The 144,179-nt window shown below is 39.8% G+C and overlaps 6 protein-coding genes across 6 annotated transcripts in view; 2 read left to right on the plus strand and 4 right to left on the minus strand.

Annotated features, from left to right (window-relative positions):
- Window positions 1-30,653: 30,653 nt before the first annotated feature.
- Window positions 30,654-33,308, minus strand: c13h3orf38 (chromosome 13 C3orf38 homolog). The gene is made up of 4 exons (XM_061054167.1): window positions 33,108-33,308; window positions 32,657-32,836; window positions 32,304-32,550; window positions 30,654-31,799 (listed from the first exon to the last, which is right to left on the minus strand). Exons 1-4 carry the CDS (start codon window positions 33,232-33,234, stop codon window positions 31,433-31,435), a joined length of 921 nt encoding a protein of 306 aa, XP_060910150.1. The 5' UTR covers window positions 33,235-33,308; the 3' UTR covers window positions 30,654-31,432.
- A 1,259-nt stretch (window positions 33,309-34,567) lies between these two features.
- On the plus strand, window positions 34,568-44,708 carry zgc:152951 (uncharacterized protein LOC569013 homolog). The gene is made up of 11 exons (XM_061054168.1): window positions 34,568-34,746; window positions 35,846-36,085; window positions 36,227-36,347; window positions 38,937-39,089; window positions 39,225-39,419; window positions 40,638-40,711; window positions 41,047-41,244; window positions 41,614-41,751; window positions 41,855-41,944; window positions 42,410-42,553; window positions 42,795-44,708. Exons 2-11 carry the CDS (start codon window positions 35,846-35,848, stop codon window positions 42,921-42,923), a joined length of 1,482 nt encoding a protein of 493 aa, XP_060910151.1. The 5' UTR covers window positions 34,568-34,746; the 3' UTR covers window positions 42,924-44,708.
- Window positions 44,709-46,274: 1,566 nt separating this feature from the next.
- Window positions 46,275-56,341, minus strand: LOC132987245 (zinc finger protein 654-like). The gene is made up of 12 exons (XM_061054169.1): window positions 56,205-56,341; window positions 54,861-55,006; window positions 54,112-54,193; window positions 53,684-53,819; window positions 53,124-53,326; window positions 52,849-52,985; window positions 52,558-52,699; window positions 51,218-51,502; window positions 49,981-51,123; window positions 49,055-49,785; window positions 47,574-48,649; window positions 46,275-47,480 (listed from the first exon to the last, which is right to left on the minus strand). The coding sequence occupies exons 1-12, from the start codon at window positions 56,328-56,330 to the stop codon at window positions 47,476-47,478; spliced, it is 4,212 nt and encodes a 1,403-aa protein (XP_060910152.1). The 5' UTR covers window positions 56,331-56,341; the 3' UTR covers window positions 46,275-47,475.
- A 2,521-nt stretch (window positions 56,342-58,862) lies between these two features.
- Window positions 58,863-88,500, minus strand: htr1fa (5-hydroxytryptamine (serotonin) receptor 1Fa). Its single transcript, XM_061054170.1, has 4 exons — window positions 88,367-88,500; window positions 61,709-61,824; window positions 59,686-61,345; window positions 58,863-59,439 (listed from the first exon to the last, which is right to left on the minus strand). The coding sequence occupies exon 3, from the start codon at window positions 61,342-61,344 to the stop codon at window positions 60,148-60,150; it is 1,197 nt and encodes a 398-aa protein (XP_060910153.1). The 5' UTR covers window position 61,345; window positions 61,709-61,824; window positions 88,367-88,500; the 3' UTR covers window positions 58,863-59,439; window positions 59,686-60,147.
- Window positions 88,501-132,025: 43,525 nt separating this feature from the next.
- On the plus strand, window positions 132,026-140,914 carry pou1f1 (POU class 1 homeobox 1). The gene is made up of 7 exons (XM_061054171.1): window positions 132,026-132,692; window positions 133,969-134,130; window positions 134,525-134,623; window positions 139,099-139,362; window positions 139,490-139,654; window positions 139,993-140,053; window positions 140,160-140,914. Exons 1-7 carry the CDS (start codon window positions 132,557-132,559, stop codon window positions 140,398-140,400), a joined length of 1,128 nt encoding a protein of 375 aa, XP_060910154.1. The 5' UTR covers window positions 132,026-132,556; the 3' UTR covers window positions 140,401-140,914.
- A 1,987-nt stretch (window positions 140,915-142,901) lies between these two features.
- chmp2ba (charged multivesicular body protein 2Ba) overlaps window positions 142,902-144,179 on the minus strand; it is an 11,706-nt gene continuing 10,428 nt past the window's right edge. The window contains exon 6 of the mRNA XM_061054172.1: window positions 142,902-144,179. This exon is cut by the window's right edge and continues 582 nt beyond it. The gene's annotated coding sequence lies outside the window, so the exon portion shown is untranslated.

Consider the following 144,179-nt stretch of genomic DNA (forward strand, 5'->3'; position numbering starts at 1 on the left):
ATTATCAAAATAAATGCTTACTTCTTTCCTTTATTTTGTTAAAAGTGTTCTTGAGTTTGAGGTACTATTTTTTAATTCATTAGTTATATGCTGTTTATATATAAAAGGATACGTTCCAAAGTCAGCTCACAGAAACACAAGACTAATGTTTCACGTCAGACGACCAAATGTTGCTGCCACTTTCCTTTTAAGCACTCAGTGGCGGTGTGTGTTTTTCTGTGACAATGTGCAGAAAGTGTGTTATTTCCGCGTGTCTGCGAGATCTGCGCATGCGCCATTCATGCAGGCTTCCTGGAGTCCTCTTTAAACTGTGCATCAAAGCATGACTAACAAGTCAGTGCCCGCTATGACAGCGCCGCGTCATCGCTGTGAGGCTCTGAAAGTATCCAGCACACAGGGCTTGCATGGTAACATGCTGTTACAATGCACACTATGTGGTTGTCTTTTTTTTTTTCCCTCTGGGGGTGAGATGCTGCATCACAGAGCTGCTCCCTCCAAGTCAAACTCTATTTCTGCTTCCCACTTCAAATGAAATAACCCATGCATTAAAATAAAATCTACAAAACACAAGAAAGCAACGCAAACACGCAGCTGACTTACATATCAACGCTAGAGAGAGATTTTAAATGTATAGACATACAAAAAGAAATATGCACGATAAAAACAAACAGCACAGTGATAAACTATGTGTTGTATATCTTAGGGCATATTATATGCTAAATGCATGTAAGTTGATGGAGCTCTCTTGAGCAGGGCATCAGCTGATTCCATAAGCGACACTGTATATTTAGGAGAGAATGGATGTGCTCTGTAAAGGCATGACTCATGACATTTAGTAGAAAAGATGCTCCACTACAGCGATGTTCAAACCACAAGCTTTGTATTAAGATCATGCACAAAAATAAAGTCTTCATGAAGTAGTCCCCTTCCTTTAGACTAACTGCATTATGGTACAGCAGCCCCTCTTCACCTATCTGTAGGTGCAAGTTGCAAAAATATTTGTTTGATACGAAGGGCAGTGAATTATTCAGGGATTATTTAATAATGCAAAGAACTGAGGGGGAGACTCAAAACCATGGCAGTGAAAACTGCTCAGCCTGGCTGCCTCGGAGCTCTTGCCACAGATACGGAACACGCCATATGTATTTCCCTGTTTGTTTCTAATTGGCAGCGATACCTTAGTCTTCTTAGACACACACCCTTCATCTGCACTTCATTTTGCTTTTATATAGTCCCTTACATATCTCCCATTACTGAGCAAAGTAGAGAAAATGCAAATTTGCTCATTTGCTTTTCACATTAAGCTGCACATCCCCTGGATGCACCCAGAATAGCACATAACTCAGTGACACTAAGTGCACACATTGCGTGCCAGTGTGTGCATGTGTGTGTCGCGTATGTGTGTGTGCATTAATCTGGGGATCCTGCAGATTCCAGTTTGACGCAGAGACAAACACTATCGTAAGAAAACAGCTGCACATGTCACCAAGCAGAGAAGACCCTGGCAAAGAACAACTAAAGCTATGATGATATAACATCCTCAAACACACACACACACACACACACACACACACACACACACACACGCACACACACACGCACACACACACACACACAAAAGCACACACTCACACACACACACACACACGCACACACACACTCACACACACACACACACACACACACACACACACACACACACACAAAAGCACACACTCACACACAGAGCCTACAAAGCTGATCTGTTCAGGTGAGTCACCACTTCTTAAAGAAGCAGTGGGTGGTTATGGCACAGATTTTAAATAGACAGCATACAGCACAGAGTGAATCTGTAGAATAACAGACAGGGAGGAGAGAGCGAGAGAGAGAGAGAAATAGAGAGAGAGATGGAGAATAAGACGGAACGCAGAAAAGAGAGACAGGGAGAGATTTGGAGAGTGTATTTGAGTTGTGCTGAGTTTGTCGTGCTGAGCTGGAGGGCTAGGAATCATCTCACATCCGTCATGGAGGCTGGTTGCAGGGTCAAACTCAGTACTGTGGCGAATGGCCCTGTTATCACACAGCTTTACATTCGCTGCGCTGCCTTTACTCAAAGGCAGCAAAACAGGGCTGGAAGACAACCAAAAATAGAGACGCCCAATTAGAACTGCTCCCAAAGCTTTGATGGAATTAGCAGTGAAAGGGGGCTTGCATAACCCACCCTCCCTGAAAACGACAAAATGTGCAGACAGCATATGCAATGCTTGTCCTATTTACTGGAAATGAGTCCTGGGTCAATTTTATGGTGCCGGGAGAAAAATTACATAAACAAACTGTGCAGAAGGTAACTTCCTTTTTATGTTCTCGCTTTTTATAAAAGCAGATTTCTGCTTACTGTTACATTAGGCTTCGCCCCGTGGGCTAGGAGTGTGTAGTGTACAGATATGCATGTATACATCCTGGTGTACTGTATATCCTCCACATCATCATCAGCAGCAGCAGCAGCAGCCTGCCGGCAGCCTAAGGCTGTGCAGCCTCACTCTGCAGAGGGGTGAAGCTTATAGCTATTTCATCAGACCACTTTATATATAGCACATGTTCTTAAGCCTCCAAGTGCTAAACACTGACAGGCACAACTCAAGACATCATCAGCATTTAAATGAAATGACACTTTGTAGAATCAGGCTTTTTAATACTGTAAGAGCATATTTGAAATGTGTAATGAATGCCTTTAAATTCTCAGACTTGAGGTATTTTTAAATCAACACTGACTACAATTTTAAATGTGAGTAAGTCATGTATTGTAAAAATAAAATGTAACCTAAAGCTATCTGAATATTTTTAGTTGAAACAAGGACCTTGACATTTTCTCAGGCAGGTTTTTGTCAGTTTCCTTTATGAACGCTAAACTGCAGTTTACAGGTTTATGTTTGGATTTGTATATTTCTCTATTGTTTAAGCTTTGTAATTATACTTCTCTAACATCGTGAAGGGATCTTCTTTCATGAGGTGAGCAGCTGTAAATAGCTCTGTTGTGGTCGAAAACACAAGCAAAAACAAAAAAAACTCGCTCTGTTTGGACCGTCTGTCCTCAGGCATTCAATCACAGCTCATTTCTCAGCTTCTGACTGGACTTCCTATCAACACATCCAATGTTTTTTTCTTTACTTTAAAACAACAGAAAGGTCTCAATTACCACTTTGAATATACCAGGACTTAGTTGTGTTTATGGAGGACACACAATTAAATCAAACTTGGATGAAGACAATCAAATGATACATTTCTTGCTGCCCTACCGATGACACTTTGATTAATGAGAATCAACACGAGAATATTCATCATTTAAAATACACATTACACCTTTAGTGCATAACTAAAGGAGCCTGTAAAAGCTGACAGCTCTGAACAACCATGAAGGACCGGACAACACTGGAACTGAATGTGACGTCTGCTGGAACCAGTCATGGCTGGCTGTATGGTTTTGACCAATCATTTGTGATATATCTTTCAATGCTCTTAATGTTATACAGTAAACCTTCTGTTTTTAACTCGTACCCATTTTTATTCTGAACATTTTGACTGTCTGGCTGTTTCACTGTTAACACCCCTTTAAGGAGAAGGCTGACATCATTCTACGTTGCTAAAATCCAACAATAACTGTTGCAACTATTGCACTTGGTGCTGTAAATGTCCATTGTCTCTCATAGTTCATATAATAAAAACATTACAGTAATATGCTACTTTGTTCAAACTCAAGTATAAACTCAATACTGCACCAATGGGTGAATATCTATGAGTAGTCCCCATCAAGTTAAAGAAGGCCGGAGTAGACACTGTGGCAAAAGAAAGTCCTATCCTAACACACCTAAATTGTATTTTGAGTGAAATAATTAAGATACATTCCCACTGACTGTGTACAGGACTTACTGAAGTGTTAAACGGCATTGTCAAACAATATCTCAGTCTTACCCTCCTTATAACTCTCCATGGTGCGGAAAGACCGGGCAGGCCTGGGAAGAGGCCAGGAAGGCATAATAATTGAGGATAAGAAAGAAGAGAGTGAGCAATTTCAAAAATGGCAATTAATGGGTTAAGTCTATGTAGCAGCTCTCCTCCTGTTCCATACCCGAGCAGAACAGAGAGAGTGAGAGAGGCGGGCATTAGTTGGAAGCTTCGCCGTCCTCCTTCAACTAAGTAAGGAGTGGGATGGAGGAGGAGGGCGTTGGTGGGGGTGGAGCGAGTGGGGGGGGGGGACGGAGAGCGCCGCAGAGCATGCCTAATCGGACAGGACAGTTTCTGCTTATTATAGAACCAAGCAAGGATAATAAAAACCGAATCAAACTGCCATCTGAGAGCCGCGAGAGAACCTCCTCGCTCTTCAATTTTTAAACTTATGGAAGCGCTTGACACTGAGGTGGATCAAATAACACCAGTTTGCGTGCAAATACTTACTTAGGGAGTCAGCACGGCCCAAATCTGCGCAGCCGACACGCAGGTGAGCTGCACTGCAGCTCCAGATAATTACACCCAAGCCCCACTACCCCCCACCACACTACCACTCCCATGTCCTGCCAACACACCAACTGTCACACTCACCCACTTCAGTGGGCACAGTTCTTTCTTTCCATTAGTTTTCCATGAGAGCAGTGAGCGGGACCACAAATTCATGATTTGGCTGCCAGGAGCCCGTTGCAATCACGGAAACACCAAAACACCCGAACATACAGGAGAGAGAGGAGAGTAGAGAGAGGGGGGGGGGGGGGGGGGGGCAAGAAGAGGCTGGCATGTGTGAGCGAGCTGCAGGCCAGTCTTTATCTCCGACAAATGACATTCATATGCAACTGATTTGCATTAGCAAAATGCATTTCGAGTGTATTTCGAGTATATTGCTTCCCAGATTTTGTTTTTCATCTGTAGATCCGACAGAATGTTGACACTACCACATTTTTGCTGCCAAATTTTCTTAAGAAGCTTAATTGTTTGTGCCAGGTCTGGTTAAGTTTAAATATGTTTGCAGGTCAAGTTACAGTTAGTTTAATTACTAAAGTTTAAAAGAAAAGTCTTTAACTTCTAGTATGAAATGTGACTCAAACTTGCACATAGTCTGTCTTCAGCACAGCAGTTGCCCATTTAACTGTGTTATACCTGTGCTGTTCAAGGCTTTGTGGGCACAAGGAAATTAAACTTATGTAATACAGTATATGACTGTAAAAAGGAAGCAGTATGAGATTTTTTGACAGAGACAACTATACTGGACTTGATCAGCAAAGAGATAAGATGTACCACTTGGTCCACAGAGGTCCCCAAGATCGACACAAAATGAAAGTTCCTTATTCAAATTCAAATTCAAAAAATGTTATAGGTCGCCGGGGAGCAATTCAAAGGCATGTAGAGTAGCATGACGACAAAAAAAGGTATTACAATAGTTCAAACACATAATAAAATTTTGTATTGCTTTGAATAACTTACATAGCACAATGTTGTGAGTCAAAAAGGTTTAACCAGTGCTTAAACACAATTAAAAAACATCTTTGTGCTGAGTAAAGGTATATTGCACCATTGCTCCAGTGACGTTTGGCATCTTGTGGAGTGTGGTTACAGAGTGCAATAAAGTACCTTCCCAACTGCACCGCTCAATGATGAAGGGTGTTGTGAGAAGTGAAAACTAACATTGCCTTACAGAGGTGCATTTACATATGTTAAAGACTTTTCACAACAAATCACTGCTTTTTTAACCTGCTGTGAAATGTGTCTTCATACTTATGCAGCTATCATGTCATATCAGAGTCATAGCAACTATGAGTTTCTAACTTGTAAATAGTATTTGCATCAAGATCCAGGTCATTATTACAACATTTATTTTTGAGTGCAGACATCAAACTTTGTGTTTCATAAATACAGAAGTGCATGAAGACAAACAAACACAGACACACAACTCAGTGTGCATCATTCAAGCTAATTCAATCTGAATTGATGTATATTGAGTAACCCTAACCCAACCTCGCACCACCAACACTTCAAGCATACAACCCCCAAATAGTTTTCTGATGCATGGATGCTCACTGGTCAGACAAAATATGAATTGAAAGTCAGAGTAACACCTTTGCTTTGTAATCATACTGTATATAAGTACATAAAAAGATTCATAGCCTCACTGAGTGAGTCAAGAGGAAAATATGAAAATATGCGTTATACATTAAGTGATAAATAAAGCTCACTGATCTTTGCAAATTCTTGCAAGTTAAATAACTATGAACTGAGGATAGCATTGCTCTGAACCCCTGCCCTGATTCAGAGTGTAGAGTGTAATAAATATGCATCATCAACTTTAGTGTGTTTGTGTTTTCAAGCTGTCTTCTGAATGAGTTTATTAGGTCAGTTGTGTAAGGACTTAACCTCCCTGATGAAAACCAGGCAAGGTTGGGTAAATATTTATTTGCATTCTGAGATATCCTGAAAGGGAAAACAGGGTGTACATATTTGGCGTGCATGACAGTTTCTCTGCAGCAGTGATTTAACAGTTGTTGTAATCCGTGGGGTCCAGCCGGTGTCATAAAAAAATCCCCTCCCCACTTGACTGAATTAACGGACTGTATCTAACAACTGTTGACATTTTAGCAAACAGGATGTCAAAGTGCCACAATGCTGTTCAAAACCCTGAAATCATTCCAATATACAAATGAAAGTACTACAACATTAATTCCAGAAGTATTTGGCTGAAATTTTCCACGATCAATTTTCAACGTTTATTTTACGCAGCACCATGGCTACTCAGTGGTAAATGCAAAGCTAACTTAAAGTTGTATTGATGCAGCATCTGATGTAGCATCACAACTGCTTGCAAAGAAAACTATGAGGGTGTGCATGTCATAGGCCAAGGATAGTATGACTGAATAATTCAGTATTTTTAATCATCTCTCAATAGCAAACAGCTTTCAACCTCAAACATAAATGCAAATACTAACTTCTTACATTCCTTTCACAAAAAGTGTGTAATTACTGTTGTCTTTGCATTTGTAAAATATGTTTTCAGAGCTCAAATGAATCCATTCTTAGCTTGTATAACTAGCACAAATAAGTTTTCCTCTCCATGACAGCCAGCTGTCTACACAGTATTCAAACTCAGCGTATTTGACGATCAACCTTTGCATACCTGACAGTAGGTGTGCCATCTGTGTTTGCAGACCCCATCTGGAGTGCTAAGTCAGAGCCAAACCATATGCTTTGCTTTGTCCTTTTTTTTTATTTGTGGCCATCGACTTCATCTCAGTGCCATAAATCCAACTGCTTGTCTTCTAGTGGATCTTTAATGCCTATGACTTTGCCATAAAACATACACTTTATTTATTCTGGGAAATATCAGCAGGAGACAGACTCTCTTTGCAGGAATTTCCTGTTCACACTTATATAGCACATTTAAAACGAGTCAAGATTTCCCCCTTCAGTGTAGTCAAGTAAAGTGAAGAAACAGAGCAACCGTCCCATCTTTGAACCCTGTTTGAGTGCCTCAGCCAACATGGGCTGATTGTCAATTCAACTAAGTGCCAGATTGGACTGTCCACCATTGATTTCCTGGGAAACCGAGTCACCAGGGATGGACCATCCCCCTGACTTCAAAGGTGGACGCCATCACAAATTTCCCACACCCCCTCACTGTCAAGTCCCTGCAGGAGTTCCTAGCTGTGGTAAACTTTTGTTGTGGTTCAGCTTTATCCCCCAACCAACTCAACTCATGCGGCTTCTGTATGAGGCCCTAAGTTGTTTGTGGATACAAATTCTGCCTTGGCTAATGCCACCATGCTGGCACAGTGCACACCATTCTCCCGAGGCATCAGACTATTCTATTCTATTCTTTTTCAGCCGTAATATTGGTTCAGTGAACAGAAGTACACAATCTACCTGTGAGTCACTTACGTCCCCTTCTTGAGGCACACCAGTTCACTGTGTTTGTGGACCACAAGCAGCTGACATTCACCATTTCATAGTTTACAACGGACATTCAACACGTTGCTCACAAAACTGTGGATGCCGCTCCCTGGTTAGGGCAGGGGTCATCCACTTGTGAACCATGTGAACGTGGACCTTTTGGGCCCCCCTCCCATGATTTCACCAACATTCTCATTATTGTGGTGGATGTGGGTGGCAGGCCGGAGCATGTTTCTGCGGACCTCAGCTCACCTGAATTATGACTGGCCTGTTGGGTTGGACATGCCTTCGTGTTGGCCCTGGCCCCTGGTCCTGTGTTGCAGAGCCGTTGTGGCCGGGCAAAGGGTTTCAATGAGTTGTTGCTTTTACACAGAAAGCCCATTGCCCAATGGCCGTGCGACAAATGGGTACAGAACATACAAAATTGCATAATGAATAATTGCACAAATTAAAAAAAAAACGTAAAGTTCTCAAAGCTCAGAAGATGGTGATTCTCTCAATGGTTTCCGTGATCAAACATAAGCTAATAGCTAGTTAGATTTGTTTAATGGATGCTATCACAGATCTGAGCTATCAATGAGTTTAAATGAAATAAATATTTTTAAACAGAATGATAAGAAGAACAAAACAACAGGGATCATTGGTTTCAGGATAATAATGAATTATAAATGCATTCTTTGTGTCTTTGGTGAGACCTCTCTTTTGTGTACCATACAAAGGTCAACATCTGTTACATATCAGGTTCTGAGCAACTGGAGTGTCATTCTTTAAGGCACTTAGTGGTCGCTTAGCAAACAAACATGTCCTTTAAACCAGATTGTACAGTGTAATGACAAGTTATCCAGTCTACCCCCTAGTGAGCCCCTGATTTTAGATGGGTGATTTATTCACCCCAATCTGGAAAATTGTTAACACATGCTTTGTGTTTAATGAAATATGAGAGCACAGATTTTGATGTGACTTTTGTAGTTAACTGGTTGCAAAATGGGCTCATGTTATTGTAATTTAGATTTGCCATTATGTAAACTAAATAGAGATGAACAAGAGAAAATCTCTTAAATTCAAAATCATGCATCACAGTTCATCACCATTAAGATATTTTCAGTCGGAAAACAAATTCATATTGCTTTAATTCTGCTGGTTTGACTGCCGGACCATATGTGGCTGCAAACTGTCCAGTTTGATGGCCGGTTAGCTAAGTCCAGCTTAGCTTGGTACCAGGATTCCTGGAATGGAAACTTACTACTAGTGTTCTAGTTAGTAAAAGTTGTATGAAACCTGTATCAAACAGGTCAACCAGCGGCTGCAGGCTGCTGTACTAATAGGGTTAGGGTTAATGAACCACCAATCAAAACATGTTGCTGTCAAAATGCATTTAAAAGGTCAAAGGAATCCCATAATTAATACAGCAAAGCTTGAAAGAACTAATACTATTTGAATCTCAGGGTGTTGGGAAATGTGAGAGGCTTTCTCTAAACAGCCTCAAGCTAATTTATTTATTTTTTAATAATATACATTTTTGTATTCATGTGATTTGTGTTTCCTTCATGTTTTCATAGCTTTGTTTGCAAACCCAGAACACTCACTATCGTCTGATGACGATATATGTCGTCAGACAATAGCCTGTCAGCATGCATTAGGAACGATGGCCAACTTCTTTGTAATTAAGTTGTAGCCAGCTGTCCGCATTAAAGGACTTCCATCCAAGACTTTCTTTCCTGTGCGCTACATTATTAACAGTCCAATTAGCAACTTGAGAAGTGACCCTGTGTTCAGGTCAACAGAAAAGTGAAATTTGCAGCCTTGTATATGTCTTCAAAGTAAAAAGGGTTTTCTTTATTTATTACTTCCCCCGAGAGGAGCACTCCTTTTACCTGTATCTAATGAGTCTCTGTTAAACTGTAAATAGTAAGTTAGAAGCTTCACTCTGGATTAAACAGCGGTATGGGCCAGAAAAAAAGATGATCCTCTGATGTACCACAACGAACAGGTCGTTATTTTACCAAAATAAAAGCACCATGATGCAAATTTGTAGAAAAGTAAAAATGCAAGCTTTGTCAGATCTTTCCTCAAGAGGAGGAAACACTTTTAAAACAGTTTTAGTCTAATAGAGGAAGGATTGATAATTTTTGATGCATTCCAGGAAGTTGAGAAACCCCAACACTGATTGGCTTTTGCACCACAGCATCAACTGGATATATAGGCAGAGATTTATTTTTGGTGATAAAGTCACATGAAAAACCCTTAAATCTCCATGAGCCTGAGAGTAATATATTCAGAATTCAGTCGAATTCTGCTGACAGAGGACACCTTGCTTGTTATAAAGCAAGACCAAAACATACAAATGCAGGCTCTCACATTGTGTCATCGGTCTCTGTAGTTATTTAGCCATCCGAGATGAGCTCTGGCAGACCAACACGACAGGATAATGACTGGGCTGACAAGTGAGCAGTGCAAGAAACAGAAATGTGGAAAATGGGAAAAAATGAAAGGAGTGGAATGTACTCTTTCCAAGGTCTGTTTGTGTGTGTCTCTGTCTGTGTGTGTGTGGAGGGGTATGCACAGTTAGCCAGAGGAGGCTGCAAATTACTGTGATAGAGACAGTGAGAAGGTTTGTCACATTGGCCCTGGGTGGCTTTGACAATAGAAGGTGACTGACATGAAAGATATGATGGAAGTATCAGAAGTCTCAACAAGAACGAGATGATAGCGCCTTAAACAGTGTGTGTCTGATGTGGATGTGTATACTGGAAGGGGTTGTCTGAGCATATTCATAAATTATCTCTTTATTTCCCTTGATGTTAACCTGTAACAGGGCCACCATAGGGAAAAATTAACTCAAACTGTCCGTTTTATTTGAAAAGGTATCAGCAACACCATGAATCATCATCAAATATACATAGAGAGATGGTCTAAGTTCTGAAGAATTTTAATGACATCAGTTTTTCAAATGCGTAACTCACAGAATTTTAAGAAGGTCTGACTTCAAGTCTCCATATCAGACAAAAGTGGATAAGCACTGAATAAATTATTGGTTTGTGAAAACATCCAAAGCAGTTTCTGTCTGGATGAAAGATATATGTCTTTAGTTTATCTTAACACACTGAGAAGGATTCCTTTCAAGACATGTAACCAAAGAGAAGGGCAAAGAAGATAAATGAAAGAGCCGATGTAAGAGGAGCCAAGACAAGCCAAACAAGAGAAAATAGATGACTTAAGGCTCGAGAAGATGAGATAGAATGAGGCAAGAAGAGGCTTTTAAAAACTGATGTGAAATGAGGTGAGGAATGTAAGGAATACAAATAACGTAGATGAGATAAAACAAGATGAGATTAGCTCCAAGAAATCCAGATCAGACAATAAGAGTAGAAATGTAAGATAAGGTGACATGAGACAATGTTATCAGGGGAGAAGACAGGAAACAAGTTTTGACCAAGGGAGCTCCAGGCTAAGACGAGGTCAGATGTGTCAGAACAGATTTAATGAAGAAATTAGCTTTTTCACACTTAAATGTAATAGAAATCAAGTATATCGTCTGAAACTATCTCTGTGAGTCATGACTGTCTACAATGATTGTGACACCCGAGTCCCGCTGTCTGTGATGTTGTCTGAGCCGTATCTACAGCGTGTTTACATGGACGCGGCTCATCCCCTTGCGTATAAAAGTTGTTTAATTGAGGGACTAGAGAAAAGAAGAATAACATACTGTACTCACTGCTTAATTGAATGTCACGTAAGCATTTCTAGATCACGGTCATCTCGTGTAAATTGACATGCAGAGGGAAGCTACACGCAAACTAAAGAGCGCTAGCATTAGCATGCTAACACAACATTGCAGATCGAGGTGTTTTGGTTTCAAGGGTGACAGCTACTGGATCAAAAAGTTGCATATTCTTCCTTTAAATAAGATGAAATAATTCAAGGTGGACATATAACACAGGAAAAATGATTCAGGCTAAACATAACCACATACATAAATATAACATGAGAAATGTTAAGGTAAGACTGTATACTCTTTTTTATACGAAGACAAAATGAATTGTTGTAAAAAACTGGGTCATCAAGTTGAGACACAAAAAAGATTCAACAAATGAGAAGGGAATGACACTTACGAAACTAAAGTGCATGACTTTCATATCAATTAAGGAAAATGAGACTTGAAGATGCCAGAAATTATCAAATGAAATATGAAACGGCAAGGATGCAATCCTCATTGTGTGTTCTTGTGACGCTGTATAACTGAAACAAATATAAATGACTAGCAAGGGGTCAAAAACAGATGCATGTGTGGGGCGTCGGTGGGCTAGTGGTTAGTTTGCACGCCCCATGTACAGAGGCTGTTGGTCTAGAAGCCCTGGTTTGAATCCGTCCTGTGGCTCCCTTCCTGCATGTCTTTCTCCACTCTCTCTCTCTCCCTCCCTGATTTCATACTCTATCCAATGTCATGGCATAAAAAGCAAAAAAAATGTATCTTTAAAAAAAAAAATCAGATTGAAGGAACATCAAAGCTGTTTTCACATATGCACACATTTCTAGATAATTTCCTGGGGACTGCTCCTGAAATCCTCCTGATCTGGTTATTTACATACTCACCTAGCTGCAGGAGACTATACCTGTCAGACAGGAGGGGGGTCAGGGGGTCTACTGAAGGAAGACAGGATGTGAAAAGAACTGCTGGCAGGAGAAACTCCGGATGAGGTCAGATTAAAAATTGTGGCTGTTTGCGTTCACACATGCCGCTCCTCCAAAGATCTTGAGGAGCTTTGCTGGAGTTTTGTGCTAGTTTGAAAGCATTATAAACGAGACAAGATGAGAGCAGACAACTTGAGGTAAGTCACAGCTAGATGAAATGAGACAAGATAAAATAGCAACAGGGCATCTCCTGCAAGTTCACTTCTCCATTAATGAGATGAATCCTGACAAAGCAATGATACAAAATGAGAAAAGATGAAACGAGATTAAGCAAGGTGAGATAAAAAGTGACAGATGACACAGCAAAAGGAAACCATCGTGTTGAGACACAGTCCTTTTTATTTTCGAATTACTGCACAGGGTCCCTGTGAAGCCCTCAGATCCTTATCTGTAAACCGCGTCCTGTCCCACTAATCACTGCAGATGTGATAACTGAATTATCCGTCTCCTCTGATCTTTACATCTGATAAAAAAAAAAAACTGCACTTCCTTCTCTCCGGGGCAAAATTAAACTGCCACTATACTTCCCAGCCCAACATCTGCAGCCCAGCTCTGATCATATCTCTACGGTTCAACAGGAGGATAAGGAGAGATCACACAGAGTCAATTGCCTGTCATGATACATTGGTTAAGCGCCGGCCTTGAAGACCGATGCTTGTAATGTATGTCATGGCTCATAAGCAGCACGCATTTGAATCAGAGCTTTACGGTGGTTAATGGTCAGTGGAGATCCAAGCTGAGAGAAAGGAAGGCATAAACATATTTTTTGGTCAATTACATCATTCATGTAAAATTGTTCCCAAGAGAATAAAAACAACACAAGTAGAGATAATGAATAAAAACCCTGGAGGCACTTTCAGAAGATAGATAGAATGTTAGAGCGGAAAAAAAAAGTCAAACCGTTTTCGGAAAGTACAAATCTTGTGAAAAACAGGAAATATGTCAGCTGTAATTGTCAGTTCTCATTGTTAAATGAAAGACATAAAAGTCCCATTTGTATGCCTTTTTGTACTCACAAATGTTAACTCTTAAAGTGCAGTGCAGAGCTGCTTCCATGAGCCTGTCAGTTAAGGATTGTTGTAAAAGCAACAAAGCTGTGTGACACTACAGTCACTTCACAAGTCTTCAAAGTATAAAAGACACTGTCTGGCTGAAGTATTGACACAGGTATGCTAAATTCACATCCAGTCTGCAGAATATAAGCATATGATATTTGTTCTCAAATTATAGCATTGCTTTAGTATGTTTTAATTACTTTTTCTCTGTCTCCAGAATTATTACTTTATTCATGGAATGATAAGTATTTAATAATGACTTGGTTTCAATAGCATTGATAGTATTCATACCCAACCTGTTGTCTATGAGTTAATGGGGATGCCTTTGAATGTCTCATTTGACTTTAAAAACTCTCAGACGGCAGTTTGCCGAGTCAAAATGTACTTTTTCGATCCTTAAAAAATTCCTTTTTCTGTGATGAGGATAATTCCTAAACTATCAGTTTACGGACGTTCAGGTTCTTTCTTTCAAAATAAAAGCAGGTTTGTATCTAGACAGGAAGTACCTGTAGCTTAAAGCTTAAGACAATACACAAATACAAAATAAAAGCATAAACTGTTTTAAAATTCAAATTATGAAATTCAAACTTGCAATCATAAATGCAAATCATCGTGATTAACTTGTGAAATTCTGTGATTAATCATGTTTAAAGAATGTTATTATTAAACCATCCTACTTTAAACACATGGAAATCAAAAAAAGTGTTTAAAAATGAGCTACTCATGTACCCTTAGTGAAAAATTTTTTTACAAACGGCATAAAAACAAAAGGTCTTGTCTGTCTGTCTGGCACGGTGCTAAAGCATCATAAGAAAGAGATTCGTCAAAGTTACATTTTGTGATGGTTCTTTTCACTTTGAAGCACCATAAGAATTCTATAGAATTGATGAGGAAGAATAAGTCAACCTCAGACACTGTTCTTTACCTCTTCTTTGAATAATTATGAACTTGTTTTTGTCCATTTTATGTGATAAAGAGAGTACATATGGGCCTTTACAGGCACCTTACCAAAAAGTGAGGCCTGCTGACCTCGGGTCCTAAAGTTTACTTTATCGACTATTATTCTGCTCGACAACAACAAAAAGCCACAGTTATTACAGGGAAATTGATTATTGCCACACAGCCCTCCACCTCTCATCCTCTTCCAAAGTGTGACGCAAAATGATAACAGATCGCCAGCTAATGAAGCATGAATGATTAAAGAGCACCGCAGGGAGAGGTTGTCAAACACAGCAGACAGTAAACCTTTTTTTTAATTCGTGTCATCCTCTGTTCACTTTCGGCTGCGGGCAGGAGATACAAAGAGAAGAAAGAAGAAAGGGAGGGAGGTGGTGTGCCACAGGGTGAACTTGAAGGAGACCAGACAAATATGCAAAAAAAAAAAAAAAAAAAAGATAAACAAAGAGAAGAAGAGCCAGGATAAAAGATGGTTTATCTCATCATCAAAGGAAGTCTAACGTGGGAGGTTCGGAGCAAAATTAGGACCTTAATAAATACTCAGGCATATTTAAGCACCCGGCAAGTGACCTGCTCTAATATGAATTCAGAACGGCATGCAAAACCAAACCATTAAAATCTTCTCATCTCAATACGGGCCATTAGACCCCCCACATTAAACCCCCACACACACTCACACTAATAACCCCACAGCACACACATATAGTGACTCAGCTTTGCAACTTCCTGTCCGTTTCACGTCCCTCCCTGCGACCATCCATCTCTCCCGCTTTCCTTTGATTAGGAAGCCTCAGTAAACACAGGCAGGATTTACATCAGTGGAGGCAAGCTGTTCTCATCACTTTGCTGTGCCAAAAAAACTTTTTTCCATCAGCAGAGCTTTTGAGGCTCCCAACATGGAGGAGGATTACATCAGCTCTTAGGGTGCAGTTTGTCTGTCAGCTATGCTATGGCTGTGTCTCCCAGCTAGTAAATAATCCCTAAGTGCTCCGCATTTGACCTCAGGTTTTATTTGCTGAAAGTAAATCTCATTACTGTGTGCATGAGCAGTGAAACGCTCTTAATGAAAATGTGAAAACTTTCTTAGCTTGGTAATGCTGTCAACAAATTAAACACAGAGGAAATAATGATATCGTAAAATATGGTATATGCGGTATGGAGAGAACAGTAGCATATTTTTCATGCTGTAGATCAAGCTGTTATTCTGTTCATGTGTGTTATGTGTTCATGATTTAAAGGCCTCTTTATTGTTCTCACCATGATCAATCATACTCCCTCGAAGATCAAATAACCAGTATGCAGCAAGCCAAACTTGGAATCATTACAGTTTCTCTGCCTTGGATATATTTCCTAGTTTAAGATGCTAATTTATCTTTTAGTGGGGATACAGTCACTCATGTATAGCTGCACTTTTCACAGACAGTGGACACAAAGTGCTTTACATCAACAACATACATACCTGTAATAAAAACAGGAACAAACGAGTACTTCATGGACCGACATTATAAAATCCTGCTATGACCAGGAACAATAATTGGCACAGTAAAACATAGATCAATAGGTAGACTGGATGGACATGATTACCCATAGTCTAAACATCAACGTTTTTAGCTGCTTTTTTTTAAAAGACTCAACAGTCAGAAAGAGGTAACAGGATACGACCATCACCACCTACATCACCAATCATCATCACCACCCACAAGGTCCATTCATCCATCCATTCATGCTGCTTATTAAACAAAAGGGAAGGCTATTTGCCTTCTTGCTGAGAGGTAGATGCAAATGATCATATAAGGAAGGATACAGCTACCACCAGCTAGTTTGACTGAGTTTAGCATGAAGAGGAAAAATTGACTAGCTTGGCTACCTTGGCTTTTAGCAGCTTTACAGCTAATATTATCAACATAGGCATATATGTTTTGTTTAATACATCCAGAACCCCATGAATAAAAACAATAGCCAGTTGTTTAAACTCATTGTTCTGGATTTCTTTCTTGAGAACATGCTGAGGACAGGCCTGTGGAGGTGCACTTTACATTAGCTGTTGCATCTTAAGATATTTGGAGATGGCCGGTTCAATTAACAACATTGATCCAAACAGTGTCACAGATAATTAAAACTTCTTTTTTAAAGCGCAATTTAGAAATTGAACTCTAAGTGCTGAAATACAACTGGTTAAAAAGATCACAAGTTTAAAATACTTGCTGTGTAGTCAATCACTTCATGTATTTTCAGTGTTAAGGAGGATTGTAATCTGAAGAAGGTCTTTAGTTTTAATGTATTTATGTTCCTCTGAAGTAAGTTCTGTGTTAAAGTAAAACGACTGATTGTTACCACATAATTGTCACAGCCCTGCAAGATAAATCCACGCAAAGAAAACTGCAATACAGTACTAGAGGGATGAAGAATGTAAGCAAAACAAATGGTTACCAGGTCACCACTTCAAAAACCAGTAACACTAAATCAACAGTCACATTCAGTATTTGCCTATTCGACTTACTGCTTCTTACACAGATGTGCCTCATTAATGCACAGTGTTTAAACAGACCGTCCCATAATGGGAGTCTCCTAATATAAATACTGTAAGTGAACTACTAGTGCTATAAAAAGAATGATCAGAATGTGTTCTTAGCAGAGCAGATGGTTGCAATTGTGCCAGCGCTAACTAGCGCCGAGCGATTATGTGTGATGATAAGTTGAAAGCCTATCATTAGGGCTTTAATTAAAGCAGTAGCCAGGGCGGGTGACACTGTCTGCCACAGATTCCTTGTACCCATGGGTGGGGGGGCGTCTCACGCTTGTTCTCTTTCTGTCAGAGCCACGTGGTGCATGTGTGCGCCACATGAATCTCTTTTTCCTTTCGTGTTAGTAGTTTGGTGTACACAGACGCAGCAGCGTGCACACACAGATGGCAGTGTCTCAGGCTGGGGCAACCAGTGTCGCCTTGTGTGGTCGGGTGTCTAGACTAAGTGGATGCCCCATGGCATTTATAAAGAGGATGGCTAAGGGAAAGGGCAATGACGAGTCATACAAATTAAAGCAGCCTTTCTCTGTTGTTTGGACACAAGAGCCTGTGAAATTCTCTGCAAACTCTTTGGCTCATTACAGTGTCTAATAATGCAAAGTCATACTGAAAGAATGTGTCTAGTGTGTAGAGTAGAAACATTCATTCATATATTGAGCTTCTGTAGCAATACAAATATGAAATAAGTTACGACCTGTATGTTTGACCCATGTGTTAAAACTGGAAAAAAATATAATAATTCTACTGTTCAAAGGACAAGTGGACAGTCTGGACTCCAGCCTTGTTTTAGGGGAAGCAGATTGATTGATTAAACAGGACTGGGAATTGATGTTGTACCCCACACCTGATACGCGAGTCTGAGGACAATGTCACCGATACTATTTTTGAGAAAATGTTTTGTCCTTTTTTCCTTCATTAGATAGCACAGCTGAAGAGAAATGTGGGGACGAGAGAGTGGGGGATTAAATGCATCAAATAGTCAAAGACTGGGAGTCAAACCAGCGACCACTGTATCCTCTTTACAAGGGCTTCTGCTCTACCAACTGACTTAAATCAGTGCCCCAATGTAATCTACAACACTTTTAAAATCTTCCCTCAGGACTTTTCAAACCATAATACCATCCAATGTAAAAAGGCATTTAGGTGTTAAAGCACCCTACAATGCTACAATTCACTTAGCAGATGCTTTTACCCAAAGCGCACGTACATCAGAGTAAGTACAACACTAATCTATTCATACACCGCCACCGAAGCAATGCGGGGTTAAGTGTCTTGCCCAAGGACACATCGGACATGTTGCTCAGCTGGGGATCCAACCCTCGACCTTCCAGTTGAGAGGCGACGACTCTACCAACTGAGCCACAGGCGCCCAGTTGACTTAAATGGTACAGTAAGTATCATCATCTAAAGTACTTTTTAAAACACTTCTTGTATTTGTCCATATGTGGCATCTTCATTTCTGTCAACTGATGTTCGTATTCCCAACCTAAAATGTCAAAAAGGCACGCACATTCGAGAAAGTTTAAGTACTGGGTGCTGGACAAAAAACATCCAAACATATGTATACCCAACCTACACTTTGCAAATGTGTGAAATGTATATAAGTCCATAAATGTTTTGTAGCATTTTGCATTTGTGTCAATTTAAACCATGACTATAAATCCTGTTTGAGGTGTTCACATACATTTTTAGTGAAAAGCTCTTTGTTGTCATGGTCCGCCCACAGAGATATTCCTTACTAGCAAATGAATCCCATCACATTTATGTTATTACAATTTTTACAGGAGGTGAAACCCAACTGAAGGGTGAAAATCTTTGAAACAAGCATCCACAGCATCACGAGAGAAGGTACCATGTGTTGACTGGTATCTGTCGGTTGCTGTCTCTATCAGGGCTTAATTGCATCAATTTCAAATAACGCAAACGAGAAATATGTTATCTTGCAGTGAAGTAAATTATGTCAGTTGCATCTGTTGTGCCTGTAACATCCTCAAAGTAGAACTGACAGTAACCATTTAAACCTCAGTCATGGGTTCATTCCAGTTGTCATGGAGCACAGAGTGAAATCATAAAAAAAAGTTTCACAGCCAAAACATTGTGTTTACCCAGCCCAGTGAAAAAAAGCAAGTATCTTAAAATAATTGCTTGAGAGAAAGAACATCACTTAGTTCTGACCTTCTTTGTGTCTCCATCACTTTCTCTTTAACTCGCTGTCTCTTAAAGAGCACTTTGGAAGCACCAGGCATCTGGCAGCACCCTTATTAAAAGAATATACTGTTAAATTGAATGCCATCAATACCACTAAACTGCAGACGCTGTATAAAATGTCAATCAGCGTCCCTGAGAGGCTGGCCATCGACTTCTCAGGAATGAGCTGATTTGAATGCTCCTCCACTTTCTTAGTGTCTCAGGATTTATGGACGCTGGAAGGACAGTTGACTTTGTATCAGACAAACTGAAGGAAAAACACTTCAAAGAATGTTTCTTCTCTACAAACAGACAGTCATTTATGTGTAATTTTTTTGAAGGTTAATTGTCTTTTTTTTTTTGCTTGGTACTTGGGAGTTTTCTTTGGCTTCCCAGCTACTCATGAAAAAACCTGTTTCCTTATTTTGACACAGCTGAAGAATGTGATCTTAAAGTCCAATTACAGTAAGTGATTACATGAACTTAACCTGATCCTTTATTGAAACAAAGTTTGACTGATGGGTGTCATTTCAGACTGCTTGGGTGTGTTTAACTCAACGGAGCGAGCTATCCAAACACTTCTGCTGTTTGAACAAATGCTGTACTGCACTGTAAACCACCCAGAGAAAATGAAGATGGATGACCTGGCTATGAAAAACATTCCTCAGTCAAAGGTCACACATCACCTCACATGCAGCCTCAGACACTCCCAACTGTTAATCCAGTTTGCTGAACTTAATAATCAAACAACATCATTAAAACACAATTTCCTACAAGTGTTTAGCTTTGAGGAGTAGTAACCAATATGAACTATTATGTAGGACCAAAAGACACAGTCAAACATGTTGGGATATTGCTCAACAGTGTGTCCATTATCAAGAATTCATGGACAATGTGGAGGTCAGAATCACCCTTAGGGCACTGGAGGCCAACAATCTGGCACCTGTGGTTGTGACTAACACCTGAAAAACTCATTATAACTTAAACATTATAGGGCAATAAAAATGGTGTTAACTACTCCAGTTAATGGAACAGGTCATAGCTAAGACTTTTCAATGGGAGGTAGGCTAGTCCTCTGTGCAGCTTTCAGAGTGCTTTTACTCAGCTGATAGCCAGACAGCTAATGGTATGCTAGCAAGATTTAAATTGATAACTTTGGATATGTTGAACTTATTAGCAGAATATCATTATGAATATCAGTATGTTTAACAACAGGTCCATGTAGCTAACCAGTAGCATGGCTGTACTTATCCCCTTTTTTTCAATGTTTTGTAATTGTTAATATCAAATGTTAGCTATTAAACAAGTTGTATTTGATGCTTCGACTTGAAGGGAGTTAAGTAGGTCAATAATACAACGTAAAAAGACAGTTTCACCTTAACTACTTCAAAGGTGAACTGCACCAGTAACCTGTTGCTCGCTCCCCCTCGCACGCTCGTCATACATGCTTGACGTACACAAACGAGCATCATCATCGGCCACGAAACACTTGATATTTACCGGCATAATGTTTACAGAGGAGGTAAGTGGTCATACACATGTGAAAGTCTGTGAAGGAGTCTGTGTGTCTGTATTCATTCTCCATCCTACAAACGACAGTCTCTGCAGGCACTGGCTGAGAGCAGGAGTGTGTGATGAGTTTGTCCACCTTTGAGAGCTCCTAGGGGGGATAGAAGTGTGTGGAAGACGGCCTCTGCCTGTGGAGGTGAAGACCGGGAGTGTGTGATGAGTTTGTTCTGTTGATCTCTGTAAGCGGAGCAGAGTGAGGAGGACGTTGACCACATGCATAAAATGTCACTTCCTGGAGCTTTCGCGGAAAATACGACCCGGGGAAACTTTTTATACAGGCAACACAGATAGACAGTGAACATCTACTTTTTCACATCAGTTAACCGTTCGCTTATTAATGGGCGATAAAAACGATTAATACTTGTAAAAAGTTACATATAGCCCCTTTAAATGTTTTACCTCCAGTTGAATTTGTTCTATTCATCATTATCCTATTGGCTTCTGCTTCTGAAATTAAATCTCAAGGGTCGTCCTGTCCCCTGTTAGCTTAGCATTACATCATGGCATGTAGCCTAATGTAATCATGTAAATACAGTAATATTATCCTCCTCATCAGTCTATGCACACTGCTTATGTAAATACTGTGAAAAGTCTACCTCATGTAAATTAATCGTCTGTTACATAATTACATATTTATTATCATATTTATCTCAGCATTTTTTGCAATACTCACCACTGCACTATTGTCTTAATTAGCGTTGTAGTCTTTTGCTTATATTATGTTTTTATTTAATGTTATACTTTTGTACATTGAGAGCTCAGTTACTGAATAATAATAATAATAATACATACAATTATTTAAAGGTGCCTTTCAAAACTCTCAAGGTCACCTTACAGATCAGAGATAAAAACAACAAAGTAACAACACAACGATAAAATTAATATTAAAAACACAAAAAACAAAAATGTACAGGATGTAAAGGAGTTATGAGACCGGGTGAAGAATGATCAGACTGAATAAGCCAGTTTAAAAAGATGTGTTTTGAGATGAGATTTGAAAATGGAGAGAGAGTCGATATTACAGATTTGTGGTGGGAGAGAGTTCCAGAGGTGGGGGGCAGAGCGGCTGAAGGCCCTGGACCCCATGGTGGACAGGCGGGCGGGTGGTGCAGTGAGTTGAATGGAAGAAGAAGACCTGAGAGTGCCAGTATGTGTGTTGATGTGCAGGAGTTCAGAGAGGTAAAGCGGAGCGAGCAGAATTTTGAAGGTGATGCGATGTTTAACCGGGAGCCAATGAAGCTGCTGTAGGACAGGGGTGATATGATTAACAGAGGGCGTTCTGGTGATGATGCGAGCGGCAGAGTTCTGGACAAGTTGAAGTTTGTGGATGGACTTGAGAGGGAGACCAAAGAGAAGGGAGTTGCAGTAGTCAATGCGGGATGTAACCAGGGCGTTTGACGAGGATGGCCGTACTGCTGGGAGTGAGGGACGGGCGGAGGCGATTAATGTTTCAGGAAATAAGCAGACCAGGTGACATTATTGATGTAAGACAAATTCCTTGTGTGTGTAAGCATAAATGGCCAATAAAGCTGATTCTGATTATGTGACTGGAAGGTCAGGTTGACATGGGTAGGTTTGTTCTCCTCCACTCCTTGACACGAGAGAATTATTTGATGGCAATAGCTGCAAAGTTGCAATTTCCAGTAAATAGCTGGGAAGGAACATGCTGCGAGGGACTATGTAGGTAGACGTCCGCATTTGCTTGTTCTCCAATTCCTCTCCACTCTTTGTTATTTGCCCCTTTTCTCCTTTTCCTCTATGACCCTCACTAAATGCTCCATAGACAATCATCATCTCAAGCCTGATGATATGAAGCCCAGAAATGTTCCACCGAGAATGATCTTGTTTTCCAAATGGCTGTAATATTGCAGTGATTTCCAGGCTTTTAGCAAAGTGCTTCATAGTTACAGTCCACTTTCTGGTCTCAATGAATAAATATTGGCCAATTCAGTGCAATGCTTCTGTTGTGCCTTATTATTGTAAACTGCAGCAGCTTGCCGTGGAGGATATATTGTGACACTAAAAAGAGAAGCTATTGTAAAGAAAGCAGAGTCAGAACATTCTTCAACGGTACATCGGTGACTGTTTGAAACATATGGGACCCAACGCTTCTATAACTCTATAAAGGCTTTTCTTAAAGCTTTTTCAGAAACCCCATTTTCTGTAGCAAAAAGGATACCTATGAAGTATGTCTTTGTAGTCAAGCCTCACAGTTTCCCTTGTAGCCCCCACACAAATGATAAAACTAAATAATTCATGTGCTACATTTGTTCGGAAGGTGTATCATCCTATGAAACGGTCGGTTTGTTCTCCACACTGGCTAAAATTGTGATGTCAGCATAGCAGGTTGGACTTTATAAGTGCTTACGTCTGCTTTTACAGCTCCACCCGTCCGAGTGTGCCCCTTTTCACAAAACAACCGCTGCCTCATGGGTCTGTTCATCGTCACAAATACCTTTTCATCAGAGGAATGGGAAGAATATCGTGGGCTGTTTGAGTTATGGCCCTAACTGTAAATACATCTGTAGGGTTTATATCCTACGTTGGACACTCAGTGGAAAGAAATAATAATAAAATGGAGACTGTTTTTGCTGACACATCTGCAGCGGGTTCCTAGGCTGCCAACTGGCAGCTATGACGATGATGACATATTGACAGAGGCTCCACCGGGATGCTCCCGGCTCCATGGCCCGACCGGGCTTGGGGCAGGAGTTTTCTGCGTTGGGGTTTCGTCTGGGGAAATCTAGACTGGGTTGATGACGCCTGCGGGCTCTCGGATGAGGATGGATGAGGACATTTGGCTGTCAGCAGTGAGGAGGCCTATCTGGCTCTGTCAGAAGTCCATGAGGGAGAGAGAAGACACCAGGGACCAGGTCGCAATAGGCAAATGCAAGATTCCTGCAAGCATTCCTCGCCATTTTCATCTTTCTCGGGCTGAAATTTGTGTTATTCTAGTCTCTGAGTTGCTTTATAATGCCAAGTTGCTGTTTTTTTATTTATTTGGAGAGCAAGAGAGATGTATCTTTCTCCAGTCATCGATTGCTGCTTTAGTGCAGAATGTGCTTGCTCCTCTGGCCTGAACTCAAGTGTCTTTAACAAATCATGCTATTTTTCTAGCGAAGGTGCGAGTAAAAAGGCCAAGGGAGCCACTTTAGATGATTGGGAAGAACCCATCAGGGCTCTGTATGAGTCCATCATTGATTTCACTGTCTTCCCCTGCCTGTCTGTGTTGTTCAGGGGCCTTCAGGCAGCTGTCTGGTATATCCCACCACAAACACACTATGGGGGGTTGAGCAATCCACAGGCCAGTCCACAGGGTGCTTTATCAATCAATATGACCTTCTGCTGGAGACTTCCCTTCGTTTTTGCCTTCACCCTCCAGCGTCTTTTGCAGCCTACACTGCCCACCGGGTGATGTAGTCTCTTCATACCTGCAGAGCTGAGGCAATCTGTGCTCATTATCTGGCTGTCCTTTAAAAAGATATCAGCAGGTTAACATAATGATCGATGGAACTCTGTCTGCAAGATTCAGTGCAGCCAGGAATACACTGTATCTGCAACCCTCTGGCTTTAAATTGAATCGTTAAGTCGGTCCTTGTTGAACCATTAAAATAAGTCCAAGAGAATTTTAGGAAGAGGGCGAAACAAGAAGTAGATTTAATAAACGGCTACGGCCGTCTTGGGAATTTGAGTCTGGAATGTTTTCATTTTCTCCGACTTCGCTAATTGGGTTATGTGGGCTCAGCAAGGAAGTTGTCAAGCTTCAGAGGTTTTTATTTGTGCCTGGCCGTCAAATCACAGCCAAGGGCCGTGACCCTGAGGGTGACGCCCCCATGAGGCCCTTTAAGGTACAGCTGTCCGATGAGTCAATCCAGAAGCCCCGCTTTCCCCCTGACCAGAAAATCCCAGGTTCTGAGGTGATAGGGTGACAGAAGGCAAGAGGCCACACAGCTTGGTAGTATGGGAGGGTTTAACTGGCCCGTAGGTCGGCTTAGTGGCTGCTGTGGAGAGTTAGCAGCTACGCCTAGAACTTCTTTCTCAACTTAAAAAAGGAAAAAAACAACACAAGCTGTTGATGACACTGAGGAATGATGCACTCTGTGGACAAACCATGAAACCAACACCTGGGTGAGACGCTAAAAGTTAATCCTGAACCAAGGGCTAGTGTGTCTGTTTGAAATACTTTAACTGCCTGATACGTACATGGATTTATAGGCACACATTTTTTCCATGTTTGTTCATCAAGGAAAGCTCTTAAAATATGATACTGTCATCAATTTTGCCACTAAGCTGCTGTAGCCTGCTTTAGCTGATTATGCCACATTTGTGTTTGCTTATTAGCTTGGAAATGTAATGAGTCAAAGGTAATAAAATGGTCTGACATTGATTTTTCCTTGCAATTTTGAGTCTACAGCACTGCTATAATTACAAGGCCACCCTGCCGGTCCAGATGCTGGTGCTTTACCAGATGTGGTCCACCTGCTGGGATGAGGACAGTGACTTATGGCCAGCAGGTCAGAACTTCTTTCTTCTTGTCCCCTGTCCTGCAGAGAGAGAGACCATCTGAGGAAGAAAGCAGATGCAGATTACAGCTGCTGTTGACATACAAATGGTCAGTCAGTGATGACACAGAAGGAGTGTTTGCATCACTGCCTATGATCACAGGAAACTGGAAACATAAAAGTAATGATAAACAACATATGTACATGATGACTCTCTTGCACAAGCCCACAGCATAGTTCACATATTATAATACTCATAAAAATGAATGAATGAAGCTCCAGTAATTGAAAAAAACAACAATAAATTACAAATAATAAAAAATATCTTACATGACAGTTGTGGTGTTTTAGGCAATTTCACTTACACTCAAAATTATATTGTATGGCTTCTCAACTATTATGAACTTAGACTGCAGTATTATTTGTGTGTGCATGTGCAAAATTAGACCAAGAAATCTATGTGGAAAAAAAATCTCATATCATACATTTAATGCATGTAATGCAATACAAATATGCATTTACGCAGGAATGAGAGCAGTTTGTGTGTGTGTGCGTGTGTGTGTCTAAATGCAGCTACGGTGGTGGTGGCTTCCTAGGGAATTGAAATTAATGAGTGTAATCAGAAGCAAACAGCGAGCCAGGCAAGGGCAATTAATACAAGCAAGGCGAGCAGAGCTGCTGGTTTGTGCGGCCAGGCATGGCTGGAGCTGAAGAGATGGAGGATTAAGATGCAACCACAGACAAACTCCACAGCTCTTTCCACACGCAGCAGATGTCCATAGGGTAAGGCGCTGGGAGCCTGGCATCGACACGCATCCGCCAAACGGCCACTCGGTCAGCCCGGCCCAATAAGAGCTGACAACCTCCTGGCAGCATCCTGATAACACCATCCTCTCTGTTTGGTTGAAGAGCCAAGGGAAGGCCCTCATCGGGGCCCCTGCACTGCATACGAAAAGGACTCAGTGCGAGGATGCACAGTAGAGCCTCTATGTGTGAAAGAGGGAGAGAGACAGAGGGACATAAAGAGATAAAGAGAGAGAGAAGAGGGGAGGGCATTGTGTTCAACTCAAGTACATCTCAATGTGAGGGACATTTTTCTAACCCCTGTTCCCTCTCCATGTTTTTGTGATTCAAACATCCTTGGATGCATGCAGACCTTGAGTCATACATATTTGCCTCAGAACAAATAAACACATTGGACCCAGCTGCCTTCACGAGCAGCTCTGCTCGTTGTTTTCGTTAATTGAAGCTAAACGAGAGTGTCACCGCCCAGGATCTTTTCACTCAGCCCCTCGCTTTGTTGCCTTGAAAGGGGTTTGTTCCCCGGACAGTCTCACATTTCCACTGTTTACGTGAGATAATGATGCATGTGTAAGGATACACCACCAGGCCAAGAGACGGGCTGATATGAACTGTGACGACTGCCTTGTCGGTCCAAACCAATTTGTGTCCAAACAGAACAATGATGTCAGCTCAGACATCGGGGAGTGTACTGAGGAGAATTGCCACAGGGGAAATATGTGCTGCAAACAGAGAATAGGGGGTCAAGCCCCCTCCAAACAAGGCCTTAGATGTCATGGAAGGTCAAGTAATGTGAGGCCAAACCTGACTCTAAAGATGCCTTAATTCTGTTGAACCCTTTCCTTCTTTGGGTAAAAATGCAAATGTTGGCTGCATCCTGACTCTCAGTAGACTTTCATGGGAAGTTATTACCTTTGTGATACACTGTAATAACTTGATGTATTTTTAAACACAATAAATGTTCTCAGTGTTCATTATGGATAACATATTGTAGTAGAAGTGCAACAGCTGTAGAACAATTCAAATCTTAATGATACCCCTGCAGTGGTACGCAGCAGTTTGTCATAACACTTTAGCCCAAACAAAAAGTTAAAAAACGTAAACCCCCCCTCAGCAAAAGTACAAGTTTGGAGAAATGCGGATTGTGGCTTTAACGCTGATGCCAAACAGTCGACCTCATTCCCTCCTCCCCGAGTTATGTGGTTGTTTCTGTGCAGTTTTAGTGTGTACTAGTTTATGAAACACTACTGGGTTGGAGGGCAAGTCCAACAAAACAAGGTCGTCAAACTCTGCTTGAGTTCTCCTCAAAAATGTATTTTTTATTTTTTTTTTATTAGCAGGAGAAATATCGTTGCCTATTGATTAACTCTCTAACCAATCATAAATCTTCTTCTTTATTGTCCAGTGAGTGCAGACTGTGTAGAATATTGTGTTAAAGCTGTCTCCGACACATTCACAGATACCGATAAATGACTGACACTTCAATAAATGGGGAAATATGTGCTCTTGTGCCTGTGAAAGGCAACAGTTGAACGTGTCTCTCTTTTAGAACCCCATTACTTTAATGGAGGACAATTCAGACTTGAAAAATTTACAGTTTTCCTCGTGGCTGTGGCCGGATAGAAATTGCCTGGTAACATCAGCTAACTCAGATTGCTCTTAGGAATTGATGAGTTTCCTCACGTAATGGTGTTAAAAGGATTCTTTTCCCCCCCTCTCTTTTCTTGGCCAGGGATCAAAGTCTGCTTTCTTCTGTATGGTGTAGCTTGTCTGCCCTCTGCTGGCTGCATGATGTCATGAGGTCAGGTCTCATTGGTCTATCAACGTCAAAAAGAATAGAAATATAAAATGACAAAGAGGTTTTTTAGACATGTCATTTGATATCACAGTGTACTTCATGATTACACACACAAACCTATATTGGACATTTTTACGATAGCGGTGAATTATTGTTTTATAATCTGGAAGTTTACAGTGAGAGTGAAACCTTCATGTCTTATTCCATCCATATTCTTTAAACGTAACTATGGACTTAAAGTTCAATCAAGATTAGATTTATTCCTCATTTTTTATAAAACATATCCAGAACCACTTCAAGGACTCTCTGAAGTCCCAGAGAAAACCCTGAGTGTCCCCGGGCACCACTTAAAGAATTACTGCTGGAGGCCTTTCTTTAAAAATACACTTCGGCATTAATGGATCTGTAAAGCCATCATAATGCTGGAGAGTGAAAAATGGCTGTAGCATGAAGCATTTAATAAAGTAATCTTTGATAACTAATGAGGCTGTTCCTATGAGCAACGCTAACGTGCAATCAGTCCCAATCAAAGTACAAACCATGGGGGAAAAAACTGGATAGACAATTAAAGCTGCAGTCTGCCTGGTTCACCACCCATACGTTATTTCAAAGAGCCATGGATGTAGGTTTTAGCATGTTCCTTTATGGGAAACACACTTCCCTATTAGAGAAAAGAGGGGCGGGGGGAAATGCTCTCGAAGTCAAAACCATCACCAGACGCCACTGCAAAGGTATTTTGGTACGTGTGCGTCAGAGCTGCGACCGTGGCCAAACCGCTTATTAAAAACGCGGAGAAGCCAAGTGCCATAAAGACAGCAGGCGAGCAGCTTGTTATTATTCTTACAGAGAGGTGAACAGGCTGAGATCAATGGCTGCAGTGGTTTACCCCCCTCACCACAACTATGGCCCAGTAAAGCACAAAGGGCCACGCGGCTCCGACCGATACAGTCACAGATATTAACTGTTCCAGGGGCCTTTGAAAACAGCTGCCAAGAATAATTTCCCACATGTAACATTTGCCACCAAAGCCACAGAGTCACACTGGCATATTCTGTGCCCCAGCAGACCCCAGAAGGCCTGAGGAGGAGGATGACAGAGTAGAATCAGTGGAAAACCAGATTCACTTTAGAAATAAGGAGACAATTTGGCGCTTTTGAATTATACTGTGGATTAATTATTTAGCTTTATCCAATTTGGGGCATATACTTCATGGTATAATAGTGAAAATGCTGTATTGTTGAGCTAAAATGTGGCTAAAAATACACCTTAGTAAGACAGGAAAAGCTATTATGGAGACGTATCACGTTTCTAATGCATGTCAAGTATTTCAAGGCCTCTCCTCTGATCTTGCCAAACTTACTGTACTTAACCTAGAGCCTGTGCTCAAGATAAAGAGGTTGGATTCTCTCCTGCCTTCTCACTCTCATCTCGTCTCGTCTCGTAGAGCAGAGCAGACTTAACCTCCAGAACTAAAAGTTAAGACATTCTGTTGTCTTCATTTCAATTTCAGCTGTCTTTAAAGAGAACAAATATGGTCACGGTTTATTTTTATACAAATCTGACCACCCAGAGGAGTCATGTCAGTGTTGTGTGGGAGGCTGTCAGCCTGTTAATGACAGCTATGGTCGAACAGGGTGAACGGGAAAAGAAATGGCAACGCTCAAACAATTGATTAGCCCTGTCAATCAAATAATATTATTCTTGGGCTTTAAAAGTGTCTTTATTCTGACAGATTGTCCATGCTAGGGCATGTATGCCCTCTGGTGCAAAATGAGGTTGGAAATATTCAAGAATAAATCATAAATTATATTCTGACCTCGGAGTAAAAAAAAAAAAAAAGATCTTGTCCTGATGAACATGGAGCAACACCTCTGTGAGAAAAACTTGGTCTTTGTGGTAAAGAAAAACAGATTTGTTCATTTTGAGAACACTTTGGGAAACAATATAAATATACATGGTTTCTAAGGTCTGCCTTTCAGCCTTACACATTTAAAACTGCACAGCAAAGGCTACATATGAACAAGTAAAGATATCCAAAGTAATCTATGTTCTGTTACAAGTCCCCCCCCCCCCCCCCACACACACACACACACACACACACAAAGCACCCGACAACTAGGCAGTTATTCTCTTTTTGATCCAGTAGGTGTCGCCCTTGAGCACCAGCACTAAACCAAAACAAACTGCTGTTCTCTCCTCCAGCGACATAACTCCAACCCCTCTCCACTCGTGTTCACACTAAGGAGTTATGAATTAGAACGCACCATAAAATGTTGCTTTGCTCGAGCTGCAATTGGCCTGCATTGTTGTCTTACTGTTAGCACACTTTGGTGACAGCCACATAAGCAGTGAGTAGGCTGTGTTATCTTCTTTTCTCCAGTCGTTGACTAAAACAGCCTCATACGCAAGGCCATGCAAGGTCCATGTAAACACGGCTCTCACAACAATACAGCGGGCGGGACTCGGGCTTGTCCCTCATTGTAGACAATCATGACTCAGATATTAAAGAGGATCTACTTGATTTCTGCTGTATTTATGTGTCAAATGTCGTGTCACATTTTACAAACGTTAATATATAAAAGTTTAGCACAGCCATAAACATCAGGCCATGGTAAAGGTCCCTGCTCTGAGGGACTCATCCAATGAAAGCACAGAGACGTCAAATTATTAAAATAAATCTTTTTTTTATTGTGTGTTGCTCATCATATGAACATACAATTTTACTTCTGTTTTAAGCAGTAACCTTCCTGGGGCTCCAGTGGTGTAGTGATTAGTGCGCCCCCCCCCCATGTACCGAGGCTGTAGTACTCGGGCGGCCCAGGTTCAAATCCAACCTGTGGCTGCTTTCCTGGATATCAATCCCCACTCTCTCTCTCTCTCTCCCTGATTTCTGAGTCTGATTTCAGACTTCTCTAATAAAATGAATTAAAAGCCCCAAATAAACCTTTAAAAAAAAGTAGTAACCTTCCTGTCATACAGAGCACAAGTGAACACTTAAGTTAATATCTTTATATTTGATATGTTACATATTTACAACAGCACATTCGTGTCTGTTTGTCTACATGAAGGCACTGGATACAAAAATAAAAGACTTTCTTTGCACCTAAGTACAGTTTCTTTGAAGAAATCAAGTTTCCATGAAAAGAAGCGAAACAATCAATTGTCTTAAAAGTGGAATAGAATAAGATGATGTTCCTATCCTTTTGTTGGTCATGTTTTTATATCATTTATATACCCCCTAGGTAAACATTATCCACTTACCCATAAATCACAATAAGGCATGCTAGGAGAGCAGAGTGTGCAAGTAGAGTTCTGGCTTCAGATTGTTTTGAACAAACAGCCTAGATAAACAAATATATAAATGCAAGTTGGTTGATTTATGAGTAAAAGGAGAGCATGCTCAGTCAAGCATGATTGGTACATATTGTAAAAGTTAAGAGTATCATGAGCTGCAGAGAAGCTGCAGTTCAGAGGAGTTGTACGTCAATGCTGGAGCTACTATCTCTGTCCCTTCCACAGCATCCTGCCCTCTGATCTTCAGGTTGACAAACTTGATCTTCCAACATTTGTTCTCGAGCGGGGAGCGGATGAGGCCGAATATTTGTTCAAAAATGCCCAGACAGGCACTGTCTCTGTGGATGGTCCCTGCCACAGCCACCAGCACCAGGCCATGGGGGGAGGCCAGCACCCTGAGTCCGCGAGGCTCCAGGTTGGGCATGAGGATGAGGCGCTCGTCCCTCGTCAAGGCCTGGAGACGGAGGCTAACCAGTTCAGCTCCCAGGAACTCCTCCATCTGTTCACTGCCAGCCCTGACAAAGAGAGACACAGCTCTGCCATCACAGTTTCGGGTTCTTGCTATATTTTCTCTCGAACTTGACTGCAACATTTTTTTTGAATTAAAACACGTTTATGTGCTAACAAACACGTGATGGCCAGCGTTTATATTTAATGATAAACTAGACAACTGGTAACAGTTCATTTCTGACAGTTCATCAATCTTAGTGTCCTTGTGTCACACAAGGGCCTGCATTGATGGACCCCACAGTTTGTTCTTAGTCTTGTAATATTAAACTAACTAAATTCAAAAAGTAATTATGCCCCAAAATTAGAAGCTTATATAGAACATCTTGAAACTTTCCATGATCTTTTATCCAAATACTTTACAGACATTTTACCCCCAAAACAGTCTCTGTTCTGGCTTCTTTGTAATAAACAAAAATCTAAATATACACAATGTACATGTTTCGTACACCAAAAGGTGATCTAACTACTCAACACAAGACGCTTTATTCTCTTCATAGTGGCATCTTTACCTAGCGAGGAGCCGCAGCTTCACATCCGGCCAGAAGTGCTGTGGTCCCCAGTCCTGAGGCTGTTGTCCCAGCGAGAGGTTCTGACTGTTTAAGAGCTGGAAAAACCACTGGCAGAACTGTTGACCAAGCACCAGAAGGTCACAGCCATCCTCATCATTCATGTTTGTGGAGCGTGTGGGCGTATCGGTCGGCCTCTGCTTGGTCTCATCTGTCTCCCCTGGACAGTTCTCATCATCCTTGACCTTAAAGGCACAAGACATTATCAGTCAACTCAAATGCAATAATTGTGTTTGAAATCTTTTTAGTTGATGTCAGCTGCAAGTCTGTAAATCAGCGTGTTTACAAACAATCACTTGCCTTCCCTGGCAACCAAAGCTGCAGCGTCCTTTTCACCAGCTGGTGCTTCTCGCTGTTGGGGGGCATCACCACACCCTCTTTGGTCAGATATTTAAATATGAGGTCCCGTTGAACCTTCTTCCTCTTCAGAAACTCCTCCGCGTTTTTAGTGAAGGACAGAATGGTGTGTGTAGCTTCTGCGTTGGGTGAAGACAAGTTGAGTGTTTATCATCTGAACATAATAAACTTTTACGTGTCGCTCTACCTCTGCTAGTCTGTGTCGGCTTGGAAACACAAGGCCGTATTAAGAAACTAGTTGTAGCATTTGCACAAATATAAACATACACTGACTTGATTAAGTCTGTCCGAAGATAAACAATGTGGAATATTACGCTGTATGTACAGTGCAGTATGTATGTTCCGGGTATGTGGTATTCTAACTAGCTAGCATCCAGACAGAAAACATACCTCTCTCATCCTCCACAACTATCACCTTATTCGTGACTGTGTCGCTAAGGGACAGTAAATCGCCTTTAAACATTAACTTCAGTATCTTTTTACATCCAGCTCGCTCTGTCTCTGTTAATCCTGACATCTTGGGCACAGCAAAACTCCTCTTCAAGCACCTCTTAACTCCATTCGTGTCCCACTGGGAAAGTGTCCGTGCTGAAACACGTCTGACAACGTTCCGCGGCAAGGGTATGACATTCATCCGGCAAAAGGGAAGTTGCCTTCATGGCTGCAGGAATTATGGGCTCAAGTAATGCGTACATTCAACACTACTAAATGCGATTTTTTTCTTTCATTTTCGTCGTTTTTTTAAAACTTAAAACTGCATTGAGTGATTATTTTCTATCGATTTCGCCACCCCTTAGCCAAAAACAAGTAAGTGATCATTTTTTGGCTTCTGTATGAAATAGTTTCTTCACTAGTTTGTAGTTCTTGCATTTTCTAATCACCAGTTTGCTGTGACTATTACGTTTGAAATTCACGAGTTTAAAAGTTAAAATAGATAGTAAAATTACATTTTTTTTTACAATAAATGATGGGCAAATCAAAAAAATAAATACATTAGTAATGCCATCTTCTAAATCCAGAGAGTAGGTGATATCATAAGTCATAATAGTAGCAGTAGCTAGTAGTAAACATAGAATATCATGAGAAGAAAAATAAGACGAAGAAGATGAAAAAGAAGAGGACAGTCTTGGATATTTTATTTTTTATTTTTTGCCATTTTAAATTGACCGATGATGTGTGGGTCACATAATCTTAATGTAAGGCAGCCAATGCCCTGTTGCAAGTGTATCAGCTTTTACAAAATGTACATTTATACCAACTGATACCAATTTACTAACATTAGGTCAGTCTACCTAGGATCTTGCTTTTAATATAGAGCATTATATATAATGGATCATGCATCCTGCCAAAGTTTATTACAACATTAAAAAGAACTAGTGCAATCAGGCCTTGTCAACACACAACTAGTGTTTGGTTCCGTTATCTATTTCTGTTGAAACTGGTGGCTGAAATCCAACCAGGTCGTTGGGGCAGGGCCAGTCTGTGGGGGTTGGCATGAAAAGCATACAGTTTTAAACTGGTCTCTTTCAGGTAGGTATTATCCATGTTTGTCAGATGATATAGCCTAATTACATTATGGCATATTTGTATTGGCTATATAGGCCTAAAACAACAAAAACAGTTTGAAAACATTATCCGGGTCCAGGACTAAAGGCAGAATATATGTATGTAATGTTTATAGAGGCAGTTATATGTCCTGCATGACGCGCCGCATATTACTAAGGTGTTAGACTGTAATATGCTTATATTAAGTGTATTTTTTTTCCTTAAGTCAACCGACTGTGCTTGATAATGTTATTTTACGAGGAGCACCTGAAGGCATCACAAAACAAGCTAGCTAAAACAGCTAATATGGGCTAGCCTGCGCAGTGATGGTGTACTGTGAGCGCACCTGGGTTATTTCCCTGAACGACAGGAGACCTATTAGCTGGTGTTATACATAGCACATGTCTTAACTAATATGTTTTAATTTACAGGACAACGGGGATAAACTGAGCGAGTTAAAAATTGTACAGTCATTAGCTGAAAGGTAACGTATTGTTAATATTATTTATGTGTCTACATTAGCGAGTTAACGCTGTTGAATAGTTTAGCTTGTGTGTGTACAGCTGGTAGATTATACCTGAATCTCACAGAAAGAGGTGTGTTATGATTTAATACCTGGTGTCACTTCTCTTATTTATCATTATATGACCGTGTATTTCCATAAAATAGCTTTGCTGTTTGATTTCGTTGAATGTGCATTATGATTAAAATTAAAGACTTTACTAATAGAGTATCAGCTGTTCTACAATACGGGATACTCAAGCAGCCTTTAACATATATTTAAATTCTTTAAAATGCAATAAAATGCCAGATTTGCAGATTTGTATTTGTCTTCCATCAAAATGTGTGAGGCGTTATTATGAATAGAAAATACTTTACAGGAAAGTGTGGTGTTAGGATTGTGTGAGACAAAAGAAAACAAGTTAAAAAAAGAAAAGAGAGAGAGTGAGGTCACTGTTTGGGAAGGTTAGGTCTTATTACCATGTTACAAATGTTTTGGCTCTGTTTATAGAGCTCTTCAATAGAGAAGGTTAAAGGACTTTGGACCTTGATCTACTTGACCTGAGGTGTGGTAAAGCCCACACTAACGTTAACTTGCTGGTACACTAAAGTTTTTATCAGAATGAGGAACTGTGTCATTGGCTCACACAGATGAAATACACGTTGCATTTGATTGCTTTCAACACAATGGAAGGAAATGTTCATACACGAGCAGAGAGGAAGTTGAGTCAATTACTCAAGAGCTGTTCCCTAACTCCTCTAATCACATTTAAGCGACTGTGAGACAGCTGGATTAAATCCGTCAATTGGCCTTTATAAAGAAGATTAATCAGCAATGCTGTGAATGCAGAATTAAGTTTTCAATAGGCTTTATTTTAAAATGACTTGGTCAAAATAAAGCGCCCACTTTGTAATCAATACCAGCTCTCAGTAGCCGAGGGCAGAACATGTAGAGAAGGCTGTATTTGCATACGTTGGCGCACTTGTTAAACAGAATGTTGCGGAACAAAAACACAACTTGTCCAACTTGTCTCTGAGCAGCGTCTGATTTTGCGCTCTCTTTATTTCATCTATTGCTGCAGATGGGCGAGTTTGAGAAAAATGCCCTTGGCCGGGTAACAGTGTACTCCATCCAGGGCTGCCCACACTGTGTTCAGGCAAAGGCCACGCTGGGACGTTTGGGAGTACCAGTCTGCGATGTGGATGTGGGGAAACATCCGGAGTTAAGATCCAGGGTGAAGGCGCTGACGGGCCGCAGCACAGTCCCTCAGATCTTCTTTAACAACGTACACGTTGGGGGCAATGATGACCTACAGAAATTGGTGAGGAATAGACGCAACTGAAGATGCTACTTCCCCATTTTACTTTGTAGGCTAAATAAGTGTTTAATATTCACTATTCAGCATTACTCTAACTTGTGTTTAAGTTTGTGTGTCCATATTGACCTGTTTTATCTTTCTCAGGCTCCTGAGGAGCTCCAGAGGTTGGTGAATCTGGTCAAGGAAGAGCCTCTTCCTGCTGATGCTCCCCCTCTGCCAGATGAGAATAAATTAGACGACGACACGGCTGGAGACATCGATGGAGGTGAGGGATTATCAGTCAGTCATGATGTGTTTAGCGAGTGTTGTACAGGGCTCTCTGTCAGAAAAGGTTCAGATTTGTTTGGTAGGCTCAGATATTGCTTGTTAAATGTCAAATAAAAAGGAACCTCTCTAATGTGAGGGTAATGACTCTCGTGAATGGTATTCAAGAACTAGTTCTGGCACATGTTGACATTGTGAAATGTTTCGGCAGATGTCTGTGGGTGTGTGTGTGTGTGCTCATGTCCAGTCACTTATGCCAACACAGACAGTTGATACAGGAAACCTGATCCTCTGGATGAGCCCAGCAGGCCCAGGCTGCCTCACAGTACCTCATTAAAAGTGATCAGTTCCCTACTGTGTAAACAAAGTCTACACAAAGGGGCCGTTTGTGGAGTCTTGTTTTAATTCAGTGTCATCTTTTTTTTAAGATGGCTTTTATCCTGTGTTTGGCTTCCATTCGATATTAATGGCTATAGAGAGAAAGGATATGCAGGGGACAAGGGCTTAATAAGCAGCAAAGGGTCAAGGCTTGTAATTTAAAAAAAACCTGGTGGCTGCTGCAGCCAGGACTCAGTATCTGTACAAGAGTGTATGTTCTACCAGCTAGGCAATCAGGTTACCAACAGTGTGAGCTTTGATGGACCAGTAGCAACTTTAATGCTAGTCAAAAGCAAGCAAGCAGGTTTGTTTTCTGCGATAGGTGCCAACAAAGTGAATTAGTTTAGTTAAAGCCTTTGATCCTGGGGCGTTGGTGGCCGAGTGGTTAGTTTACACGCCGCATGTACAGAGGCTGTAGTCCTAAAAGGGGGGCAGCCCCGGTTAGAATCCACCCTGTGGCTCCTTTGAGGCATTTCTAACCCCTCTCTCTCTCGCTCTCCCTGATTTCAGACTATCCACTGTCCTGTCTTTTTAAAAAGTCAGACATAAAAGCCTAGAAATAAATCTTTAAAAAAACCTTTATTCCTCTCATCTTGCCCCATGGAGTGTCTTGATTATATCATTTGTACTTTAAATGACTTTACTGTCACTGTAATGTTCAATGTATTTATTTTTTCATTGTATGTTCCTACAACCGACAGGCACCTGAGAGAGTAGTTTGGCTGTTCATGGGGTACCCTGTCGCTCATTTATCATTTTACAATTTTGTTATTGTGTTATTAAAATGTGGGAGGCTGAGGAGGACATGGACTGTTTCATCTGAATGACTATTATATGTTTTTCAGTTTTTGTCTAGATTTTGGATTAAAAAAAAAATACATCAATAATAGAATCTCTTGTTTTGTGATCATGTATCATTAATTTTAGATAACACTTTCTCTGTGTACACCTTTTCTGTTCTCTGTTGAGACAGCTGTCCTCTGCATGGCTGATAACTTCATCTTTTTTTTATTCAAGTTAAACTGTTCTTAAAGTTTGCTTCACTTTGCAAGGTGCTTTGATCCCTCTTTCTTAAAGGTCACATATTATGCAAAATACTAGGAGGTGGAATCACCAGAGTCCCCACGATACGATATTATTGTGATACTCGAGACACAATACGATTCTATTGTGATTTTTAACATTTTGCGATATGCTGAGAATTGGGATACAATATATTGCGATTTAGCCTTTTAACTGCATATTATGTCCACTACACTAAACTAAATCAAGAACTGTTTTGTCAAATAAGATAACATTCTCAGTCTGTTCATCTCACTTCAGTCTTTTGATTTGTATTTCAGTCTAATTGAACTTGAACATAAATTCTTAACAATACAACTTGTTCAAAATGAATTGTGAAATCCCTTCAGCAGTTAAAAATTAAAAAAGCATATCTAAAATATCATATTAAAAATATAGATATGCGGCCGCCATGAGACGATATAATATCGCCACACAAAATATTGTGATACTATACTGTATCGATTTTTTACCCCACCTCTACAAAATACACACTAACGTGTCCCTAGTCTGTCCACAAACCCCCCAATCATGAGAAATGTCCATCCTCTCTTTTGCCTGCTCCACTAATATATAAAATGTGTGCTCAAACAGGTCATTTGGAGATTTTCCCTTTGTGACATCACAAAGGGCAGTAAGTCCTCCCCAAGCTGGCTGACACTCCAGCAGCTAGGTGTTTGTTCTGCCCTCTGAGTCTGCCTTCTCAACGTAAACAAAATGGCACGGAGCAAGAAAGCCCGAGCCACCCAAGCCCTTGCAGAGAGGGGGCGTGGTCACACACCGCTCATTTACATTTAAAGCTACAGACACAGAAACAGCCTGTTCTGAGCAGGACTGAAATAGAGAGGTTTATAAGCATGATCAAATCCAGGATCAGAGTGGATTTATTCCAAAAAAACGTCACAGACATGTTTTTGGGGACCTCAGAGACTTATTTAAACTTGTTGAAAAAGGAGAATAATATATGACCTTTAAAATTCTAATTATTGCTAGATCTAGAGATTTATCACCTTCCTTTTCCACCAATGGAATATGTTTTGTGGATCCATGCTGAACAGCACAGTTGCTCATGTTCAAACATGTTGGTGTGAACTTGTGTATCTTCTGTGTGTTTGTACATGTGTGGCTTGGCATATTCCCGCCCTCACAGACTTTCAGTGTGAAAGAGATGAGTTTGCAGACTTGGTAGAGGACCTGAAACATGGCAGTGTGATTGGCAATCATAGGAGGGGACTGACTTTGTACAATAAGAGCTTCTCAGGTGAACAACTGGTTGACTGGCTGCAGAGAGAGAAGGGCATGGGTAAGTAAGGCTGTAGACCTGCAGTAAATCAAGCTTTCATTGATGTTTCAGTTTTATTTGAACTATCTCTGATCCACACAAAATGAAGTCAGATCCAGATGTTTCACCCCCTGAATGTGGCCCTGTGTGTGCTAGCCAGGGCTGAGGCCTGTAAAACTGGCCAAGCGTTGTTGCAGAAGAAGTACATGGTGAGTGTTCATGGCTGTGGGCAACAGGATGGCAGTTTTGGAGAAGGGAAGGGAACCATGGAAACACTGTACAGGCTACTGGAGGATGACCCTCACTCAGCCCTCAACGCAGGACAGACAGCAGCTTGCAGTCCCATGGAGGGTAGGTCAGGACCGGGCCAGGCTTTGGGGCAAACAGTCACATAACGTCTTGGGTTCATGCTCACTGGTGTCCAAATGCTCTCTATCTCCTGTCCTGTTCTTGCTGCTGTCTGGTTATATGATGCTTCTGGATTGGCTTGGGTTTGTGTGGTGTGATGGTAAACTTTGTGGTGTTAAGAACTAAACTAAGGCTTTATGATATATATCTAATAATGGCCAAGTACTTTGAGTTTTCTGTTGTATCTTTCATTACTTGAAGTACACTGATTTATACATACCATTGATTTATGCAGTGGATGTTTCCTCTTAATGTGATGGCTGTGGTGTAATATAAGCATGTGAAACTAACTTCAACAAAGACATACATGAAGTATGTTTTTGGTCCTCTTCATACTTTCCTACTGAGTATTCAACTGAAACTCACAGTCGTCAGCAGTTTGACAAGTTTGTTACGTTGATCTGGTAAAAGGAAAAGAAGATGCCTTTTTGTTTCATCAGTTCTAAATGATAAAACATCAGAAATCTTTTCCAGATAGAAACTGAATAAAGGTGGAAAAAGGCCTGAACATATATATCATAATGTTCCTATCGGTGTCTTCTTTTGACAGATTAATACAGTGAAGTTGTCATTTCTTCTCTTTTGTTTTGTCCTTATGTTGGTGAGACTCCTTGTCTCACTCTGTTGTAACTCTTTTATAGCTGAAGTAACTCTAGCAGCTAACTAACAAGGTAGTCTGTTAATTTGTCCAACAAATAAGTTATTAGAACCCGTTCTATGAGTGTTGTAATCTTTGCTGTTCTGCTGCGCTCTTCTGTCAAAACTTATGTTTACTAATTCTTATCTCATTTATATTGCATGAAAAATTGATCAGTCTGGATTAAAAAAAAGTTTTTCATGTTTTTATTTCACATCGTTTTGAATTTAATAATATCTTTAGGATTTTTTTCTCAGTGCCAATTAACGTCCTGGAAGTTCTTCCTGCTCATTATTTATGTTTAAATCTTAATATGAACTTCTTTCTGTTGATTCTACATCTCAACCCACAAGGATTATCATCTTTCCAAAACACTCTTCAATTCTTGCTTTTGTGGCTTTGCTAACATTAATGCTTGGTTTGGCTCTTTTCAATTCTCCCTTGAAACATTGTTAAAGTATGAATTATTAATCAACCATCTCTCTCTCTCTCTCTCTCTCTCTCTCTCTCTCTCTCACACACAGCCTCTGAGCTCTCTTTGCTTTTACGAGAGCTGATTCTGAAATTGTTCTCCGAGCATCTCTCTGCTGATGGCAAGGTAATGTCCCCAATATGTCTGAGTTTCTGATGAAGTGCATTTGCCTGGATGTTTGACTGTTTTGTTTCTGGTTTTGATCATGTTTCAAACAGTCCATGCATTTTGCAAGTTGTTTTACATACATAGATGAAGCAAAGTGATGCACACACAGGTTAAACTGGTTCATGCTCACTGGTGTCCCACCTTACTGTACAGTGACGTGGTTTAACCCTGTAATATAATTGATTTCATACAAGTGATGCTGCGATTTTCTTTTTCTGCTGCCTAATTCTTTTTTTTTTTTTAAATAAATGTAAGTTCTGTGTTCTCCTGTTCTCGTCCATCCCCCCACACAGTCTGTCGACTACAAAGGCATGTCCGTGAGCCCTGCTTTTGAGCGTTACTGTGAGCTAGCCATTCAGCTGCAGAGAGTTGAGCTGCTGTCACTGAGTCGGGAGGAGAAGCTGGCCTTCTTCATCAACATCTACAACGCCTTGGTCATCCATGGGTACCTACGCATGGGGGCCCCCACCAACATGTGGCAGAGATACAGAGTAGGATAGTGCTAATTTATTTTAAAAATACTATTATATCCCCCCCAAAAAAATCCCATTATTTTCCAAGACCCTTCCACTTTCTACATGGTTACAGGTTTTCACAACATTGATATTATCTCACTGTAGAGCTGCTGCACAGTTAAGAAAAACAAAAAAGTATATACTTATGACAATATTAGTGTCCATCCATCATTCATTTTAAAGATAAAACCTGTGCAAAAAAGCACAACTGAATGTTGTTACCTTAATTTCTGTTTTTTTGTCTATCATTCTGTTGTCAAGCATTTTAAGATATTTCACTTTTTGATCCAATTAAAACTTCTAAGCAGGAACTGCATTTTAAAGATTTGTATTTTTCTTTCATAGTTCTTCAACTATGTGAGCTACCTCATTGGAGGAGAGGTGTTCACGTTGCAGGACATCGAGAACGGCGTTTTGAGAGGGAACAGAAAAGGCATGGCACAGCTTCTGAAGCCCTTCTCCAAAACAGACCCACGACTACAGGTATTGATGCTCCACCCCATCGTAACATTTCAACATCTATGCTTTTTTTGTGTGTGAAATAACTGACATATTGTTGGGTTTTATTCCCCACGTTGTCCACTAGGTGGCTCTTCCTGATGCCGAGCCTCTCATTCACTTTGCTTTGAACTGCGGTGCAAAGGGCTGCCCTCCAATCAAAACGTACACTCCACAGGTGAGAGGATATGACAAATACTGTGGTCAGTTTTCTGACAGATAAGATGAAGGTTGTATAACACCAGTAATGATGTTTCTTTTCCGCTTAGTCTTAGCTCATTTATTAAACTTAATTCTACAGGGACTGATAGGTAAGTAATATGAAAGTGTTAGCTTGGAGTATTCTATGCTTTAAGGGTTCACACTCTCTATATTGTATTACATGGAAACAACAAAATGTAGGTTGTTAGGAAGGAACACACACTAGCTGCAGTGCACAATGTGACAGGTTACATTTATTTGTAAAGGGCAGTGAAAAAGTCATGTAAGATTTTGACTTTGTATTAAACCAGCAGTGCATTTTGTTACTCAAACTACTGGGAATGTGCTGGGCTGGTTTTCTACCTTCATTATACAACATGTCTGCTTAATACTAAGAGCTTCAATGGCCTAAAATTCATCCTGATCTACTTCACCCTCTCAGGACATTGACAGCCAGCTCCGCACGGCAGCTGAGGCCTTCCTTGAAAACGACGACGGCTGCATGGTGGATTCTGGGAAAAAAGAAGTGCGACTCAGTCAGATATTCAAGTGGTACAAAGCTGACTTTGGAGGCACTGATGAGAAGGTAGATTTACATTACTCTGTATAGACACGTTTACATTAGAATGCTGTGATTTTTTGTGGTTCACACATAAAGTACACTATGTCTAGTTAGTAATCTTAAATCATGGCTGTGGACTGAAATGTGGTTGATACAGTTTATACATGGTGGTTATGTAGAAAAACACTGACATCATCCCTACAACTTGAATCTAGCTGGTAACCTCAGTTTGTGATCTTTATTCTCCCTCCTCTCTCCCGTAAAGCTGCTGAAGTGGGTGGTGGAGCACATGAGTGACTCTCCAAAGAAGACCAGCCTGCAGGGTGTCCTTTCTGCTGGGAAGACCAAAGTCAGCTTTCTCCCATACGACTGGAGCACCAACAGTTCCCACTGAGCACGCACACGTTCAGCTACAATGCGCCGTCTGCTTTGCCGTTGTCCACAACCTGAAGGTCGAGTGTGAAGTGTTGCAAAGCGCAGCCCTGTGGTCTTTAACAATGCAAATATTTTATGCAAATCAAACTGTAAACCCGAGTGGTGAAAGGGGATATTTGCACTGTATCACTGAAACACCTACAGACTTATCCTAGCTTCAAGGTCTAATTGCAAGCTCCTAGAGCCCTGTCTGTGTATGTCATTTACTTTTTATGAGTTGTATGTCCTCACGTTTCATTGGTTCAAGTAAAGACAAGGGGATAAAAAATACAAGTTGCAAAGAGAACTTAAAGTCCCCATGAAAAGGAACAACGAGAGTATCAGATGCATTTCCAAATGAAAAGGGATTGAACCAATTACAAGTTAAAGGGCGGGACATAACCTTGGGATTCATTTAATTGGATCGTTACTTCAACAAAGCTATTTAATTGGTTGAAAAAGTAGCAAACTTGCTCAGGATGAGTCATCAGACATTTTAAACGTTTTTACAGGAAGAGACGATACTAAATACTCCGGTAATGCTTTATTGAAAACTATTTGGCAGATAAATGAACATGGATTAAAACAGAGGAAAAGGTATTTATCATTTCATGGGGACTTTAACGCAGCAGCAGAGTTAACATGAAGTGTGTTCTGCTCATGAGCCAGGTCAGAGTAAAATGATCAGAGAAAGCTTACTTTGAGCATACTGTATGATCACAATATGAAAATATGGCTTCCTCGTTATAGCTTTAGTTGGTCAACACCATGTGAGGAACTCAGGAGTCAAAGATCATCAAGATCTTTACAGTTGTATCCAACACTCACTGGGCTTCTTATGCGGGACATTTCATCAGAGCAGATGGAGATAACCTTGATAAGCCTTGTCAGAACCCTCTGAGCTTTCAAATCTACTCATTCATCATTTCATGCTGGTTCATAGTTTCAGGGCCATTTCAACCTGCAGAGGTCAACAAGTTGATGACATTTCTTACAGCTGTTTCAGCGCTCATACCTAAATACAGTATAAATGGAACATTCTGTCATCTGGTGCCCAGTGGATATTTACTGCTAACATAGAAACACAGAGTGGCTGTAAAACACCAGGTGGTTGTTCTCAAAGTTTGACATAAGACACTGATGAACATTTCCTATTCATAACTTGTCCCAGGTAATGAGCTGTTTTATTTTACACACAAAATATGCTCTTGTCTTTCACTTGATTGGCACAGGTTGGACTGTAGTGTGATGCAGGGGCTGTAACCCCCCCCCCCCCCCCCCCCCCCCCGAGGTTTCTGTCTTTGTGGACAGCATCCTTTTTGTAGGATCCCGTCTGAACCGAAGTCGTTCTTTTTGCATGTCTTGATCTCTTCCCTCGAGAGGTATTTTGTATGATCCTTTCTTCAAGTGAAACTAAATGGTTGTTTACCCCGCTTCTTGATCCAGGTCTTCCATCTTGAATCAGAAAAGTGCTACTGATTTGTTTTTTTAACAACGTAAAATAATATAAGATAGAGTTATATTGTGAATAAATGGAATCTGTGAGAATAGTGCATCTATTTAGGATGCACTATGACTCATATTTGTACTTTTCTCACAGAGGAGATGTTGTTTGTGCATATCACAATAATGTTAGAACAGGTCCTTAATATTTCATTTATTGTAGGAAGGGTCTTGAATATATATTTTCATTACACAAACTCAGTACTCATGATTAAGATCAAATGTAGCAGTTTATTTTGATAAGAGTTTGCAAGTTTTTTTTTTTTATGTGTTTAGTGGCTCTTCTTCTCCCTAACAATGAAATCCAACTTCATTAGTTGACCCGGCCTTAAAATGTTCAAACGCCTTCTTTAACGTGAACCATTTTCTGTATTGATGGGGTGGCCACACATTCATTTAATATGGTTACTGTAGATGAAGAAGAGTGTGCAGATTAGAAAAAAAAAATAATTATATATATATATATATATATATATATATATATATATACATCTTTAGAAGGAGCTTTTACTCTCTCTGGAATTCTTAGGATTTAATTATCTCAGGTCAAATAAATGTTAGTGGAAAAACTGTGACAACCCAGTTTGTCCTCTCTGTATGTTCTGCAAGATGATATTGACTTATTCTTCACAAGCCGTAATCTGACCTTTGCAAAGACATCATGTTATGCACATTATTACAGCTGTCAGTTTCTTTGCCTTTGGGTTGTAAGCAGCACCAAAGCGTATGGATACATTAGCATGTGTTTAAACTGGAATGCATTTGCTGCATGAGACACTGGACGCCCTCCAGTCTTGAATGCTTGCCTGTGACAGGACTGCCTCTCTCACTGCTTAGTTTAAAGGCTGTATGCGCAGCTAAAATAATGATTAGACTTTTTTTTATGAATACTTACACATTAACACTCAGCCCAACAAATATAGTGTCTTTAAAAGCCTTATATTGAAACAGAGTTGTGCAAACTGAAGTTTGGTTAACCAAGCCATATTTAAAATGTCAACTTAAACATGCAATAGATTTAAAAACCATGTGTCGAGAATAGACTGTGCTCTTTCTGAGAGTGCATGCCTTCAATGGATGTGAATCTTGGCCAGAAGGTGAAGATACTTTGTTTCAAATTAGTAGAAAAAAGAGAAACATCTGGGGTCCCTGTCTTTTTCCAAGTTACCTCATAAATCAGGAAAATTTAATGCAAAAACTTTTATAAGCAAGCAATTCTTATATGATTCTGTTTGCCTCTTTCTTGGGGTTAACAATAAAGCAATATGTTAATGTAGTAAATATGCAATGCTAAATAAAAAACAAACAAACGTGAAGAGTCTGTCTGCTGTTTGACTGTTTTGATCTCATTTCATGTCACAGAGCTGCGTCACACATGCATATTTTATGTGCAACAAATCCAATAACAACACAAATCAAGACCATCAGATTTTAAGTTTCATTTGTTTATTCAAACATCATGAATCTTTTTTTTTTTTTTTAAATATAAAAATAGATGGGCAATCATCATTACCTTTCCAAATACAAGCTATTCACATCTGTACATATAAATAAGAAGGTTAAAGAGTGCAGTCCAATCAAAACATTTCATTAGAGTTATTCAACTGATCAAACAACCGTCTCAGAGTATAGACATTACAAACAACCAGTCTGAAATATTGTACATCATGAAATACATTATCCTGGAGTGAAACTGAGGAAAACTGAAGAACTTGTGATTTGACTGTGTGACATGTTGACCTACAGTCTAACACTGAGATGCTTGGCACTAATACAAATCAAACAGGCTGTTAGCTGTACAACATGATAGCATGTCTGTATGAAGGCAGACTTACATGGATTCAGACTTTTTGGTTACGGCTTCATGGAGTAAGTTCCTGTTATCATGATGATTGGAAGACCAATTTAAATAAAGCCTATCCTGCTTTACTTCAGAGGACGACAGCCAGAACTAAGATTACTGACAACACAACCTCTTACACATTTCAAAGTTTCTTTTTCAGTGTAGAGGCTCCTCTGATTTATTACCATCATAGTTCCATTGTAGAGATGTGGACAGAGAGGACATAACCACCAGTTTGTTAATGTACACAATGCTAACAATAAATAGAATGGAAAATCTACACTGTAAGTACAGCATATAGTTGAGAGTTGAAATCATAAACTGCAGCCAGTTATAATACTGTTTTAGACATACCCTAACAGATATAGAGCCATACTGTATGTTCATGTGAAAATGAATGGAGACCCTCTACCCACGAGGCAAACTAAGCCTGAAGATCACAACACATCTTTAATAACTGTTTAAAATAGTGTTGATTATTGTTGTCCATGAAGAGACACTGGTTGGGACCATTTGCTGAAGTCAAGAAAAAATGTTCATAAAATGAGTTCATTTAGTGATTTCATGTATTTAAAAATGTTCCAGAAAGGCAAAAGCCTGATTAAGTTTAAATTAAATGTTCATTTGAGAAAAATGAACCATATGATAACTTGGTCCCCCTTTACTGTTTAAAGGATTCAGTATATGACTCATATAGTCATTTTCTCTGTATGAACAGGTCAAACTGATAGGATAGGAAGTCTGCATTGGAAGGTGGCACCTAGCAGTGTTTGTACAGACATTTGTGTTTGGTTTCCAGTAATTTGTCCATGGCCATATTTGAGACTCGTTATCTTTCAAAAGGTGAATATATATTTATATTTACTTATTGTAGATTCTGAGAATATGATTAGAATGTTTTAGTTTTATCCACTTGACAAAGATCACACTGATTATGATTTGGGGGGGAAAGGGGGGGTGTACAAAACTAGATTAAGTTGTCAAAATTATTGCTTAAAAAAGTTTCTATTGATTAAATGTACAGAGGGAAAAAAAGTCCTCAAACTACCCTTTTGGCACATTTACGTCTCTGAATACACATGTGTTAACAAGAATAAGTCCAGTGTTCCTTTATCTTGAATACTTGTCCTGACCCTGGAAGCAGAGTGTAATGGTCGCTCCGGTTAGACGTCCTTTTCACTTTCCACTAACCTAAAAATGAAGGGAAAAAAAACAAACAGTACAATGGGTTAGAAATATTCACATGATAATGGTCTTATACTTGAGTGGATCGAGCATTCTTACTTTCATCGTCAGAGTCGAAGCCGAAGAGTGCAGAGCACGTGTTGAGTGCTTGGTGTTTCTGTAATTCTTCTACCGTGCTGAACGAGGAAAGACACTTCACACAGCGATGCCTGATCTTGTGCTCAGGAACAGTATTCTCCACCCCGGGCTTCGTTACAGCGTCCTTCTTTTTATTCTGCCTCCAGTAGACTATTTTCTTGGGAGCAGCGTCTTCTTCGGCCCTCCTCTTGCGCATTGAGATCACAGATTCATTCAGGTAGGTGGAGGGTGGTGGACGAATGAAAGGCGCCGTTACTGAAGCCACAAAGGCGGGATCTTCTGGTTTGAATGTTTTGTGCTCCGTGATCTTTGGCGCTCCCAGTTCCTGCGGGATTCCCTCATCTGTAAAGGACATATCCTCACGGTTTTTCACATCCAAGGGGTCCAACTCGGCACGTGTTTTTTTGGGACAAGTCTTAGTTGGAGTCGCTGCAGCAGCTCCAGTAGAGGAAGTACAGACCTGCCCCCCTGACACTTGGCTCATTGTCTCATTCACATGTCCGTTAATGGCAGCTTTGCTGTCATCCACTGGATCGTTCTCTGAACAATTTTCAGGTTTTAACTGGTCTTGACTGCTGCCTGGGATTACTGTTAGACATTGTGAAGACGTTTGTAACTCTTCTTTGATCGTTTCTCTGCAATCCTCAAGATTAGATGCCTCAACATGATCAGGAACAGGACTCCCCCTCTGCTCTGGTTTACTCTGCAGCCATATTTCCTCTACCTTCACCCTCTGCTTCCATGGTGCTTCCGCACTTTCCTTCTGTCTACTGGGTCCCATCTCGAGCTCGTCTCTTTGAGGTGTTGGGATGTAGTGTCTCCATTCATGGTCATAAAGACACTGCAGGCTTGGGAATAGCTTCTCACACGCTGTATATGGACACTGAGGCCTGAGGGGCTGGTGGGTACTGACATGGTCCTTGAATTCCTGCTGTGTCAAAAAGCGCTGGTTACAGTCCAGATGGTAGCAGAAGAACTGGAGAGGATCATCGTGCTTCTTCATGTGGTCCTTATAGTGCTGGAGGAACTGTATTTTCCTGTTGGAAGATGGAACGATAAGCAATGTGAGTTACCTTCAAAAGCAGACTTAACAGTGGAGAATCCTGAGTGTGACCAAATGGTAAATATCACATTAACCTCTTAAATCAAAAAAATGTGACATTTCAAAACATTTCTTTATGGCAACCAAGGAAGCCGAATTAAGGTGTAATGTACAGTTAGAGATTAAGATAATTAGCCAAATCAAAACTTTAGCTATAATGGACATGAACACAATATATGCAGTGACGCATCTCAAACAGTCAATCAATCCTAAATTTCCCATCTTTTAATCAAACCTGTGTTAAAGACCATTTTCTTTTAAATGCATTAGATACAAACGTAAACAGACAAAGAAACATTAAGTGGTCTGTGATTGGCCTGATATACGGTGTACATCTTACCTAAGGCAAAGCATGCACTTGTGTTTGGCCCAAACAAAGACCTTCTCCAGCACCGCCTCTTCGTTAACATGGCATTTGACAGCGTGCCTCATTAGTGTGCTGCTGATCCTCAAGAACACCCGATCACAAGACTCGGAGGGACACAGGTGGTACTTCTTGTCCGCAACGTAGCCGTTTTGTCCTGCTGACTGGCCCTCCTCCTCTCCCTCGATCACAGGTTGATCTTTGACAATCACCACTCCATCTTTAATGACCACCTGCTCGTTCTTGAAGTCTACCAGTTCATTTATGTTAACGCTTGGGTTCTTGCACTTTTTGTGAAGCACCGACGTCTTTTTGATGAGGGTGCGGATGTTCCTGATGATTCGAATGTCCCTCTGGAGGTCTGACACTTTCTCCTTGACTTTTCTTTTAACCGGAGGCCGGGTTGGACTTTCCACATTGTTCTCCATTCCATTTTCAGCTGGCGTTTCCTCAGAAGGCGACGTGCTATCGAGAGGTTTCTGCTTGCACATTTCATCGATGTGGTCCAAAACGTGCTTTTTGGCACAGGTGATCTGTTTAAAGCGTTTCCCGCAGAGTATGCATTTTCTTCTTTTAAGGTGCGACAGAGCATGCCTCATTACATTCAGGCCTTTATAGTCTTTGCGGCACATTTTGCAGTGAAACTTCAAGTGAGCGTATTGTTGAGTGCGGAGCATTCTCTCCCTCCACGTTCTCTTGGCTACCACCTGGGGAAAAAAGAAACAAGCTTTGAGAACTGATTTCAGTGGTTTAACAGTACAAGCCTAGAGAATATCAAATAAATCCCTCCTCCCCCTCTGCATTGGGTTCAGTATATTCTAAGCAATAGTTCAAACCCCCGAACATGTGAGGCCCGATTTACTGATGTGTATTACCAACTAACAAACAGACACACAACTGACCTTAGTGTTTGACGCTTCTGTTTCCTCTTTGGATTGGGGTGTCTGTTCTGCGTCACCACCATTAAGCTCCTCGGATGCAGAGGATTCTGGAGGCTGTGATTTCTCACTGTCAGGACATTTAGATTTAAGAGAGTAGCTGTGTAACTGTTCTATTGGGCAGTCGACTAACTCTAAGGGTGGACCATCAAGCTCAGGTTCAGCTTCAACAGCAGCTCGGGGTTCACTTGGAGGACCTTCGACAAGCTGTGATGGAGATGTCTCTGCAGTCTGCTCATTGAGGCTGCTACTACAGTCCATGTCTGTGTGCTCCTCGTGTCCATTCTCCACATTTGGCTCAGTCATCTGCTCAAGGGTTCTCTCCCCCGGTTCAATTTTTAATCCAAGTTCACTCTCCCGCTGCAGCATTTCCAGCTTATTTCTTGTGGCAGTTATCTTCTCCAAACCTGACTCCTCCTCTGTTATTGAAATTTCATTTTCAGGGTAGGAGAGCTCAAGTTTCTGCAAAGGCTTCCGGCCCCGTTTTTTCCCCGGAACTTTGACTTTCTGAACCTGGACCTGGACCTGTACCGGCTCAAACCTCGGAAGGCCCTGCAGCCATCTTTGACGGCCTTTCCTTTTCAATATTTGGCTCTTCACACATCTAGACAAGTATTCTCTTTTGCAGGCTCGAGGACGCTTTACAGCTGCAGAATTTTCCTTGTTGGTGTGATTTCGTCTCAGTGAGTACATGGTTTTGTGGCCTGAAGATTTGAGATTGTATTTGAATTCTGGATCATCACCAACGTCTGCCTCGTCATCAGATATCACTTGTTTTTTCCGCCGCAGCGCTCTCCTCCATTTCCTTCTCTTCAAAAGAGATTTATGTGACGGGTCCAAACTCTTAAACGCCTCTCCGTCTTTAGTCGGCTCTTCAGTCACAGCAGCAGCTTCAGTGCACGGGCACATATTGAAATCTTGAGTGATCGAGTCATTTACAAAAGTATTCATTGATAGCTCTTCTGTGTTTTCTTTCTCTTCTTCCTCCTTCATCTCATCTAGAACGGCAGCCTTCATAACCTTGTCGCTCATCAACTCCAAGCATTGGGTCCTTATGGCCAGCAGGTTCCAAAATTCAGGGTCGAAACACAAGCGCTCCTTAAGCATCTGATGAACAAAGATGGTACAGTGTGAGGCACATTTCAGAGTGTAACTACATATCATTTATCATATCAGTTATTCCCCTTTCAGTCCCTCTTACCTGCAGAATATGGAAGCGCACACTGGTCCGCACAGGGTTGCTGTGGGGATGTTGCTCCTGGTCAGGATGCATGTAGAGCAGGCAGACAGTTCTGTATGCTTCCAGGCTGCGTTCCTGACAGAAGACCAGCATGGCACACGCTCGACAGATCTCCAAGTCGTGGGGCAGCAGGAAGGCGATGGTCTTGCAGACCAGGGACCGGGTTGCACTGTCAGCTGGCATGTCACACAGCTGCAACGCCCTGGCACAAAGCTCCACGCAGACCTGGACTCCTTCAACCCCCAGCTGTCCAAAAACACACACGTTAGGGATTCAAACAAAGTAAAATGGTCTGCATTTCATTTTAACCTCTACTCCTAATCAGCTGCAGTTTAGCAACATTTTAAGGCCTTGTTTTCCGATTGTCATGAGCTTCCAACTGTGAATAGGATGCATGATCTGACAAATATCTTTCTGAGCCTTGGATAACATTCTCATTATTTGTAAGTCTGTCCATTTGCTCTAGGGCTACAGTTGTTTGCAAAAGTCATGCTTTGATATATAGTTTAGATTGTGTTCATGGTTTGGGACAGCAAGAATAACAATAACACAAAAAAAAAAAACGTGTTATTAAGCTGTAGCAGTTTAGACAGCCAATACTTGCATGTTGTTAGTAACAAAAGTAGATGCAATTTCAATAATTCTCCAGAGAAAGTCTCTGCCGATTAGAAGCTGAACAACAAATCACTTTGATCATATGCTTAAGTCTGTATTCACCACAGATATTTGAAACACTTGCAGATATTTGATTAGGAGTATAGTCAAATATTTGCAGGATCAACACTAAGCATTTGCTATTTCTTTGGCACGGTCTGAAGTGAGAGGCTACCCAGAAGATTTGAGTCAAAGGACTCAGCTTCCAATCAGTCTTTACATCATCCACTAAGTGAAACATTTGGATGATGCAGTCCTTAATGACACTAATATCTGTTTTGATGTAACAAATCAGAACACCTTAATGCTTCCATAAAGTGGATACAATTATCACAAGAGGATTCTCCAGGTAAGGCCTTTCATGTGTTTTGCCAATCAGGAACAGCAACACTGCATCACAGCATAAAATGTTTAACCATGCTAAACTGAGTACCAAACTACAGCTGATAGCTGAAGAAGGGCATTTCCAAAAATGTTAAAACCTGCACGCAAGAATTTGTATTGTAAATTTGATCGTAGTTACATAGATTCTGCCCATGTATGTTCAAACACGTTAAAATGCATGCTTCCCACATGTGCAGAACAGAACACGTTCGCCCTGTGGAGAAAAATGTTTCAAAAACGTGATTTACTGATGTGTATAGTACCTCAGTAGTGACAAGTTTGATAAAGGGGAAGATAGCTCTGACGTTAGCAGCAGAGGAAGCCAACTGCAAACACTCAGCCAAGAACCCCTGTCTGGAGGGATGGGCCCGAAGGTGCAACCTGCTCCAGATGAACACCAGGTCCCTGTGAAAGGCAGGACGAGCAGTTAATGATACCAATCTAAGTTCTTTGTTAATAAAGCTCAACTGTTTAAATTAACAGAGGTAATAATGCACAAAAACTACTGACAACAAAAACACGTGGCAAGAATTAAATCAGAAGGTCATTCTTACCAGATGTAGTACATGTCTCCATTGTGTAGCTGTTGGGTTAGGAAAGCTTTACACAGCGACAACAGAAGCTCATCTTTTTCAACTTTCTCTGTGTTGCAGATGATCTCAACAGCGTCACGGCCATCTATCTCTGCCATCTGAAACAATATGTACAAGTACAAACATGCATTTAAAATACACAAATTCAAAGTGAATCAAAATGCATGAGAATTATTTCTGCTTCAAACTTTGCGGTTTATAATAATACTTAATACTTTCCACTTTTTGTCTCCTACCTCCTTCTGAAGATGTTCATGTAATGAAGCTTTGTAGAGGCAGGTAAGGTAGGCTTGATGGAAGAAAAGATGATTTCCAGCCTCACGATTCTCCAGGCAGCTTTTAGCCAACGCCTTGGCCTCTTGCATTCGTTCACAGGCTTGCAAATAGCGAACCCGCAGCTCAAAGAACACGGGTAACTCTGAGCTCAGGTAGTCCTCAACTGCATGAGAGGGAATATCGGAAGTGAATGGTCTGGGTTTGGGGATATTTACATCCTAGTGTTGACTCAGGTAATGGCAAATAGAACACTGATGTTCTTCTCTTTTGAATTAAATAAAGGACTTACAATAGATACATGATAGTATACGTTTTTAAATAAACAGCAGCAGCTGAACTTCATTTATCAGGGTGGTTAAATATATGAAGGAGTTTTCATTGTGCCTCCGACCTTACTGATTCCATTTGTGACATCCTATCATAAGGAGGTCTTATCCAAGGCATGTCTAGTCACGGGACTTGCAAATGTAATGTTCTCTGTGTGAATACAATATCAGTTGTTATTACAACCCGAGCCTACCTTCTTTTGGTGACAAGTCCACCTCCTTCAGGATTCCTTGCAGCACCGGATTTTCCCATGGGCCTCCTGCTTTGATGATCTGCTTCACATGTTGAAGGTAGATGTTCCTGTGCCTCTGGAGCTGAGTGCTACACTCCTGTAAAAGTGTAAAGAAGCAGATTCATTCAAATTCTCTAGAAAAAGACAAAGATTCTGGTTAGCCTACCAATCACAATAATGACTTTTAAGATAACTTGGTTTGTAGACTAGTGGTTATTTTGACCCTAACAAACTGAGGTAAAAACAGTTGAGTTGCCAGGGTATTGGCTAGATGCTAAATACTTAACACTTACAGCTAGCTAATTAAAAGTATGGCAACTATGTCTACTACAGTGTGTTATGTGAACAGGAAACACAAGGGTGTCATTGGGTCAGTTTATTTTGTTTACCTGAAAAGAATCAAGGATGTCCTTTAAAGGCAGTTCCACAAATTCTTCTTTGCTGAAAAAGAGCATCAGCTCAAAGTAGCTCCTGCAAGAGAGAAAGAGGAACATGAGCTTGCATCAACACAACCACCCAAATAATGAGACCCACCCATATTCTTACATTTATCTCATCAAATCATTCGCATCTGTTATCCATACAGGTGTAATAAAGTAGTTCACAATCACATTGCAAAACTGTAGCAGCTTTTCGTTGAGGCAACAAGGTGCCCCAACAGTAAGTTACTGCTGCGGGATATTTACTTTAAAGGAGTTAGCGCTCTTCATAAAAAAAGCAAGGCCTTATTGTTCACTATGGTGTATGCTTTATTTTGGAGTAATGAGTTTTCAAGCGCTAAATCAAGAATTTATCTGAAAACTCATGATTTTAAGGTTTACGTGTAAATTTAGAAGTGAAAAACATCATCCCCAAGCTGAACACTCTGATTTACCACAATATAACAATATGCTGCACGACACTTTCACCAACAGTTATACAACTCCATTTATTATTCCATACAAAACAATGGTCAGCAAAACCCAAACATTAAAGGTATTGTTTTCACACATATGTTTCTCGTGATAACGGTTTCCGCCCTGTGCTTCTACTGACAGCAAACATTTCAAGTCAATATGTCACACATAGTTACTGAAATAAAAAGTTTGCCTGTTCATAATAAAAAAATACTCAGTTTCCAGGTGAAAAAACTACTCACAAGGCCAGACTGCTGAGAACATAGTGGATGTGCTGACAATCATCAGGAAAGGCAGCAGTGGATTTGGTGAAGCTGCAGAGCGCCGTCCGCAGGACCTTCAGTTGAGGGAGAGGAACTTGCCATTGCCCCGTGTACTCTTCAACCAACTGTGAAAGAAGAACATAGTAATGTAAATATAAACAAACAAATCAATATTTCACCATTCATGTTTTTCAATTAAATAACATCTGAGGACAAACAAGGTCTCTCTCCTGCTGTAAGACTACTGAGAGAAAAAAAAAGGGGCGGCAGTAGCTCAGTCTGTAGGGACTTGGGTTGGGAATTGGAACGTTGCCGGTTCAAGTCCCGGCACGGAACAAGTCCAGAAATTGGCCTGGTAGCTGGAGAGGTGCCAGTCCACCTCCTGAGCACTGAGAACAGTGCCCTTCAGCAAGGCACCTACCCCCCCCCCCCCCCCCCCCCCCCCCCAGCTCAGGAGCGCCCACTGTGGGCAGCCCCATCACTCTGAGACCTCTCCATTAGTGCATGTCCATAGGATCCTGTTTGTGCATGTGTGTGTATTTCAGCCTATATTTGTGTAGCATGTTTACTAGACAGAGTGTAAAAAAACAATTTTCCCTCGCGGGATCAATAAAGTATAAATTATATTATTATTATTATTGGTGTTATGTGTTGTGTTAAACACATGTTCGTCTGTTTTGACTTCTTGATGGTAACTGAGATATGGTAACTGAGATAATACATTATTTTAGATAGCGTAGTGACTAGTATGAGATAAGTGTTAATCTCTAAGCTAAGCCTCAAAATGAAAGGTTAAAATCAAACAGCAGCTGCGTTGATTTAACAAACTTCTGGTGTTTACTTTGTTCACCATGAAGTATTTAAGTTAGTGTTTGTGCTGATACGACACATCAAACACTATCGTTTCTGATTTTTTAATGAATATATCAGTTCAGTATTTAGTTTAACTCAAGTTGGAAAGCAGGCTGTAATGTGTTTATCACACGTAATTGTTTATTATTAACCTTTTTATTAGCTTACTAGAACAACGTTAACCTCATACCTTTAATTAGCTTAGCTTCATGACTAGCCTCAGAGCTAAGCTTTATCCACTGTCAGTCAACTGTTTGGAAAAGAAACCTACACAAAGTTAAGAAGCTACTAACACAGTTTATATCTAAATACCATTTTAACCACTCCTGGTGAGTTATACGACACTCTAAGTAAAACAACTGCATAAATAGAGCTTGTCTGGAGGCTAACGTTAGCTAGCGGAGCTAATAGCATTGTAAATAAACACGCACCGACCGGGTTCACCACGAAGCACAAAGAAGTCTAACTCACCTCACAAAACGCGGAGCAATAGCATTTACTCGTGCGAGACGATTCCTCGCTGCAGTATCTGATACATAAAGTGTCCAGAGCTAATTCGAGCCCCTCTGTTTCCAAATCACTTTCGCTGTCCGCCATACTGTCTGCTGTATCCAGCGCATAGTCGAAGTTGCCAGGTTGGTGACGTAGCATCCTCCTTACACCCCACGGCAAAAACTTGGCAACCCCATTCACTGAAATAAGCAACAAATGTGACTTTTGTACAAAGGAAGAAGATAACATCAACACTATTTAAGAATTTCCAGAAGTTATAGTTTTTTGAAGAGCTCTGGAGAATTTTATTGACAATCATATGAATTATTTGATTCATTTGGTGCCTTGATGTAGAATCATTGTAATGTATGAAAATAAAATAAAAACTGTAACGGACAATTAACCTTTTGATAGCCTAGTATTTGAGAAATTTCATATCCATAAGTCCAAATTCTATAAATCTCACCAACTCTCACTGTATTCATCACTGAATATAAAATGCTAACTTGCAGACAGCATTCAGGCTTTTGTATTTCTGAAGAAATTAACTTTAATATTTTAAGATTGCTTACTGTATATTTTTTCACATTGACACAAGAATGACCTACAGCCTAATTTGAGTTTTTGCCACTTATTCATTTAATCATACAGTGACAGGACCTCAAGAGAAATGAGACAAATTAACCATTATGCAGACTTTGTTCATGAATTTTTCCGCTATTGAAATCATGGAACAAAAAGTTGACTTCATCATTAAATTGTAATTTTCATAATTTCAATTACATGAACACATTTTGGCCTAACTAACAATCAGGCAATGTGTGCAGTTTCTGAAACTGATGCAAGTAATTAAATCACCACTGATTGAATGATGTTTATATTTATGTTAAGTGCTCTTCCTACTATTAAATGTTAAAAAATTACCTCTGTGAAACAGGGCTTGTCTTTAGTTTTGAAAATCCTCTCTGAAGACTAATTTAACCTAAATGGTGGTTGTTTCTGTTTTTTTATTATTATTGAAGAGGGATTGTGGGGAAAGGTTCTTTACCCCTGAGAACCCCGACAGTTCTTTTAGGTCCTGGATGATTCAGCTGCAGGCATCCTGCTCTCCTCACTACGATGGACAAAGAGAGAAGCTTTTGTTTGTGCCTGGTGCCTGCACTGATATCCCTGAGGAATGTACATACTGCTGCTGCAGTTGTTTGTGAGCTTTGGATTCAGACTGGTTCGCGAGCTCCTGTCATAACAGGTGGGCTCAGTGGGTTTGTGAAAGCACCCCATAAGTCCGTGTGAGCATGGGCTTACCCCCTATCCTATTATAACCTATGGGTTTTATCTGTCAATGTCTGTAAAAGCCTTTATTTTGTCCATAATGTGTGCTGCAGAGGTTTACAATACAGCAAAACCACTGGCTCTTTTCTGGTAACCGGTATTTGTGTAAATAGCTGGCAGGAATCATGAGTGGGAAGCCCTGCTTTTCCTCATCCTTGTTTGACGCCCACTGATAGCAGGTTTTCCTGCGCAGGGTGCCTTAATGAAGGAGGGATAGCTGAACTTCCACTTTTGTAGCCCCAGAGGATTCTGACTGACAGGTAAATAAGAGGAGACTGGTCATGTGACCCACAAAAAAAACACTCACTTTGAAAGAGATACAATTCTTTCCTAATTTAAAATTAGACTAAATATTTGTATCTTGATGACTGTATTCTGTTAGTGCTGTCTTTTATAGGGAGCGTTGGGTAAGTTTCCAATGAACAACAAAGCGTTATATAGATGTGCAACTTTGTTTAGCAAGTGGGCCACATTAGTTTGATTATCACTGCCAGAGGGCCAAATGTAAAGAATTAGAGGGTAAATTCAATTAGACAATACAATGATTTATAATTAAACTATTTAAGGAAACTAATATTTAGCCTTCATCATAATATTTGATTCCAACATTTATATTTTCAAACTCAAATGCAAATAGTAATGCACCATTTAACGAGCTAAACACAGAAATAAAGCCAATTTTAACTTATTGTTCAGTGCTATGAACTGAGTCTTTAATGGTAATTAAAGTTTAATTTGCATATATATCTGTTATTTTCTTATTTCTTGCAACAACAAAAACAAATATATTCTAGTATTGAAAATATTTTCTCTGTTTCCTGTTGTAATGCATTTGGTCAATGTGCTTGGTGTTTTATTGGCAACCAACAGGGAACATAGCAGGTTTGGTCATGTTTTATTCATATTTATAATTAATTGATATTAGAAGTTGACTGGTGGGCCTCTGTGAGCGAGGCGAGTGAGATATTGATGCACATCCAGGACCAGGTTTGAGAAAATCTATATATTTAATTTTTGGTTTCCCATATTTTCAAACGAGTGTTTGGTGCTGATGTTAGTGGGAACTTGCCTTTTATGATGTCTTACTGCAAGCCACAAGGTGGCGCCATCAGAACATGTAAAATACCAAGCCTGTTTCTATATACCAGCAGACTCAAATAAAGGTTTTGAGTAAATCATATCAATAATTAATGATGTGCTCAGATGACTATTCATTATAATAACTTGATACTTCTCACATACTCTCCAAACACAAAAGGGAAAAATACTGTCTGGGCAAAAATGAAACAATGCATTATATGGACTGTTTATTATTGATTATTGAGACAGTGAGAGACAAAGAAAGAAACAGTATACAAATACTGGTCATACTGTCAGTGATGTATGTAAGTATATTACACACATTGAATTATCTCTCTGGGATACAGTACACCCTCACACTTGACTCATCCACAACATTTCCATCAACATTTCGTGTGCCCTCTTGGAGGCAGTAAAGGAATAGTCGTTCTATTTCAAGTACTGAGTGGGATTAATGAAATGAGGATTTCTCCACCAGTGGTTTTCACATTCATTAACCTAATGTTGGCTATGGCATTGAAGTGAAATGGAATGGGCTGTAATGGCTCCAAAATAGATAAATAATTAAATATCGTAAGAAAAAAAAACCTAAACGTAAACATAACAGGTTGTGCAAAAGCATCATTTAAAGTGGCAGTGTCATAGAACCTTTTCCCCTTATAGCTAAAGGTTTCTCCAAATGTCAAACTTTTACATTGAAAGCTGAAACGAGCAGAAATGTATATTTTGATCCACATCTTTCCCATTTTCTATTCAGAATTTGTTAAAAATGGAAATTTGGTCCTAGATTACAAAACATTGTCTTCATATTTGAAACTTTATAGCTCTCTATCTAAACATTTAGAAAATGGTTTGTCAAGAAATGCATGGTAGGCAGGCAAAAAATAAACCAAAATTAAGTCCATTGCCTGAGAAAAGGCTTCAACAATTTACAAATTTATTTTTTGGAATGTTTAATATTGCTCAATACACATTTTACCACTATTTCTGTTAACAATCACTGTGAAAGTTGCCTAGTTAAAAGTCCCCTAATGTCAGGGCCACAGACAGTTAAATCTTGGGGTGCTGTGTTTTTTATACATATTCTGTAATTCAGCTAGCAGTGTGGACTAGATAGAAAGGAGGTCATTAGATGGAACAGACATGATGGTGAGCTATTTCAAGACCCTTTAAATCGGGCTGGAAAGGTCAGTAATGGCCCATTTTCTAAAAAAAAAAAAAAAAAAAAAAAAAACCACAACATGTCAGTGTCCCCTCAAAAACACTTCAATTAACATCAGGGAGATCTCAGGCTAATAGCAGGGCCTGGATTTCGACTCTGCGGAGCTGGTGCCATGTAGGCTGTTGACCTGGTGGAGTGACTGGAAATGGGTTTTGAATCCTTTTTGAGTTTCTTCTCTCTCACACACATTGCCTCAGAATTCAGTTAGTATTCTCTGCCCTTTAGTTTGTTTCTTCCGAGTTACATATGTGTGATTGTGTTCTGCATGATCATCTCTGATCGTAGCCATCAGAGGTAATTACTGCACCTAACAAGTCTTTGGAAGGCTTTTTTGAAGTCCTCGTTGAATATGGTGTAGATCAGAGGGTTGATCAGTGAGTTGAGGTAGCCCAACCATGTCAGAAAGTCAGCCATCTCCACTGAAGTGCTGCAAGAGCCGCAGGTGTTGACGATCACCTCCTTGACAAAAAACGGCAACCAACAGATGACAAAGGCTCCTATTATCAAACCCAACGTGGATGCCGCTTTACGCTCCCGTGAGCCTGAGATCCTCGGCCCTTGGTACAACTGACTCCGACGTGACTCGCTGCGTGACTCAGGCCGGCGAGTCTTGCGCTTGAAAGCCTTCACTGACGCCCGCACCTTTTCACGCGGAGGTTCCTCAGTTGAGGGTTCAGAGAACGATTTCTCCGGTGGGCTTATGGGGTCCGGACTTCGAGGTCCCCCGTCGATGTCCCCATCTCCCGCAGTGAAGGACGACGGAATCATGCTCCCGTTGGTCATACATGAGTGACGGCTCGCCCTGCTGGCCTCCCTGCGCATATAAAGGGTCTGAGCAGCCTTGTAGATTTTGTAGTAGAGGATGAGGATGAGCAGAAGGGGGATGTAAAATGCCCCGAAGGTGGAGTACAAGGTGAAGGCCAGGTGATGGTGGATGATGATGCACTGGTCTTCCAGGTCTCCGTCCCCGCTGAAATGCCGCCACAGTAAAGGAGGAAGCGAGACAAGGATGGACAAAAGCCACACGACCGCCACCATCGCTCCAGCTCTGGCCCCTGTGCGCTTCCGAGAGTACTCCACTGCATCGGTGATGGCCCTGTAGCGGTCAATGGCGATCGCAGCGAGATGCAGGATGGAACATGTGCAACAGGTGATATCCACACTTAACCAGATGGTGCACACGACCTGGCCCATGATCCAGGTCTCCATCTGGATATACATGATACTGAAGGGCATGACCAGCACAGCCACCAGCAGGTCGGTCACAGCTAATGAGCAGATGAGGTAGTTGGCTGGGTGGTGCAGCTTGCGTGTGACGGCGATGGCTGTGATCACCAGGCAGTTGAAGAATGTAGTCAGGATGGCCACAATAGAAAGAGTCACTGTGAGCAGGACTTTACGTGTAGGAAGTTTAGTGGTCTCCAGTGAGTCATTACCACTAGTGTTAGTGGCAAACACCCCCTCTGTGTAATTGAGGAAATCCATTCTGCAAAGAAAATGGAAAGAGAGTTGTGGCTTATACAAGGAGGGAGCTTAGGAAAATTTGATTTTTTTTTCTTCATATCAGAAGAAGACAAACGATTTTCATTCAACATCTTTTGTTTAATCTGGTTATAGTCAGGCACAGATTGTATCAGTTAACATATGAGTTAGATAAAATACAAGAACCATTCTTCCCCTGCTTTGTTTCCTTTGGAACATTCAAAGACATTATTTGCTCACATTTTCAACATCAAAAAGGATGAAACAAATGTTGTCATCCAAACTGTTCAAGGTCTTCGAACACTTAAGGTTGGCAAATACGCTTTGCTGAAATCTTGTAAGTAAAAATCCAGCAATCCAGTCCTACCTGTCTAAAAACTAGGCTGTGGCATCCAGTTGGTTCAGTGTGCAGCAGATTGTCTGCTCTGATCCATCCCGCCCGCTAGCTTTTCCATCACATCACCTCTGTCGTTCACTCAGCACCTTTGAGAGAGAGAGAGAGAGAGAGGAAGGGGAGACAAGAGAGAGACATTGTTAAGTGAAAGAGAGATAGAGAGAGAGGAGAAGGGAGTGACAGAAGATTGACGATAGAAAAAGGGCGACTCAAAAGCGACAAAGTGCAGCCAAGGACGAGTACACTTACACAATGAGAGAAATCACTGCAGATAAAATGAAAGAAGTTTTCAGAAGCAAATGTTTGCATGTGTGTTTGACTTTGTTGTCACTCACTTCATGTGAATCACTAACTCTGATCCCGGCTCTGTGGCTTTTATATTCAGCTTATCAATTGACTATTTGCAAATGAGACATCTGCTCTTCTTATTATTTTGTGATCAACATTTTTCATTTTTTACAGATACAAATATGGAACATAGGACAATCAAACAAGGAAAGCAATTATAGGCCTGCACTCGACCTTTGTGGTGTCCACCTTGGTTAGAGTGCACAGTTTTGAAAAAATATATATAATTTCCACGCTCAAAAACACATATACAACAGACGCCCATCCACACATACAAGCACACACAAACACACACAAGCTCCTCTATACATTACAATCAGAATGACAAGGGGCTTGAGATAAATAAGGATACACGGTGTGAGGAGCGGGCAGAACAGACAAAAGGAAAGAAGAAAGGAAAATTCTATATGTATACACACAGAAATACATATAAGGACAATAAAGAAAAAAGAGAAGTATAAAGGGATAAAATGAAAAATAAAAAAAAGGGCGGGGGGGGGGGGGGGGGGGGGGGTGAAACCACAAGGGAAGCTGTGGCCATGGGAGGGTTTGGTAAATGAGCAATAGATAAACTACTCAATATCGACGAGAGGACGGAGGGTTAGGGTCAGTCCAGTGACCCTGATCATTGGCTCTGTTATAAATATGATCATGATGAGTCCTTTTTATCATGTGATAAAAGTGAATGTCAAAATTTAAATCCTGGGGACAACTTTTTTGTAATCATTGACACCAACATGCTCTCGTTTAAACTTAATATGACATCACACAAAAACATTCAGCTTTGACAAAAAAAAAAAAAACATTACTCTTTCATTTTGGGAATTCATGTATATTTGTCAGCTGCTAATTAACCAGGGGCCACGATGAGTTAATCAAAATGCAAAGGAATGCCTGTCATTGCAGTTCCCCTTCACACTCTCTGCATTGCTCAGTATCCTGAAGACATGAGTGAAAACTGTTGCTATAGAAACACAAGAAGTACAGTACTTTTTTTTTTCTTCCTAATGTGGTGATGGAGCAGAGGCAGCCAGACCCTGACTGTCAAGTTTCTACTGAGACCATACGATTCCCAGGAGGCCGGTCAGGGGGGTAGGCGGGTAGGCAAGGCTTGATGTCAGTTGACAGCGATAAAAGATTTCAGCTCACTTAACCCTAACACATGGCAAAGTGACTGCTAATAGAATTCACCAGGAATACTTCCAAAGTGCCTTCTGGACAAAAACAAACGGATTCTGTGTGTGTGTGTGTGGAGTGATATTATTTTGCTGTTGGACCACAGCTTAGCACTTCTTACTGTATATGATGTATAATCTGATGCAAAATATAGAAGAAACTCTGTTCTATAATTAGCTGTGTTGTAGCAGAGAGTAGTTTACAGCAAACGGAGCATTTCTTGAAACTATTTCCTTCTCAATGTCCCATGTTGCTCCTTCTTAGCATCATGAATCATTATGAAATTAATCATTTTTTTAAGCTTTACAACACTGAGCATCTTATACAGTGTAAGTGTAGCTGAGAGTACATACAGAAGTGCAGAAGCATATGAGGAGCATTTCACTATTTCATTCAAGGTGTGGGCACTAGCTATTTCTCTGCCCAACTGAGTCACCTCAGTGCTTATAGTTTGAAGGTTAAAAGGCATTCATATAAAGACACTACTTGCGCAATGAATTATTTTTGTATTGAAATACCATAGCAGTGGGTTTTAAGGTCATACATGTTTAACCATCACATGAATTAAGTTTGTAGGACACCAGTGAATTCACTAACCAAAAAGCTCAGAAGCTGCCATGAAGAGCCTCATATGACTAGAGTTGTACTAATATGTTGTTTACATGATGTCAAAGGTATGTGGTGATTTTCATAGCTGTAATAATAACACAAAAAAAAACATCCCCTTATGTTTCAGCTGATATGGTATAAATTGTGTTTTAGCTCAAATGTACAAACACTTCTACTTTGACAAATGTGGGCATGTTGCTTTTAAAGTTTCCACATACATGCATTTCCTTGATACACTTCTTTTACAATTTTTTAAGGTTTATTTTGGGGCTTTATTTTAGAGATAGGACAGTGGATAGAGTCAGAAATCGGGGAGACAGAGAGTGGGGAATGCCGTGCGAAAAGGAGCGACAGGTCTGATTTGAACCCGGGCCACCCACTTGAAGGACTATAATCTCTGTAGATGGGCTCTGCGCACTAACCACTAGACTACCAGCACCCCAAGTAATATTTGATTTAAGGACATTGAAAATGTTAAAAATATGGCAATGGGCACCAGATGGCCGAGCAGTTATGACAAGCACCTCATGTACAGAAGCTCTAGTCCTTGTTGCAGTGGTCGTGGATTCGAATCCAGCCTCGGCCCTTTGCTGCATGTCGTCCCCCATTCTCTCCTCAAAATATTTCCTCTCTCTCTTTGGCTGTCCAACCCAATGAAGGCAAAAATGAGGCAAAAATAAAAATAATAATTAAGAGTTTGCCTCCAATTATGTCCATTTTTTTGTGTTTGTAGAAGATAAAACTCTTGTTGTCTTTCCCAGCCTTCTTAACACTGCAGTGCCAGACTGACTTTAAAACAACATTTCTGGTCTGTATAAACAAAGTTTTTAAAAACTAATTTTCAGCCTCTGTACAAGCAAATTACTTCCTGACGTGAAGTTTCACCGCACACTTTTATAACTCTCTGTTTTTTCAGAGGAGTCGGCTACAGTCCATTATGTTGCATTGGCTGCAAACTAATTCAAAACTACACACGTTCTTTTTAAACTGCTATTCCAGAACAAATTGCTTTGCTGTTTGTTTCTTCCTACCTGTGATTTGAGTCTTTAGAGACAATAAAATTGCCTTCCTCTGTATAATGATGCATTTCTACACTCTTTCTCATTTGAATGCATTTGGAAGAAAAGCTGGTGCTTAATATGCAGAATACTTTTCACAGATAGATGGATGATAATTACCGCTGCACTTCTGTTGTGCTCTGTTGCTGCACTGATGTATTGTCAGCCCTGGGCATCTGAAATAGTTTCTTTTTAAAGTATTTGTGGACATGTGTATATTTAGATCCAGTACGGGCACAGTGGGGCATGTTTTGTGTTTGGGAGCATGTGTCCATGCGTGCATAGATGTATATGGACTGATTGATGGCATGCGTTAACAGTGCCAGCCTGTCATTATGTGCAACAAAGAAATCATCCGCCTTTGTCTTGTAAATGTTATAAAACACACTTTCTGTTCAAGGCCATCTGAAGATAAGCTCCAGTGAGCCGGTGCGAAGCTGCTCTCTGCTTTATTCAGAAGAAAAACCCAGTGTCCTCACACGAATCCAGCAAACAAGGAAAACAGCGTTATTAACTGACTCACAGCCACACCGTTTAAAAATGATACGCTTACTTTACTCTCAGCTTCTTTGAGTGTTTGCAACATTATTTTTTCACATTAATTATCTGTTAATTATGGATAGGTTGATACAAGATAAGAACCGAAGTTCTTTTATTCATTAATTGGCTCCATGAGCTGCAGTATGAGCAGATGTTTTCATCTTTTAAAAATAAATAGGATTCTTCTGAAAGTCAGAAATGGATTGAAGTCATTTTATGTAAAGAATAAAACATGTAGGAATTATTTCAGTGATAAAAAAAAAGCAGGAATGTAATGATTCCATCCTCAAACAGCATGTTTCACCAACAGTTTAATCACCTGTGTACCAGCACATGAATGCTGTAAACACAAACACCGAAGCATTTGTACGCCGTAGAAGGTTGACCATCTGACATTCAACCTCTCTGCCTCTCTCTCTCTCTCTCTCAAGAGGGAATCTGCATCTGTCATGTGGAGTACAATCTCTGAAACACAAACACTCGGGCAGGATTTTCAAGCTGCCAAGTGTTGTCGTGAAGGAGGAGAGCTGCGAGAGAGCCGCTAGTGTGACTGACAGCGCTGGAAAGATGCAAAATAGATGACTAACTGTCGCACCATAAGAGGGCACAGCAGCTCTCATTCATTTGCAGCTCTATTTGCCTGTTTTTATCTGTTATCATCTGCTCTATCCATCTAAATGTGCTACTGGAGGTAAATGACAAAGTTAGACTGAGGAAATGCTGCAAAGTGCTCCGTCAGAAGTGATGGATTGCTGTTTTTGTTGCTCTGAAAGTTAAAGTGGAAACAAATGTTACTTCTCAGTGAAAGTAAAGATGAATTCTACCGTCCTGCATGGAACAAAAAAGCAACCTGCATTAAAACATGATCATATACTTAGAAAATGTGTGGAAAAAATGGGTGGCACTGGGTTATATTCCAAAGTAAAGGATTCACTTTGTCCTAAATGTTTTTTCTTTATATATTAGTTATTAATCCAATGTCCTTTTTGGCTAATTGCTAAAATGTGTCTAATTCTAAGTGCCTCATTCTCACTGACCTGCATTTCACAGGGGTGATATCATTCCCATCACCCTGAGTGGGCTAAACTGCTGTCATGTCCACTTTACAGCAGTCACCGTTCTCACTCATTGACCTGTGTTCTCGTTTCAAGCTCCGCTGGATCACTTCATGCATGTCACAGCTGGGGTTTCACCGCACAATCACACACACACACAACATGTCACCGTCAGCTCTCTCTACCTGCTTCATGCAGATAGAAGTATTAGCTTGCAAGATGCCCCCCAAGGACAGGATTTGGTGGAACTGGTTCAAGCACTCACCTCATCCAAACGGGGCAGACGTGCTGCGTCTTGTATCTGTTTGCTTGTTTGGAATATTTCTTGACTTTAAGTGTTGTAAAGACGGGTACATGAGGTGTAGGTATAGGTGGAATATTACTTGCTGCTCACAAGGGAAACATTGGATGTGTCCAGAAAAAAATAAAATGTTTATTATCTCACTGCTGTTTGAGTTTGCCTATTCGCTTCTATACATTGACATTTTGTGTTAAACACAAAGGGGAATGTTCATTTTTTTGTACACACTAGTGTCCCTTTTAGTAAAATTTAGTGTTGAATGAGAATTTTTGTTGAATCAGATCCAGTAGTGTGCCAATCACATTTACTAGGATGTACATTTTTGTAAGACTTTTTGAAGTTATAAAATGAACATCTAGCCCTTCTTGGAGATTAAAACCAGAATCCAATATTCCTTAATAGTTTTACTTTGCAAGTCAAATTTCTGAAGACACGCGCCACTAAAATGGAAATTACATTATCATTGTTTAATGCTTCAAGTTACTAAACTATAAAAAGTGGCAAAAAATAAACATCAAATATCAAACATGCAGTAAAAAGTAACGGAGCTGTGTCGGTCATACAGCGGCCGTTGTAAACAGACTGTTGTCATGGAGACAGGACGGACGTGCAGCGCTTACACAAACGCTTCATGCAAACACTCCTGAACGCACAGTTAGCTCTTTTCTGTACGGATAAAAAGGAATGGTGGACACGGGGCACAAACACGTTTTCCCCTTTACTTAAATCTTCAAAATGTGTCTGATCAACCTAAGAAGTCTGAATCAGAACTCTGATCAGATTCACTCCACCATTAGGGTCTTTTTGTGAAGGATGAAGGAGTAAATCGATGATAAAACCCCTTATTTAAAGAATAGTTTGGGTTTATATGAGCAGGCTTAATGAGTAAAGACGTAACAGTGACCTCACCTGCATCGGGTAGTAAAAGGTCTCCTGGCAAAAAATAGGGCTATTTAGAAGCAGCATTAAGATAAACCGCTCGTAATTTAGGTAGAAGGAGTCAACAACAGCATCTTTAATCACCAAAGCAATTTACAGTCCTTCTCCTCAAAAATCAAGTCATGTGGACTTCACATACAGATTGAAAAACTTTCCAAATGTCTTCCCATCCGGACGCGTTGGAGAAAAGGGATAAAGACCAACACCAGCACACAAGTCTGACCTGTTAAAGCAGCAGGGGCTGAAATTTTGCTAAGATGCTAACAAGCTTGCAAGCAGCAGACCCAACACCTGAGGATTAGAGGATGTTTCATTCCTGGAGATGTGTTGTTGAGAGTGATAGCTTTCGTGACACGGTTGATACATTTAAATCAGATCACATGGTACCAGACCAACAGCATTGAGCCAGGTTAGCACTCAATTAAAGAACACACACCAACAAGAACTGTTAGATGCTGCACGAGTGGAAAATTAATTGTGATTCTGTAATCAATTTGCATTGGATCGAATCAAACCACACATAATCTAATTGAATTGGACATTATGGTTCTATATTTTAATGAATCATAAATGAATCAGGACATAGCCTATGAATTGAGATTAGAATCGGATCATCTTGTAAAGGAGGTATCCACTCCCCTACAATTCAAGGTGAGCACGATTCAACGTTCCCTCTTTCAGACAATAAATCTGAACACTATCTCTTTATGTCAAACTGCACGACTCTTAGCAGTGAAGATCAAACAACCTAGTGCAGTAGCAATATGCAAAGCACATTTTTGAAAGTCTGCGACTTGAAGGTGACATTTCTGTTTGGCCGATACTTTTAAATATGTATTAGTGGTCTTCTACGCTGAACATGATTTATCGGTCCTTGTTGTAAGTAACTGCCAGTCTGTTCTTTCCATCTCATGCAACTGTTGTGTAAATGGGAAATACATCTGAATACCAAAAACATTTCAACACATACGTTCCATGTTATGTATTGCGTAGACTTCACTATAGAGTGTGTTGGGACCCAGGCTGATACAATCATGCATTAGATTGCACTGATTCACTTGAATGAAGCTAACATTCAAGGCAGTCTTTATAAATACCGACTGTGAACGACTGCTTCTCTGAAGTTGGATCATGATACTTGTCCTTTTTGAATTAGCTCCTTTTACGTTGCCTGTTATGCCCCCCGTTACGCCTTACCATCAGTATAAATGTCACAGAGGCCTTATGATGGGGTGGGTTGTTCTGCCACTGAGCCAGCAATGATAGTAGTAACAGAGGTCATACAGTGTATACTGTTTACGAACAGTGCTGTGTGTGTGTGTCTGATCGTGAAGCTCATGCTGTTTGTTTACATGTTGTGCCTTGTGAGACTCATAATGCTGTAGAATCACACGTAGGACACCTGTATTACGCCACCATGAGGTTCAGTGTAAAAGTATAAAGGTGTAGTGACAGTGAGCTTTGTTGCTGAGCTGTATTTCTTTGCACAACTTTATTTATGTAATTGTAGCTCTATAACTCAAAGTCACCCATACCCACACTTCCACTGATGACAGTAGCTATTTTGTTTCTTTCTGTGATGCAATGGCACCTTGGACTAGGGCTCTACGACCAGATGGAAGCAGAGTGAGAAAAAAAAAATGGGCTGAGGGGCTGTCTGGGGCCTTGTGCGATGATGTGTGCCCTGCGTGTAATGGCTTTGCTGTTGGAAGTCTGAGAGAGCTTTTCCCTATTGGAGGCATTTAACATGCTGAGGAAGCGCGTGGAATAAGTGGAAAATTGGTTGAATTATGCTTTTGTAGAGCAGCAACAGAAGGTTGGGCGCAGGTGGACAAAATGTTTGAGAGTGGCAGAGAGCCTTTTCGCTTCTGCACAGCAACTGTAATCATGTGTCAAAGCTCTCAGATCATGCCGGAGCATGCATGGAAAGTTAGTTAAAAGACCATTTCCAGAGGATGAGAAGTGCACTAATAAGAAGAGTGACTTATATATGATTATGTCATAGAAAGTTCAGTTGTACAACTTGACAAGGCCTTTTGTCAAAGCATGTTTAGAATCACAACATAAGAGAAAAGTTTAGCTTCTCTTGGGGTAAAGTTTCAATCCCCTCTCCACTTGCAGGGATTAGGTTTTGCCCAGTTGTGCTGCAGAAACAGTTGGAGATTTGAAAAGCCTTGTATCTGACTCAAGGAGGAGGTTATATTCTCCCCTGGCTGCTGTGTTATCACCTCCTTTCAGACGATTTAAAAGGCACAACTTCGGGATTAGCATGATTTCTACAAAATAAGTACAACAAGTTATGAGTAACGAGATTGCTTATCCCAAATATAAAGAGTACAGATTCTAATTACAACAGAGTGACTTCCCCAACACCATTCATTCTGTTGATTTCACTGTCAAGCAAAGATACTGCAAGATGGGGAACAGCAAAAAGATAATATGAAAAGATTCTTTTGACATTTTTTTTCCATTATGACAAGAAAAAACATCCTGTCGAGCATTTATGAAGCCAGCAGTGAATGAGACATTGTCTTTGACCAGGGCAGGTATGCTGATCAATAATACAGGTTTAATGTGATTGTATAATAACTACAATAGTTTAAAGATAATGCATAATTGTTGCTTGTGCCTGATATTATTGCCTTTCAATTGATTGAGTTCATTGGCAAGCAGCATGACTGGTAGTATGTTTGATCGGTGCTCTTCACTTTGAAAGCTCTGCATCAAACAAATGCCATTGAACACACCGGTTCACTGTGTACTCTGGTTAAAGCCTCGACAGGGTTTCAAACATTCTTACTTAATTGCAGACATTCCTTAAATCAGGGTACAGCATTAAGCATAAAACCAGTCAGTTAAAAATGATGTGTTTTGTTGGTACCAGTTTACCTTTCCTCCAATAAATTAAATAATAAAAGCCTATTACAAAAAAAGTCAAGAGGACCCCCGTTAAGTCAGAGGAAAAAGGAAAGTACTTTGAAATTGTGTATCAGATGTGGAGCGGGTAGTCCTCCACTTCAAAGGTCTGTGGTTTAATCCAAATCTCCTCCAGTCTCTTATGCCACACTAACTGGTAGTGTCCACAGCATCTGTGTGCACAGCTTTTCAGCTCTGCCACTGATTTGCACCGAGTGCAGCGGAGAACAACCATGAGCAGCTGGACTCATGGGGTTGACAAGATCACAGGAGAACTACAAGATCACGCGGGAATAAAAAGAAAAACATCTTCATGAGGTTGATTTTCTGTTTATTTGGTGACTGTTTTGATGGGTTTTTTTTGTGTGCAATTTTGATGAGGTGGTGGGAAACATGATCGAGATTCTGCATAATTTGTTTTATTTCAAAATTGACCAGATGTTCTGTGTGTTATCTTGACATACTTGACTTCCAGCCCGGATTGTTCTCTGTTCAGCTTGATGCATGCCAGCAGCGGGCTCCATTGAAAGTAGACTTGGTGGGTATTGGAGTGGAGCAGAGTGGAGTGGTGCTGATGGCACGCAATGGAGTGGAAAAACCAACACTGACTAGAGAGGGCGCAATCAGCTACAGAGTGCACAAATAGGTAGTATCTTGGGTAGGTATGAAAACCTGGCTATTTGACACTTGTTGTGAGTCAACCTAATAACCTGTCAGTGTACCCTGAAATGAAAAAACAAAGCTATTCAATTAACATTAACTCCACAAACTCTTTCAAAAATAATAGAATACATATTTGTTATTCTTAATGGATTTAATTTAAAAAATGGAGCGAGGTCTTCTGTATTGGAAAGGTACACAAACACTTTTTCATGAATTACTATAAGCATTTTGAGTTGGAACAGAAATCAGTTTACAAGAAATCCATCACTAGAAAGTGTGTAGCTCGGAGCAAAGAGAGAAGAGGTGAGAGTTCCTGTATCACAAAACGCTGCTTAAGACAATATTGATGATTTTCTTTAGCTTGTCTCTAAAGATGCACATCCCACACTGCCATAGGATGTGAGCCTTCAAACAAACAGCACAAACACATCTTCTCAAAAAGCAGGATACATTTTCAGATCAGGTGGGCAGGACTGAAGATGAAACTTTTCCAGTTATATATATTATTTTTCAGAGACTAAAATGTGGGACATAAGAGAACTAAAGACACCCAAAGACAGACACTTGATCAGTGCCGTTTACCTTAAGACAGATGTTCTCCTGTTAATGTAAGAGCAGGAGTTGTTTGACACTCGAGAGTTACACCTCTTAGGGTCACATGTTGCCGCTACGAGGGAAATATTTGGTCTAAATAAAACAGAGTTGTAACTCGCCTTGGGACGATGCAAGATAAGAAATCTCCACAGGAAAAATATCAGCAGCCAAAAATGTCATCATATTTTTCCTCTGTAAATTGCATTTCACCCTGAGCAACATCAACACACGCTGCCAGCCAGATACACAGTTAAAGCATCTGCCTACACACATTATCAGCTTATCGTTCATTTGAAGGTCTGTCCACCAGCTGACCCAGGTGTGTGAACCAATTTCCTTTGAGTTCTGTTTTTGTCCCACCACCTCATAAAAGGAAATATCTGGGCTTCTAATTTGTAGGATGCTCAACTATATTCAAAGTTGGTTCCTGTTTTTTTCACTCTGAAGTCCAGTGTGTGTAGCTTACATTGGAAGCAAGTTGGTCAGATTAGTGCTGATAAACTGATTCATTTCCCCCTTAACTTAATTGTTTGTATTCAGATTGTCAGCTTTAACACTTTTGGAGAAGAGACCTTAACACATACAATGTTTTAACACAGATTAATCATATGACCTTCTTGCTTCATATCCAAATGAACACGTAGCCTCATTCACCTTAATTATTCTATGAAAATCATTAAATGAGGATAACAAACTGTGACAGTCTGAGAAGAGGAAGAAAAACAAGCAGCCAAAAGCGACAAAGTGAGTCATTAAGGATTGACATGATGACCCAAAGCTTGATGTTCCTCGACAAGTCTGTGATTATCGGAGAAATATAAGAACAGCACTAGACTGAAGTCTCTTTATACCACAAACAAAAAAAAGCCAGACACAATTGGGTCACACAGAATGTTCCTAGAGAAGGAATTCAGAGAACTTATCAAAGACTGTGAGCTAAAGTATTTTTGGCAGGAAAAATTTAAATCATTCTGTATTTTTTGACCTGGGTTGGGTCGAGAGTGTTTACTTTTTTTCAGCAGCAGGTTGACGTTGACGTTGCCTTGCTTAACCCTTACATACTGTTCATACTTGATGTCTTCACTGTATGGTTCAGGTCAATTTTGACCCTGTTCAGAAATTCCCTCCGAGCTAGTATCTATATCTTTTAATTACAGATCTATTTAGAAAGTATAAACAGTCTGTCTGGCATTGATAAATGGATGATTCATTCTTATGTAATGTTTTCAGCATCGCAGGTGTTCATGCTTGCAGGTGCAGATCTCATGACTGTTTCAAGGCACCCTCTGCCCTCTGTGTGACTTGTGTTCCTTATGTGCATCATATTTGATCTTTCCTGTGCAGTTTACTCTTCCACTGTTTCCAGATTCCCCAATGACTCTTCACAGACCAAAATGGTGACAGTCTCTGCAGGGACCTGGGCACATGTGGTGGGAACACAGGCAGTTCTTGAGACAGTGTCAAGCGCTGTCAAATGTCAAAACGGGTCAAATTTGACCAGAACAGTTTGTAAGGGTTACAGCAAATGCAGTGCGAAACTCTCCCTTTGATATCATTGATGGAGATCGGTATTAGAAATGTAATTGATTAGATGTTCATCTTCTTCATCCACCAGTAACTTTGTTCTTGCCCACACCTTAAAATTCGTATAGCTTTAGCTCAACAAAAACACGGGGCAAATGTGTTCAGTATAGAAGTCCTGTGGCCTCTCTCCCTTCTATTCTTGTGATGGATATTGCATTTTTAGGACTTGATAATAATGCAACATTTGTGATACAGATTTTTTTTTAAAATGAGAAGGCTGTTGACAAATTTAGAAAAACTCAGCTAGCTGTTAGCATTAACGGTAATGCTAATGATGGTCCCTGAAAACCTTCAGCCCACTGTTTCCTGTCAAACTGTCAATGGGTCCGATATCTGATCATTAGTTAAATATGACACGTGGAACATCAGTCAAGTTTTGTCTTCAAACTACCCAACTCATCCGATGACACCTGGTGGAATCAGCCTCTTAATAATAGTGATTTGACATTTATTGTGATAGTTATCGTTATCAACTGTAATAAAAAAAATGTTTATCGTGACAGCATTTTGAGTCATCGCTCAGCCCTATGTGTGTGTTTTGTAGGGAACTCTTCTGATTAGAGCTACTAAGGGCTAAAAAACGAATAGATAACCTATGATTAAAAAGTACACATGTTGAAAGATGCTTGGCAGCTCAGCAGTGCAGAAGTGACTATTTTCAATAGTTTCAGCTCTAATTGAAAAAATAGCTTCTTACTTAACTATCAGTCATTTCATTTAAGTCAATATGACAAATATGTTATGTTATGATGCTGACGATGGTTTTGATATTAATAATTGTGCTAATCATGACAATGACGATGGTTTTTGTTTGACAACAACGATTTAAAGATGGTTTCTATACTGGTTAGAGCTCTCAAGAACAGCAGTCGATGTTGTGCTTGCCTCTGTGCAATGCCTGTCAGCACCTGTGTGTCCGATCAGACTTAAAGCTGATCGTTAACAAACATATGTGAAGAGTATAATCTATTGTCTAAGTGTTACTCACGCACATATTTATATGCACAAAATACGCTGCATTGATTCAGCCGTTTTGATGAACACGAGTAAACATTTTATTTCATTGAGCAAATGACCTGTGCTGTTTTTGAAAGCAAAACGGAGCCTAAACCCTCACATTAAAGCACAAGAATTAAATGCTCATCATGCATAGTTCCCTGAACCAGCATGAGCTAATATCCTCTGCCAATGTTCACTTCCTTCCACAAGACCTGTAATTAGTGCACCTCAGTGTAAGTGGACTTTGTTGGGGCGATGAAGCAAAATGGTTAAACTGATGGGAGGTCCATCTGAAAAATTATTGTTCATGCATCAAATGCAATCTTCAGTGTCCTTTCGTGGTATGACCTCTTTTATCAAACTACAACAACCTTGTTCTGCTTTTTTACTATCATCAAGCAAACATCATCACCATGAGGAGGAAAATGTGAAACGTGATGATTCTTTTACTAAAGAGGTTGCAGATCAGCGTGTCCTTGAATGTGTCATCAGGGGGACTTTAAAAACAGTCCCTGTTCTCAACATCATTGTTATGTGATAACGTTGTCACAGAAATATAGCTTGACGATTTTTTTTTCAACGCTGCTGCAGAGTTTGCTTGGAAACAGGCCCATCTTTTTAACAAGTCCCCTTGAAGTTGGCTGGTGCAGATCAAGGTCACACTGGCTGAAGTCCCAGTCTCATTCTCGTAAGAAATGTTTCAATAACAGTGATGTTGCAAAATGTACTAATGCGGAATAGCAACAAGGCAATAAAAGAAGAAATAAGCAGTTTCTTGGCTCACTATATGATTGTTCTATGTGTGAGAGAAATGGAAGGAGAACTCAATGTGAAATGATTGTTGCATTGTAGCATGTTTTATTAACATGTTCAACGAATGTGTTATGAAACCTTTAGAAAAGGGTAAATGAAATTACTGAATTTCTTTTCCATGTGCTGCTGACTAAAGCTGCATGCTCTCCACTGTTGAAACAGATGAGTGATTAAAACCTGCAAGGTGAGGAAAAAGGCTTTGAGTGCAGCAGTGTGCAGCTTTCAAACATGCTTGAGAGTGACTCGAATATAGCTGCAGGGGTTGAATATTTCACAAATTACCAACTGAATTGCATTATCAGGCTTTGAGATTACTAGCATTCAAATTAAATTATTTCAGCGGGTATTGAGTCCAAGAACAATCCCCAGTCCATTAGCCTTTTGGTTCAGCTCAACACTGTCTGTTCCCAAACAGTAGACATGGCAAGCTGAAACTCTGTGAATGTTCCTATTACATGGATGAAAAGCCATAGTCAGGTATGGGGGCTGAATCATTAGCGTAATTACACCCATGCAGAGGAACATTTTAGTTTATTTTTAAATGTATAGCTGGTGTTAGCTACAAATTACTAGATTCAGAAATGATAGCCTATTATAAGCCCTGTGATTAAAACAACCCTGCTGTTAAAGAATAAGTACAAATCCCATCCATGGCTTTTAGCAAATTTATAAATGTGTTATGTCCCCGTGCTTTGAGCCATGATGTTCTTTAACACTGTTTGTTGGATTAGAGGCTTAGACCCTCCAATATACAACTGTTAGTTTGGGTAAAGGACCTGCAATCACCAGCTTAATGGATCATTATTGATTCATCATAATTGACTTGATGGTTAATTCACATTTACTACAGTACCAAAAGCCAAAGAGGTATCTAACAGTGGTGGCTGGTGCATTATTCTCCAAGGTGGGCACAGTTTATCACAGATGGACCGGATGTGTTAGCTTGATGCTAACACGTACTATAAAATACTTTTGACTGGCTAACAGAACTAGCATCGTTATCATTTTAACTCAGGAAACAATCAACACTGCACTCATACTTGCAGGCATATGATTGCTAACTGTGAGGATATAACTGCTGACTTATGCTAGCCAGACTTGTGCTAGTTTGGTCTGCTGCTCTGATCTACCTAAATTAACAGTCAATGCTCAGATCACATAACACTGCATGACTTTTTCTTTGTGTCTCAGTGCATGGGACGTATCCCTGCTGACATCTTTTGAGAGTTTGTATGTAATGCATACAGGAGTTCATTTTCCAGTGCCTAGAAAAGCTCCTATCTCTTGTATTGAAGGCGAGCTAACTTTTTTCAACCCTAAGTTGCACAAATGTGCAGCTTGTAGCGCAAGTCAATGGAGGCTTTTAGTGTAAATTTTAGCACCCAAGACCAGAAACATGCCACCAATCAGTAAAGTTAAATACGTAGAACGTAATAAATATACATTTTTATAGTCGATTATACCTTTTACTCAGAAGCTACAAAGTATTTTTTTGCCATTTTAAAACTGTACATCTATTACTGAAAACATTTGAAAGAATCTTATTGAGAAAAGGTCTGCTGTCATTCTCCATCAGTCAGTTCATGGATGCCTCATTAAACCAAACTGCAACCAACTCAACTCTTTTTGGGTCAGAAGTTACATTTTCGTGATTAGTGAAGGATTTCAGGCAGCAAGTTTAAAAAAAACCCTATTAGAAATCCTCATTAAGCCACAACTTATTCCTTTAATCTAATGCATAATAATCAACCAATGTAAAAACACAAAGTTTTTTAAAAGTGGATTACATCAGCAGACATACATTTTTGAGTTGTAAAAAAGCTTGTAAGAGTGTATTAGAAAAATGCAGAGGCTTTTAAGGTCGGGTAGAATCACTTGTATCTGAACCAGTTTGCTTGCCCACTTCCACTGTGAAACACCTGTTGGTTTGTCGTGATAACTGGTCTGATATCTGGCAAACCTATAGGGCTTCCAAAACGGCCATGTGAAGGTGCCATAAACCGCCTACTTCTCTGGTCAAAATAAATACTGGTACCTTGAGCTCCTATCTCTATCTCTCCCTCTCTCTCTGTGAATTCACATCATATTACTGCATGTCACTATCTGTAAATCTTAGTTACTAACCACATCTTTTCCTGGGAGCTCCTGAGCTCTCATGTCTCGTAGGTTACTCTGGGCCATTGGTGGGGACAGCCAGCTGCTACGGATTGCCCCCCCCCCCGCCCTGTTTGTCCCTATCCCGCTACCTGCATCTTCATCTATCCCATTTTTCAAGCCTGGTACATCTTTGGCAGATGGCTGTTTTTCATGAGCCTGCTGGTTTTGTCAAAGATTTCTGCCTCTTTAAAGGACGCTTTTTTCTTGCCACTGTAACTTTACTTAATGTTGCCTATATTACTTTATAATATAGTCATTTGTAAGGTCTTTAACCTGCTCTTTTGTAAAATAACAACTAGTAAGGTCTTTTACCTTTTTGTTAAGTGTCTCGAGATAACATTTGTTATGAATTGGCGCTATACATACAAATATAGATTGATGGATCGACTATTTCACGTTAGGTAATGAGAGCTTTTAAAATGTATGTTATTGCAACAGCGCACATATACCGCACGTTTAATACCACAGAAAGCAACAAAACCGTCAACTCAAAGTGTTTGTGTGTGTGTGTGTACTTCAAACACACACTAACACATACCTCAAAACAAACAAAACCAACTTTTGCTTCAAAACATAGTAGCAGGTAGGAGAAGCAGAAGAGCGTGATGCACATTGTAAAAAAGGTCTTTAAAACATGCAAACACATTCTCACATACAAATACTCATGCACTCATTATCTGGACTGCATCTACAACCCTCCTACACACACAAAGTTAACAGCATCCAAAGTAACTGGAGTGAGTTGTTGAGGTCAGTGCAAATTCTCGTTGGATGAGTAATGGACAAGTGCATAACAATCAAATCCATTTTTTTTTTAAACACTCTTACACTTGGAAATCAATCACGAACTGAAAACAGGGTGCATCACTTTTGCAACATCAGATCAAGTGGAGTTCATTTATCAAGCATTCAGAATTTATTCAATAGTTTCACCTTTACTGGTGGATGAACAACTCGTGAATCGACACATAACTTGTGGCAGTCCCCAGCTGACTGAGCTGAATGGAACTGCAAGCAGAGCGAATGAAATATTGGAAGTTGTTTCCAAGCCAAACTGCACAGATCCACTGGGGAAAGCCTGTGTGAGATTTGAATTTAAACCTGTTGCCCTTTCAATAGCAGAGCACTGAGGCTCCTTTCTGGAGTGTATCACTTACAGTATCCACTGGACTTGCTGCTATGTACCCCTGAGTCCTGTCTGATTCCCAATTCCACAAAGCAATAACCCAACATATTAACATTTATCTTCGTCTCAATTCACACATCAGGAGATTCAGTGTTTTTGGTAAAAGTGAAATTGGCATCACTTAAAAAAAATGTCCACATCAAAGTGAATAATGCACCTTTAGTCTTTCAGGCTTTGTCCATAACTCAATAAAACAGCAGGAATTCCAAGCAACTACCTTCATAGATCTCAACATGTAATAATGAAGGAGCTCTGAGATGAGTCCTTTGTGTGAAGTGTAATGGCTGCATTACATAAAGAGGTTTTGCAGTACGTAGGCAGAGTGTGAAATGTACATCGCCCCAGCTTCTAATGCCATACTTTTATTTTGCCATCCTAGCTGCGCAGTTTCCAGCATGATGAGGTTCACTGGTCAGTGTCTCTGTCTACCAAAGGGAAGAAAAAGAATGCTATCCTTTTTCATTTTTGAAAAACACAAACACACAGTAGTGTATATGCTTTGATACTGAAAATGTCCACAAGCCACTTTGTGTGCTTGGTTTATTCTTGTGGTGCTCAATCATCATTAAGTATCATAACTTTATCGAATGGAAAGCACTTTCAGGATGTAAATGGGGAGAATAGACATACACTCCTCTATTAGTTCTTGCTTGCTGATTGGATCTGTTGTTACTGGGCTGCTTTGGCATTAAGGCATGGTTGGAATTAGGCTGTGAGAGCAAAGACAGAAGTGCTTTCCGTGTTTTGCTTTAAAATAAGACAGTGTTGATAATTAAAAAAAGATCATACAGCTATATCTTTGCAATGGCCATTTTCTTTTTTTTTCTTACATTTTTTCTTTGGGGGGGGGGGGGGTTCTTGCAAGCCATTATTTAAGGCCAAGACTTCCTTTAAGTGCAATGTTGAAATTTTACAGTTCAACTGCAACTTGACAAAGGAGAATGGAGTTGGAGTAAGGAGAACACATTAATGTGAGGGATAACGTAGATGGATTAGTGATGTAACAGTTTAGCGCATGCATTATTAGTGATGACACCTGAGTTGAGAGAAAAAGCATATGGCAGTATCACTCCAGTCCAGGTGGGGGTAATGCTCGTAACTGTTTGCTCACAGATATTAAACAACAGACAAAAGAGAAGAAGCAGACACAAAAAAACACACAAAGAAAAAGAAGCATATAGAGTAGCCAGATGACACTGTAGAGCTGGAAGACACACCTGCTTCTTAAGATCGTGAAACAACGGTGAAACTTCAGGCATCGTTCGCAGTGTGGTCATATATTGTCAAACATGCTAATGAAAATGAGAGTTGCCAATCACCGATACAAGGCAAAAAAAAAGAAAATGGCTGGTGTCCAACAACTTATCCCTGCTGTATAGGCATAGAGGGTCACAGACATTACTGAAGCTTATTAGGCTTTGCGTGCATATGCAGTAGTAGTGGACCCCGGCTTCAAGTGTGTATCAAGTGTGCTCAATCACTGCTCGTGGACGCCTTGAGCCCAAGTTGTTGACTGCACCCACTGCACTTACAATAGACGGACCTCCCGTGACACAAACAGCTATTTCACAGTCTGGATTGCACACTTCATCAACTCGGACTGATCATTATGAAACTTTAAGAAGTGCATAATAATCTCAGATTCACAAGTTAATCATTAATATGATACATTGCTCTAAAGGCACATTTTTATTCTACCTTACATTTTACATTGTATTTTTATATATTTTTTTAAATCAGTCGATGTTATTCATTTCTAAGTTGTTTTTATTTTGCAGCACCTGACTGAGTTTATCTGCCTTGTCATTTTTAGTCCGGACAGTTTCTTTTCCATTTACCAGTCTTTAAACACCACCATATCCTATATGACATTTATGGTCCATGTTAACTTAATGTGATATCTTCAGTTTTGACTTCTCCATCATAGTAGAAAAAATTTGTTTTTGTATCTTTTAAACTCCTTCCTCCATTGTAATCCTCTCTTCTTTCCGTAGAGTAATATAGTTAGTCATGCTAAGTATGTGATAAGACCAGCATCCCTAGCAACCATCTGCTTTTCAACGGTTTGTTTTGCACTCTGCTATCTCTAGCAAACCTGTGGCATGCTGCTCAGCTAAACCCAGGGAGCTTCCTTTGAGCAGAGCCTTCAACACTAAGCGAAGCTGTACAGTATGTCCATTTTGCAATAAAATGGTTTCATTTATGAGGAGAATGTTCCTGACTGAACAATTACTAGGTACTGTAGGTATTAATTGATGTCACTATAATAACAAAAGTCCCCTTTAGCCTTAAGAAAGGACAAACCTTATCTCTCGCTGTCATTTCTTTCCTGCATGCACGATAATACTGCCTGGTAACATTACAAAGAAGACTTTGTCAACAAGATTTTTCAATGTAAACATTCTGGTGTGCACAGACAAATATAGTTATTCTGCAATAAGTGCTCATACAACTTACTGCAGGGCATTAACAAAAAACATTTGATCAACATATTTAGAGGACTCGAAAACAATTCTTCCAAGAGTTGATAAAATGTTCTAAATACACTTCTATAGGGCTGTAATTCTGTTGAACTACACATAGCAATAATATAAAGGCAAATATTGTCACCATAGCGTTGTATGACTGTTGCTTAGTCCGCCACTTCCCCATTGCACTTTCCACCTTCTCTAAACATTTTCAGGAGTGCATATGTGAAAACAGCTTTATTGAAGTGATTGATCACTGAAGTGGTTGTTCCTTAACTGTCTTCAGCAATAATAGCGGGATGTTACGCAAAAAATAATAATTTAAAAAAAAACTGAGTAAAAGAGATATGGTTTTCTTAAAGGGGCAAATCACAAACCAGATTGCAGTGACCCTAAGTGCAAATAATAGCACTGCCTGTTTCAACAGTGTGTGTTGCTTACAAATAGCAGGAATCTGCAGGGCTCAGGCATACTTGTGCAGGGCTTTGGAGTTTGGATTGTATTTTATCTTTGAAATGTGTGAAAAATGGGTAGATGCGTTGCACTTCATGTGGAAAATTTATAAAACAGGCAATTCTTTTTTCCAATACAAGATTTGGTAAGTAGAGTAACTTCACTGTGAAAATGTGCCTTCTGTAACTTGTTTGCTCATTTTGTAAACAGCTCTCCAGACTTAAACAGCTGGGGTAGAGAGGTGTTGTAATTTTGTTGACTTTAAAATTGAGTCAGAACAAAAATATGTTCGACGCTTGACCATGGTGTTAACTTTGCTTAACTCTTTGGTCTTCGAAGGAGAAATGGAATTAACTGAGGCACTGTTGGTCACACCATTTCTATGTTGTTTCACCTCCAAGCCAAACGTAGCGTCTATAGCTCCACTACTGCTGCATGTGTAAGACAGGTGAAAATGTAAGTTGAAATGTTAGTCGTTCCATCAAACTCTCTTGTTTATGAAATGTCCAGGACCCTGCAGCCTCTAGGCAGGCTTTTACTCTTGTTCCATTAGGAGTCCATTTCTTGTGAGGGGCCATGGGAGAAGACCATCTCTTAGACAGGGGCCACTCTATTAAATGTGTCCAGCTGATGGATGGTCTATTCATGTCTACCTTAACTGCCACAGGTTATTCTGAGTTGGGTGGCAGTTCACCTTTAAAGTCAATTTGTTGAATAATCCCAGAATGAATCTCTGCAAACAAGACAGCTGCATGCAAATAGGTTCTCCCTCCATCTGTCTCATTTGCCGATACTGTGTGTTTGTCCCACGTCACACATACACACAAACAAGCAAGACTGCCTGCAGTAGTGTTGGTATGTTTGTTCTATGCTGTTGGTTTTGAAGACCTTTCAACTGTCTTCAAAGATTCATGAAAAAACAATGAGGGCTGCACTGCATTTGCATACTTTTGGCAGCACATGTTGGCACGAGAATCTCTGATTTAAATTCTCATCTGTCATGGTTTGGTGACAATTAATTAAACATTGATTCCTGAAGTCTATGGGCCTTTTAAGGAGCTGAGAACCATTTGTGCAGTTACTTTCAGGATAGGCAGAGCTTGCAGACATATAAGGGAAAAAGAGAATTCGGAAAGGCCTTTTTTTTAATGTCTGACATGAATAGGTAATTTGTTTCTTGACAGATTCTGATTGAGCCTCTAGCTTCTGTGACATGTCAGTGAAAGGCTGTACATCAGATATCTGTCTGGGCTGTTAGTAGCCAGAGGCATATAGTAGTGAACCAAGAGCCAAGAAGCAAGATCTCAGGGACGTCTATCTGGAAAGCTGCAGACGCCAAGAATTTTTACAAAAAAAAAGTTCTCCCTTGTCAACCTAATTTACGTAGTAGGACAACACGAGTCTCACAAAGTGCTTTTGTCCTAATGAAATTATGTCATATGGTAAAGACAATTCTGTCACTGGAAAGGACAAACTGTAATTTAAGAGTACACCTCAGCACACAAACACTCCTATTTATCCAAAGAACATAAGCCCCTTTACTGTGAGGTTGGTTGACATTTTTTGATATTATCTGTGGTGCATAAACCTAACAGTGTTGTGAGCAGAGTCAGGCATTCAAATACAAAAACAGTGTGCTTTCTTGAAGGTATTGAGCTGTATGTATCAGCCATATAAAACTACAAATATTGTAAGCCTTTTAACATTTGAACAAAGTGTTATTTAGATCAATGCACATTCAGTTCCCTGCCGAGATCCAGAAGGCTGAACAAAACAAATTCAGCCGAGCACAGCGCTCCTGCACATTTAAAATAGAGGGAAAGCAGCAGTTAAATATCATTGTGAAGTTAAGCATCAATACATTCAGTACCTACAAACTGGCTTACCGATGGAGTTTTTTTTGTTGTTGCTGGTTTGCTGTCACAAGTGAGAATTAAATTGTCATATTCACTTAGGCATCCTCCAGCAGCCTTCTAACAGGTGATTCAGCAAATGCAAAGAGCCTCTCTCTCTCTCTCTCTCTCTCTCTCTCTCTCTCTCTCCCTCTCTCTCTCTCTCATCCCTTATTCCCGTTTAATGGTAACAGGTAGCCAACAAACTGTCTGATCTATGTCTTCTTGTGAGGAAAATTTTTGTATGCCGGGGAGGCAGTTATTACAAGCTTACTGAAATAACCTCTAAAGTTACAAATACACAATTTTCAGCGAGACCTTACACTTTTGGGATTGAATATATGCAATTCATTTTGGATGTAAGGATGATTTAATCTGGTTTATAGGAGCCATTATCTCATGTGATGTCCAGAGATTTGCAGGAGTAACTCTTTTCACACATGAAGTAATCAGCGCCAGATTGTTTGTGTCAGATTAAGAGGAAACCTGCAGGAGCAAAAGATGAAGCCAACACTGAAGGGTAAAACACTGTGGATTCTTTAATGGCCACTTAAGACTGGCTCCAACAGTGTGTCAATCCCCATAGACCTCAATGTTTAATGCCAACTTTCAGCAGAAATAACGATCTCTGTCATACAAAGTCATCATACACTAGTTCTTTAAAGGTCACAAATTATGCAAAATACACTTTTCAGAACAATATCAGGTGTCCCTAGTCTTCCTACAAACCCCTCAATTAGGAGAAAAGTCCATCCTGTCTGTCTAATGCCTGCTCCACTCTTCAGAAGCTGTGTGCTCAAAAAGGCTGTTTGGAGATTTTCCCTTCATGACATCACAAAGGGCAGTAACCAAACCCCCAGGTGGGTGACACTCCGACAGCTAGGTGTTTGTTCTGCCCTCTGAGTCTGCCTTCTCACCACACACAACCTGACATGGTGCAAGAAAACCAAGCGACAACCTCCGGTCTTGATATAATGAAGCCAATGCGGAAGTGCAAAATCCTGAAGTTCATCGAGTGTCCGCTTGAGGCTGGCTCCAGGTACACCGGAAGTCACATAATACACACAACAGCTAAAAAAACCGTTTTTACAGCATAAATAAACATGTTTACAGCCTGGTACAAAAAACTGTTAGGTGTCAGCTTCTTTCAGTCACTAAACCTGATTACTTGGACATAATTGTGTTGTAGGTGCCTTTTGGAATCATTTAAATGCAAATATTGTAGATATGTGATTCGCTGTTGAGTTGGTATTACTAACAGACTGTGCAGTTTCAGATTTTCAGAGAGAGTTTTCCAGAGTCTGATCGATTAATCAGCCGATATTAGCATATCAAATTACTATCATTATATCGGTGATATGGGCCGATGTTACTAGATTTATTCACCAGTCACACCTGTCACCACTAGAGTGTGCTCTATGGGTTACAACAAGCATCAGCATTCTTCAGATCGTCAAGCAGTGAGCACATACATGCACAGTTATTTTCCAGTTGAGTGACCATCTTGTCTTCATTATATATCTTTTTCATTTGATAACAGCATTTGCGGGTTCAACACAAACATGTGTATATATATAGATATATATATATATCTACAGATTGAAGATAGAGCCAAGAAACATATCGGCTGATATATCGGATATTTCTCTTCCTAATATCGATATCAGTATCGGCACCAAAAATCTCATATTGGTCGGGCCCTAGTAGTAATATGTTTCAGATAACTGATATATGTGCACCATATCCAGAGTTTGTATAGATTGCACTATTTGTACTGCTGTGCATTGGAGTGCAGAAAACAGCAATATGCAACAACAAAAACAACACTTCCTTTTTAACCTATCATGGTTCACCTCGCCACTCTCCTATCCGTAAGCTAGCAAAAATATACCTAGTTTTATAAGCTTTTTAGAGAAAATGAACAACTGTCAGCACATTTCTAGTAAGATTGATCATCAATTATACTTGTGTATTCTGCTCAAATTGGATAGCTTAGTAAACAATGTCACTAACTTGCCAGTAAGCTACAGCTGATGAATTACACGTGTGACTACTTTCCCTTAAGGATAACTCAGCATTTAAAAACCACTTTGTTTCTCAACTTCTACAACCTCTCATCCAGGTAAAGTGACTACTGGCTCCATTCAACTAACATGGCAAGGCCATAATGCCCAACTCAGAGCTTCAATATAACGTTATAACTTGTTTGAAAGTTTACTATGTCCCATTCTTTTAGTCAGTCTCTGTGTCACTTGTCAACTACTGACTCACACTGTTTGGGTTTTGATCAATATACTATGTATTTGGATGTATCTGAAATACAAAGAAATTTGCACAGAAAAAAATGCAAATTAGCTACACTCTGTGCCATGTTATCACCTCCACTTGCTCAGATCATTTAACAACCCCTACAACTGATTTGTACATTTGCATGGTTGCAAGCAGCTCCTCCAGACAGTCCAGATAAGTTCTGGAGTGCAGGCTTGAAAGGGGCTCTGGACTCCTATAAAGGACTCTTGGAGAGCTATTGTGAATGCTTGACATTTTCACTTTTGCACTCTTGTTTTTTAATGTTTGCAATTTGCCAATGCTAAGAGGTCTGCTCCACTATTTGATTTTACTGATATTGCTGTGCCTTTTTTTTCATATAAAGCACTTTCAAAAAATGTTAAGTGATATGTAAATAAAGATATTTCTTGCTAAAGGCAGAACAGTAATAAGATATAAGCTGACAAACCCTCCTCTGTTAGATGGGCTCCAATAATTTCGTTACAAGTGACTAACACCTAATGTTTCAACGTAGGAGATGTTCAGGTTTAATGATCCCCTAAGGGAAATAAGGTGCTTGTAAAAGCAAGTAAGAGCACAAAGAAGAAGGAATTACTTGGCAAAGAAAGGGAAACAGGATCCATTTGTCGTAATAGAGACCAATAGTTACTATGTCCTCTACTCCTGTCTAAAAATGTGACTTGAATATCAATGATGGATTAGTATTGGCACTTATACTTCTATCTCCACTTATAGTTGAGAGGTCATGTGTGGTTACAGTTATACGTTAAAGGATAATATAATTTAAAAAAATCCTTAACAGCTCACCTGGCACTGAATAAGAAGCCCCCCATTATCAGATAGGTACTGTACAGGTCAGTAGCCTGAGTTCCAGTTCCAGCATCATTAGAGAAAACGCGTGATTGGTGCATTCCCCATATAAGAGCCAACTTGGCAGGGTGCTAAAGGATGGCCTCGTATCATCAGCAGCCACAGCGTGTCCTTGGTTTGACTCTGCTGTTCCTCTCTGGTGTCCATTATGTTTCCCTGCAAGATAACTCTCCCACTGTAATTAACTACTATAAGTAAATGTATCTCCTCGGAGGAAAAGAAGCAAGTGTATAGACCGTCTTCAATATTTCAAGTTGTGAAATTACTTGTCCCTCCTTTAAAGAAATTGTTGGCTCTGTTGAACATAGAATGAATTCTATCTGTTAACTGTTAGAGGATTTGTTGTGTGGTCATGAATGGACCAGCCTGTTTTCCTGGGAAAATATCCACATATGAGCGTTCCCTGCCAATGTAGGAAGTGTTGGAGCAGTGAAAACATTTACCCAGAATGCAATTTTAACTGTAGCCATAAACTTTTTGCATCATTATTCAGGTGTTTTTGTTGCATATTGTACCTGTAGCTATAGTTTATTCGCATCACAAAAGGGTTTGTCCTTGATCCCAACCAGTTGCCATGTGCAGACACTTAGCATGTTGCATTTTGGCTTTAAAAAAAAGTCATTTGTTTTAATCCTGGATATGCAAAATGATCAAGTTTTAATACTTCATCTGGCACTAAGATTGCATGCACAGTGATATAAATAGTCACATGTTTGCACACGGGCAATCTTTTAAGATGTACACTTCCTACAAGTGTGATTCTTTCACTGTCTTTTTATCGCACCAATACACTCCAACAAAAAATGAATACAGCTACATTTCTCTCTCATATGACTTCTTAAATATACATTCTTCTGCTTGATCAAGCTCCATATAAAGTTGTGTTTAATGGTCCATGAGTTAGTCAAGGAGAGCTCGAGCTCAGAGGACCTGTGGCGGGTCAAATAACCCATTCATTGCAGCAATACACATTCCCAGGTGAATTCCAGCAGGGTCTTTAGAGGGCATGATTGTTACTTTATATTAAGTCTACAGTACATTCTAAGCTCATTTTCAGCATGTAAGGTGTGGGCACACTGGATGCTCACAAGCACACACACAACCACTAGAGAACATTTGCCTTTAGAACAACCCTCCAGAGAGATCTCATCACTACTCACGGTGGATCAGGGTTCAGTAAAAATTCCTGGCAGTAGTCAGTTAGTACAATTTACTTGTAGCACTGGCAGGGAAATAATTCATTTTCTTTGATTGTTTCTCTTACATAATTCAAATCAGCCTGAATCGTTATGTAGCCTACAGTAATCACTGTCTCTGTCCTGAAAAGGAAAAAAAACGGGATTGGATCTCACCAACTCCACAGACACAGAAAAAATAAATGTATAATTAAATAGATGCATTTAGCTTAGGTCAAGGGTAAAGTCCAACACTGACTTTGTCTTATAATTGAATGCATGTCAATAGTTATGCGCAGTTGGGAGGCAGAGTGGGCACTCTGCTGAGGTTTAACAATATACAGACAATTCAATTGCAATTTTTAAAGGCTTATTAGGATGAAACAACAAAATTATGTCATATCAATTAAAACCTGCGTGCATACATCACATTAAGCTCCCTCCCTCATGTCTTTAAACTACTTCTCAATATCGGTCTATGAATTCAGAAACTGCTTGGCAGCCTGTCCGTTTCTAAATATACAATCTCTTTCATTTTTTACTCACCCGGCTTCCGTTGCGGAGATTAAATGAGAGCAGAGAGCAGGCAGTGGCAGAAGAATATTACATTTCCTATTAGTGTCCATTCAGAGCTTAGCGACGTTCACGCCGACACCCGTTTACTGTGTCGGCCGAGGGGGAGGCGCGCACGAACGGGAGCGCGCGCTCCTTGGCCACAGACACAGCTCAGAGAGGAGCGTCAGTAAGGAGGAGGTGTGAAGACAAGATAAGAGTAATAACAGCCATCCATTAACCAGGGCTAATAAGGAGACAAACGTTTCCTCCAACAAACTCACATTTTCTGTCATAGGCTACTTAATCAGATAAAAACAATAAAGGTCGCATATAGGCTATGCCTCTCTCTATTGTTCATGAGGCCTAATTAGAGCTCCTACATGAAGGAAATTGGCTTAAAAGATGATACATAAGGCAGTATAATATCTGAACTGTCACAGGCATATATTATATTGTCTGTTTTATCACACTTTAAAAGTATACAAAATAGCCTAATTGTTGTTAAACCACGATCACGTTTTAAAAAATTCTTATTACCATGTAATCAAATATTTATTTGCATAAACCTACTGAGTAATAAAATATTAAAATGATAAATGACAATTGTTAAATTATTTTTTAGAGGCTATCTGTGTCTCTGAGGATTGGACCAGCTGATCTTGGGTTACCCTGAAATATTTCTGAGGATGAGTTGAGCCACTTTTTCATAATGTGTTACCATTGAGAAATTAATTAAATACTCAAAACCGTCAGCATGAGTTCCACTCAGTCTGTTAAGTATGGACTAAACCGCTGCATGCTGCAGCAGGTCAAATAGGCATTGGACTAAAATTTCTGTCAAAATAAAAAAAGAGGAGCATGAAATGCTCTATAGAAGAGACTGTGTGAATTTATAGCAATAGTACACAATGTCTGAAATGTCCAACTAAAACTCTCATTTTTAGCAAGTTAGTTCACAGTAACACGTCTACTTATATTACAGAAAAAGTGTGAAGTCTTTGCAGGTTTCATGCAGAGGCGATGAAAAGGTTGCAGCATGTATAATGGAACCAGAAAATGTAAAAGGAGCATGATGATGTAATTGTGGTCAAACATGAGTTTAGATTATATTGTCATAATTAGGGATTTGGAGAAAAGTGGTGAATAAATGAGCTCAGAGTCTAAGGTGTTGTGATGCATTTTCTATCAATCTCTCAGCTCACCTCCCTCAGAGCACTGCTGCTCTCTGCTGTTTCTGGAGCTGGCTGTTATGTAAATGTGCAGTCACTTTGTTTTCTGTAAGAAATCACTGATTGATGTTCAGATTCCCTTGACTGATGGTCATGATGTAATATAGATTAGTTTGAGTATGCTGTGGAGATGGGGGGAAAGAAAATAAAAAAAATTGTGGACAGTTGGAAGAGATGTGTGGGTTGATGTGCACAAGGGATTGACAAGAGTGAGGCCAAAGATAACTCATCAGACAATCACTGATTCATAGTATGTTTGACAAATGAATGCTGAATCTACATGTGTCTTTAAATGCTATTTTACTGTTGACATTTTAAAACATGTAAATCTTGAATTTTTTCTTTGTTTAAAAAGGAATATTCGGACATAATAAAAGAGAAAAAAACAAATGTTATTTTGCAGGACATTTTCTGCATTGCAGTCACTTGTCTTGGCTGAGGTGATGAAGCACTATGAAGGCAGCTGCCTACAACAACACTTCAGTAAAGCTCACATTAGTCACTGGGAACCAAAAAAAAAAAAGTCTGCTGCCAAATGATAAAAAAGCCTCAATTTAATCAAGTTTTGACAGAGTGAAAGAGCATACAGAGAGGATGTGAAGTGACTCTGGACAAATGTTTCATTTCCTTTGAGAAACATCTCAAAATGAAACAGTGATGTGGCTCTGTGAGGACCGAGGTGGCACAACAAGAAGAAAAAAAAAGTTACCAGACATTAGAAAAGTCTAACAGCCAAACTCATGGAATGATATGGACTGCCTCTCCAAAAAAATGCCTGCAGCAACACAACAGTTTTACAGTAGAACACCAGCTTCTACGAGACCTCAGGAAACAAACAATGGAGACCTCCTTCCTGAAATACATGCTGCAGTTGGTCTCGGGCTCCTCGTCTAGTAGCTGTATACAGTGGGCGGTGAAAGCCCTTATGGTCCCTGGGAGAATATTGCTTGAGTAACTCTGAGAAGTCACTATCATTCACTATCATAGGAGACATTTTTCTTTTCCTTATAGAATATCGAGAGGGTCTTAGGAATATTCCCTTGTTTTTATATTAAAAAATGTAAACCTAAAGGGAAATGCCATGGTAGGCGTGTGTATTTAACCTTCTATGATCATGTTTGATATCAAACATCTGTGAGCAAACAGTGGTTTTGATACATGACTGTTGTTGTTGTTTTCTGTAGAGAATGCTGACAACGTGTTTGCAATATTGCAGCCCCAGCAGGAAAATTGAAAAACTTAAATGAGGCATTATGGCTTCTGTGTTTAAAGTGAAATAAAAAGCTACATGATTAATATAATCCCAAAGCAAATAATCCCCCAAAATGTGCTGCTGTTAACTTTCTTGTCACATCTGTGTCTTCTTATTCGGAACATTTTTTACTGGGGTTAAGAGCAAGATTGGAAACCTTTATGTTGTATCTAAAATGGCAATTATGATTGGTGTAGATAAATTATACTCCTCACTTTAGTTTTTAAGGAGATATGAATGTCACTTGCAGAAAAAAATGTTGAAGAGTGAAAGAGTGTAAACATCTTTTTCCATTTTAAGGGATGGCAGTAGCTCTCAGAATTTCTTCTTTAATTAAAGTAACATTGTTTCAGTAGAAATACTCTGTGACACGTCTTAGTATTGCATACAAAATATTACTCAATGGGCAGTATGGCTCATTACAGAATAATACATAAGCCTACTTTAATGCTGGGTTGCAATGATTATTAGATACATCTGTATAGCATTCTTATGCAGAATACACGTTTCCAAGCCCCCCAATTATGAGAAAAGTCCATCCTCTCCGTCTTTTGCCTGCTCCACTTTTCAGAAAATGTGTGCTCAAAAAGGCTGTTTGGAGATTTCCCCTTCATGACATCACAAAGGGCAGTAACCCCTCCCCCAGTTGGGTGACACTCCCACAGCTCTGTGTTTGTTCTGTCCTCTGAGTCTGCCTTCTCACCGTAAACAATAGGACATGGTGCAAGGAATGTTCAAGTTACCTAAGCCAGAGGGGGCGTGGTCACACATTTAAAGCTACAGACACAGAAACAGCCTGTTGTGAGCAGGGCTGAAATAGAGGGGTTTATAGGTTTGATCAAATACAGCATCAGAGCGGATTTTCACAGACATGTTTGGAGGAGCTCTGAGACTTATAGACTTTGTAGAAAATGTTTTTTCTTTAAACTATGCAATTAATATCTTTACACGTATTGAAACTAAAGCTAAAGATAAGTCATTGCTGTCATTCTGTAAAAGGTAACCAAAGTGACTGTAAATATATTATTTACTGAAATGGGAGCTTTTTTTTTATCTCCAACCCAACAGGAGTGTTTAGAGAAATGCATTACTTTGCATTCGTCATGCTCAAACCTACAGGTAGATAGAGAATGGCACACGGACAGACTCAGTTGCACAGAGCAGACAGGCTGTGCTGTCAGTGTGATGAGGGGGCTGTAGAATTACACCTTCTAACAGAATGTCAAAACTGCAGACATAGTGTTATTTCAAAATATATATAGAAAAAAAAAGAAAGTAGAAAGCACCCCTCCTTCTGTCTCGTTTCTCACTAAAAGTGAAGGGTCTTAGGGATGAAAGTTTCAAAACTGTGCTTAGGCAATGCAGTTTCAAATGTGTTGCCAGGGCGAGGTTTGTGATGCTGTATAAACCAGCTCTCTCAGAACGCTTCGTTTTGGTGTGTGTGTCTCTTTAAATGCATTGAGCCCCCCCTGAGTTTTCCTGGTAGATGTCACTCCTCTATAGCGAGAATAAAAATGGTGGACCTTTCTGTGTGCTGTAGTCAACTGCCTGCAGGACATCAAAACCTGGATGTCTTCCAACCTCCTCAAACTTAACAGCAGCAAGACTGAGCTCATGGTTGTGGCCCCCAAGGCACTGCTCAGGAAGATTGGAGATCTCCTCCTCACTGTGGACGACTGCTCCATCCACCCTTCACCCGAGGTCCGTGACCTAGGCGTCATCCTGGACTCCACCCTTTCTTTTAAATCCCACATCAAGTCCATCACCAAATCCGCCTTCTTCCACCTCAAAAACATCTCTCGACTCCGGCCCTCACTCCCCGACCCCGTCGCAGAGACCCTCATTCACGCCTTCATCACTTCACGCCTGGACTACTGCAATGGAGTTCTGTTCAGGCTACCAAACACTGCCCTGAACAGACTCCAATATGTCCAGAACTCCGCTGCCAGGGTCCTTACACGCACCAAGCCCCGGCAGCACATCACCCCCACCCTCATTCACCTCCACTGGCTCCCGATCAAGTCCCGCATCCAACACAAACTCCTCCTACTCACCTATAAATCTCTCCATGGTCTAGCACCACCGTACCTCACCGACCTCCTACACCCCGTCCCGACAGCTGCGGTCCTCAGCCACAGGCCTGCTCTCCACCCCCCACACCAAACTGCGATCTTTTGGTGACAGAGCCTTCAGTGCCTCAGCCCCCACCCTCTGGAACTCTCTCCCCGCCGAAATCCACGCTGCTGCATCCCTGGTCATCTTTAAAAACCTCCTCAAACACCACCTGTTCACCAAAGCATTCAGCCTCATCTAACACTCCCCCCAGCTGATCACCCACTTCCTTTCTCCTTCATTTGTTTGTCTCTTGTTGCCTCCCATTACGCCCCCCCCCCGCCCCCCTCCCCCCCACACAAAGTGTCCTTGGATTTCATGAAAGGCGCTATATAAATCACATTTTGTGGGTTAGTAGACACTCAGGTTACCCAAATATATGTTCAAAAACACTGTACAAGTGGATTTTTCATAATATGTCCCCTTTAATTTCACTAATCACTGTCTAGTTAGTTGTCTAAGAAAAATATGTATTCCCAGATAGTAGGAGAAGTGCATTTAAAGACTGTGGTATAAAATATTCAGAAACTGCCTCGGTTGATAAACGGTAAGAATCCAACTGAAGGTCGAGTCAAAATGTTCTAACAAACTCCTTCATAAGTAATAGAAACTTTCGATTAAACAAACATGGTGTTCATGCAACTACTTTAATTCTTTACACATGTATGGGGTCTCAGGTAAGCGTTTTCTGAAATCAAACAATAATATCTTGTTTAATGCATCCATGAAATGGAAAGAGAGAAGTGTTGTACATGCCGTTCATTCGCCCAGCTTGAGCTTCCTGCCACTGAGCAGAAGCTTAACCCACTTCGGGGAGGGGATCTCGCTTCATCGGGGTATTCATAACAAGTCTCACTGAATTTCTGTCACCTTCAAAACTCCTGTTCCACCCTTCACTTGTCTTCACCTAATCATTATCCCATCTTATTATTATTCCATTGTTTCAATGTACTAAAGCTGCTTACCCACTCACTCCGAGGTTTCATTTCCATCCTGTGATTATAATAAAGACACAGCATGTAGACTAAATGGAGAAATCACAGTTAACCTCCTTGTTGCTAATTAGGTTTCTTCTTATCTCGTCACTTTTGGATATTACAGAGAAAATTAATGAGTTATAATTACAGTTTAGTTGCGCGTGTGTGTGTTACTGGATTGAAGTCCAAGAAATCCGCCAGTTTAATGCCTTTTTGCTAATTAACAACTAGCCATTGCATGTAAAACACAAGCTGAATTAATAATGTTGAGTCATCATTTACTTTAAAATATCTACTGCAGTAATAACTTCTCCTATATCTGTTTCCTCCCACAACAAATCTTGACATTATACAGGCTATGTTTTAATATTTAAAAAGCAGCAGATTCCTTTTTTTTCAAAGTCTTTCAATTATCTTGAGCTTGCACCAGCAAAAATAGAACGCAAGATTTGCTTGTCTACATCTACTGTAATGAATCCAAATATACAGTTCTCCTTGTTGTCATGCAGGTGATGTTAAAATGTCGGCTGATTTCCACATCGACAGGTCTCCTGCAAGACTATGGAACTGCTTTCTTGTTTGCTATCTTTCGGCCATGCTAGAAATTTTTTCCATAGCTCTGAAAAAAAAACAGAGGGTTATGTCAGTAAGGCCTTCTCACTAAGAATCTCATGTTTTATTCAGTGTTTTTTTTTTGTGGCTACACAATGTGTTTGTCTTTTTGCAAAGATTTGAATCACGCTGAGACAAAAAAGAAACAGGAATGTTCTCAAGCTGCTCCTGTTTTCGTGCAATTTAGCACAATAAGGTTATTGAGAACATTTGAGGTAATTAAGATGGAATCACAGAATAGAGATAGGAAAAGCTCCCAACCGCCAGCTTTCCTGAAACAAAGTCTTATCTACTCACCTTTCAGATGGAGAGCAATCACTTTGCATTCATCCCACTTCACTTAAAGAATAAGCCTATATACATTGTCTGTAATAGTCCATTAATAATGATGAAACTTGTGGCATCTAGCACCACTGTAAAGAATCTGTGAGTTCTTTTTGATCAGGAGATGTCTTTCAACTCCAGGATAAAACACATTTCAAGGGCAGCCTTTATTCACTAATGTACCTCTGCAAAAATCCAGCACATCCTGTCTCAATATGTTACAGAAAAACTAGTCCATGCTTTTGTTACCTTAAAGTTAGATTTATTGCAATTTCCCATTTTCAATCTCCCCTAAAAACTTTCACAACTCTTCTGCTGGTCCAAAATGCTGCAGCACATGTACTGACGAAGATCACATGTCTCCTATACTAGCTTCACTGCAATAGCTACCAATTAAATCTTTAAAATAAACTTTAAAATTCTCCTTCCCACTTACAAAACTCTTAATTGTCAGTCACCGTCATATCTTTAAGAGCTTAAAATGCCCTATTACCTCTTTAGAACATTGCACTGTTGCAGTCCTGCTTCTTAGGTTAGTAAAAGTAGTATGGGAGGAAGAGCTTTCAGTTATCAGGCCACTGTCCTTTGGAATCATCTACCAGTCAGGGTACAGGAGGACAGACAGACTCTCTACGTGTAAGATTAGGCTTAAAATAATGCACTTTGAAATGGTAAGGGCTGGCTCAGTCTTGCTCTGTTATTGGATAATTGCTGGGTCTTTTTAAATAGTTTAAAGAGTCAAGACTAGACCTGCTACATGTGTAAAGTATGTGATAACTTGTGTTGAGATTTGAGGCTATTTCCACAAAATTTTGATCATTAAGTTTTGAACATTTAAATTATCCATCCCTTATGTGAGATACAAATTGATATCCCCTGTCCTATTTCACCACTATGACTACTATACTACTCTCACGTCTTTGGACTACAGGGGATACAAGTTATGAAGAGGACAAACTTTACAAAGGAGACTTGGCCAACTTTTAATTGAAGGAACTTGTTGCATTGAATCAAAGTTAATACATTCAAACACAATGTCATACCCTACTAAGAAAAACTGAAAGAACCAAGTAAGGATACTCCATAGTTGTTTCCTTTCATCAGACTGTTGATATCTCTTTCATTCCTCCAGCTTTGGATGTATTTGATGATCAAGTCATAGTCTTGTGTGTGCATAGTATCAGATCAGTAAAACGTGCTTAAGTTGTGATGACACCCCTGCAGAGATGCCAGCCTCTCATGTGTCACAACACAGCTCTGGTGCTGATTAGGGCTCATTTGAATCAGCACAGTGTGTGTGCCTCGTGTCATATGTGATGCTGCTGACATGTTGATTTTTTAAAGAAAAATCCTGTGGGACATCCGTTCTCTGAACTCACAATTGTTTAAATTCCTGCTTTTCTTTTTATACACACACTTAAACTCCTGCAGGGCTTCAATGACTTGAACTCTGATTCCTGTAGAAGAGCTACACTCTGAGGCTTGAGGATGAAGCATCACTCGGTAAGCGGATACAAACATTTTTTTTTTTCTGTTTCGCTGAACTGTCGTCTACTATATATCCTAAACAAATCAACGCTTTCAACACCTACACGATGGCATATCAAGAGCAACACAAATACTCTGAACCAAATGTGCCATCTATAGTGTGGGAACAGTAGTTAGGGTAGACGGCACAAAACACTTTGGGTCATACTTATATAACATGTGAGTAGTCGGTTCTCACTGCCATCAGCTACTAGTTATTAAGAGAGACAGATGGACAGCATGGCTTCTTTCTTGTCATCACAACATTGCCATTGTCTCATGATTTACAGCAAATAATTTGCAGTAAAAAAAAGGCTTAGTTAGAGCCATGGCAATAGTAATGTTAGAAAAAAAAAATTCTGAAGGCTATCCGACCTCTGCACTACCTTTCAACTTCACTTCCAATCAAGTCAGAAGAACCTTCACTGTCAGTCTATTGTTGTCCTCTGTCAATCCTTGGGGTGTGCATCACCCTCAGAGGTCTACTCCTTGTCAAACCTCACTGTTACTTGAATCGGTAACACCTTAGATAAGGGTCAATGAAGGGTATCATACACTTCATGCATGAATTAATGCATGTATTCATAGTGTTTTATCAGTAATGCATATGTATAAACAGTACTGAGGTGTTTCAATCATCGTCCGTCAGGTTATTAAGGGATGTAAGCATGACTGCAACACTTGGAATTCAGCAGCTTGATCAGTTTTTTTTTTCTCTCGCCCCTAAAACTGAAGACTTGTCCTTGAAGAAATCATGAACATCATGAATAACCTTCATAACTCAAGATGACAAAAACACTAATGGTAATGCAGTAATGAATGTATGAAGATACAGTTAATACATGTGCATTACTGATATGTCATCATGAACATAGTTTACTTTAATTCATGAATAATTCATGCATGAAATACATGATAATTTTTGGACTTGCATGTGTTACCCTTTACTCATTCCTATTTTTAAAGACTTTATCAATAAATCAGTTCCTTATGATTAAAAAAAAAAAACAGGGTCAGTTGTGATTCAACGCTTATTAGAAATACTGTTGTTATACTGGGAAATACCATTTTGCTTGGGGAACCCAGGTGAGCACCCTTTATTTAGGTAAAAAAAAACATTCTTGTTAGCAATTGGTACTTATTTAAGGTGTCACCCAAGTCTATTAAGGTTGTGGGTCCTCTGTCAGTCATTTAAGTAGGGCAGACTTGGATTCTCAAAGAAACAATTTGCTATGATAATTATTTCTTTGAGTAATTTGTCATTGGGCTCTTGAAGTGGTGTTTTCAGGTATTCCTTTTGTAACTTGGCCTTTTGATCAGAGAAACTCTGACGGTGAGAACATTGAGAGAGGAATTAACAAACACAAAAGAAATGTGACATTTATTTTTGAAAGCAAGTTTCCTTTTCTCTCCAACACAGTTTTTTACAGAATTCATGAAGAATCAGAATCCTTCATTTACAAACTAAGATAAAAAAAACGTATAACCCTTTTATACTTTGCATCAAGCATTGGAGCTCTGATACAACATTTTGAAATGTTCCAGTGTGAGCAGTCTAGATTCTCAGGAGCACCTTACACAACACCACCACAATCTACATCTTCAAAAGTCACCAGAAGCTGACTCATCACCACACTTTCTCCGTCCTGACAAAAATGTAACACTCAAAGAGTAGTGCAGGGCAATCGCATTTTTGGCGGTATTGTACCATGCAGGCTTTCTCACACTGTAGCTCGAGTTTATTTTGGTGTAATAGCTCTTACTTGACCTCCTGTACTCGGAGTTGGAATTATAGTTCGCTGAGTGTTAGCACGAAACACAAAGCACGGCTAAGGCTGGTGGTAATGCAAGTACTTATGCAGTTGTAGTTATAGTACAAAGTAGTAAGGGGATGTAGATTAAAAGTTCAGAGGAAACAGATATTACTACTATTCATCATTAGGGTGGCATTAATATCCAATCCAATTTTCATGGCAAACATTCAGTGGGCAAGTTTGAGATGAAGATATAGAGGCTGTATACAGCTTGTAACAGGGATGAAGTTTGAATATAGAAACCATTAACAGGATCGTCAATAACATACAAGCTCTAAAAAGAAACTGATCCTTTGATCTTACTGATGAATTATTAATAATACATTTTATTACATCAGCAATCATCATCATTGTCAGTTGTATTAATGTTATTGACTTCTAATTGAATCCTTCAATCACACTGTAGATCTGTGGCTCATTGCAGAACTGACTTCTCCTCTGTGTTCAGCAGACTAGAAATATCTCCCCTAGCTAACTCATATCCAGTGGTGTAATGTAACAGAGTAATACTACTTTGTTACAGTACTTTAGAATCTCTTCTGTACTTGAGTTTTTATATTTCTGTCAACTAATTTCCCCAAAGAATCTTGATTACTCAAAATGGTGGTCTAACGAGTTTGTATTTTTTTTTTTTAAATCAATATGGCTCTAAAATGGAAAGTGGGAGTTTAAAAAGTGAGAGTGGCAGTTTTGCAACTTGATAGATGCCAACTGGGAAGAAGAAGAAGAAGAAGGTGAAAAAGAAAGGTGAATCAAGTGCAAACATGCAACTAGGGATTTCAACTCTGTGAATTTTATTTTAAGTCCCAAAGAGATTGAAATGGGGCTTGAGTTTGTATAGCACTTTTCTAGTCTTCTGACTACTCAACGTACTTTTACACCACAAGGACACACCACACATACCCATTCACCCACTGATGGCAGAGGCTGCTATGTATAGTGGCCATCAGTATTAAACTAATATTATTCATACACATTCAAATGCTGCTGACAAAGCAGGGGGAGCAATTTGGGGTTAAGTGTCTTGCCCAAGGACATATCAGACATGTAGCTGCAGGAGCTGGGGATCAAACCCCCAACCTTCCCGTTGAGAGACAAATTACTCTACGGCTGAACCACAGCCGCCCTGTGGTCATATACAAGCAAGTATCACAACAACATGTAGAATACACTCAATGGTGATACTGGATGAGTGATTTATACAGAGTTAGAAATGGCGTCTGCACCAGATACTCAGGTGAAAGAGGATAGTGGTGACTGTAGTAGTGAAGGATGCAATATTTCACTCACACAACCACTTGTATCATATAAAAAACACCATGTGGGAGCACCAGTTTGGCAGTTGTTATAACAGGCACCCCATAAACTGAGGCTACAGCCCTAGCCGCACTGTTGACGCTTTTCCTCAATTTTTCTCCCCAAAGGTGAGCATTAAGTTGTGAAGATTTTGTTTTTTAAGGTTGTGTACAGTTAAAAATAAAGTTTATATTTCTTTTATTTAGACCACTTTTGTTTTTAATTACATAGTTGCCATAGTTTTTACTCTCCCCTTTCAATAATTAAGTACTATTAAAAATGTATGGCTTTTAGGTACTTCATCCCCATGGTAACTTCAGAGATCAGTTCTATTTACTGTAGTAGTGAACACTTCCATTGCATAAGAAACTTCTGGGATAAAGGTTATGTAATGATTCAGATATTAAAGAAGCATATACATTACTTCAAAAAAATATCTGTTAAAACAATGTTGGATAACAACTTAACACCTTGTGTGTCCATAAATAGTGAAAATGCTGGAAGCTAAGCCAACCTCCCCTTGGCAGAGGGAGGTAAGAAAGCTGTTCAGAGCATTGTGTCCAGTGACAAAGCCAAGCCTTTTTTTACATTTATCACACATGTTGGCCGTCTGTCCAGCCTTTGATTGGATTGCATGAAGATATGCCCGCTGTTCATGTAGCTCCTGAAGTGTAGTCTTACCACTTCAAATAATGAATCCTCCAGGCTAAATAACAGTAACTCCTTCATACTAACTACTACTAACTGTGTGGGAGGTTTTAATGTAACCTGTGTCATTTCTGCCTCACCGAGCTGCAGAACCCATGTAAGCATCTGCCTTCATCATTCTGGCTGGATTTCACTGGCATGTTTAAGTGTCCTTTGATTTTCCAATAGCTATTTCAGGGGCTTTTGTTGCACTGCCTGTGCACTCTTGGCTTTCATGGGAGCTGGTTGACTATAAATAACCAAACCGAATTATGTTGTGTGTGAGCAAATATATTCCGGAAGCATCAGTCAAAAAATTGACGTGGTTACGAGGCATTTAAAAGCATTCATCAGTAAGGCCCTCTACAGGTCTGTACCAGTCGACACATTACAGCAGATCCCTGCAAGATTGGCCATCGCTCAGTGCTCCCCCTCCTCCTGTCCAGCCAAACAGCACAAAGTCAGAAACAGAAAGTGTAACATCTTAAGGTGGGTCTACCAACAAGATAATAGAGGTTGCTGCCTGCCACACACATGCAAACACGTTCACACAAAAGCCCACTTATACACAACCACAGATTCACGTCTAGTTGAGTCGAGAGATGAATCACTCTTTGAAAATCAGTCACTCTCACATCTCGCCAATGACTGAGGTAGTGCTAAAAAAACAGAAGCAGATACAGATAATACCCGTTCAATATGATGAACGCCAATGACAATGCAGGCAGCCATTTAACACACTCACACAGTCACTGAATGGGGAAACCAGGGCCTCTTTAACCATTGATATTTTATAATGGGCATGGAAACACAGAGAAATGATTTGAGAAGATAGGCCCTAAGAGGGGTGGCTGTTGTTTTGTTGTTTTTTTGTCATTTCCTCACAGGAATATTCTTTCCAGTCTATTTAAAACCACAGCATGTCATGTGGCATTCTTTGTTTCTAGATCTAGTTATTGGCCTGAGGGATTTTTATATTCCCACCAAATCCATGTCATTGAGGTCCAAGCCAAAATTCAATTGGCTCTTGGACACAGTCTCTCTTTGAATTAAAAAAGGATTTAATCGTTTACCAGAGCCTTTGATTGAATTAGGGGAAGAATCGTCCTTTTTTATTCTAACGTTAATTAGAAGAAAAGTGTGACTGGCTGTCAGTCACATTGTGTTTTGTACTCAAATTACCTAAATCGTCCTTTTTAGTGAAACATTGGCTTCAGAGGTCACATTTAGGTTGACACAGCAAGTCGTTGAACAACATATCTGCACAATATTTTTTGTTAATGGCAAGATACGTAGAGATGCAATGGATCCCAGTGCCGGCTATACGTTTAGTTTGGAGCGTTATTTTTTTAAACAGCGTCAGTGTTCTGCATGACTCCAAATAATGACCGAGCTGCATCTAGACATTAAGAAAGTGAGGATGTTTCATTTTGCTGAAGTGTTTTTCCAGTCTGTGTTATTTGGCCAAAAGCAGTCAAAAGATTTCTCTGACTGGCATGCCGTGCGAACAAGCAGCAGCTGTATGACAGCTTAGACAGACTGATTTCCAAGATCTCTTAATTTCAGGGTTTCTTTTCACTCCAGAACTTTTCTTTCTGTCCCTACATCTGTTCATTCACACAGTCAAACAAGTCAGAACAACAAACAAATGCCATCTCTCTCAGAGTTGAAACGTTTCCCTCATTGTTCTGGGTGTCCTGCTGCCCACAACTGTTTGGATTTTTCCTGAATGTGCTCACAGTAATGTTTTGAACAGCTAAAATGAGATTATTGATATCACTATCAGTCTGTCAGTTTAATATAAATATTCAGCTTGAAGAAAAGGCTACATTTTCAAATTCAACAGGCTCAGCTTGACACATCGCCAGGAAGTAGGGGGAAAGATATAGCCTATGGTGGAATTTAAAAATCCTCCTTTCAGCACCTTTCAAACTCATTAATTAGCAAGTTTATATCTGTTTGTGTAATCAGTACAAAACAAAAATAAATAAATAAAAAATGAGTTGTGTTTTGGCCAGAAATATTCATCAGTCGAGTGACTCCGGGAGTTTTCACCTCGAGGTTTTCAGGTAACTCCATCTTACTTCTGCCAAACGAGTAAATGAGTGTTGTAATTAATCCTTTAAGTTTAGAATGTAAATGCTTGTTTTTCTTCAAACCTCATTATACACCTTGATTTACAGACGGCATCAAATGGGACTCAAGCATTTTTTCCACTCTCTAAAGAAAACTCTGCTCATCTGGTTCCATGGCCTATCCTCTCTGTCTGCATGGGTCTGTAAACAGAGGCTGGGTCATGGCAAAATTGCACCAAAATCATTTTCTCTGTCCACTCTCATTTAGATCATGTGCTATGAAATAATGGGGGCACAGATAATGGGTGGTGAGTAGCAGACCTCGGGGCTGGTAGGTAATTTGTTTGCTTTGTTCATTTGAAGCAGCCTTCCTTGGTGATGCAGACTATACACCCTTTACTGAGAGGTGTCTTTTCACTTGTATTAGAACCCCTTCACCATGCTACAAAGCCTGAAAGTGGTACAATTTTATTTGTAACCTTGTCTATGATCTTCGGGTGCATTTCAATCAATCACTCAAGCAATCTTTATTTGTACAGTGCCAACAAAATGTTATCTTTAGACTCTTTAGAAAGCAGGTAAAAGACCATACTCACTCTGTTATATCATCCACAAAGACCCAACATTAATCCATCATGAGCACAGTTACAGTGACAAAAAAAACAAAAACAATGTCCTTTTCAGAGGCAGAAACCTTGGGCAAAACCAGACTCATGATGAACAGCCATCTGCTGAACTGTGTTGGGCTTGTAAAATAGGACAGAGGGAGATACAGGAAGGAGGATATGGACAAACAGAGCAACAACAAAACCAACAACAACAATGAATGTATAAGGTAGATTTAAAGCAATGTCAGTGATAATGCTGCTGCCACCATGACCCGACCTTGGATAAGTGGAAGAAAATGGATGGATGGATGTCAGTAATAATGGTGTAGAATTAGCAGTAACAACTAACTATGTTAATTATACAAGTTGAAGTTGAGCAACTCTAAGATATACGTAATATTATTGATAACAGATGTAAGGCTGATATTTATCCAGAGGAACCTGCGAGAGAAAATATGTGGTTAGTAACTTACATGGTACATAAAGATTTATAGATGGTGACATGCAGTAATATAATGTGAATTTACAAACAAAGTGAGAGAGGGAGAGATTAGAGCTCAAGATAAAGAAAATCATATTTGATTTTCATCACAGTATGTGGGGAACTCTGTGATTGAAATAGACTTAACCTAACATTCATGAAGTGGGATGATTCCTTGGAGTTCCACTTTTTCTGATCCGACTTCAAAGCTTCTGTTAAATGTCAAGGTCATGTTTTATACCGTCTGTTATATTTGTCTTTTTCATATTTAAAAGACTCTAACCCTACAACCAGAGCCCTGAAGGAACCCATCTTTATGAAGAGCCACTCATTCAGCTGTTCCGTGGTGCTTTCCAGTAAGTGGCCATTCAGTAGCATTCCTCCAATCCCCCTGATCGGCCAAATCAGGAGTAGCAGCTGCACACGGCTTTTTTCACACGCATAATTATTGAGGGATCGCTTGTAGGTTTGTGAAATAATTGGTTTTTGAAGAACACAAGTACAGCCTATGGCCAAGGGAGAAATATAATTCAACTTGTGAATGCAAAATGTGAAAACCTTGTTCCAGAGAGCTGGCAGGTTACCAATAATACAATACATTAATCAAAATATATATTTTCTATAATAAGCCTGGGTCTGTTCTGTTCCCTAGCAATGTTCTGCAAAATAAAATCAATGTATCTGTTTGGGGGAAGAATGCAGACATTTCCTTTAAATCTACTGGAGGGATTCACACAGATGTTGCAGTGTGTGTTAATCAACAACCAAAGTCCATACATGAATTGATCCCATAATCATTTATCAACGAGACAACCGACATATTAAGCCATCAACAGCAATCAAATGTATTAGAAACATATTTAGATTTCATTCATTTTAAATCCTTTTTTGCGCCGCTAATGACAGGGTTAAACATTCCAGAAATGTTGTCTCATAAGTTCCTAGATTTGTCTCGCTCTGCCTTATTACATGTCTGTGATTCATCACAGGATTTGCATTGTACAGCTGCAGAGTGGGTGGTCAAGCCTCCTTTCATTGTTTTTTTTTTTTGTGTGTGGTTTTTTTTACAAAAGAAGTGTGGTGTAGAAAATTGTCATAGTTTTGTAACTATCGTGTCTCAGCAATAAGAGGTGGTGTTTGAGGGTTCAGGAGGCATGTAGGTGTAGCTATGTGTTTGTGGGGGTGCGTAAGAGTGAAACATTTTAGACCCACACACTGGTTAAAATATCTCTGCTGGTTATAGCTGCCACGTTGACCTAGAATAAAAATCATTTTTCTTCCACTTTTTCTACTTAGTAAATTGATGTTAAACTGGTTACATCTCTGTTCAACACTGCTACTTTACATAACTCTTCTCAGAACCTATTAGAATAAAAAAGGGTTCAAATATGACACATTAGATAAAAGAGAGAGAGGTCATGGCTGAGAGAGATGAGCTCATATCCACAATGTGCGTTTATGGGAGTACATGATACATTTTCAAGGAATATGACAGTAATAAAAAGTAGTCATTTTGTAGGTGAAAGCCTAAGGACAGTTTTTTTTCTTCTCATTTTTTTTTTTTTTTACATGAGTAATGTGGCTAAAAAATACTTTTTATGTACTATTTAACAATATGTCAATTTTGGTATTTTTGTAGATACAGTATATTTGATATGGAGACCTAAAAACCTGGGTCTAGGACCTAAAAAGGATTCAGGGCAGAAAATAAAAAGTCCAAAGAATCAATAAATATCCAGCTGCACAACAGATTCACGTCAGCACCCTTTGAGATGGACTGCAGGAAATTGCTTGGTTCTTGCCATTTCCAATACAAAGATCAAACTCATTCGGTAGAGAGCTGCAGTGAACATCTTGTCCACTTTTTTTTTTATTACGTAACTGCTTTGTGATAGAGCATTTTAAAAATTACTATAGTAATAATCTTAACAGTAGTACTACCATTTAAACATAGCATCAAACAAAATTATAGTCTGTGTAAATCTGAAAAGGACATTTCAAGTGTCCCCCCCCCCCCCCCCCCCCCCCCCCCGAAATGAATTAATGGGGAATATTGGCTGCCTTAAATATGAGACAACTCAACAACAGGTTTATGGTCTCCTGCTCTACATAGCCGATCAAACCATACTAACTCATACCCATCTTCTGTATAAAGGTCATTTATTGATTGGCCCATGCATTGCCGCTAAACCCCATGCAATTCAACTGGATGCTTATCTCTATTTTCCCTACACCACTAAGAAACGTTTCTCTATATTTCCACTGATGGGATCACATTACAGTCAATATCATACCCTAGACTAGAGCATCTCAAATTGTGTGATGTTGCATCTTTATTAGATGCAGAGGGACGTAACAAAGCGTTAATATTTGAAGTTTTAGGGATGGCAACAGGCTGGCCATTGAAACATTAATGCTAGCATCTTGATGCTAAGTACTTAAGTGTTGAAGGATTACATCTTTGTGTGCATCACTTAAAACAAAGCACGATGAGGCAGGACTGTCAACTTTGCAGGCATTTTGAACATCAACGAGTTAACAGGTTTTGGAACAGAATTTTAGACCTGATGGTGGATGTCACACTCTTAAAACTATCCTAAAAATGTAATCAAACAAAAATCTTAGTTTCTTGGTTGGGATAAAGGAAAAGTCTGAGAAATCTCCATATGGGAGCCATTCATGTCTTGCATACGTGGTGCCATCAAATAGAGGTTGAGATATTTCACAGACAAAGTGACTTATTCTTTTCCCAGGAAAGTGAGTTAGTACCTTCTAGGCTGCTCAGGAGGTGAAGAATACCTGAACATGTGAATAAAATATCCCACTGCAGAGGCCACCTTGACTTATCCAAAGAAATAAATCCAATGTTGAAACATTTGTTATATAAGGTTGTGGACGGGTAGAAAAAGAAAATGTTACAAATAAAGTCCATTAATATTGTCGACTGACACCTCTGTCTTCCCATTTCAAAATTATTTTTTAGTTATCTTTGAGAGTTTTTGTTCTTTGGTTCCTTTTTTCAGCCTAAATCTTGACTCATATGTTGGGGTGTTTCTTCATTACACTTCTTTGAGATAGAATGTGTCGTGACATCTTTCTCCTGGACTCACTCTTTTCTCTGTCTAGTCATCCATGATGACTATCACTGCTCCCGCTACAGTAAGCACCAGGTTCCATTCACCCGCATTATTGTGTATGCTGGGATGATTGCACTTGTAAGGATCTTTGGTCATGTTGTATGTAGTCGGTCCTGGCGTGGTGGGAGACGACTGTTCAATCACTGTCAGACTGTGTCCTCTGAGTGAGAGCCACATGTAGCCAGTTTAACCTCCCTAAAAAGAAAAGACATGGCAGCCTCTTTACATGAGAGTAGACAAAATGTTTTGTGTGGAAGTGCTGTGAAAAGCAGAACGTACACACAAGTGGAAAATGTTTGATACGAGGCAACTCATTATCTTGAATATAGCCTTTTCATTGTTGGAGGGTTAAGAACCCAGAAGGGACAGGAAATGAAAATGATGATCATTCCTGTCTGGGGACGTACTGAGCTCTGATTATCTGTGTGTGCCCAAACTGAGAGTGAGTGTGTGTTTCGTCATTCACGCCAGTGTAGGATTATCTCTGCCTGAGTGACTTCCTGCTCCAGTCTCACTCGAGAAGGACCTGTGTTCATTTCCTCAGTGCCTATTACCCAGAAAGGGAATGAAACAACTAGCAATTACAGAAAAAAAGGCTTCAGAGCCCAAAGGAGCACTTTCACTGAAAAATGGTACATTTCTTTTACTTTTTATTCATTCAGGGAAATTCAAAGAGAGCGTCATTATTCTTACATAATAATGAGAAAAAGGCTACAGTCCAATCCAGTGGATTCAAAGTCCAGTGGGAGCAGCTTCCTTCCCAACATGATGCCCAGTTTTAGAAGTTGTAGTTGTTGCTGTCCAGCTTATCCTTCAAAGAGCTGCACCCTGAGGTTTAGTGCTCTGAGGAGGATTCATATGAGTTGTGTGTTTGTATAAGTTTGTTTTTGTGTCATGCAGTGGAAGAGTTATTACTGATGAGTTCTTATTTTATCAAATCCTAGCAGTCCTTCAATAACAAAAGGACATTCTCCGGTCTGTTGGTCTAAATGTCAAGTGAGAGGCAGAGACGTGGATTGGTAATTTAAGATGCCAAGAGGAAGAGCTGAAGGAACGTGCACAAAGACATTTCCATCACTCTTACAGCTATAATATGTGCACACTAGCAGTCTTGCACATACATAAAAACACAGTAAAAACACACAATAAATACCAAACCAATTAAAGTATTTTTAAATTAGCATGCTTTTTGTGTGTAAGTGTGCACAAAGGCTCATCTATTTCTATTTTTCCCCGAGAGGCAGTCGGAGAAAAAAAAAAAATTCTACACAGAAAACACTTTCTCTAATTGGCCTAACTTGCTGTGTGTTGCAGCGGTGAGAATGAGCAATAGCTGTGGTTACTCGTTGTTAGCGCCAACACTCTGCTGAGCTCATTAGAAAGCCACAGTGCAGAATATTCCAGGAAAAAACTAAATCATAAACCAACAGCTGCCTCACAGCTCAACAGTATCAGGCCCGACACTGAAATCTTGTCTTTGATCAGAACCTGAGTAGACTCAGGGCTATTGGCTTAGTGCAATAAAGAAGCCAAGGGGATGGACTTGTTTCACATTTTATTTTCTTTATAAATCAAATAAAAAAAAGAGGACATATCATACCCCCTTTCCACCTTTTCAAACAGTCCCCTGTGGTCTAAATGAAACATCTGTGCTGTGCTTTGGTCAAAATATAACATGAATCAAGCACCAGAGGAGGTTTGTGACCCTGTATAAACCAGCTCTCTCAGAACGCTCTGTTTTGGTGTGTGTGTCTCTTTAAATGCAATCAGCTCCCCCCCCCCCTCCCCCCCTTTTCCCGGTAGACATCAATCCTCTGTAGCAAGACTAAAAATGGCCGACCTGCACAAAAGTTTTGTTCTAAACTGGGGATTGAGTCCATGGGTGGAGATATCAGGGGAGGGAAGGGGATTTTTTTTTACCAGAATCCAGCTTGTGATATCACAATAGCAAATTTGAAACGGAGCATTTTTCTCTGTGTTGTAAGACTTATGCAGACCACAAACAAAGGGCTGGATGGATTTATTTCATATTTTGTGCGTCAGTAGACACTAAGGTTACCCAAATATATGTTCAAAAACACTGTTAAAGTGGATTTTTCATAATATGTCCCCTTTAATTAAAGCCACTTTATTAATAATTTCTAAGCTGTTTTTGATGCAGATGACAGTTGTTACATTGTTGCATAAAAAACCATCCAAAAGTCACTGTATTCTGCAAAAGCAGCAAACAGCACACAGGCAGTTTGCATACTTAAAGGAAGAATGTGTAGCAATTTATACATACATACAACAGAAATCAAGTATATCCTCTGTAAAAGTCTCTCTGAGTCATGACTGTCTACAATGAGTGAGAAGCTCGAGTCCCGCCAGCTGTACTGTTGTCAGAGCCGTGTTTACATCATGTTTCAACATGGACGGGACGGCCTTATGTATAAAGCTGTTTTTGTCAAGGACTAGAGAAAAGAAGAATAACATAGCCTACTCGCTGCTTATACGGATGTCACATAAGTGTCTTTCGATCACGGTTATTTTGTGTCAATTTATGTGCAATGTGAAGCTATGAGTTAACTAAAGTGTGCTAACATTAGCCTGCTAGCACAACAATGCAGACTACAGGTGATTGCAGCTCGACCAAAGGACAATCGCATCCGCCGCTTGCGCTTAACGGTGCTTGATTATGGTGAGTTCTAATTCATAACTCCTTTGTGCGAACACGAGGGGAGAAGGGTCGGAGGTGTGCCGCTGGAGGAGAGCGGAGGATTCAGAATAGCTGAGGTGTCGCCAAACAGCAGTTTGTTTTGCTTTAAGGCTAGGACTCAAGGGCGACATCTACTGGATCACAAAAAGCTGCACATTCTTCCTCTAAACAGAATATTCACCTGAAAAATAGCCACATACAGAGAGTGGATATAGGATTGAATCTCAGCTCCAACATGCCAACATGTTGTCTGCCATGCAGTTTAGGGGGGGGGGGGGGGGGGGGGGGGGCGGCATGTTGTACAATCATGGCCAGATCAGGATCAGCTGCTCCTGATTGGTTGGATGAATTTCTGGCACGTCAGAAATTTTGGACGGTGAAAGCAGAGCCACAACTCCTGCGCTTTTTTACCTGATTGCTCAGCATTTGAAAGCACTGTGTTGACACGCCAGCGTCTCTTTTTTTTTTTAGGTTTCAGCACACAGGAAGCCACCGATCACCAGGGCAGCACATTTCTGCTTTGTAAGCATTATAGAAAACATCTTTGCCCTCTCTGGCAAAATAACAAATTCAACTTCCTTCTTCACTAACTTCAACAGTGGGAGTTTTTAAAGGAAACTTTATTGACTATTGTCACTGCATGTAACACATACAGTGTGAGCACATTAATGCACTCTGCTTGTGCGACGTAAACAATTCACCCATGCAGTGTGAGTTGACATTCCATAACAACATTTATACAATTGTTCCATGTATGCACAACCTTTTTTATTCAAGTATTGTAGTGTTTCAAGGGTTCAAATTAAAGTTTAAAAAATTCGGGAAGCTATTGAGTCTTTGAGTTTTCTTTGTCTTTTTGCACTTAAGAAGCTGTAGCTTTGATCCCATATCATACAAGAAAATACTTAAAAAAAACAACAATAACAACAAAAAAGCAGAAATGTTTGCAACACCAGTTGGCAACTAGCTGTCTGATGTTGCTCATTGTAACGGCATGCTTAGGAATGAACAAACAACAGAGAATCTCTGTTGAATTATGTAACTTTTCTACCAACTTTCTGGGCCAGACATTCCAAGAAATAAGTTATCACAGCTTTAAAATGCATCAAATGCACATATTAAACTGGTCTTTTACAGCCGGAACCTCTGCTCTGATTTTCTATGCCCACATGGGAGATGTTGGTAAATCTGTGGCATAAAAAATGTTATCGGGAGCAGAGCAGCATCTTCTTGTCAGAGAAAGTCACAACTACTCTGACCTGATGTGGTATTTTGATCCGATACTCAAAGGACTGACTATTTCTAACTCACAGTGACACTGGAAAGAACCATGAAGAGCAATATGGACCAAAGGTTCAGAAAGTGAACAGTTTGGGCTGAGGCTGTGCTGCTTGAGTAAGCCCCATAGAAAGCTTGTTGCCATGGATTTGTAGCCTCATGCAACGCCAGTTTACTCAAAGAGTTTGGGGATTCAAGATCAGGATTACAACTTCTGAGGCAGCCAGCAAAAGCAGTCAGTGGCTCTGGCTTGAAATAAGGACTCTTGGATTTCCAAAACATGCTAATGCAGTTCATGACAACTGAATTCAATGTCATGAAACAAAAGGGGTTGTTTCAGTTAACACTAATTCCTATTTAGTGAGTAGAGAACTGTGCTCTTAAAGCTTTAATTTCCAACCCGGGGATCTGCTGCAGGCTCTCAAAGTGTCAAATAAACATCGGAATCTGCCAGAAGATGCAGCCTTCAAGACTCCTAATTATCACTTGGACAGTTTCCCTGCCATTCCTGGCTCATGACTTAATTTATTTAAAAGTTTCATTGCCCCAACAGGGTTTTCAAGGATTCATTTGATTGAAATTTATTCAGAATTATGTGAATAATTCACAGATAAATTACAACCCTTGAAATTAACAAGAAATCCACCAATCAGCATCATATCAGTCATAGAATTCATTTCTAGCCTGTTATAAATAGACCCAGAGGAGAGTCCTGACTCCATTGTAGCGGAAGCTGTGTATGTTTGAGTTGAGTTGCAGCTGACAGACTGAAAATCTGAAATCTGCTGTGTTGCATGCTCTCTAGACGCCGTAAAGCAAAACCATGGTTCCAAATATACACAGACTTAAAAGGAACAGAGTAATATCATGTTGACACCAATAGGACCAAAGTATCATATTTTCAGAATCCACTGTCCTGCAAGTAAATCACACCCTAAGAAATGCTTACAATTTCAGGTGAAACAAAAATTACCAATATTATAATTAAGTCACAATGAACAGGTGTACTTAATGTTGATAGCTTGTTTGTATGGTGTGTGCTTTTTGAGACACCTAAACCTACTATTGGCCTGCTTCACTGTAACAGCAGTGAAGGAAGGCACCCACCTGATAAAGTGTTCACCTGACAGATGGTGCTACAGGATTAACTTGCCTTAGAATCCAAGTTTAAAAGTGCAGATCCCCAAACTTCCAAAAAATATCAAATATAGTTGGACGAGAGGTCAAATGTTTAAGAAACCATGTGGAAAAAACTCTCAACATTCAAGTGCATCACAGACAATAAAAATTACAAGTTAACACCAAACATATCCAGTTTGTATCTGTTTTACCCAGGTTAAATAACAAGAACCATGGAAACTATGTCAATGCAAAGTGTCCTATAAGAGGAAGAAAGCGCTTTTCAACACACGAATAAACATTGTTAAATGGCCACAATTGTTTTTTATTTTGGCCAAAAACCACTAGGTAAGGTTAGGGTTGGGGTTGGTTTTAAACTGAAACCCATCATCAGACAACAATACAAACTTGAGGGCTTCTAGTGTAGCCAGAGGGAAGCCACTGTGTTGCCATTGTTGTGAAGGCAGAGTAAAGATTATGTATTGTTGGTCATTTCATGTATTGATATGTGCATTACACAGGTCGGAATGTCATGATTGGGGGAGATGTAGATATATTGTGTTTTTTTTTATTTTAAATAAAATAATTTTTAGGGATATAGGGAATATAAAGAAGTTGTGTACAGTATAGGATTGTTGTAATTGTATGCAGATTTCCCCCCCTACTGTGAATGAGATGGGCTCTCGTGATCCAGGCTTTCTTACAGATGGACTGAAGCAGATGGTGGAAGCACTTGATCATGTGATCCTAAGTGGGAAGAGGAGGCACAGAGAGGCTGCAGAAGGAGGTGACACTGATGTACACGAAATGTGTCAGTCATGGTGGAGAACAGTACTACACTGGCTAACTGGAGTGGCTCTTACCCTAATTTACACATGGCGTGAATGTAGAAACAACAAACACTGTAAACACAGTGTGTGTGTGTGTGTGTGTGTGTGTGTGTGTGTGTGTGTGTGTGTGTGTGTGTGTGTGTTGCACCTAATAGGGCAGGTCAGTTGTCCACAGTCTCTGAACTGCTGGAGCTTAAAACAAACTGATTAATGTTATTGCTATTGAATTCCCACTGACAAGAGCTCAAACCCCCAAACGGGAGTCTTTCTTTCTTTCTTTAAACACACAGTGGAAAAAGTATATTGATTTTTTTTTAATTAAAAAGAGCCCAATTATACATAAGTTGCTATTTCAAAATGTTTAGTGAACATATATCGCCCCTGACTCCAGGCCCCAGGCCATGATAATACTGTTTAAATGTTGGAAACACTGTCGTATCTATAATTATTTAAGATCAAAAGTACCCTTACAACAAATGGCTCTACAGCAGCGTTTTTTTCAAATGGATTCTCTTTCCTTGTTTTATTGTATTTATTATTTTGTATTGTATGCATGCGCAAGGACACACATTGAAATCCCTGCAAACATTTCAAACCATTCTGATTGAAATTCTGTGTGTAATGGACTGCATAATGCCAAGCAGCAAAGAAAATGCCTGCTTGCCAGGTACATAGGTGCTAATGTATAGGTGCTAATACTGTATAAGCTAACAATACTGTTCATTCTCCCCTCTGAGGATGAAGTCTTTAAGATATTCAGTGTATTACAGATATTACAGTCTGCATGAGCCATAAACCTCCCAAAGAACATTTTCCCTTCTTAATGCTCCACTTAAACCTACAATCATCAACTTCTCACTGTTAAAAGTTGTGTTCACGACAACATTCAAACAAGTTTCTACTCAAAAAAACAACAATGACCAAACCCATTGAAGAACTCAGATGTGTGAACTTTTAACATACCTTTCTAAAATACTTTAAGTATTTAAGTAAGTAGTCTTTAATCAAGTCTCTGAATTCCAAGAACAATATGTTAGACTGAGTCAGTCCTCAGCTCTATTGCTGCTCAATCTGTCAACTGCCTTTGACAATGTAAACCATTAAATCCTCCTCTCCACTCTGAGCTTGGTTTCTCAGGATCTGCCCTCCACTGGTCCATGCCCTACCTCTCAGGGAAATCTTTTAGAGAATCTTGAAAGGGAGACATGTCCAAACCGCAAATCTTATCCACAGGGGTGCCTTAAGTGTCAGTGCTCGGTCCCCTTCTCTTCTCAATTAACTAACTCACTTGGTGCAATTACCCGCTCCCATGGTTTCTCATACCATTGCTATACCCAACTCTTCTGGCTAACATTTCAAAGTTTGAGGTGCGCCACCCTTGAGGGGGTGCCAGAGAACATCAGGGGATGGGCAACGTTGGGGAAAATAACGGAAAATGTTGCTGAGTTGTGCTATCTGTAGAGAAAATGGGTCAATTGTAAGTAACTACAAAGACAGAGGAGCCAGCTAAATTAAAGTAAATATAGTTTTAGGCTTTCTGTTGGGACTAAATTTCCACATGTCTCCAAATAGGCTTTAAAAGTGCTCATCCCCATACCTGTGCAGGTGCAGGTTTTCCGTATTGACAGCGATTAAAAGCAAGTACAGAATCCTTGCATGATCTGCATTTTTTACTTCCAACAGTGCATCCCTGCATGATTTTATTGCCGAAAGACTTTATGAAAAGATTCATGCATGATGTTCATTTTAAAGATAAAATGTCTGAGACCTTAAAGGTGTTATGTTTAGATTTGTTTACACTAAAAGATTGAAATTAATACAATGTTGGCTAAACCTATGTTATGCTTTTTTGTCGTTGAGTACTTATTTTTCCTCAAATATTTCCAACATCAAAGTCAGAGAAATCCTTAATTTTATGGTTGTAACCCCCCGTGTCTTTCTGGGCAGCCGACATGACATACACAGCATGTTAATCATTGCAATGCATTACTTTTCAACATCACAACTGATACTGGATATTAAATACAAAACATCTTTTATTTTAAACGTGTCATTTTCTCATACAAATTCTAAATATAATGATATTTAATGATAAATATGGGGCCCCAATGACTGTGAAATTGGTGGTCTACACATTAACCCTTCCTGACTGCAACCAAACCATTCTCCCATCTGTGGCCTACCACATGTTGTACATTTGCCTGTTGACTGGGACTAAAAACTGGTAAAGAAGTAATCCAAGATCAAACACATTACAGATTGTGATTTCCTGTCAAATCGCAGAAAACCCCATGTGTTTGAAAGATGTCAAATTAATAAATATAGTTTGGTCTTCATCAGAACCTGAAATTCAAGTGCCATGCACAAAATCCAGGATATTAATAAATGTGTCTCAAAACTGACTGCAGTAACAGCACAAAATACATGTTTCAACTCGAGGCATTTCACAGCAGGACCAGCCACACAAATTGTAGATTAATCTCCATCCCTATCTGACAATTTTTGTGCATCCTCGTTTGAATTAATGATAACCAGGGGAATGAGTGACATTCTGTCACAGCAAAACAGCAGGAAAATCACATCTCAACATCAGATCTGATGGAGGATGTGCAAGTGTTGCTGAGAATGACAGATGGTTTCTCATTTCCTTTTCTTGCTGATGATTTTCACAACAATACAAACAACACCTCCCAACATACAGCACTTTGATTCCACAAGGTGATGTGGCTGCTGTAGGGGAGGTGTAAGTCCTGCTGGAATTAAATGAGACCGGGAAAAATTACATCCAACCAAGTGGCCACACATTCTCCAAAAATGTTTTAATATATATATATACTTTATATATAAGACACACCACGAGGGGATAGAGCAGCACCAACCGATAACATGAGCTGAGCTGTGTGTACTTCCAGAGCGCTCCATACAAAATATCCCATAAAAGTGTGCAGTCAACAGAATCAAGAATGTGGATGTCAACGGAATATAAATAAATGTACAAGATACACATCCCCAGGCCAGAAAAGATTTCACTGATTGCAAGTTTTTTGCTGCCTGAAGCCAAGGAGCCAGATGCTACCATGGCTAGCCAGCCCTACAAAGACACTAAGGCCTGGCTAGAGGGGTAGAGAGTGGTGCCATGTCCCAGCGAAAGTCAGTGTGAGTAGCGCAGTCTGGGAATGCACTACCAGGCCCAGAAACTGCGTCTTCAGAGACCGCACCAGTCTGCTTTTGTCCCAGTTGAGAAGCAGGCCTAGGTTCTGTTGGTGAACATGCACATACGAGCCATTGGTCCTGATTATTTATTCTTTAGTCACAGCAATGACAGAAACACTTCCATGCACCTGGTAAAGGTGCTGGAAGCCAGGAAGATCCCGAATGGTAGGACCTTGAATTGGCATGTCCTGCCGTTGAAGACAAATCAGAGAAACCAGTAGTGATCTTCCCAGATAGGAATGTGGAAATCCTTCTGATTAATGATGATGAAACAATCCCCTCGGGACAGTCAACATCTAGCAAGGCAAACATCTGAAATGTTTGTTGAGTCCCCATACATCAAAAATGGGATGGAGATACCCATCCTTCTTGGGGATGAGAAAATACCTGAAACCAGCCTGCTTGTGGCACTTCTCTGATGGCCCCCTTCTCCAGCAGAGTGGACATTTCTGCCTGGAGAACAGTCTTGAATTGCAGATCCATCACTGTGAAGACAGTTGGGATTCTTAAGATGTCTTATGATACTCTTTGGTCATGGTAGAAGATATCCAGGGGCTTGCACTTAGTGTCCCCCAAGCTGTGACACATGCGACCAGATCGGGGCGGGCTGGACCCGGACTGGCGTCAGGAGCGAGGCAAGGACTTTGGACATCCTTTTACATGGGCCCCCTCACTCAGCTTGCCTTTACCATCTGTGATGTCGAGTGTCCAAGGTAGCTCTCAGGTCCCCGGAGTCCCAGCTTGGCCCTTATATAGAGCCAGGGGGCCTGGTGGCATCTGCCATATGCACAACACAACCAACACAGTAATGGCCGCCGGTACTTTTATTTGTCATCTTGTCAAATCTTGCGGGAGTTTGCAACCCCCACGAGTGCAGACAAGGAAGTTCCTGCCTTCTAGAGCAGCTACCACCCCTTAGCTGTTAGCATCCATTAACCTCAGTTTCTTTGTCTTCAATCGTGGTTGTGTCCTTATGTTCTCACAACACTTTGTACCACCGCCTCTCCCATGTGTTACGCCCCGCCATAAGGCGGCCCTACGGGGCTAACAGCAAACCACAGTATTGACCCATTAAAAGACACTAAACACCTTAACAAAAGTCAAAACAAAGGGATTCATTACAATTAAACTTAATGATAACAAAGATCAAATTAGAAAGTAATTTAACAAAACACAACAGACAATCCCTAACTGAGAGGCACAGCAGTCCCAACTCCAAATGCCTCTCTTTCTGCAGCCAGCACTGGCCTTTTAAGCACTGAGGCCAGGTGTACCTCGTTGTGCTTCACCTGGGCTGCAGAACAGAAAGGGAGAAGGGACACAGGGCAACGGGAAACATACAGCCGTAACACTTGGCCCTGATTAGTCAATAGCTTTGTACCTATTCACGTCAGTCCCTTGTCAGACTGCCTACAGCACGACAGCATTCCACTTCCACAGAGGCACAAAACAGTCTGTGGAATAAACAGCCACCTTGAGAGAAAAATCAAACTCCCTCTACCTACCAGTAAGTGGCAAAGACTGTCTTTTCCCACTAACTTCACATGCAGTTTCAATTCACACAAACGCCAACCTGCTCTAGTGGAATCTAAATGATCAGTGACAGTGTAGTGCACAGGTTCCCTTATACTGTCATCAGCCACCTCACAGATAGATGGTCTTAAAGCTAATTATCCACAACATCAGCTGACAGCCCCAATATGAAATATGTAACAGAGAGGAGAGGAACTCTCGATACGATAGAGGACAACACAACTAACACGCCACGCCCTCCAAAACACACTGAACAAGAGGACAACCAAAGAGCCACGTGACAGTCTGATTTCACACAAGTAGGCAAACACAAAAGTCCTCCACAAAATACAAGAAATACGGAGAGGGCCGTAACATTTTTTTTCAAGATTTTTTTTTTTAGCTTTTATTTTTGCCGTTTTTTTTGATGGGACAGTGGACAGAGTAGGAAATTGGGAAGAGAGAGTAAGGGAGACATGCAGTACAGCAGCCACAGGTCGGACTTGAACCACGGCCACCCGCTTGGAGGACTATAGCCTCTGTACATGAGGGCGTGACCTAACAGTTAGGCATTTGTGACCCAGCTGTAACATTTGTAATCACACCATATGTGTTCACCCATCCATTCACCACACCCTAATCTTTTTTAAGACTGCTACTTTAATAAACCACCACACTTCTTCCTACTCTACTGGAAAACATATTTACACTTCCGGTGTACTTGCTCAAATGACTGTTGCTCTCAAATGAAGCTGTGGGGCGAAAATATCTGTGATACACTAGCAGCATTACATGCTTGTAACCCTGTCCACAGTCCTCACTCTCAGGCTGTTTTGGCTTTCACAGTCTTTCTTTTTTTGCCCTTTGTAATGAAATGCTCTGTGCTATGAAGGACGTTGCCATGACATAATATAGAGTGAAAGGTTGCTACACTAAAGCAGATTATTTTGACTGAAAACCTCCTTAAACCATAGATTTACAGTAGAAGACAAAGCAGGGCTTAATGGTTTACTGAAGAAAGAGAGGGATCAGCCACTGAATTCATTTATTGTAAGACCACCAAATGATTGGGGCTAATTGAAACACACACACTTAAACACACACACACACACACACACACACACACACACACACACACACACACACACACACACACACACACGTGCACTTATTCTCTGATTTTGGGATATATTTTTGTTTTAAAGATGATCAAGATTCCCTCTTTCTCTTACACTCCTTTTTGCACTTTCAAGTCTCCTGCACTCTTAGCCTTGAGTGTATTCTCATTTTGTAAATGAGGTGCTAAGTGCTTCTCTCTTCTTCAGAGCAACAGATACACGAGTAACACAGAGTCCTGGACACATGGCAGTGTACCTGAAAGAATAAAGTAAGCATACTAACCTGTAAGCAAAAGACAAAGATGTGAGCCATAATTAATGTTGGCTTCTCATGCACATACATTCCCCTTTTGACATACATTTCCTCATACATACATTATTCTACCTTTCACATATGGTAATTGGTAAATGGACTAGGACTTCCACAGCTCTTTTATAGTCTTCTGACAACTTAAAGGGCTTTTTTACAAAACCTGTCACATTTACCCATTCATACACATTCACACACTGATGGAAAAGGCTGCTACGTATGGTGTACAACAGTTTGCATTCAATTCAATTGCAATTCTGGGTTTAGTGTCTTGCCCAAGGAGACCTTAACCAGTGGACTGCAGGAACTGGGAATCGAACCCCTCACCAAGAGATGACCGACTCCACCACGGAGCCACAACCACCCAAAATGAATGTGTTTGAAAAGAAGAAATGCATGTGGGAGGAAAATATATGTGTGAGACATGAAAAGGAAGAATATATATTAGTGAAAGGAAGAGTATGTGTATATGTGAGGGAGAATATTTTTATGTGACAGAACAATGTATGTATGTGAGAGGAGAATATAAGTGTGTTAAATACAATATGACTTGCATGGCCCCTCATACAAAGACTTTTTATTCACCATACTATTGTACACATTTTTATCATTCTCAAATGGACTGCAGCTGAAGTATCTCTTAAAGTATTTTATCACAAAAATGCAGGTGCAGGAACATCAATATTAACTTTGAGATCAGAACAACTTCCCCCATTCTTCACTAAATTATATTAGAAAAAGAACAATATGAGATTTCTGAATTTGCAATCAACCCATCAGCTAGCATCTGACAAACTTGTAAATAACATAGCCTCAGGAAGAAACAGACAACAAATGTAGATAGTGGTTATCAAGGCCAAGTCTTTCTTTTACAGGCTATAGTTTTGTTCGTATTGATTTAGATTTATCAACATACAATCTTTCAACAACTGCCCACTTCCTCTTTTTAAATGAGTTAAAATACATCTTTTGTTGTGCTTCATGACACTGATATTGCCCCTGATAGGTAATATAGCGTGTAACGTCAAACTGGGAAATCATTTAAATTACTTGGGTAGGTGTTAGAAGTAATTTTCACAGTTGCATGTGTAGAAATCTGAGTAATAACTTGTATTTAGTGTGGATATTCTCATTTACAGCTTAAATGATGTTCCTACTGAGCGGAGGTCTTGCCTGCAGCTCAAAACATTATTCCTATAAATACAGCCTCAGCGATCTGGGTCTTGTTTCATTCTGTTTATTCTTCTGTAGCATTGAAATGCTCGGAGACCTTTCTTTCAGATCAATAAACCAGTCTCTCAATGAGATGCTTGATTGACAAGGGATCTACTGCTGTGCTATGTGTTGTTGCCATGGCAACTCAGTAACTTTTGGCATAGTCACTGAAATCAGTGTGTTTTTGTTTGTTTCCTTTTTTCTCTCTCTCTCTCGAGGCAAGCCAGTGTTATCTTACCCCTGTGAAGCATAATATTAGTCAAGGTGGAAAATGGTATAAGCCATTAGGGAAGCACCTGCACAGAGTAGTGTTAGCGTAGCAGGAGCGGCTTTTCAAAGCCTATCAGCTGAACACGTGGTGGTTTGGATGTGCTACAAAACATGGCATTGAAGACTCCTTGGTGCAATACATACATTAGAGTGACGATACGCTGATGACAGGTCACATATTAATGACTTTTAGTTGCTTTGTGTGTCTGTGGGGGGGGGGGCACAAAAAGCATATTGAAACATTATGTGCTAGTTTGCTAGTTAACATGCTTTATGCAGCAGACATGAAGCAACACCTGCTATGTGCTATGTGCTCATTTTTTCTGGATATTTTCTTTGCTTTATCTTTTGTAATCCAATGAATCTTCAGGGTAATATCCTGCTTAGCTGCTTCTAGCCAGTGAGTTGCTATAGATATTTTAAACCAGCTAGTAGCGGTAGTTTCTATAAACAAGGTAGTACGTTTTGTTGTGACTGTCTTGTAGCTTTTCTTTTAACCAGTATACTTAGTGTGTTTGGTGACAGTATCCACTATGTCTGTAAAAGCTGACTAGAGCTGTTCAATTCAGCAGAAGCTGCAGGGTCTCCTAACAGACATGACAGTTTTGGTTGAGGAAACATCTTGAATTCAAATGTTGGATTACAATGTTGTTTTGTCTCCTGCCAAACTCGAACCACAGTCTTGAAAACTAAGTCAATAAAGTTGAACTGGTCACAGTTTTCTTCACCCTATGCTTGATAATTGTGTATCTTGAAATGCAGTGCACAAATGTCTGTGTGGCAGGGCCCCCTTTTAGTGTTTGCTATCGGTTGCCAATGCTGTTGGAAATACCATAAATATACAGTACAGCACTGTAGATAGAGCATGCCCACATGAAGCGATGACTGCAGTGATTTTGCAGTTCTTAACCTAGGGTAACCAAACATGGAAATATTTGACACATTGTGTGTTTAACACTTAGTTGGAAGGGCATCTGATCACTATTTGCCTTTAAAAAAAAAAAGAAAATCATTCACCTCTATAGTTTTTAGTTTTGAATTGAAATACGGCAAATATGAAAAACTGTATGTGATAAAGCCTGAAATGAGGGGGAAATGGTTAATTAATTAATTAATAGCATATTATCTTTGGAGTTCATCATTCAATTCACACTTAAGCATATTCATTATATTTAAGTTTTGAAGGGTCCTCATGAACATCAAACACTTTGGTTTGTATGCCAGAGTGAATACCAACTAGTCAGCTACAGCTACAGCTCTGATTGCCGAGGTGGCCTTCAAAGAAACAAAAGCAATAGAAAGTATAGCTGAACTGGAATATGTTAGCCTCTGACTAACATGAAAATGTCTTCATAGGTAAGCTGATCAGAAAAAGAATTCATATTAGCGTAAACGCCCTCCTGTGGTGCACTGACATGATCTGTGTATGATCACACAATCTGACCAATGATCTTGAGTTCACGCTACGACTCTTTGAAGCTATTTAGTTACAGTGTGGATGATCAGGACAAATTAGCCTTCATTTGGTCCTTCTCTCTGATCTCTGTGTCCCGTCCCTTTTGGTTCTCTATCAGCCCTCGGAGACCTGCTCTTTTCATCACCACCATCGTTTGATCTGTGCATCTGAGTTCTGTTCTCGACTGCACAGAAAGAATCGACTCATTGTTTTTAAATGTGATGGTGCTGCCCGTTTTCTGCTGATATTACTGCTATTATCTGTGTAATTATCAGTCCTTTTAATTCACTCGCTATGTTCTGTTTTATCCCGGCAGCTCTTTGAATTGAATAGAGAACAGCCCCAGGCAGAATGAAATGTAATGCTTCCTCATGCTTCTTGCCTTCCTGTCACTACAGACAAAACCTGGTCTGCATATTAAACCCAGAGCTGTTCTTCTACACCGCCTTGTCGGCTGCTTCTCAATGTACCAGTGGCAGACCCTGTGCCTGCCAGTGTGATCTTTAAGTGATTAATCTGCCCTCATGACAACTTCAAAGACAGTCGTGGGCAGATTTGACCTATGGGTCCTCAGGTTCTTTTAAGGCCATGTAGCCATGTGGCTTAGTGATTATTTTCTTTACACACTTCATTGTTTCATTGTAGACATCTTTGTAGAATTTTGAATGGCCAACTGTTCTTAAATAAATAGTTTTCTGGCTCTAAAGGTGGCAAAAATATCAAACTTCACAAATGATCTATGTCAATTATTTTAAAAGTAAAAGCTGATTCACAGCAGTTTTAATTACTTTCCCTTGGTAGCAGTGTAAAGGAGCAATATGCTAATGGCATATCAAAATACGTCACTGATATTGGGGACCTATAGCTTAAACTTTCCTTGGTTGCCTCACTACACCAAGGAGATACGTCAACTGAAGAATTTATTAGTAGCTGTGTTGGAAATGGAAAACTGTTATACAATATTGTCTCTCTTTAGGTTCAGTTTTGCTCTACATTAACTCTTGATGAAGTAACTCTTTCTTTATGCAAGTTGATCAACTTTTGAGTAGTTTATACTACAGCATCATACAAGTCCATTCACCATAACTTTCAATCTCAGTATTTTGCTGAAACCTCCTACATGATAGTGAAAGCTCAGCTCACAGAAATCAGAAATACAGCCTTGTTGCAAATGTTTCCCCGTGGCAACTCATGGTATTGCAGGGGGAAAATAACTTCTGAAAACCCCCAAAGGCATGACATTGTAGTATAAAACTGTTGACAAAACAAGTCAGATAAAAACTTTGTTTTATGAAAGTTTGTGCTATTCAAGTTATTATTTTCAAAAATCAAAACACAGGGTACAGTGTTTTTTTTAAATAAAAACTATCTTAAGTTAATAAGTGAAAGTGTACACACCTAGTATTTCTCTCCCTTTATTTGATGGATGTAAATATGTTTGGTTTTTTTACTTTTTGCTATTTTTTCTAATTATATTCCTGTTTTTTTGAGCTGTTGTAATGAAAAAATGTTCCCCAATGGTGATCAATAAAGTTTATCTTTATCTTATCTTTATCTTCATTAATCATGCCAAACTCCAATTTTTTGTGACCTTGTTTTATCATGACAAATCTTTAATCTGCTAGTAATAAAAAATGATTTTTGTAGGTATTGTTTCCCTTTTCTCTGCTAATTATCTAATGATAATGTAGAAACAGTACTGCTGTGTTATAAGGGTTACTCATAAACTATCACACAATTCTCCTTTTCTTTTCAGAGCTCTATATTCAGCTTGACTTGAAATGCTCCCTTTCCCCAAAAACTTTTTGAGATCAGCCAAAGCAAACTGCTGGTTTAAGCATAAAAGCTCTCAAAGCCCACTGCATGCTATCGTCACAGAAAAGACTGTGTTAGCATCAAGCTGGTAAACAAGCAGGGCATTTAATACTTCAAGAAACAAATGTCTTGCTGAAAAGTTGGTGACGCTTTAGATAAGGGACAACGAATTTATAATGGAATTCATGCGTGAATTAAGTATGAATTAAAGCATGAACATGAAAAGCTCTGATTTATTCGAGGGTCAGAAAACATCATGAAGTCATGAAGAAGTAATGCTGAAGTAATCATAACTCCCACACTTGGAATTCAGCAGATTGATCCGTTTTTTTTTTTACTTGTCCTTTAAAATTAAGACTTGCCTATGAAGAAATCATGAAAATCATGAACATCCTTCATAACTAATGATGACTGAAACACTGTAGGTAATCCAGTAATTCATGAAGATACTGTTAATACATGTGAATTACTGATATTTCATCATTAACACATGAATTAATTCATGGTTAGTTTATGCTTAATTCAGGCAAGGAATTCATGATAATTCATGGACTATTATCGAAAGTTTACCAAAAAGTTATAATACAAGTATTCTGATTGGACCAGAGGATTCAATAAGTGCTGATAGAGTACAGCATTTGGAACCTCAAATGTGAATCTTGGTACCTCTGAATCACAAAACATTGTAAATAAATACAAACAGGTAAATGTTTATCATCTGGTCTGTCGTAACCATGGACACAAAGAAAGTAGCACGAGTGCAAGAGAACCGGGTTGCTTGGCAACAGGTCAGTTTCAGTTAATATGTGGAATTAGTTAAATTTGCAGATATAAAATACAATTACTGTATCTTCTATAATTTGGTCATTGTTGTATAAAAGCAATATCACGCTGAAAGTCAAGATGTCGTAATGAATATTCTGTCATAATCCTAAATCACAGCGAGGCTGATATGCAGTTCAACTTCACTCCCTCTAGTGAGATATTGCTTTAATATTGGACTAATCCCGTGGTCAGGGGTTCAGAAACCAAAAAATTTAGATTTGAAAATGTGTCATGAACAGTGGAAATGCTTGCAAACGTAAGCTGTTTCAAATTGAAACGTTGCAATACAATAGTTTTGTTTTTGACAGTTTTCTGCTGAATTAAATCAAAACAAAGTAGCCTATCACATCACTTTTAAGAGTCAAAAATTATGAGAGAATGGTGTTTGGGTTCATTTTGGCAAGACTTCCCCCTTCTCTATGTGAGCGGTAAGAATAAGGTTGAAAATGAAACATGTATAAAACACACTGACAGTCCCTCTTCGTCCTGCAGAGTAGACAATGCACATTAAAAGCACAACTGAGGGTTCAAAGACACACCCAGCATCACACACTGTCTTTCACACATCCTCCCTTTACTTTGTAGCTAAGCAAACTGGAACAGGTACACTTTTACAACTGCACCAGACTCATGTGGTTGGGGTTTTGTCTGTCAAGAAGGAAAAAGCACGCCTGAGTGCTTTGTATTATTCTACACTTAAACAGTAATGCATTGTACCTGCACATATTACATTGTCTTTTATTGTATGTGAACAGCTGTCAGGAAGTTACGAGCCATGCTCAGTGGAGATAAATAAATAACTCAACATATAGGTAACCAGTGTATCAGGCAGACTGTCAGGAGCCTGTCATCATCGCAGATACATTGTTCTCGAGCTTGCCGTCAACAAACACCCTGATCCCCTGTAATGATTTCCCCCCCACACACCAGGCTCTTATGTCTCTGATGTGTAATAAACTGTACACTGAACAGGCCTTTCAACAGGTGGGATGGGATGGCAGTGCAGGGTCCTTGCTGAACCTGCAGCTGTGGTTCTGAACGTAGACAAAACATGAAGGTTAAAGGAATCATGGATACAAGCAGATCTTTCTCCATCTTCACCATGCTTTCTTTCTTGTTGTCTCCATTTTTTTCTCTCTTGTTTTGTGTTGCTCTCAGTGCTTGTTGACCAGTCGCCTCCTGGTGGACAGGTGAGGAAAGGAGGGTAGGCAAGCAAACAGTAAAATGAAGGTTTAAATCTGAAGGAAAGGGCTCATTCTGTTGTAATGAAATTCAGCATATCTTTGTCAGCCTCCATAAACCCCAGGTCTTTGCTCCATTAAGTTAACAAAGTTTCAGTGGAAACTAATAGACTTTAGTTGTTGTGTTGTGTTGTTACATTTTTTTCGAGGGTAAATTAAAGTTAAGTTACTGAGCTCTTTTTTTAATGTGAGAAAAAAGAAAATTGTTGTAAAATCAGAACAGTTAAACAACAAGCAGGAACATTCAGTTAGAAAGAAAGTTTGATCTTAATCAGGGTGATAGCTGACATTTTAGAAGTTCATTGAGATCCATCCTCTGAAGACAATGACTATCTGTATAAGTGCAATCTATGATTGTGAAACATGTCAACCTAATATTGCTGTGTGATGATGCTCAGTTGCAGTCGTGCACCTGAAACTGTGTTTGCTGTCGAGTGTGCTCCTTTTTTTGTTGTTTCAGTTTACAGTTAGCATGGAGGCTGAATGTACTTACATGGGGACTTAACGATAATACATTTAAAACCGATATTAAAGCCTTATTTTGGAATATACCGGTAAACTAGTAAGATATTTGTATTTGAAATCTTGTAAAATGTTTCCTTAATCAGCTTGTTCCTTGCATAAGACACCTCATACTGTATCCACATTTCCAGACGTGTCGTAATTTATCACAGTCAACAAAACTTAGAACATGGTTTCATAGGAACAGGGATTCACGATTCTATTTGTGGACCATACCTACAGTAAATTAGCATTGCATGCAGATAAAGATTATTTCTGTCTCCAGCAGCTTTCATTTACGGAGGCCCACAGGGCACAGGCCCTGTTCGGCAAATGAGGGGATATGGAAACTCATAAAGCTTGTGGACTTACGGGGCACAAGAGAAAACTGCCCTGCCTTGGTGCCTGTTGCCTAGCTACCGCCTACATCCATCCTGTATGAATTTTATTCTTTTTCATGTCTTTTCTTTTTTTAAGAGGAGAGAAAAGACTTGAATGAAGTTGATCACAAGCACATGCGTGTGTGTACATCATGTACTCTGTATGTCCTTGTGTCTCATCGGGGTTATACATCTGTCCCTCTTTTTACGGCTTCTCCCTCCCTTTGTCCCACTCTGTTGCTTTTATTTCATACTTGTTTGATCGTTTTGCATCACAACCCATAGCACACCATGGCACGTGCATCAGTCACAGGCATCTTTTTTTAAGGAATAATGCATGTTGCACTAATGATGTATTGACAAAGCTCTGTGAAGACGGATTACATAAGGATTAAAATGAGTTAATACATGAACAAGTGTTACTTAACGTCTTCTCTTACAGCCATCCCGATCTGTCATTTCTCTTTAAAAGTTTACCTAATAGTTATCCCTTGTAGACCTACGTGTCAATGTCACTTTTTCTAATCAGTGCTTTTCAAAAAAAAGAGTCATCTCTCTGTTAGATTAACTTATCCTTGTGCAACATTTTGCTATTCAGCCAATGTGTCCTTCATACTGCGAGTGTGGCAGAGAGCAGAGTAGAAAAATGACAGCAAAGAACAGAGTCACAAAGCGCAGTATACGCCAGCAGCAGCAGCAGTGTTGACTATGTAAGAACACGGAGTGAAACTCAGGCGGTGCCACAATTGTATATGGATTGTACAATAAAAGTCGTTTTAAACATTCAGCATGCTGTGCAATAAATATATTTAGCAAGTCCAATAATGTCTGTGTGTTTTTCAGAAGGAACAAAGGGACAGTGTGTGCTCGCGGCTGAGGCTCAGTGGCTCCAGTTGGGTTCAAGAGAAAGGGAAGAAACTGAGTCCAACTCCACAGTAGGTTACAACTATCATTTCATTTATTCATTTATTTCTCTTTTTTTTGTGAATTTCTACCATTCATTTGCTTTCTGCGGTGGTTTACAGTTATTGAAGCTGGTATGGGATGCATGTTTTTGCACCTTAATGGTTGTGATTGCAAGGACAATTTAAAACTTATGATGTTACATTGGCTTAAAAACTTTTACAACCTCATCTGAAGTCTTTCCTACCAAGAGAATGTGGTGCATGGTTAAGAGATAATAACTATATCACTTATTGTGACAACAATGGGATGTGTCATTTGAAAATTTGTGCCATTTGCTTTTCTTTATTATCCTATGGTGACCTAATGTGATTGTTTCTTATATGCTGTTGCGCTGGGGAAAAAAAGTTAGAGATTGTTGAATGGAGCTCTATTAAGCATTGTCTAATGTGTCTGTTGCATGTTTTTTTTCTGTGGATATCACTTCACTTTCTAACTGATAGATTTTTACTTGATTCTGCATCAGTGCATCTCCTCTTAAATGAGCATTTAACCTACAAACAATTTCAGGGAAACAGGAGCTTAAAAGATTTACTATAACATTTGCAAAACAAAGTGAAGCTGTCCCAATAGCCTAAACTTAGAGCTGTGACTTTAGCGTTGGTACATTGTTATTTAATCAGTCAATATTTGTTGCTGACATTTACTTAATGAAGGGAGATAGTAATCTGGGGGAGACGAGCAGAACAGATTCAGATTTCCTCCTATGGATTGGTAACCTTTGCGTTTGGAACACAGTTTGTTGAATATGTTGATGAAATTAGCCTTCTCCGATGCTTCTGGCTGCTGTTTGCGCCGTGGTTTGTGAGTCAGGCGCAGCTTCTGGCAGATGGTGGCCGGTGTGGTGCATAAGGTTCTTTTGATATTCATCAGGAGAGCTGACCCTCTGCTATGATGTATTCCAGCATCTAACAAACCTCACTCAGAGTTCACGCTTGCATAATAAATGGATGCAGTTATTCGACAAACAAGATAGAAAAAAAACCCCACATCAACTCACAGTTTCCCTCCTACCTGCTGGTTTTCATGCTCCAGTTCGGTTAAATGTGGGATATTTGGACAGAATATAGTGTATGTAGGTCTGGAGACTGAATAGATCGTCTTTTTCAAGGTCGGTTGTTTGAAGAATTTGTAAGAGTGGCCTAGGGTCAATCAACAAAGTTCAACGTGTATTATTAAAATAATTCCACACACCCACTCTCAGCCATGAAATTCTTTCTCAAGAACTTCTGAAAAATGGGCAGCAGCACAAAGCTGCAGTCTGTTCAGGTTTTTTTTTTTTTTGCTCAGAGGGATCTTTGACATCTCTGAGAAAACAAGTTTTGCTTCTTACTTCATCAGCTCTTCAAACTTTAATGCTCAATAGTTTTGGAAAAAGCTTAAGTGAAGTCCCTTGAATCAAGTGATGTTATAATGTTTTACTTTAAATGAAAGAATCAAATATAAAAGCTTACTTACTGAAGCCTTGACTCCTGTCAGCAGAGCAATCCTTTGTCAAAGAATCGACTAAACGATTATATAAAGGTAATTAAAGTTAATGTAGAAATATTTTGCTCTACACTTTCTTACATTGTTAACAGGGTGTTACAGTGCAACCATGCATATGAACACACAAACGCACAAACAAACGCACACACAGTCTTTCTATTTAACACTACTGAGCTACCAATGAGAAGGCAATTAATATACAATATGTGCCATGGAGTTTTGTTTATTGCAGCTTTATGTGGTGTAAAGGGTCATGACATTGGCTTGAAGCACACACACAGACACACACATGCGCACGCACACACACACACACACACACACACACACACACACACACACACACACACACACACACACACACACACACACACACACACACACAGTCCACCTGGTAGACTACATGCTCGGATGTGATACCTGTGAGAATGTGTCACCTCACTCTGTTCCCACTGCATCGCTGGATGGATCAGTGGTCTTTGGAGTGTGTGTGTGTGCATGTCAGAGTCTTTGTCCGTCTGTTGGTGTGTGTATGTCTGTGAATATTCTGCAGAGGGAGATCTATCTTGTTTTGCCTACTCCTGTTTTGTGCTTGCTACAACATTTCCATTTTTTAATTACCTTTAAAAAAAAAAAACATTATAGCGTAATGGTAAATGCTGAACAACATTGTAGTTCTGTGTCTGGGTGTGTGTGTGTGCGTGTGTGTGTTAAGGGAAGATGAGGAGGGGGATCCAGGACAGGTGCTTTCAGAGAGCCCCTTTGACTCATGGTCTCTCCGCTAATTAAGTTTAGGCTCTTTATGTGCATATGCAAGTGTGTGATTGTGTGTGTGTGTGTGTGTGTGTGTGTGTGTGTGTGTGTGTGTGTGTGTGTGTGTGTGTGTGTGTGTGTGTGTGTGTGTGTGTGTGTGTGTGTGTGTGTGATTGTGTATGTGTGTGTCTGTGTCTATCCATGGGAAAGATTTGACATTCACACCCTATTTAATGCACCTTAAGGAAAATTTGAACCCAAGCTGTTTGAAGCAAAAACTTAGCTGCTATTCTAAATTACATATAAATCAATATATTAGAACATAAGGGCATTTTCTTCTTAAATACTATATTTTCAATACTGTATGTGCAGATGGTTTTCTTACGGCTCTTGGATGCAGAGTGATGTCTGACACATCTTTGAACATCATTGGACAATAGTAAACTCTTATTAAACTAAGGATCAGATTTCTGATAATAAAATAAATCATTTGAATGTATTTGTCATGCATCAAAATGCTGTATAACAGTTGTGCCATTACAAGGTGTAATAGTCCTGACCCATACCCACCCACTGGAATGACATCAACTATATTCATTCTATAAGAAAGAGACATTTCTGATGGACAGACAGGTCTGATGAAAAAAAAAGTCAAACACCTTCAAACTGAAGGTAAAATATCATCATCAATAAGGAATGTTTTTATATAAATTCAAGGAAAAGTTTTTTTTTGGCATTTCCTTCTTTATGTTGTGGCCATACTGTATGTACTCTAGTTTCCACCGTGAGTCATCTCTGCAGGCTGTTACATCATCCAAACTGTAAAACTGATCCAAACAATTGACGACAGAAATTGAATAAAGTTTTGTCAGCTAATACAGGAAGAAGAAAAAAAAAAAACAACAAACACTAAAACCCAAAAACAAATTTAACTTCCTTGTTTTTTGTTGCAATTACAACGAATTACTAACCTGATCTTTTCATGTAACATCTAGATAGCTGTGAAATGCTTTTAATTATCTGTTGATATATTTTGGGAGATTCATACTACAGGCTACAAATTGATAAAAAAAAAAAAACAGAGGTGGTTCAGTCTCTATGTGCAAAAACAAGCCTGCATTTGCCAGCAGGGAAGATGGTCTTTAGCCTGAGTGGGAGTATTTGGCTGAAATGAAAGAAGAGAGGGATGTATTTAAAGGATGATACTGGTGAGACATTTTTGTTATTTTTATTGTCACACACCATTTGAGTCAGTTGACTCCCTAATATCTGGTATTAGGTTACTGTTTATTTGCCTTGGGTGAAATAAGATTTGTCAAAGTCTATTTGATTTGCTTGTCTGTTTGTTACAAAAGTTTTCTTTCTCGGTGCTCTACACCTCACTGTGCTGTCATAAACTTAACAAAAGGTTTCAGATTCTTTCAAGGCTTCGTGTTGAGATGAAACAAAGGGAATCCAGGCCATCAGTCTTTAGATTTATCTTTTTTTCTCCCTCCTAAATCGAACTGGATTTCTCACTATGCAAAAGAGCAAATAATAAAGTCAGCATTGTAACACAGAAAATGTTATATGTGAAATATGTGCTTGGAGAAACATTGTCAAAATATCATCCAGTCCAAATTTACACTGCATGCTTGTGCAAGTCAAGTCGTGCCTACCACCCACAAGCTATTTTCCACCTGCTGCCCACCTACATCAACAATAGTGAAGCAGAGTCCAGGATAAACACAAACACAAAAAGACACAACAGAGTGCACATGGTGGCAATGCTTCTTAGATTAACCTTTATCCTCCCTGATGAGGCCTGTTGTCTTTACCTGCAGCACTCTGCATTCAACACAAGCTAGAGCCCATATCGAAACAATAGTAACCTTTTCTCCATTTGCTCTGAGACAATGCTACACAAGTTGTCGGTAGCTGACCACAGACAGTTTAAAGTAGGGCTAAAGCTGTGCTCCTGACCTCCAGGTCAAGCTGGGGCTGCGGGAAATAAAACATCCAATTTGCACCCAAAAAGCTATTGGAAAGCAGTTCAATCTTTGAGGTAAAGAAAGTGCGTCTTTTTCCAATTCCCACTCAGCATTAGTTGAGGGTACAAACAAGTAACAAAGGAAGGCAATTGGTTTTACGAGAATTGAAGGCAATGCTGTGTGCAAAAAAACATACTATATAAAAGTAAACTAAGCCTCCGTTGTTTTAATTAGCATTGGAAGTGTTCACTTTCCTTTCCTTTTGCAACTCACCGCTGTAATCAGGAAGAGCTCAGAGAGATAGCTAGAGTAGGGGGAGGAGAGGAGGTGGATCGAGTTTCTCGGCCGCTCTGTACCCTAATCCTGGATTTGGGAGCAGGATGAGGAGGGCGCAGGTACGAACAAACACAAGCAATAACAGCACTGACACAGGATTGGTAGGTGGGGGTGAGCGGCTTGATGGGAAATAGGGGGCCTTATAGGTCGAGAGGGCTGGATGGTTGTGGGTGGGTGGGATATAAATACCTGCAGTAGACGAATGCAGCAAAATGCTGAGCATATGTCAGACCCATCTGCATCTGTAATAGGGAAACAGAAACAGGAGAATGCATTGCAGAGGCCCTTGTGACGGAAAGCTCAGTTGCTGTTGAAGACCTTTGAGCTTAACCTGAGTTATCTGCAAGAGTCTTGTCAGAGGTTATGGATGTGCCTAAAACTTTCTGTTCTGGCTGAAATGCTGACATTGGTTTCTCTTTGGGGAAAAAAAAGGTAACCTATAACAGTATTCTGCCTGCATAATACTCAAGAAGTATGCTTGACTGAGTCAGAGGTGAAAGGAGACAGAAATCAGCAAGGCAAAAAGGCAGAATAAGAGAAGGCCAAAGAAGACAAGAAAAAGCAAGATAAGACAAGGAAGGACACAAGAAAGGAAGACAAGAACACACATTTTAAGACAGTGAAGACACAGGACAAGGAGCGTGGCAATGGAAGACAAGACCACATAAAAAGAGAGGACAAACCAAAGAAAGCCAACAGGTAAAGTGAACACATCAATCTCCAGCGCACCATTTGGACGATTTAAGAGCATCTAGAGAAACAATGGCATGCCAAGCATTTAGCGCGGACTCTTTCAGCACACTCAGTGGAGACTCACCCTTGCCCATCCTCATGCACCACCCTTCATCCAGTGACTGCCTTCCAGCCACCTCCCATGCTCACAGCATGGTTTCTGCAGGTAAACTGGACCTTTTTTTTTTTTTTTTCAATTCTGTTCTTGTTTAAATGAACATGACTTATTTTTTTCTGTAATGACTACACTGTTCGATCACCATTGAGTGTATTTGAAGTCCCACAAGTACTGCAGGTGAGTCATGTGCATGCCTGGTTTTAAGATGCATCAATAACCTGGAATTATCCAAACCATGCTTTCTCCGCCACCTCTTTATCAAGGCAGCCATAATCTCGAGCAATTGGAAGGATGAATTAAATTGGAGGAATACTTTTATTCAAAGCCAATCCTAGTGATGTAAATATATTAAATCAGTTGCTTTGGCCCAGCTGTCTCTACTCAGTGGATTCATGCTTTGGGGATATGTTACCCATTTGAAAAACCCTCCATGGGCTTTTTCACCATGAAGCATTGTGAAGCTTCTTGAGGGTTTTGGTGTCTTCTGATCATTAAAGCGTAGAATATACTGGATTAGATCATGCAGAACTCTAGTATTACATTGAATGTGTCCTGCAGATTAAACACATCTTCTAAAATTGATTTTGCTACTTCTGCTGAATTCTTAGGATGCAGCAAATTGTTCACCTGGCCTGTAATAATTTTCTGTTTTCAGATGAGTCCGTTTAAAAAGTAATAATAATGGGAAAACAAATCAATGACAAATTCACTTTAAATTAAATTTGGAGCTATGGTAAGACTGTGCACAGTGGTACAGTATGTTGATGGATGTATAAACCAGCCTCATCTGCTCCTGTCAAGCTATCAGACACAAGAGACCACTGAAACTGTCAGTACGTGTGTTGGTGACTAACTTCCAACTCGGAGTGCATCTGAACTATATGCATTTGCATTCATTAGTTGAAGTGAACACCAAAATGTATGAAAAGATGAATATATGAATAACTTTGTGATTATCAGACCAGAGCAATGTTCAACTGTTTCTAAATACACTTAGCAGAGCGGAGCATCCACAGAAAGTTTTTTATCTGGGTGGGGAATATGTGACTTTACTGTTAAAATCTCTCTTTGCTAGCATCTAAAGGTCAATTCCCCAATTCTCTTAGATTAAGCATTTGTTTTGGTTGGCAGCTTTTTCCCTCGTAGTTTAATTTCAGGTCATACAGATCTGTTTAAAGCGGTGCCAAGTCTAGGGTTAATGAGGAAGAAAGTATGACATGTTCATTTTTAAAAACTACATTTTCTACTGTATTCACAGCGGACCAGTTTGTCAGATCAGCTCCAAGTCAACGCATCACTGCGACCACTTTTGTTTCTCCATCAGTATCCACCGGGCTGTCGCTGGGTCAGCCGTCCAAACGCTCTCACATGCACCTGTCCACTTCCTCCCTCGGAAACGCTCTCGGAAACGGCCCCCCGAGCCTACATTACCCAGTTGCCCCCTGTCACTACAGCAACCAGCAGGCCACCTATGGCATGATGGCAGGTGGGTGGTGGTGTTAGTATTTGTGTCAACTATAGCAGGGCTATATTTAACCTATTGCTCTTACACAATAAACAGATAATCATCGTCCACACTTAATGAATAATTAACTGTATTCATTTTTTACAGGACAAAATATGAATATGAGTTACATTTACTCGCTTTTATGCCAATTCTTAGTAAATATCTCTGAGTTTGGGGTTCATAAGGAAAACTAGACATGTTTGAGATGTTAACAATTGAAGTGGTAATATTTACCCAATTACTTGAATTTTATAGATGAAACAAGTCATTTATTATCTATTATGTTAACATATTATTGACTATGACGATGCAGTTAATGGTAATGGATACTGTGATTTTGATGATAAAGTTCCCCCCCCCTCTCTCTCTGTAGCTCAGGAGATGCTCTCAGCCAGTATTTCTCAGACTCGTATCCTGCAGACTTGTGGCGTCCCTCACACTAACATGGTGAGCGCTGGAAACCCATTGCAAGGTAATGATCTAACCATCAGTCTGTCACACACACACACACACACACACACACACACATCATTGCCATTGCTCACCTGCAGTTACACCCAATAAATCGAGCAGACAACTTGTTTATGTGCATTTAATTTGAAATCTGCTACCAATTTAAATCAATTTCAGACTTGATTAGCTGGCCTTACGCTTGAGCTATTCAGCACACTTGTTTAACATAACTGTCAAAGCCGACTTGCCACTTCCTCCTCGTCCTGCATGCGGTGGAAGCAGAGAAACGAAAGTAGGAGTATGTGGTTCTGTGAAAAGTGTCAGAACTGGTGTTGGTGTTAAAGAATTTTATATGTATTCATAGCAGCAGATCTCCTCGAGCCAAACACTAGTCAATCATCTGTCTTTTCATCACTGTCAAAAAAAAAAAAAGTCTTGACAGACAACATTTAGTTCAAAACAGATTGATCTAGCAAAACAGTTATGTCAGTAATTTACCTCCAAGAAATGCATACTATAAGTTCTCTTCTTAAAACATGCTAACATATTGAAGGTTGTTTCAAATTCTTAAAGGATTAGCTTTTTACTTAAGCAATGGGATCCTACAAGGAACAACAGTTTCTGGCTAATTTAAATAATTTCATATTAGGCACATTCGGTTTTTCCATATGTATTTATTTTCTTTCTGCGCTCTTTACATTCATGTAATGGGAAAGGCTTAGCACAACACATAGTGATATCAATAACCTAAGTGTCATGTAGAGTCAACCATAAGCTTTACAAAAATATGTTTTCTGTGTATCAGAAATGGACACACACCATGAGAATAACCCACAAGTAATCTGTCAGACAGGATATCTGTGTACCGGTGTCCTGCATACTAATTCCTCTCAAATTAAAAAAATATATATTATAAGAGATGATGATAACTTCTACCACGTCAAGGTCTGATGGTTAAAATAAATGTATTGTTTGATGCATTCTTCTTTCTTGGAGAAAGTGTCACTGAACTATTACAATATTGTGAGACAGAGCACAGATAGAGAGAACAAAGTACCACCTTCAATTTTACCCCTGTGGCACAGAAAAAACTGAACTGAACATTAGAGAGGTGAGATTGCCTCTTTTAAAAGAAAAGAAAAAAAGGCCTTAACCACTCCACTGTAGACCTGATGAAATTCTGTATACTCGCTTATAAAATGATTTGACACTGTGTGGTCCACGGTGTCAAAGGCTGTGCTGAAATATATGAGGAATCAAATTATATGGCTGGTCACGTCTATTACCCTTAGGAGTTCATTAGTTGATTTAATTAACTCAGTGTCTGTGTTGTCAAGTGACAGAATGAAGGTATCAGTAATATAACCTGTTTGAGGTCAGATAGTTTGCAATGTGTGTCTGCATCTTTCAAGGGAAATGAAACTTGGTAAAGGGAAATCACGTGTACCAGTGGTAGAATCCATGTGAGAAATGCTCAAAATACATGTAAAAATTTACTCAAAGCTAAATGCCATGTGGCATTGGGTAGTAGTGGCATGTGCCGTTAGTTCAGCGCCGTATGTCATGGCTGATGTCATACCACTATAAAGGAGGCCAGCAGCATGTGCCACTCATCAGTCACACCCGTACATCCGTCATCCACCACCATGATGCACATGTAAATGATCATGTTTATCATCTTAATCGTTTTCCATGTGTATTAATAGTATGTTTGTTGGGTAATCTCTGTGATGATGGTGATACATTTCATTTACATATCCTTGCTGATGATACCAGGAAGCTCGTAGCAAAGCTTGTCCCAGCTAACAAGGTTATCCTAGCTACCACAGCCAGTAAGAATAATCAAAAGCAGCAAGAGTGCCATCCTACTTTGTATCATAGGAACACGAGGAAATACTTTGAATTGCTGTTGTTATCAACACATTGGTTGCAACAAAGACATTGGTTCTGTTTTACTGTAAGATCTACTATATCACTGCCTTTAATTTACAGAGGCAGGAATCTACAGTTGAATAACTTCTTGTCGAGCACAGCCATGTAACGTAGACATGTTAACCTTTTCCCAGTCTGAACGCTTTAATTAAGAAACAGCTAGAGAACTTGTTCTAGTTTACTATATACTTAAGGTTCCAGCGACATGTGCCAGTCATATCTGGCATAGTATGGGCCCTTGAGAAAACATAAAAACGGCTTATGCTGCGTTGAGAGCAACAGATAAGACATTCAAAGAATTTCCTCAAGGTTGAAGGTTTCTATGATGCAAAGTTGGATTGCACTGGATTGCTGATATCCATTATTCTTACTGGCTCTGGTGGCTAGGCTAACCTCGTTAGCTGGGATAACAAGTAACAAGGTTACTGGTATCATTGCAAATACATGTTTATGACATTTCTTCACTGTCACCATAGAGATACCAGACAAACATATTTTGAATGCACGTGAAAAACAGCAAGAGAAACACATGCATTGCTTTAATTACTACACCATGTTGCAATCTGGGTCTACAATGACAAACAACAGCATATTATGCTAGTAAAACTTAAGTGTCAGATGTTTGCAATAACAAATGTAAAAGGTGCTAAACAGTCCAGGCTGTGGTTTAATCATAAAGATACTGATGATGCCACACTCTTTGGATGTAGCACATGAAAAGCAGTTGTCCATTTCAAGAAGGCTTGGGGGGTGCCTTCACTGAGCCCACACACATGTTTAGACGCTGCCTACTGTCTTGTTTATCTCTGTAGAACAACTGCAGCACATACCTGTCCATACATTCCCCAGAGAACATCAGTGCAGACATCAGTAACAAGTGAGGCAAACACTTTCTCCTTCACGAAGGAGAACTGGCTCCACCATTCATCCGGGCTGATCCGTAGAGTTTTGCTGTATGTTATCATTAGTAAAACATATTTGTATGTCGTGCTAATTCTCTTCATGTTTATCTAAACACGATGTCAATGGAAACAATGAATGAGAAATTTGTGAATTAAGCTCTTTGCAAGCTGTTGTTACCCAGATATAACCTCTTTGTCCTAACAAGAGATTCTAACAGAGTGAATCCAACGCCTCCCTGGGGAAAATCACTGTTGCATACAGTTATATTGTAGAATCTGCAATACTGCTCCCCAGCTGCTGTATGGATCCCTCTGAACAATTTAGTCGGTCAATGATAGCGTCCTTTTCTCCAATCCCATTTTGGAACAGAGACTATTTTGTACATGAGGGCTTTAACAGCATTTAATATTTCTGCTCCTGTATTCCAACAGGGAGGCTCATAAGATGCTCAGACATTATTGTGGTCAGGCAGTATTAGATAAATGATGCTATCTGCTACATAAGCCCATTCGAAAGGAGTCCTTAGAGCCAAAGGAGTCCTGTTCAGAGATGGAACCTGTGTTTCCTCCTTCTGTAAGAGAATACAATTTATAGTATTTAGTTTATCCTCATATGTTTGTGGCCCTTTCTCATTGCAGTTGTATTATAGTTTGAGCTGCACTACAATCGCACTAACACAAGAGGGGAGTGTTGCATTGGGCATCATGAATAACAAATCAATGTTTGTATTATAAAAAGTGAGTAACACTCAGAGGAGAACTTAAGAGTTGACTGAAATCCACATTTTGCTGCAGTCAGTCAACAAATAAGCTGATATCTTATTGTCCTCTCCTACAGCTTGATGAGTTTGATTCATTTAATTGATTGAAAATAGTTTACTGCAGTTGTGCAGAAAGTTGATGCAATAAGAAGTATCATGCTACAAATAGATTTATGCTTTCACCCATCTTGAACTCTGCTAATCTGTATGAAGCCACATCAATCGGCTCCACCTTATCGTTTAGAGCCAGCTTTTAGTTAAAATAATAAAGAATGTAAAGCTTTTTAAGTGTTACATAACTGCTGATAACATTTTAGAAAATGTTATGCAATTTACTTCTATGAGTACAAACCTTGTAAGTACCTCAAGGTTAAGATTTAAGTGTACTTGTTAAATCATGAGATAAATATCAAGTTATATTCTGTCAAAAACAACTAGGGATAATGCCTATATATCAAAACATATTCATATTATTTGACACTGATGTCTGGGCTTTTAAACTCATCCCACATTCTTCATGTTGCTACGTGCTCTACATGGTCTTTTGAACACTGTTTTCCCACTATCGAAATTAAAGGAAATTGTGAGATATATTTTTATAAACTACTGACATTGTTGACGTTGAATGAAAAATGGTTGAACAGCACATAATATGAGTTTGCAGCTTCCAGCAGTTTTTACTCCTAACAGTTCAGTGTGTCAAACAGAGGCATGTCAACATTTTTCATGCTATTGAAGCCTCTCTGCACACTAATGGGAATTATGGCCATTCTGCCTTCAGCACCCTTCTGACAGTCTGAGGTTCTCCCTTGACTCCCACCAGCTAGTTCACCTCTCTCAAGTGTTCTCTTTTTTTCCCTTCTTTCTCCATCTCTCTCTCTCTCTCTCTTTATCCCCAGGGTCTCTTACCCCTTGCTTGTACAAGTTTCCAGATCATGGTCTAGGTAGTGGTTCCTGTGCATTAAGCCACAGTTTCTCCTCACTGCCCTCGGCCTTCCTCTCCACTGATGAGGCCCCTGGGGGCCTCTCTGTTATAGAGATGAAAACTGACGCCCAAAGGAAGAGTGTGCGGGAGCCAGAAGACGCCCCTGCTATGGACTCCCCACAGATAAGAGAGCTGGAGATGTTTGCAAATGACTTCAAAATACGGAGGATCAAACTCGGTGAGTATATCTATGAAATCTATCCCACTGAATATGTCCCCACTTATTAACTTAACATGCACCATACATTCCTCTTTGCCTGTACAGTTTCCCATAAAGTCTTGTAATGTTTCATTTTGTCCTTCAGGCTACACACAGACTAACGTCGGAGAGGCTCTTGCTGCAGTGCACGGATCAGAGTTCAGCCAGACCACAATCTGCAGGTTTGAAAATCTGCAGCTGAGCTTCAAGAACGCCTGCAAACTTAAGGCCATTCTGGCTAAATGGCTCGATGAAGCTGAGCTGGCAGGAGGTGAGTCACATATCTGATCATCTCCATCATCCTCCACTGACAGCACATTATTCAAACGTTATCTAACCTGGAAATCCCTTGATGAGTATCAAAATTGTAAATGCATTTTGGTTTTGTGTGAAAGGATCAGTTAGAAGGAGTAAGTAACTTTGCTTTAACACCTAAAACTGGTTCTGCATCTTTTAAGACAGTGGTTTTCAACCAGTGCTGTTGTGACCATTGAACGCTTAAAATGAAACCGATATCATCTCTTGTCTCCTCATCACAAAATGCATCAATGAGCCGATAGTGTTCACAAATATTCTGTGGTAATCACATCCCTTTGACTCTTCCTGCAGCCCTGTACAGTGATAAAATAGGCATGAATGAGCGCAAGAGGAAAAGGAGAACAACTATCAGGTATTATACATAGCAAAGACATATTCAATTCTGTATATCTTTATACAGTAATGTTGAGTTTCATGCACTTCATCCTCTCTCCTCTGTCATTTGTTACTCACTGCAGCCTTGGAGCTAAGGAGGCTCTGGAGCGCAGCTTTGTGGAAAAAAACAAGCCATCCTCCCAGGAAATAACGCGGATAGCCAAAGGTCTCCATCTGGAGAAGGAGGTGGTCAGAGTGTGGTTCTGTAACAGACGCCAAAGAGAGAAACGGGTCAAAACCAGCCTCAATCTTAGCTCCTGTTTGAGCAAAATCAGCCCTAACTGTATCACACAGATGAGCAAAACACAAAGAGCAATGATGTGATTTAAGGTTCAGCTATAGAGTGTCGGTTTACATCAGGTCTCTATCATGATCATGCTGTTTAGAAATGCTTTTAAAACCAACAATCTGACAGAAATCAATCTATTATTACACAAACAGAAAAACCTTATAAGCTCTCCTCACTCTGCGTCAACAAACTTCTGATACAATTGCAACACTTTCATTTCTTTTTACATTCTGTACATTATGTGAAGCTGCAAACAATGCACCACAATTCTGTGATAAAACACATGTCTATATCAGTTTGTTTGTGGAATCCAATCAGCAAATCGTTTTTGCTGATTTAAAGTTGGAAAGACTTTAAATGAAAGGCACAATATTCACCATTAATTCAGCTTATTAGCATGCTAATTAGTAGCATACTGGCTACTTATTAGTCAATATTAAGTGTTACTAGTACCTTATTATATGACAGTCTGTTATCTATAGGTAATAGACTATGGTCATGTAGAATAAGGTACAAAAAGGTTTGTAATAATGACTAATAAGCAGCCCGTATGCTTTCTACGAAGCAAAATTAACAAGACCTTAATTTAAATCGTCTAGTTTCTTGTAATATAGAAATGTCCCTCATTGCACTGGCTTTCTTCATCTTATTTAAAAAAAATGTAAATACCTTAAAGAGCAAGACAGACAGTAGCTTTTCTTACCTGAAGTTAAAATGAATGATGAATTTATGAACTTCACATGGTTCTGCTGATTTGATCCTTCAGCCTATAAACCTGAACTGTAACTTTCCTAAATCTTAGCTATGCCTTGTTTTCTCTATGCATGTTGTGAATACATGGAGGACTAAACCAAATACAACTCCAGTACAAAGATTACTAAATGGATCAGCCTTGTGCCTTTTCAAAATAATTGTTAAATTCTGTTTACTTAATGTGCCTTGTTTATGTTTTTTTGGAAGAGACACAGTACTTGTTTTCTGATAAGGAATCTAACAGCAGGAATCTTTGTGTCAGTTGTGTTACTTGGTGTATTTTTCCCTGTGCTCTTTTATTCATTAACTGTCTCTTTATTTATGTTGGTCCTGCTGCTGTCTCAACAGTAATATATTTAAAGTTTCACCACAACCTATTTATTTGAGATCTAATATATTATGCTGATCCACTTTGCTGAGTACAAAACTCTGCTCTGATTTATAGCTTGAAGTCATGGGACACCTGAAACTTTTGGGACATTTCTGCCAACACACACAGATCTGAGCTCTGCTTGGTTCCCTGATGTAAGATCAATTTTTCATATCTCTTGATGTTGTTTGTTGTTGCTGCCTTGACAAAGTGTCATCAAAAGAAGAACATCGGCCTGTCACGGCTCTGACCTGGTTTGGATGACTGATGTGAAACTTCAATGGTGAAGAAATGAGCTCTACACACAACATCCCTCAACCATTGAAAAAAAAAAAAAACTACCACTCTGTTCACCTTCCATCAGGTAGCAGACATTTGTGATCAGAAAAAAATGAAATTGGATTGAAAGATTAGCATTGTGCAGAAAATGAAAAGCCATGTATCAATGTTTGGTAGACAGATACGTATACAATGCTTTAATTCAGCGTGATTTAAAATATCTGGTAAATCTACCAAAGACTGAGTTTCTCAGGACTAAAGTTTGCACTTGTACTGATTGTCCTTCATCTCCCAGACACTGAATGGTAAATCAGTTGAATTCATTTCTGAGAATAAAAGTGTTTCATGAGGAGCTACATGAACAATGTGTCGTTTTTACTATTGTATTAATACATACATTAAGAGAGAGAGAGAGAGAGAGATGTACAATTCATGGGTGTGTAGCAGGGGATTCATAAATAAAGCTAGGACATCTTAGTTAAGGAACAAGCAGTTTCTTCTGTGATTCATGTTGGGCTGTCTGAATGGACTGCTCTCAGGGGAAATAAATGCAGAGGGTCAATGATTGCTGACACACTTTGGAGGGTGTACGGTGGAAGGTTACAGGCACAGCATGCTGTACAAAATTACACTAAGAAGCTTCAAAGTCACACAGATAATTAAAATCTTAATATGAATGCCCTTGATGATAAAACTCTTTAATATGAACTGAGTCTTGTAATTTTCCATCACCTTTTTATGTATTCTCAGAGCATTCAAACCACTGATTTGACTGCTACATATTTTTATGCCAGGAAAATCCATATGCAGACTTGGTATTATGCTGTTTCATTGCAAATTGATTTTAAAAGTGTGCACTGCTTCACTCCAATGATGCCACTTTGAGAGAAATGAATGCAGACTTGATGCTCACTGTGATGAAAAGGGGGCCAAGATTGAAGAGTCTGCCATTTATGTGGGAATGAATGGGAAGCAATAGCTGCCTGGAATGGGTCATATACATCTGAACATCTTTAAATGTACAGCATGAAGAGGAAAATGTTCCGCAGAATACGGAGTCTATATAATTTTTAGAGAAGGATTTGTAATAAAAGTTGGTATGGTCCATTAAGGGGAAAATGACACATAAGAGGCTTATCCAATAGTACCTGAAGAAACTTTATTTCCTTATATAAAAGCCATACACCCTTTACAGAGTCACTTTACACTGACGAAAGAAAACAAAGAGGAGTGCACATACACCTTTTTAAAAACGTTTGGACATTGTTTAACGATGGACCTGCACTCAATCAATGTCGAAATCTGTTAAAACATTGTTTTCACCCACATTCACAAGAGACTGCTGAAAGTCGGACGAAAGGATTGATTAAGAATGATGTATTGTTCATGTCATGCAAGAACTAAAACATTCCCACTTGAGTGGCAGGGGGAATAAAGATGTGAACAAAAGGGCCAGACAGAGAGGAATACAAAGACTTAACATCATCTTTCTGTCACACTGAACACATCTCTGCACAGAATCTCCTTAATCACAGTGTCTTTTTGGTAAACACTTCCATCATGTTGTTTCTGTAGTGTTTTTGCAAGTCTGTGAGTGAGGCAGCTTAAAAATGACAAATGATAGTAACTGCACAGCAGCTGAAAGCGAAAAGGGACTGCAGGAACAGTGCCATCCTACAATCATGATGTAAATCCCCACATCCTATATTAATATCAGCTAGCAACCAAACTATGAAAAGAAAACTCATTTGATTACTCAGTAGTTACAAACAATCGACTCAGAACTCTTTGAAAACTCCCTCCTCAGTCCTAATTTGGGTTTGATTAGGTTTTCTCGCACAAGCTGCACTGCATCAAAGCATCGGAGGTGCACATTAAACGCCTCCAATCAATCCACCTGAGCATCTCATGAATTAATTTGAAGTTAATCGATAGGCCTCGCCTGAGCGCGGAGCCAGCAACATCCCTTAAATATTTCCCATGCATATGTTTTTTCCAGAGTTACATCATCTCCAGTCCTTATGGTAACAAGTCTTAAGGATTTTAAAAACATGACGATCAATATGTATGATGCTTCACTTGTGTGGTGACAGATATTAAAAGTGTGATGACCTCCTATTTTTTCACTTTACTTGCTTGGTAAGGAAATGAAGTCTGCGTCCAACGGCCCAAGGAAATTTTGCCCAAAGAAAATTGAAAGCTTGTACATAAAGGAGAGGATCATTTGCTTCAGAGACGGTTAATTAGATTGGGCTTCAAATGAACCAGTAGCGTCGATGACAGCAGGTAAGTAGTTAGAAGGAAAACAACCAAACATCCATCTTGTTTCTGACAACCCCTAAGCCCTACTTCATTAACATGTTTTACTCATTAAAACTTTTCAGAGAGACACCATCCATCTTCAGCCACATG

Source organism: Labrus mixtus, chromosome 13, assembly GCF_963584025.1.
Source record: "Labrus mixtus chromosome 13, fLabMix1.1, whole genome shotgun sequence".
Taxonomy (NCBI): Eukaryota; Metazoa; Chordata; class Actinopteri; order Labriformes; family Labridae; genus Labrus; species Labrus mixtus.

Bases quoted from the DNA above. Each gene is read 5' to 3' on its own strand.
- c13h3orf38 (XM_061054167.1), bottom strand. From the start codon at position 33,234: ATGTCAGGATTAACAGAGACAGAGCGAGCTGGATGTAAAAAGATACTG. The intron at 32,837-33,107 runs GTATGTTTTCTG...CACCCAACGCAG, and splicing joins AGTTGTGGAGGATGAGAGAG to AAGCTACACACACCATTCTG. The intron at 32,551-32,656 runs GTGATTGTTTGT...TGTCTTGTGCCT, and splicing joins TTGGTTGCCAGGGAAGGCAA to TTAAGGTCAAGGATGATGAG.
- zgc:152951 (XM_061054168.1), top strand. From the start codon at position 35,846: ATGGGCGAGTTTGAGAAAAATGCCCTTGGCCGGGTAACAGTGTACTCC. The intron at 39,090-39,224 runs GTAAGTAAGGCT...TGTGTGTGCTAG, and splicing joins GCAGAGAGAGAAGGGCATGG to CCAGGGCTGAGGCCTGTAAA. The intron at 42,554-42,794 runs GTAGATTTACAT...TCTCCCGTAAAG, and splicing joins TTGGAGGCACTGATGAGAAG to CTGCTGAAGTGGGTGGTGGA.
- LOC132987245 (XM_061054169.1), bottom strand. From the start codon at position 56,330: ATGGCGGACAGCGAAAGTGATTTGGAAACAGAGGGGCTCGAATTAGCT. The intron at 53,820-54,111 runs GTAAACAAAATA...ACACTTTTACAG, and splicing joins ACATCCTTGATTCTTTTCAG to GAGTGTAGCACTCAGCTCCA. The intron at 52,986-53,123 runs GTAGGAGACAAA...ATATTGTTTCAG, and splicing joins ATGAACATCTTCAGAAGGAG to ATGGCAGAGATAGATGGCCG.
- htr1fa (XM_061054170.1), bottom strand. From the start codon at position 61,344: ATGGATTTCCTCAATTACACAGAGGGGGTGTTTGCCACTAACACTAGT.
- pou1f1 (XM_061054171.1), top strand. From the start codon at position 132,557: ATGGCATGCCAAGCATTTAGCGCGGACTCTTTCAGCACACTCAGTGGA. The intron at 134,624-139,098 runs GTAATGATCTAA...CTTTATCCCCAG, and splicing joins CGCTGGAAACCCATTGCAAG to GGTCTCTTACCCCTTGCTTG. The intron at 140,054-140,159 runs GTATTATACATA...TACTCACTGCAG, and splicing joins AAAAGGAGAACAACTATCAG to CCTTGGAGCTAAGGAGGCTC.